The sequence below is a fragment of the Betta splendens genome, chromosome 15, assembly GCF_900634795.4.
Source record: "Betta splendens chromosome 15, fBetSpl5.4, whole genome shotgun sequence".
Classification (NCBI taxonomy): domain Eukaryota; kingdom Metazoa; phylum Chordata; class Actinopteri; order Anabantiformes; family Osphronemidae; genus Betta; species Betta splendens.
In genome coordinates this window covers 5,449,807-5,593,985 of record NC_040895.2, presented here as the reverse complement: position 1 = coordinate 5,593,985, position 144,179 = coordinate 5,449,807, and the positions used below count along the sequence as shown (strand labels likewise).

At 43.1% G+C, this 144,179-nt stretch overlaps 4 protein-coding genes and 1 long non-coding RNA gene across 7 annotated transcripts in view; 2 read left to right on the top strand and 3 right to left on the bottom strand.

Moving 5' to 3' along the window:
- The window catches only part of valopa (vertebrate ancient long opsin a), an 8,584-nt gene extending 6,740 nt beyond the window's left edge, over positions 1 to 1,844 (bottom strand). The window contains exon 1 of the mRNA XM_029127739.3: positions 787 to 1,844. Coding sequence (XP_028983572.1) covers positions 787 to 1,150 — 364 coding nt within the window. The 5' untranslated portion in view covers positions 1,151 to 1,844. The remainder of the gene's footprint in view (positions 1 to 786) is intronic.
- A 24,543-nt stretch (positions 1,845 to 26,387) lies between these two features.
- nkx6.2 (NK6 homeobox 2) lies at positions 26,388 to 29,424 on the top strand. The gene is made up of 3 exons (XM_029127681.3): positions 26,388 to 27,214; positions 27,556 to 27,728; positions 27,955 to 29,424. The coding sequence occupies exons 1-3, from the start codon at positions 26,782 to 26,784 to the stop codon at positions 28,201 to 28,203; spliced, it is 855 nt and encodes a 284-aa protein (XP_028983514.1). The 5' UTR covers positions 26,388 to 26,781; the 3' UTR covers positions 28,204 to 29,424.
- Positions 29,425 to 30,734: 1,310 nt separating this feature from the next.
- Positions 30,735 to 121,929, bottom strand: LOC114870356 (inositol polyphosphate-5-phosphatase A-like). 3 transcript variants are annotated; one of them, XR_008692518.1, is made up of 17 exons: positions 121,456 to 121,929; positions 100,435 to 100,476; positions 94,156 to 94,256; positions 93,849 to 93,936; positions 74,529 to 74,592; positions 72,802 to 72,902; positions 67,066 to 67,118; positions 66,218 to 66,337; positions 59,714 to 59,798; positions 48,060 to 48,152; positions 47,316 to 47,390; positions 42,401 to 42,474; positions 35,771 to 35,873; positions 33,510 to 33,578; positions 32,839 to 33,140; positions 32,683 to 32,746; positions 30,735 to 32,466 (listed from the first exon to the last, which is right to left on the bottom strand). XR_008692518.1 is itself a non-coding variant. In XM_055502235.1 (17 exons), the coding sequence occupies exons 2-16, from the start codon at positions 121,531 to 121,533 to the stop codon at positions 32,690 to 32,692; spliced, it is 1,203 nt and encodes a 400-aa protein (XP_055358210.1). In that variant the 5' UTR covers positions 121,534 to 121,573; positions 121,716 to 121,928; the 3' UTR covers positions 30,735 to 32,466; positions 32,683 to 32,689. The 3 variants fall into 3 exon arrangements, 2 of the variants coding, with proteins under 2 accessions (XP_055358210.1, XP_029030678.1); XM_055502235.1 differs by lacking the exon at positions 32,839 to 33,140 and having other exon boundaries at positions 121,456 to 121,573; positions 121,716 to 121,928; XM_029174845.3 differs by lacking the exon at positions 32,839 to 33,140 and having other exon boundaries at positions 121,456 to 121,928.
- Positions 121,930 to 122,064: 135 nt separating this feature from the next.
- LOC129602998 (uncharacterized) lies at positions 122,065 to 126,172 on the top strand. Its single transcript, XR_008692519.1, has 3 exons — positions 122,065 to 122,231; positions 123,176 to 123,332; positions 125,864 to 126,172. It is a non-coding gene; the product is annotated as an uncharacterized LOC129602998 (long non-coding RNA).
- Positions 126,173 to 139,251: 13,079 nt separating this feature from the next.
- Positions 139,252 to 144,179, bottom strand: part of pwwp2b (PWWP domain containing 2B) — a 7,355-nt gene continuing 2,427 nt past the window's right edge. Inside the window, exons 2-3 of the mRNA XM_029127410.3 lie at positions 142,293 to 144,021; positions 139,252 to 141,004 (exon numbers count right to left, since the gene is read on the bottom strand). Of these exons, the coding sequence (XP_028983243.1) occupies positions 142,293 to 144,021 (1,729 nt within the window). The 3' untranslated portion in view covers positions 139,252 to 141,004. The remainder of the gene's footprint in view (positions 141,005 to 142,292; positions 144,022 to 144,179) is intronic.

The following is a 144,179-nucleotide window of genomic DNA, read 5'->3' as shown; positions in this document are numbered from 1 at the left end:
TAATGCTGAGCGTCACAGCACCTACGATGAGGCTCTAGGACCCATCACCGGAGGAGCAGCGAATGTGCTCTGGCAAAAATCCATAGAACATTATGTAGCTCATAATAAGTCTATCTCATTATGTTGCCCCCCAAGAGTAATCTGATATTATGATCCCAGAATAATATGAAAGCCATTATATTCTCCTGCGCATTCATTATAAGCTAATGTGTTTTTATTTGACAGTGGCAGCTTAACTGTGTAATAAAGGCATCCCGGGTGTTTTGTTTTTCTACTGCTCCTTGTTCCCTGTTTCCTCAGAGGCCGAGATGAGATCTCACCGTCCATGTGACCCAATCCAAGAATCGTGCTGAATTATTCAAGTCTCCTCTTCTGTGAGCTGATTTTTATGGCCTTTCTCTTGATTTCATGTCCTCAGGCTGCTCACACAGGACACAGGATGCAATGTGTGTATGCGTAACACAATACAACTGACGAAATACACTGAAAACGCAGTTTTTCTCCTGGTTTGAAGGTATCACCACTGGGCATCGCTCTAAGAACTACTAGGTTCTCCCGTAAATCAGAGCAGTGAACTTCAACCTGAGCCTTAATCAACAACATCATTTTGGCTCATGAACTGATTAGTCAATTTTTCAATTAATGGATGAAGCCATTCAGTACAAAAAAACGCCAACACTGACACCTACAGTTATAGGAGCTGTGACTGAGGAGAAATCCAGTTCCAGGGACAAAAACAACAAGACAACAATGAAAACCAGAAGAAGGAGAACAATAAAAACCTACCAAAAAAAGTGACAGCAAACCCCTCCAACACGCAAGCCCACTTCCCGAGGAAGAAATAGCCTCGTGCGTTTGTGAGAAAACTTATTACTCCACCAGTGAGGGACACAAGAAAGTCGGCGATGGCTAAGTTTACTATAATGTAGTTCAGCGGCTGTCTGAGCTGTTTGTACTTGAATGTGACATACATAACACAGAAATTCTCGCTCAGAGACAGCGAAGTGACGGCGAACATGAGCACGGCCAGGATGGTAAAGTTCCACGGCGCGATGTGCTCGATGGGTCCGCTGAACGGATCACGAGTCGCCAAAAGTTCCGCTGCCGCAGTGGAGGGCACGGCGATGCCCGACAGGTTGGAGGTATCCATTGTCCATGTCCAGCGGGACGGCTATCAGCGAGACTACCTCAAGAGCGGACAAACGCGGGGTCTTCTCCTTTTCTCATACTTCCAAGTTCACGTGGAGTCAGTTCCAGGCGCCGGCGGCCACCGACCCGCCGTAAGTGGAGCGACCCGCACCGCGGCGCGTCCCGCGCGCACCGGGACTCGCCTTTGACTCCGTTCCTTTACTACGGCGCGTCTTGGCTGAAGCGCACGGAGGGGAGCGCTCCGGCAGCGACGCGGACTCCAGCCGACTGAAGGCGTGAGTTCCAAAGCGCTCGGCGAGAGGCGATGCCTTCAGAAGCGCCCGCAGCGAGTGCATGACTGACCGACGCGTGGCAATTTGGAAGCGCTTTTATAGGCGGCTCCAGCGTCACCGCTGCCCTCCAGGAGGACGACGGAGCGCCGCGCGCCCTCTGCAGATGCGCGCCCCTTTGCGCGGCGCTCACTCCGGCTGGAGCCAGTGCGAGAAGTCGAGTTCTGTGGACCTGGTGACTGGGAAACACGTCCGGTGACTCTCTGACACTAACGGGACCAATCGCACACATTTCTTGACCCAGTAATCAAAAGTCACACCTGGTGGTGAACAATTCAGCGTTTTGACGAGTTGTGCAAATCCTGGTCTAACCTGTGGTCGTGTTCATCAAAACTGAGATCGATCACACAACATCCACCAGCAGGTGGATTTAGATTGGTTATTGGCGTATTGCCCCGTGCTTTGTGCAGGTCGTCACGTCTGACGGCTCCCTGATAATTATAACAAATAGGCCTGATGCCCCATTGCTGCAGCCAGATGTGTTATAAAAAAAGTTTAAATCACACATAACAGGGTGGGCTTTGATTAGATTCATATCATCCATCATATCCTTAGCCACCTCACCACCCATCTAATGAGTTTAGACAGTCACAGCTTCAGCCTGTAAACCCACAAACTACAGTAACAAGAAGGCAGAATATTAACTAGATGATCAACTGGCTCTGCAGAAGTACAGTATGGCATAAAAAAGCTTCACTTTGCAGCTACAGCCACAAACAACCTGGAAAGATAAGTGCAATGAGCATGAATTATAGAACAAAGATAAATATTAGAACTTGGATGAGTGTGGGTTTAATGTGCAAACTTCACACACGCACTTGCAATTTGTCAGGAGAAGAATACAGTTAAGTGCTTTAAGTGTGGCTCCAGTCTTGTTTAATCACACGTCTCTGGGTTGTAATTGAATGTTTCTGTTGTTTTATTGAAACCAGGACACTTTTCTGTCGATTACATGCAGCCACACTGGAACTTGTGTTCACAGCTGAATTCATTTGCAGGATTGTTGCCATAGCTTCAGCTAAAGGTTAGAGAGTGTGCTGTTAGTGCTGCAGCGTTCAGGTCACTGGAATGCTGCAGGGTCCAGTTGCTGACGTTAAGCTGGTTTCAGACATGTGTTTCACTAATCACAAAATCAAAAAGATCAGCGTTTCAAAGGGAGCAGGCGTTAGAGATGTTCATTTCAATTCAGCGTCAGTTCAGTTTTATTTAGCAGTTATCCCAGGGCGCTTTGCAAGGTTTAAGCCCAACTAATCCTGCATAAAGCTGGGTGTTAATTGTAACCAATCAATTAATTGTAATTTAAATATACATATACTTACATAATACATAATTATTCAGTTTTTTGACTTTTCAGACTGAATGGACAGAATAAATTAGAAAAAATAATGAGAATAGAGGAGCTCAGTGTAGGAAAGAGGTGCCCCATATAGCGCTTAATTAAGGCCTCTGGTATGTATCAGAGTCTTGGTTGACTTAATTGTAGGTTCAACAAGGTACAACTTCAACTCTCACAAACAAACCACTTAATATTCTAGCTTGTACTTTCATGTTAAACTGGAGGTAGAACCTGAAGGTCAAAGCCGAGTTTGCTCTAAACATTTCCTCAGAGGTGACTCAGCGTCCTACCACCCCGTCTCTGCCCAGCCTTTGATCTAGTTCTGTCCTCTGGACACCGGCTTGAAACACACCTCAGTGACCATCACATAGATGAGGATTTATGGCCTGGGCTGTCCGTCCAGTCCTCCGTACGACATTTGTTGTTTTGGCAGGTATCATAAAACGCTCCGCCAAGTGCGAGCGTGTGCATATTGCTCGGGAAAAGTCAAAAGTGCAGAACCAATTAGTCCAATTTGGAACTTTTGCCTGAAACACCTGCTGCACACGCTGACAAGCTGGTGCAGCGCATCAGTGTCACAGACCTGCAGCATATGCAGAGATCCCGATGAGGAAATATGTGGGCTGCAAAAGTACATTACAGTGAATGCAGCACAAGCAGTTAGTGTTCAGCCTTTTTCTCGTGACAGACAATACAATTCCACCTCAGCCCCTCCAGAAAATGTTTGCAGGCCTTCACCAGGGCAGTGACCTGTGAAAATGACTGGGCCCGCTGTCTCACCAAAGGCTTTGGCTGTGAAAGAAGCCCATGGGAGAAATTTAAAAATGCATAGGCAACTGAAGGACAGCCGTGAAATGGTCGTTATTGACCTCAGCATATAAAAACCTGCAAATACTGTTTTTATGCTAATGAAAAGAACTGCATCACCTGCATCATGCAGAATAACAACATCAAGTCACTGTGAGATTCAAGGCCTCACAAGCGAGCTACACAGAAATGTATATACAGTATACATAGGAAGAAAGAAATTAACATCTAGAGTAAACATCATCAGCAGAGTTTATCTCCACGCTTTCATCTGTCAGCGCTCTCTCTGTGAGGCGTTTAATGTCTGTCGGGCAGATGAGTTTCCCAAACAGAGTCAACAGGCTTTTTCTCAAAAAAAAATTGTATTTAAAATTAAGCTTTTATTATGATAGCATAACATACTGTGCCACATTTCTCCAGTTCACTTATGAACTAGAGGAATGCCGGCTTCTATCGCTATGAATGGAAGCTTTATCATTGCAGCAGATTTCCTCTCCCTGTATTCTACTGTGTTGAAGACTGTGGAGCACGGTGGAATAAAAACAAAGGCTGGACACAGCAGTTGAGAAGGCAGATTTGCCTCAGAAATATTTCTCACATAAAATAATATAATAAATAATAAGGTTAAGTTAAAGAGCAATATCCCCACAAAACCATTGTACAGTATGTGATTTTGTGTGCTGTGAGGCTTCTTTCATCCACTCAATACATACAGTAAAGGATCGATGCTCATGTTGGCTGATGCTCCTCTGTTTCCCCTGGAGAAACTAGAAAAACTCACCTCTCAGGCCCTGTTTATTCCACTTCCCATGCTCCAGATCACCTGCATCGTGTAGAAGCGCCCTTCAGCGCCGACGCGTTCCTGTGTACGTGAATGAACCTGCGATAACATCCTGTGACTTATTCAGGTGAACCCAGACACATGGGCTACATTCTGATCTCGCCTGGTTATCAGACGGCAAATAATTTTTTTTTTGTGTACTTTGATTTCAAAGTGTTGATGGTGGAGGTTTTTTTTACTTCAGTCACAAGCATCAGTGTGATGGTTCACACCAACATTTAAAGCCATGAGCACAATTCCACACTGTCTTCAAATTAACTAAGCAGCCTGTAAACTTTCTAATAGGCTGATTTACATAATATACACATTCTTATATTAGCGAAAGCTCATGCACCAGAATAGTACTGTAATGATTGTACTAGCCAATTTAATGAGGGTTCCTTTGGTTAGAAAACACTGGGACCTATGAGCCTGATATTATTTTTATAGAGACCCCTGTACCAACGATATATCCTGTGGGTCACTTCTCTGGACATTTGGCCCTCTGTCTTTATACACATTACATGTCCCTAAAGGGAACATTTCGTAACATGGTTTATAAAGGTACATGTTTCTTTAGCTTCCACAGACACATTGAAACCACGTGACACACACTTTGTGATGTTCCTTTATCTGCGGCACCCAGCTGTTATGCAGAGGTAACGCTAAATTACAGGACAATCAATAGTTACCACCGGGCAACATGGACTCATCATGATGACCTTTGCCATTTTCCTCACAGCTCTGCACTTTTATTCACCTGATGCAGCTCTGAACTGAGGTTTGAGTAATGAAAGGTCCGATGTTGATAATCCGGAGGTTCTGCTGAATTGTTTGCTCTGTGAACTTAACTCGCCAGAGAATTGCATTAACCCCAAGAAAGGCTGAACACAAAGTGATTACACACACTGTAAATAACTGCAGGTCTCTCTCCTGGGTTACCAGAAGGTGCAGTGAGCCACACTACAGACGGAGGAACGACTCACCTTGATGTGTAAACTCAAAGAGAGAAAATGAGGAAAGATATAGTCATTGATTTTTAGATTTGGTCTCGCTGACGTGGGTCAGAAGCAGTGTGATGGTCAACAAAGGTCATCTGACACGCCGTTATGTCATTATGGGAACGCAACCTGTCCCTATCTTTAACGTGTGCTGGAAAAGATGTTGAGGGAAAATGTTCTCCAGAAGGGTTTAGTTTGGAAAGACAAGGGTGAGTCAAAGTATTTACATTTCATATACAGGGATAAACAAGAAATATCCAGGAATCAAAAGTAATCTTGTTTGGATCCTTCAAACCAAATCCTAACTTCTTCTTTTCTATTAAATCTGAAACAACTCCTAGAACTTCAATAGCAGTGTGTTTCAAAATATAAACTATTTGGCTAGAACGAGTCAGAGCCTGACGGAGGATTTGTATCTCCTCGTGCTGCAATAGATACAAATACAGTTACAGTTAAATACAGTGAAATTCGTGATGTACAAAAATAACAACAGCGATCCTGACCCAGTAAATAAATGAATAAGAAAATGCTCACATTTTATGTGTTGCCTAGCAACGATTACATAAATTGGCATATAGGTTTTTTGTTATGTTTTATTGTTCATGTTAGGTCAGAATCTGTTTGGGTCACTTGACTTATATCCTTCCCAGCTGTAGCTCTGCTTGTCATTTCATCTTCTCTAATTTCATAAACCCTGTGCTGAAACTTCCAGCAGACTACCAGAGAACTTTGTCTTGTGTCTTTCCATTCGAATGTGTTTTGTAGTCCTCTCTCTGAGTTCTCTCCCTTTGAATGTACAGCTATTAACTCTACAGACGGGGCATGTGAAGCAGCGATGACCTATGTCAGGAGTCAGTATCACTCCCGCACCTCCAGCCTCGCCTAATTTCCTCCCGCTCTGTGAAGCCCGTAAGGATCAAACAGCTGCGTCTCAGCGGAAACGTGGTGACGGAAGACTATTTTGACAGTATTTTGATGACATCTCATCCTGGAACCTTTCTTCATATGCCAGTTCGCTGAATGGCATTACACGTTCATTTGCCACCTCTCTTATCTGCCACATGAGAGACACAGACACAGCTGAGGCGAATGATGATGATTGTCAGCACCTTTACAGGAAGACGCAGGTAATAGACTGGCATTTATCCCCACATTAGTGTTTTCCAGTCCAGCTGGAGAAGATGGAAGCTAGAAGAACTGATTGTGCCACTGTCTTAGACTGAGCGATAAACAAAAAGCCAACATGGCATCCAGTGAACACTCAGGCCTCAGCCTTTACCCTTCTGCAGCATGGGCTCTTTATCATCCTGCTGACACACCTTCACACTATAGAAATGCAAATAGCTCTTTTGTGCTAGCGGACTACATTTCCAGACGTTTCCAGCACAGTGGCGTGAAGCTGCAGCAACCTTTGTGACGATAGTCCAGATAAATGACTTTGTTGCTAAGCTGCTCGTTTGTTGTAACCTTTGAGGATTATGCTGAATCAGAGAGCATGACATTATGCTGTTCATACGCCGTGTGTATGATGTGACACTCGCACGGGTCGGCCTCCATTGGTGCTGCAGTGGCCTGACCTTTTCCAAAGTACTCTCTCTTGGCATGTCTGTAAATGTCGGATCACTCCCTATTATGAGGGAGAAGTTCCTCACGCCTTAGTTCTCGTTATCTGACTTATGCGTGGAGCAAGTACTGTATGTGTTACAGGCGCCATTATGCCCATTAAACACATAAATCCTCATGTTGTCATACAGTAATGTAACATAACCAACAGAGAGGCCACATCTTCAAACTGCTGCTAGTTTAGCTACGTTGTCAAAGTAACATTTTCTTGTTAGACAGGAAAATCTTATCTGTCGTTTGGGACACAGCTTATCATTTTGGATAATCATATTTTTACCATGTTTAACACTACTTCATAATTAAGCTATGAATGAATGCTCATATATTGTAGGTGTGTGAGGATTTGTGTCACAGGGCAGAGACTTTGGCTGCTAACAGACTGTAACAAGTTAGTCTGGATAGACAAACTTGTTGATTTTTTTTCATGTAGATTTACATTTTAACGTATAGTTTGCTGAAAATTAAAGGTTCATTGATTTATGTGAACTCATGAAGCAGCAACGGTCTGATGCTGAACTATTATCGTTGATCATCACAATGTATGAACACTCACAGTGTATGAAACATAACATATTATAGTTTTATAATTTAGGTCATAGTGTTTTCAAATATATATCTAAGCTCCAGACAGACAGTGAAGGTTAAAAAATCAAACCCCGATTAGAGAGATGTTATCTCCCCATGTGGCTGCTTGAAAACTCTCCATGTTGCTAAATGAGTGTGGCCTAAGGTGGAGTGTGTGATGGAGCAGCTGGCTGTCTGTGGAAAAGTTCAGTGCCGCTGGACACGCAGACTGGATGTCAGGCCACTACACTCATCTAAATGAGCTGCCAGTCAGCTCTGTGCTGCACATGCATGTGCGCTTGTATGGAAGTCAGTCTGAAACTTTGAATCAAAAACCTTTGACCCCATTTGATGATCGGCTGGTCACACCTGCGTTTGCGTTGTGAATCCAAAGGCAAAAGCTTCTCCGCTGGCCAAACGACCTGACACATCTGAGATCAGACCCAAATCAAGGACGAGTTGGGCAAAGCTCAGCTGTTCGCCCGCAGACTCGAGAGGTCCAGGGTGATGTTGATCTGTCTGTGCTGAGAGAAGCCTGAGAAATATAACCCTGCTGTCTCCACATCCCGCTGCGACCACATGGGGACCAGGTGTACACGACGTTCACTGACATGACCCAGGACGAGCCAATTCAAAATATTGTTGAACATGATCTCGTTCTTTTTTCCTGCAGGAATATAATACATCATTTGCCACTGAACAACAGAGAAACTTGAGGTTTTAGTGTATTTATTTAAACATCTTTAAGTACAGACCCATCAGTAGCCAGCAGTCTGACAAATTGGTGAGACAGTCAAGAGTCCAAGTTAGGAGCTGAAGAGAACAGCTTGAAGGCTAATGAGCCAGTTAAGTGGAGATCCTCTAGAAAAATATGTCCGAAGCTGCTCGCATCTGTACAGTGCACTCAGCTAAACTGTGGCGCGTGTGCCACACACACACACACACACACACACACACACACACACACACACACACACACACACACACACACACACACACACACACACACACACACTTGTCTATACTACAATGTGGGGTCACTGGACAAAGCACCTATGGAGTCAAATTAGGGTCACATCATATTTGTGCGTGTGTAAAACGATCTGTGCGTGTGTAAATCAATCTGTGTGTCCGTAACCAGATTTGTACTTGTAGACTTAGTGGGGCTATACCATGCTTACACTTATAAATTGGGGAGTTAAAATTATGCACAAATCACAGCTAAATTTACAAGTAAAATAATGTCACCTTAATTTGCCTCCACACTCTGATTGGCTGATGAACAAGGAAGTTGTCGCAGTCCTTTGGTGTGATGTAACTCAGGTGATGCAGTTGCGCGAACGTTAAACTGGTGTTTCTATCATAAGTTAATGTAGCATGATAGCCGACAGGCTATTAGCAATGCCATGCTATATTATGATGCAGCTGGAGTTAAGGTGGGTATGTTCTAATAACGCTACCGGTGTGAATCTGTTCTGTTCTATTGCAGTGTACTTGCCTTTTCTGAGCACCCTGATCTGCTATTCTGGAATAACTATTTTTGAACATGGAGCTAATCAATTAATCACTTAGCGCATTGGATAACGTTTTCAGGCAGTATACGTATGTGTATATATGTGTGTGATATAAAATAACATTTTGATCATCACCAAAAAAATTAAAATCCTTACCTTGTGGCTCTGACTCACATGCTACCTCACTGTCACTGTCCTTGTGCATTTTCTGTGGATGGAGAAAAAGGGTAATTGAGAAGGGGAGTTATTACCATTACTCAAAGCAGAATGTAATTTGTTTCTGATCTAATAAAGGTAAAGAAAAGCTAAGATGGAAATCTAAAGACAGTACCCTCTGGATTAATGATGATGTCATGTGTCCCTGTTTCAGAGCCAAAACAACCTTGCCAATTTTGGCAAGTTGGAGGGTGCCCTCAGGAAGTCTGTAGAACTGCCTGTGTATTCATTTTCTTTCCAAGAAAACCAGCTAACTGATCTAGTTCTGTATTGTTGAGGTTTAGAACTTGAGATAGCGTTGTTTACGCAGTTTTGTAGAAGTGAGAGTTTCTGCACCACAGACCTTGGTAAAATGTCGAAGGCATTCTGACCCACAGTAACAGGTCATTGCACATGGTCTTGGAAACAAGTAAGTTTTTCTGTGGAACCCCACAATCTTCCCTCACAATCAGTGTTTGCTGACAAGCAGATCTATTGTTGTCTGCATTGTTAGTGTGAGAAGCACAGGAACTTTTCTTGACTTGGTTGGTTGACTTAACTTATTTATAGTTATATCTGTAGTTATGTCTTATTTATAGTTATATCTGTAGGCTTGACTTACCTGTACAGTAATATGCTTGTTGCACATCTGTTTAAGGCTTCTGTCTTCACCATGTGCTTCTTACTAATCAGTTCTCTTCCTATGTCTATGTCCTATCCTAACACTCGGTAGGGACACTTGTTTGACTAGTGAGCACATCTTGCATGGGTGGTGACAATGTTTTATCATTTACCTTCCAGTTCCACCCACCAGGCATGTCAGCATACACAAATGAGTGTGATTATTTTCCCTCCAATAAGAATTAGCTAACAATTCTTAGACAGAATATTACTGATATTTGGTTTTAATTTAATAGTTTTGATTACAAGATGGCTGGGTTTACAGAAAAATGCACACAGTGCCTGAATACGGCTTTTACCAAGTTCTTGTTCAACACCAGTGTTGGTCGCAACAAGACTTTCTTGGTGAATAAGCCATAACAATATACACAATGCAAGAAATCCTTTCCTGAACAATTCTTTTTTGGTTGTTTTCGGGAAAAAAGCTTCCAGTCCCAGTATTCAATACTTCAACATTGTGTGCAAAGTTTCCTCTGTTTCTTATAAGATCTAGATGTAGCCATCTTTCTTTGGAGCCTTTAGGGGAGGACAAAGCCAGTGCAACATCTGGTTTATTGTGATGAGCATGTTCCAAATGCCTTGCCATTTTTATATATCCAGACTTGCAGTACAAACAGTATTGCTTTTTGTTTTACATACTTGACCCATCCTCCTTCTTGCACACACCAGGTATGAAGACAGAATCATCAATCACTTGTGGATGAACTCTGAGAATCATCAAAATCAGTGTAGTTCACAAGCGCTTTTGGTTTTATAGTTTTCATTGAATGAAAGACTCCTGCTTCAAAAATAGAAATCAAAAATTAAGTTTCATAGAAAAAAATTATAATTAAATTAAACATGTTTTATTCATTATCAGTCATCAGTATGAGATTGTCAAATGCAATTTTGACTTCTAACATTTATTCAGGTTAATCTGTTCTACACAAGATATTTCTTACTCAAATAAAAGGAAAAGGAAATCATTGTACACCTTTGTTTAAAATGTGATTAAAAGAGAAACTCCTTCTACCACCATATTCTTTCTTGCCAGCAGAGGTCAAATATGAAAACAATGCATTTACTACGGTAAATGCCCCTTCTCACTTCAGATTCTTGTGAACTGATTAGTTCTCCTCTATATTCAACTATAAACTCTCCCTTTTGGTAAGGGACCTTTGCAAACAAGCCTCGCCATAGAAAATACAAAAACACTATTACAATGTTGAATATAAATGTAGTTATTATTACTGTCACCATTCAGTCACATTTCCTGTTTTATTCTGAAGGACTTCCTGTTCCACTCACACCACAGCTGTTCTCCCGTCATCACCGGTTCCCATCATGCATACCTGTCAGTAATTAGTAATCAGCTCCAGTACTTAAGCACCAGATCTCACACCAGTCAGTTGCCAGATTGTCGCGTGTACTCACCACTTTCCAGCATTGCTGTCTTAGCTTACCTTGACCCTGATCTTGTTTTTGAACCTCGTGACACCTGATTTCTGCCTGCTCCTTGCCTGTACCTTTATTGAGAAAACCCAGTAACGTACCTGACTGTCTGACCTGAGAACGCCTGATCCCTATCTGTGCCTCTGCTGTGCTTACATGTTACTGAACCTTGCCTGTTTTTAGACCTGAACCTGCCTGCTCCCTTTGTACTGTCGCTGAAGCTCACTTGTGTATGACCCTGCCTGCCTTGACCACGATTATACCAATAAAGCCTGTCTCCAGTGAAACTAACAGCTTGTCTGACGCTGTGCATGTGGGTCCGATATCTCCGAAGTTCTGACAATTACACACCTAGAAGCTTCTAAAAGCATATGCAGAAAATGTATTTCATACCAAAACAATCATACAATGTTATTAATAGTTACATCTTCAGTAATATTAATATGCTCTAGGTAGCAAGACACAGGTTAACAGTTATTACATGATTATTTGCAGAAACAATTTTTGAAAATAATAAAATATAAAAATAATATGCTCACTTTACGTATCTACATCAACTTAGCTACTGTGCCAATCGACCCCATCTGTCACGGAACGGCAGAGAAAGGACCCACATGCACAGCACAGAGACCTCAGACAGGTAGTAGTGTTCAAAGGTTTAATTCAGCTCTCGGTATAACAGACGGTCCGGGTCATGCACAGGAGATCATAGATTACGTTACAGGTGGAGCAGGCTGATACAGGTCCAGGGACAGGCAGAGTCTCGGTAACAGGAAGACAAGGTTTACAGTACCGTTTAGGAGCAGGCTATCTCGGAGTCGGGCGGTCAGGTTCGGTATTACTAGAGCTTTCCAGGCGACAGTACAGTTCAGGAGCAGGCGAGCGTCAGGAGTCAGGAAACAAAAAAGGATCAAGAAACATGCAGGCGGGATAACTAAGCGCTGGAATGTGAGGTAATAGAATCAACGATCTGGCGAAGAACTAAGGAATCAGGTGGTGGTTAAATACAAGAAGTTGATTACTGATTTAAAACAGGTGTGTGTAATGAGGACCGGGAGTGAAGCGGGAACTGCTGTGGTGTGACCAGAAACGAAAGTGCTTACAAAATAAAACCGGAAACTGGAACCAAAACCTGATAAGGTAAAACAGAAAAGTCCTTTCAAAATAAAACTGAGAACGAAAACCTGACACCATCATTACCATGCAATACGTCTATATAATAATAAATACAAAGTATTAATAGTAATTAGGAAAACAATATGCAGCCTCATACCTTCAAAAGAGTTAATATATTTCACCTCCAACTCTGTTGTCTTGCCAATGGCCCTGGTAGCATGTGCAATAGCATCTTTTGAAGACGTGTTCCTTCGTCTTATTGTGGCCATTGTTATTCATGCATTCAAAATACATTATATATTTATACATAAATTACGTTTAGATTATTCCTTAAGTGTAACCAATAGAATGTGACTTAATGCTGTTGTAAGCCTTAGTTACCATATACAAGCTAGTATAGCTTTTACAGTAAGTTAGTTAGCTAGTTTCAAACCTAAGAACAGTCATACAGGTACCTAAAAATGAACCACATTATCTAAAGTATCTTAAATTCAATCTAGATGACAGTATACTGAGCTTGAAACCAAATTATGTCATTACGCATGTCAGCATACACAAATGAGTGTGATTATTTTCCCTCCAATAAGAATTAGCTAACAATTCTTAGACAGACTATTACTGATATTTGGTTTTAATTTAATAATTTTGATTACAAGATGGCTGGGTTTACAGAAAAATGCACACAGTGCCTAAATACAGCTTTTACCAAGTTCTTGTTCAACACCAGTGTTGGTCGCAACAAGACTTTCTTGGTGAATAAGCCATAACAATACACACAATGCAAGAAATCCTTTCCTGAACAATTCTTTTTTGGTTGTTTTCGGGAAAAAAGCTTCCAGTCCCAGTATTCAATACTTCAACATTGTGTGCAAAGTTTCCTCTGTTTCTTATAAGATCTAGATGTAGCCATCTTTTTTTGGAGCCTTTAGGGGAGGACAAAGCCAGTGCAACATCTGGTTTATTGTGATGAGCATGTTCCAAATGCCTTGCCATTTTTATATATCCAGACTTGCAGTACAAACAGTATTGCTTTTTGTTTTACATACTTGACCCATCCTCCTTCTTGCACACACCAGGTATGAAGACAGAATCATCAATCACTTGTGGATGAACTCTGAGAATCATCAAAATCAGTGTAGTTCACAAGCGCTTTTGGTTTTATAGTTTTCATTGAATGAAAGACTCCTGCTTCTTATAAACCCTAGATCACAGACAAAAAAAGCGTTAAACAATGATACACAGGTCTACATTTACAGAGGTTTGTAAATCGCAAACATTGACCAAAAGATGTAATGTTTTTCCAACAACTGCCAAGGGCAAAGTGGCATTGAATAGGCAGCAATAAATGTGCAGGCAATTATTTGGCAAGTATAAACAAAAAATGTGAATTCATAATTATTTCAAACACAAGATAGTTCCTTAAGAGTATGTTAGTTAATATCTATGAAAATTGGTTGGACTGTCCAACTGAAAACCTGGTTTTACATAAACCTGACTTTTATTTGAAAAAAAGTAATATCAATATCAAAATATCAAAAACAAAACTGGTTAGTTAGCTTAAGTAAATCTTCCCTGTACTAAATAAAAGGCCTTGCGTGTTTTTCTTGTATTTGTCTCTTCAAGTTTATTAGCATTAGCAATCACTGTCTTTTGATTTAAAAAAAGACTTTCAGAGGGTAGAGAACCGATATCCACATGAAAGCAAATATGTACACATTCACTAATCTTACATCACACAATTCAAGAGTGACAAACCTGTTTCCTTCAAGGCCCATCAGATCCCCCATAGTCATACATTATTTCTTCTCCAGCCTTAATGTCTCTCAAAGCAAAAAGACAAAGATGTGTCTTGCCCTCTGCTATGACCCTCTTCATTTGCAGTTTGGATAGATGTGGTCATCATTGACTTGTCGTCCAAGACTGCTGTCTTCTTGCGCTGCATCAATACAAAAATAGAAATCAAAATTTTATTTTCTTAAAAAAATTTATAATTAAATTAAACCATTTTTATTAATTATCAGTCATCAGTATGAGATTGTCAAATACAATATTGACTTCTAACATTTATTCGGGTTAATCTGTTCTACACAAGATATTCCTTACTCAAATAGTTTACAGTCTATAGAAAAGAATCACCTACTTGGAAGTTTTTAGCTTATATATAATTAAAACAATAAATAATTCATTTTTTCCTTCCGCTGCTCCTTATTTCTTGTATGGACGTGGGCCTGTTGACGTTTATCGCATGACACTTGCATACACTCATATATAAAAAGTGATTTTTGTGTGAAAACAAATTTACTGAATAAACACAGTAAATATTGTCAATATTAGAAAGTTCAATGTTAATAAGACACAAGTAAGGTGATTCTTTTTTACAGTATGCCCACATGTTCACTTACAGTAAACACTATGAAATCATTGTTACACCTTTGTTTACAATGTGATTAAAAGAGAAACTTTTCTTACCACCATATTCTTTCTTGCCAGCAGAAGTCAAACATGAAAACAGTGCATTTACTATGGTAATTGCCCCTTCTCCTTTCAGATTCTTGTGAACTGATTAGTTCTCCTCTCTATATTCAACTATAAACTATCCCTTTTGGTAAGGGACCTTTGCAAACAAGCCTCAAACCTAGAAAATACAAAAACACTATTACAATGTTGAATATAAATGTAGTTTTTATTACACACCTAGAAGCTTCTATAAGCATATGCAAAAACATTTATTTTCATACCTATAGTATAGTTACATCTTCAGTAATATTAATATGCTCTAGGTAGCAAGACACAGGTTAACAGTTATTACATTATTATTCGCAAAAACAATTTTTGAAAATAACAATATAAAAATATGCTTATTTAACGTATCTACATCAACTCAGCTACTGTGCCAATCGACCCCATCATTACCATGCGATACTTCCATCCATCCATCCATTTTCTAAACCGCTTATTCCCTAATGTGGGGTCACGGGGCTGCTGGAGCCTAACCCAGCTGACTATGGGCGAGAGGCAGGGTACACCCTGGATGGGTCGCCAGTCCATCGCAGGGCGCGATACTTCTATATAATAATATATAAAAAGTATGAATAATAATTAGGAAAACAAAATGCACAGTCATACAGGTACCTAAAAAATGGACCTCATTATCTAAAGTAGCTTAAATTTAATCTAGATGACAGTATACTGAGCTCGAAACCAAGTTACGAAAAAAAAACCAACCAATAGGGCTAACTATGTCAACTGTGTGATATTCATTTACAGTTATTTTTTTTATTAATAAATGAAGCCTAACTTACGTTTTAAATCAAGTACATTATGCTTGGATAAAGTAAATAACTAAAGCTAGCCAGTTAACTTAGTTGGGCACATTGCTTGGCTAGCTAACATGACATTCCTAGCTTGCTAGCTAGCCAATAGGACTAAAATAATAAAAAAAAAACAACAATAGAAACATTATATTGGTTTTAATGTTGTGTTACATTTACAGAATAATGTGACTTTTTTTCTGTGGAGTTCTTATAAATAAGATCTACTTGTCATTTTTCACCAGTTATCTTATTAGCTAATTGCAAATCATATTGTGTACATGGCTAATTTCTCAACCTTTACTTTTGTGTAAACCGATAAAAATAAGGTATATTAGTGTCTGAGATTGTAGTCAAAAGTGTACTCTAAAATTCTATATAATAATATAGTTGGACATCACCAACTTGTTCCAATTATAGTGAATTAGTTTTATAATTAGCTAGCTAGCTAGTTAGCAGATAATCTAGATATTAGCCATCATGGCCGCCAGCTGTTTGAGCATGCTCAGCTGGGAGCAGTGTGTGCTCTAAAGCTAAAAGTGTGTGTTCCTGTAATACCACCACATGCCACTAGTATACAGTACTGAGTTACTTCTCTTCTGACTTTTTGTCCGATGCTGGTTAAATGGGGTCCATGCTGAAAATTTCATTTTCCTTCATTTTCCTTCTTTTTTCTTCTCTTTTTTATTTTTTTCATTTCTTTGAGCTTCTTTTTCCTGAAATTGAAGTTATTTTTGTGGGGACCAAGTTTTTGTCCCCACACTTTAAGTGTGCTAACACAATGTGGTCCATACAAAGATATAAAAACAAACACACACACGCATGTGAGCACACACACTCACACAAGCACACACACACGCGCACACACAAAACACACACACAATACACAGACACAAACACACTCCATTCTTGGAACAATAGGAGAATAAATGTATTAACCTGTTGGACATCATGTAATATTTAAATAGGAAACACACAGGAAAGATCCCAGCAGCCTTGAATTCCCTGCCCGTCATCTGTGCATTCAGCAGAGACAACAGGAAGTGCACCAATTGAACTGCCAGGCAACATTTCAGTCTTTTACCCAGTTGAATCTATGACCACAGTGAGCTGGGCTCACATGCTGTAAGTCTAACGATTATAAAGCAGGTGTCATCCACCATATTTGCCTTCTTTTGTTTTTGTTTTCTCACAATGGCTTTTTGTCTGTAGTGTGGCCAAGACTGTGTCTCACTTTGGGAACTTTCCATTTGCAGATGCTGTGCTTTGTCCGCTCCATCAGAACATCACTTTTAGCGTGCAGCTGTGTGCAGCTGGAGTGAGAGTCGCGACTTCTAATTGCAACGACCATGGCTTCCCTTGCCTTGGGTTGTTGTTGAGTGTGTTGCTGTTCCCAGACGTCATATCTCATTCATTTACTGTACGAGTGTAAAACAATATTTACAGAAGATTTTCATCAAGCTAATAGAAAATCTAATTCAGTTGCAGTTTCCTCTTTTTCTTTGAAAGCCACATGATTCTCACTGTACAGTATATGCTACACTAAATTCTACAGATTTTCATGTGTATTTACTACCCTTACATAAAATAAGGGATGTGCAGAGTCAGTGAGGTTTTCCTGGAGTTGGAGCTCTGTGGAGGAGAATAACGTCAGTGTTCCTCAGCAGAGCGAGGCACTCCATCCTTATTTGAATTCATGAGTGCAGAAGAGTGAATGCGGCGCTCCCCTCATGGTGACAGCTTCTTTAGAGAGCTCCACTAAATGGGCTGTGAGCAGCAGGCCCAGGGGGCCCAGCGAAACACCTCCATGGCTCCCAAGAGAGGCGACCCCGGTTGTTTCACAGCAAAGTAGGTGTAGCCTAGCTTCTCTGTATCTGCCCACATCAGATGCAAAGTGCAAAAACTGTTTATGAAAAAACAAATGGTTTGAAATGAACCCTGCTCCAACTGAGGCTGACAGCCAAATAAGAGCACAGGTTAGCAAAGATGAGCTACAACTTACTGGCTTTAATTCAAAGCCACGTTCAGGGCAGTGAACCATCCTTCACTTTCTCTTCCTCTTGTGACTCTTGTGTGAACTTTGTGCGTCTGCCGTTTAGTGCTGGGCAGCTACAGTGGGATTATCACAGATCGTTTTATTCTTCTAACTCTGAAGGGAAATAAAGTTAATGACAGTGGACTTACTGGCTGTGAAGCGTCAACAACAAGCTAAGTGTTAGTCGTGGCTCACTGGTGTCTTAAATCCTTAAAACACACATTTTAACAGTTATATACACTGTATACATGAGGTCTGTTAAGAGTCAAAGAGTTCAAATTTAGATTAATTAAAAAACATGAAAAACGTACCAAACTTAAATATATACTTAAATATATCCCACACTGTACTGTCTCCTACAGTAAAAGAAACATATGAGCTTGGGATTGATTTTCTTTTCTCTGAATCATTAAGGGGCAAACTCCTTTATTATCTAAAGCTAATTAAGAAATTGGCTTTGCTGGATCTTTGCTCCCTGCACTGTAAGCGATGTAACAGATCAGCGATCACTGTGAACATTATAGTGGTCAGTACAATGACTCCTTAACGAAGCCACTGGAATACGGATAAAACCGTCATTTTAATATACTGTATGAGACATACATACAGCTGGGCTGCTTCTGAGACGCGATGGTGCCGGTGGAAATGTACAAGGGAGTAAAAAACACTGCAGCTGGATCCAGTAGAAACCTAGGAAGAAGAAAGGAGTGGGTCCCACCCAGACCCACTCACGATTCCTACACCTTTAATTGTAGAGGTATCGATTTGTGCTTTATTAAACCAGTGTTTTATTAAAACTCTAGTGTAATGATACTGCATACCTGCTGAGAAAGGAACCTCTTCTTTGCTGTCACCTGGAAACAGTGATTTATTATTACATTAGCTTCTGCGGGTTCTCAGAGCCACGTATGAGGCACACAACTTTTCCTGGCAGCGTCAGGAAGCAGGAGCCCATTAGAATAATGCCGCTGAAGGGATTATGTCAGTCAGGGTAATGTTCAGATGGGGTCTACGTGTGTTTTTATGCAATCGCACGCTGAGGACGCAGGTCACTCACTTCAAAGCTTAATTAAAACAACAGTTTAACTGCTGAAAGGAAGCTGGGTCACAGCGTAGTTACAGTCGCCCTCCAGCATCGGGGCGGAGGCTATTAGGGGGTCTGAATGGTGCTGTGCTCTCTGTCTTCGAACAATACCTTGATTTGCTGCTGCCTCTATGTGGCCGATCCGACGCGACAGGCGCATCTAATTACGCGACCCATTTGCGCACAATCCAGCCAATCAACCACAATTCGGGGCAGACGACACAACGAGGCGAGGCTACGCTCGCTGACAGGTCGCCATCATCCGTCTGCCTTTATCCTGGACCACACAGGCCTCATTCACATCATAATCACCCATGACATTAGCGCGTGGAAGCTCATCACATTTCCAAGAAAAACAATCAGCTCTAATGGTGCTCTTACGTAATATCGATGTGTGTGTTTTATAACACGTGTTCACGCAGCACGGTGACCTTTCACCACGCAGATATTGGACATGAATGCCGATGAAAGACTTGTGTCTTGTGTTTGGCTCCATGGGCACTGTTCAGTGGCAGAGTAGGGGGCTACGACGTCGCTGCTGGACGCGGTGAAGCCAATTAACTGCGGTGGCGGTTGGCAACCTGCCGCCATGTTCCGCCTCTCCACCCCCCGCGCCGCCCTCTCCCTCAGACGGTCCCCAACAGTTCATCTCCATTACGGAGCAAATGAGCTGTCGCGCTGCTCACACCAACAAAGAGCAGCCCTCGGGCCTCTGGAGAGGCTCCTCGCACCGAGCACTCACCTTCTACTTCACAGGCCGAGGCCGCTGATCCATCGGTATCTTACACACTAATTGGCTCTTTAAGAGGAAAGATAAGCCTTTCTAAGCCACTTAAAACATTGATTAAAAGTTTAGTTCTGCAAACTTGCTCATTAGGGCGGACTTTGGTTCATTGTTCATAGAATAGCTCTGTTGTCCATGTAATTGTAAGCTCTGACCTAGAAATAAGAGCTTAGGGGGCTCAGCTGCTCATTTGCCTCAGCTGCTTGTTTGTCACGTGCCCTTGATTCTTTCACTTCCCATTGTCTCTGTCATTGACACCAGCTGCTAAGGACAGTGGATATCAACATTAACACCCCTGACGAACGTCTGACAGGCAAATAAAGGCTTGTTGTTGTTCAAGGAGGAACAGCAGTAGCTGCTGAGGCCACGTTGACCTTTAGGTGTCAGAGCGACCCATCAGCCGCTCCTCGTCTCCTAAACGGCCTCTGTCCCCTTGATATCAGAAGCTTTAATCTGAACTAAACAGAGCAGCTCATCATCGTCTTGATTAGCAAAGAACATCCAGCATCCATTTCATTTCTTCTTCTTTGGATGCACATGCTCACAGAATATTCTCTGGATCCTTCTTCTCTGTGACTCACTGAAAGGACACGGGCATCATCTATTGGAAATCAGTGACATGTGAGCTTTCAGAAAACTCAAGACATTAACATTTTAGGGAAAGGTTACTATTTCATGATTGACATATTTCATGTCGCTCTGCAACCACCAACGAGCTTACATCAGAGTTCTGGGTTCAGACGCCTCATTTGACAGCTCTGTTTGAACCGGGTCATCACAACAGGATGCGGCTGACAGTCATCTGTGTTTCCACATCTAATGTTCTTCATTGTCTCATATTCTCCATGCTGATAAACATTAATGCTGAAAATAGCACAAGGCAAGACAACTTAATTACTGTATGTCAAGTGAATTAATTAATCGTTCACTTTAGAACTTGTTCCTTATGTTAAAACGTGTTCCTGTGATTATGCTTCTCCTGTTACTAAAGCGCTCAGCGTTCTAGTAAAGCTTTCAGGACATTATCCACGGCTTCTCTGAGACATCTTCCAGCTTGTTTTTACACCTGTAGAGTTGGATCAAGTTCCCAGCAGAGAGCCGTCGTCCTGTCTCACCCTAATGCTTGTCTGTTCACACCTTTGGTTTGAAATAGCTCGGCTCGTTAGATCCAAAAACGTCACTTACAATCACTAGCAGGTTTGATGTTTTCAAAACCCACATATTTGTGGAATTTAAATGAGGAGTTGTAGCTTCAGATACTTATTCAATCAAATTTCCCCGCTTTGACTGATGAAATATGATTTGATGATTTCAGTAAACGCCCACTTGCTGCTAAACTTTGCTTTTTACAGCATTTTCTTCCAGTAAAAGCTCTTTAACATTTACCTTAGAATATGATCTCCCTCATTTCCTTTGCTTGTCCAGTTCCACGGAGACTTTCCCTCCATTGATCCTATGTGTGTATTTCTCATAAAGCAGGGTTTAGGAAGGACTTGAGGACACTGACGGTCAGAGTACGACTCGCTCCTCTGCAGACAAAGGACAGATGATGGCGAGCAGCTCCGTCCTCCTCTGGGCGCAGCGGCTCATTAGTTTTCATCCAGCGCGGCGCTGATGAGCTGTGACTGGTCGCACAGCGTGTGCTGTTCCTCGGCTCCGTGTTGTCTGCTGTTATAAAAAGCTTTAAACATACTGTATGAACATGCTCCTTCTGCTGGACTTTCAAGATCATTATCTCACTAAGACCTGAAACAATACGGTGCCCAGGCAACACTGACGTGATCTGATGGAGGCATTTCAAAATTGGAAGGAGAGATATTTAGGCTATGTAAAACTATGATTCACACAGGTGAGAGTAAATCAAATGATGATGACGTCATAACATCAGGCGTCTGGTTTCCAGTAAAGGAGAGGAGCACTGTGGGATCTGAAACTGTATTCAGATCACCTGTTTTTTGGTTGAAAGATGAATGATGAAAGGGTTAACATCTAATCTGTGATCAGGTCTCTGTACCGATGACTCAGTGCAGCTGTGTCACCTGTAAGACAGAACATCAGTTCTGTCTTACAGGTGACATACAGCATGACATTTACCCCACCATTACTGCTGTGGAGGTATTTGAGCTCAAAGTCTATTTGTCATCACATGCAGTTTTCATGCCTTGTCCCTGTTGTTCAGAAAATAATAAAGTAAATGGACTTTGTTGAACTGGCCCTCCGTGGGGTATCCGTGTTGAATTTAAGAGGAGGATTTTCTATAAGCCTCCCATCTTACATGAAGGTACGGTTCTCCACCGCCCAGTCCAGCAAACAGGTCTAGCCTCAGGGTTTGTCTAAGCTGCAGTCGATGAAAGTCAAGCTGCACCACCCAGCGTTTCTATTTTCCCCATGGCTGCAGCCGTTATTGCCTCCTGATCTCCCGCCCTCCGTTTTCAACTGTTCCCATGAGATGAAAACAAACAGAAGGAGCCTCAGTGTTGAGGGAGTGTCCTGGGGTTCCTGTTGGTCGCCATTACCCTGGGTTAACATTTAACCCTGATTAAATGAAAAAGACACATGAAGACAGAGGAGCAGGAAGCAGGCGAACAGACCGAAATCTGAACCAAAACTTTGATCCAATGTATGAATGTATATAAAGTATCTTATGCAAAAGTATAAAGTATAAACTTTACCTTCCATGACCAACCGCTTTAGAGTAACAGCAACAGACCAGAGGTCAGGGCCCAGACTCTTGCAGTTTCCCAGGCTTCTTCTTGATGCAGGTGGCCATCTAGTGGTTTTCCATGAACTGTGCCCCCCATAAATTACAGAGATTTGCATTAGTCAATTTTATAACTTTACCATTTATAGCAATTGCATGAAACATTATTTTACAATGTGATCCATTATGACTACATGTGTGAATTTTGGAGAGTAAATCTATATTACCTGTGTAGTACTTTGTATAAAACATGTTTTATATTATTCATGTGTAACAACAAAACCTGACATCAAACATCCATCATAATATTTCCTGGGTTACTTTAGGTTCGGTGGGGCTCAGCTTTGCGTCCAGAGCTACATTACCAAAGTTTGTTCACTAGAGGGCGACATGACAGAAGAAGTTTGGCCATCGCTGATTCAGGCTTTGGGGCCTGTCCTGTTATTTCTGGTTAAAGTGAGCACTACTAGTACTTGTTATATTTCCAGTATTTGACACTATGACAACTGCATGTGAAACTACTTCCACTCGGATGGAATAGTAAACAATACATGATGTTTCATTCAAACCAAAGCCTTTTTTAATTTAATGTAAAAATTGTGAAAAGCCTCAGAGTTTCATCATACATCAACTGCTAAATATTCAAAGTAATATCAAATTGTTGAATATTGAAGCAGGGTGAATAATGGGAAATAACTCAACTGATTAACACAAAGCATTTTATAAACCATTGTGTAGTTTAATAGGCTAAAACAGATAATTACTTGTCTGTGAAGAGTCACTGAGTCTAATCAACTCAGTGCTCCTTTGTGAAATTTGCTTTAATGTGAAGTAAATTCTGGTTGATTTCTGATGATGATTTGATGAAACTATTTTTATAAGAGGCAAAAAGTGATTATGTTCATTTTGAGGTTGCTTTTCTTTATTTCTTTCCTTGGTTCGTACCTGTGTTCTCGCGTCTCTGGCGAACCCTCAGATTTTGGTACATTCGAGATGTTCATTTGTAGTTCCTATATTTTCAGTCTGAGTGGCCGCTAGAGGGCGCCACTGACCAAATCTTGGAGGTTTTGTCCGTTCGAGGCGCACTGACTGCTCTATATAATCACACGGCTCTCAGTCTCCGCGGTCACATGTTTTTCCTGTTGCATTAATCGGACCCCAACCAGTTATATAGGCTGTTCCCAACCATCACCCAAAGACACGGCTGTAACTGGAGGCAAACGGCCGATGATACCAATACGCCTCCATCAAACACTTTGACTTTTGACTTTAATTGGACACAACGACTTTATAGAAACATTAATGCAACCACTGAACCTGCTGATCTGCTTGTAACACACAGCTTTTACATTGTGAGCGCAGGTTGAGTTTTATTATATTTGGTATATATTTAGATTGTATTTGTGCTCGTATATATTTAAAGCGCTAATTAGCGTGTTAATGATTTAATGAACAGTGAGAGCGGGCAGGCAGTTGAACGCCTCGGTGGCTCTGAGCACATCTACTCACTCCAACAAGCCGATTTTCGTCCAAACATCTGCTTATCTGTCCTGTCGCTCCTCTGTAGGCTCCCATTTGTGTGGAGGTTGCTCAGATAAGATTATCTTTATTAACTCATTTCCCTTTAGTGGCGGAACAAAGGCCTGCGGTGTCTCGCTGCACGAGAACAGGCCACTATTAAAAACCACTACAGAAATTAGCTAATAAATAAACCCCTATAATCAGTCACTGCTGCCTGCAACAGGTTTGCGTACAATAATAAACAATAATTATTTAGCAACAAATTATTATTATTATTATTATTATTATTATTATTATTATTATTATTATTATTATTATTATTATTATTATTATTATTATTATTATTATTATTATTATTATTATTATTATTATTATTTTATCATTGTTATATTTTGGCAAATGTCCACGAAATTTTAAATTTAAAGGCTTTAAAGGCTACATTTACGAGATAAGAAATGAAGTCACTCATTATATTTGATTGCAGTCAGGCTTTGACGGTGACGGGCTGTTTGGCATCGCCCGTCTTCCAGTGTAGATGAACCGGAGAAGTGCCAATTGTTCTGTCATTGATCTCACACCGGGTCAGACAGTAGCAGCTTTATTTAACACGCTGACATTTTATTTTAAAGGAAAGAACAAAATTAGACATGCTTCAAAAACAGAAGGTCATATAATTAGATTATACCTATAATACATACACACTAATACATATTAGTGTATATATATATATATATATATACACACACACACACACACACACACACACACACACACACACACACACACACACACACACACACACACATATATATATATATATATATATATATATATATATACATACACTAATATATATACATACTAATATATATACATACACTAATATATATATTAGTGTTTCGCTACAATTATCATATTTAGAAAACAATAAAAAATAAAATAATAAAATCGATGTTCACAATCAGGGGTAAATAAATGAATATAAATTAGAAATCAAGGGGCATTTGCAGGATTAGAAAACGTGAACGTGCGCGTTGCTTTTCTTCAGCTTGGAGAAATACGGGCAAAATTGTGAATCACCTCGCGTTGAAAGCCTTTTAAAAATCCACAGTCTTTCCCCGGTGAGCAAATGGGCAGCAAGGTGCACTTGCCGAAGCCTTTCAAATGCTAACGTGGCCATATTTCACTCTTACAACCTTCTCACATCTCCATAAAATATTACAGCACTCAGAGTGATGACTGGAGCCTGCTGCCTTTTCCCCTCTCACACTTTCACTGTAATAACCCAGTTTGTCTCAAAAAACACTGATTATCTCACTCGTATAAAACCGAGCTCCGTCCTTTTAACGACGTTCTACTCTCTAATGATCCCGTTGAATTTTATCTGAAAACTCCGTCGCTGTCCTCGTTTTCATTCTGTGCTTTAGGTTCAACAGGAAAAGGATGAAGTGAGTGAAAGCCTAATCTTTTAAGAAAGCTCGTCACAACAAGCGCTGGAATATCTTAGTCGATCCGACCTCATTCGCCAAAGTACCGGGATCATTGACACGACTCTGTCTAAAGGACGCAGAAGTTAAAAAGTTTTAACTGTCTTATATTATGTAAAAATATCAACTATTGGGTAAAACGTGTAATGGAAAGAAAGATATATTAGGGTAGTTTTCAGTGAAATGCGCAAGAATTTTTAATCTAATCTTTATAATTCTCCAAATTCACGCACTAAAAATGATAAACCTTTGCCAGCACAGTTCCGTTACTGTTCAAATATCCTCATGTTCTGTGCTCAGACACCTTCTAATGTCTGTGTAAATTCCTTGTCATGGGTGGAAACAATTATTTCCACGGTGTGAGACGCATCATTAACAGCCGCGTCAAAGATCTTAATAGAGTGTGGCTGATGATGCGTTCATCGTCTCCTCCGATATGCTGGATTCCACAGCTTTAGGAGCTTTTAAACGTACGACTGGGAACAAAAAGCAAGTGTCTTTATAATACAAATGCTTCAAAAAAATATGTTAACCGCAGAGATGGTTTTGTATTGGAAAGCAGGAAAAACAAAGCAAAAAAGTGCACAACGGACAGTTCTTTAACACATTTTAAATGCAGTTGTGCTATAAAAATATATTTTAGAAAGTGAGCAGTTTATTCTGACTTGTTTTATGATGTTACTCAAGCGGATTGTCATCTATCATATATATATTCCGAGGAGGCTTATAAGCACTGACTTGGGGCGTTCATACACATTTTCGTAGAATCTCCGACAGCACGTCAATGCAGCATCCGTTCAGCGGCGAGTCTCTGTCTCCTCCAATCACGACGCTGTCTCACTCAGCCCCGTCCAATGGGAATAGCGCGCGTGAAGGTGGCCGTTCTGTTATCAGCGGGTCCTGCTTCTCTCCCAACATAGAGCGAGTCCATTTATGGAAAGACGGCCCGAGCTTTAATGGTTCCCATCAAACCCACTAAAAACATCATCAGACCGTCCGACTTCCGCGCGGATTCCTGTGGCGGACGCGTGCGGCCGCCTCCCAGCTGACAGACGCAAACAGACCCGCGGAGACACGTTTTGGGAGTTTGACCAACCTCCTCACTTCCCACGAGACAAGAAGTTCGGGCGTCAAGTTTTCCGCTCTTCCTCATCCAGGATACTTTGGGAGACGCCGCCGGACGCGTCGTGGCTCCCGCTCGCCTCCACGCCGCCCCGAGCTTCATTCCCTCCAACTAACTCGCTTTTACTTCCCGTTTCTACCTCCGAGGTTTTGACGGTTCATGTTCACAAATGTTAGCGGTCGGGCAGATGGAGGCTAACCGGCAGAGTGCGTTCATCCTGGGCAGCACCCCGCTGGCGGCGCTGCACAACATGACCGAGATGAAGACGTCCCTGTTCCCGTACGCGCTGCAGCAGAGCCCGGCGGGCTTCAAGGCGCCTCCGCTCTCCAACCTCAACTCGCAGCTCCCCGGGGCCACGCCGCACGGAATAAGCGACATCTTAGGGCGACCGGTCACCACTGCCGGGCAGCTGCTGTCCGGCTTCCCCAGGATAAACGGCCTGGCCACCACGGCCGCCGCCGCCGCAGCGGCGGGCATGTACTTCAGCCCGGCGGTGTCGCGGTATCCGAAGCCCCTGGCGGAGCTGCCGGGGCGGGCGCCCATCTTCTGGCCCGGGGTGATGCAGGGCTCTCCCTGGAGGGACCCGCGGGTTCCCTGCCCAAGTGAGTCCTCACTGCGCCTTGGAGCTCAGAAGTTCAGGATCAGGGTGTAAACCTGTTGTTTTGTCAGTTATTGTATCTGTGGGTTAATGAATGTGCACAAACATTAAAAAACTATGTGGTGATGTTTTATTTTAATGTGGCACATTGTGACAGGCATCACACACACACACAGTGTAAATACAGTGTGAGACTGGGAACAATTAGAGCTTATTTAACTGGAAGCATGAACTACCAGGAGCGTCGCACTAATAACATCACGTGGGGTTTATTAGTAATTAAGCAACAAGCGTCTTATCTTCACTTTGTAATTAATCTTATGGCATTTTGTGTTTTTTTTCCAGCGCAGGGAAACTTAATGGTTGACAAGGACGGCAAGAAGAAACACTCCAGACCAACTTTTTCAGGGCAGCAGATTTTTGCTCTGGAGAAGACGTTCGAGCAGACGAAGTACCTGGCCGGTCCGGAGAGAGCTCGGCTGGCCTATTCTTTGGGAATGACCGAGAGTCAAGTGAAGGTACGGCTCAAACGCCCGCTTGGTCTCATTTGGCAAAACGGAAATTAATAAATGCATTTCTAAATATAACGACCTACTAGTGGATATTATTTTTATTATTATTATTGGTCTGTTTTTTAATTAACTGAGCACACCTTTTGTAAATAGTTTGAAGTGGGTCCTTTGTGTTCCCTGGACCTGTTGCGCTTCTGTGCTCATCTTAACACGCTCTCTTTTTATTCCTCAGGTCTGGTTTCAAAACAGAAGAACCAAATGGCGGAAGAGACACGCGGCGGAGATGGCCTCGGCCAAGAAGAAGCACGACTCTGAGACGGAGAAGATGAAGGAGAGCTCGGACAACGAGGACGACGACGAGTACAACAAGCCGCTGGACCCCAATTCAGACGACGAGAAGATCACGAGACTGTTGAAAAAGCACAAGGCCACGAACCTGGCGCTGATCAGCCCCTGCAGTAACAGCTCGGACACCTTGTGATGCCCACAGCTGGGGGCAGAAGTGTGTGATGGGCGTGAGGGGTCCAGCAGAGACTTGTCGCACTCTTTCTGACCCGCTTTACACCTACCGTTATGAACACGCGTCTGAGGGGATTTGCTCGAACAAGAGCGACAGAACGTGGGAAAAAAATGTGCGCATAAACGCACGGAAGGCGCGCGCACCAAAACGTGGCCAGAGACTCCTTTGGCTGCAACCAAACCCACTTAGAGACAACATGTAAGTGGAAATATGAGCCCTGTCAGAGCTGGACTGATTGCAAACTGATGTTCCAAATCAGTTGAAAGGACAATAATATTGGACAGGAAATGGCCGCGGCTGGAGACGTTACGACAGGTGTAAATGTAAACGAAATAGAAAATACAATCCGGATCAGTGTTGGACCCTTTACTATGACTCCTTCATGTTAGTCCACATGTGCTTGATTTTTATGTTTCACCACACTTGTTACATTCGTTCCTTTACGCCTTTAACCTGAATTCATGTCTGTGTCAGCTTGAAGTCAGTAAGGCCTCTGGGTCTGAACGAGACTGTTGATTATCACCATTAACTGATAATATGAACGTTAGCAATATATTTTTATCTGATTTATTAGAAGGCAGTACTGATCCGGATGCCAGACGCGTGTTTTAATGGCAGGTGTAAACGGGACCTGTGATGCTTCTAAAGCTCAGTTTAACCAGGGTATCCACTGTCCTAAAAGGCAAGACTATTAAATGTTCGAGTACGGGGCGCAGGTTGTAGATGAATGATTTGTGCTGTAACCTAAAGATAAAACGTGAGATTGTATATATTTTTTACTGAATAAGTTATAATGTTTCAGCCGGTGGAAACGTAGCCGCTTTTATTCCCCCGTAGCTCTGACGCGCTTATTTCCCCCCTCGAATAAATCTGCTGCTTCATTTTCATTTCTGCAAAGTTACATCGGCCACAGACACGCACGCACGCACGCACGCACATACATTTACACATGTAGACGACACAAGCGAAATGCTGTAAATATTCCGTGTAAAGACAAGCGGCTCCAGTTCACACCGTTCATCTGATTTTAACCTGACAGACCTTTGTGTTGTTTCACCTCATTGCACAGCGGGATAGAAAACTTGACCATGGTTTATGTTGAATTAAAGAGTTTATTATTGCTTCCAGAAAAGTTATAGGAAGAAAAAAACTTTGTATTATAAATAAATTATTTAACAAGCACTTTTGTATTATTTTGGGTTTGTTTTCATGTATGGGCTTAATATAAATTAAATATGACATGATGAGTATGAATAGTTGATTTATCGTAATTGGTAGATATGTCTTCATTTAATGATGTGGCCTTAAACACTATTTATATTTTATTTCACAACAGTAACATTGATACAATACAATTATAAGTTAAAATTCGTTTTTTATAAATACTTGAGATTTGTTTTTGAATTAAAAAAAATCACATTTCTTTATTTGGTAAAATGAAAGAAAACTTTCCCTTTTTCTCCTCACGGGTCATGAATTTTAGACCATTTACTAATTCCCTACTACGACTGTTTATTAAAATATTCAATTTTACTTAAGAAAACAACGTTCATGTTCCATGTTTATAAACATTTGATGAGCCACACTCATACCTAAGTGGAGTTGTGTGGGAGAAGTGCTCCCCCTCTGTGTGTGAGGCGGTACTACGTGTCCTGTGTCATTTTCGCAGGTTGCCTGAATTCAACCAATCACAAGCGAGCAGTGAGAGAAGCTGCGCTTCGTAGGGGTGTTTAATAACTAGTCGATGACGAAACAACTCATGTCATATAATATGACTATGATAAAGAAATATTACTTTAAATATAGAGTTACTTTTATTTTCCACATGAAATATCCTGTCAAACCGCCTGAGTATAATAGCTAGTATTATACTAGGAATACGTTTTAAATACGTCTTTGAAAATATAGGGACAAAACGACACTTTAGTTTCCTTTTTCGTTGCAAAGGGAAATGCGAGTTGTTGTTAGTGAGTTGTTTTATGTAACCAGGCAGATTCAGACTCATTATGAACGTAATAATTGTGAAAACAAAAATGTCAATCCCACATTTATTTTGACACACGTTACGAATTTTTCCCGAGTAACGATGAGTTGTTTGCAGCCTCTTGCTTCAGTCCGACGCAGACATGTCACCAGACGGGGCCTCGCAACACGCGTTTGACGTAGAGCCACGGTATTTTCTTCAGTCAGCAAATTTATGTGCGTTATCGTCCTGTGTGGGAATTTCAGGCGACGTGTCAGTGCAAAAGTAGATAGAAATTATGAATATCCAACATCAAGTCAATATAAAGTACGCGTTGTTAAATTATACTTTCGATCGGGGCTGATGGAGGCCAATCTTCAGCCAATTAAAAGCGCTGTCCCCAAGGAAAAACGACCAGCTCCGATGTGTAAATCGGCAGCCTGTTAATACTGATAATACAGCTGCAGGTGTCCAACTGATGACATGTTCATTAAGAGCAGCGGAGAGGCGTAAAGAGGACAAACAGCCGTTGAGCTCTAACGGTTTTTATTGCTTGAGAAGTGCATCACCTACAGAAGAGGCCGTCCGGAAGGGAGAATGTAATCTCTATCTGCTTTTATACGATGGAGTGAATTAAAAACTGCGGCTTATTTCCTACAGTAAACTCACAACGAGCAGCAGAAACAAAAACAAGCAAGTTATTTTTCACCCAACTTCTTTTTTTTCGTTTGCCTAAGAACCAAATCACACAAGACAACAAGAACCCAGAGGCGGGCAAAAAAAAAAAAAAAAAACAAAAAAAAAAAACAACACAGCTCCACTTGCAGTGATTTAAATCATAAAAACACACACAGAGGATCGATCTGACGGCTTTACACGGTCTAAAAATCTGTAGTGTTATAAAGAATATTGACTAAACAAAAAGACAAAGAACGAGAGGCGATGGCGTCTCTGGGTTCCGCCTGTAATGCTCCAATCATTGGCAAAGGAGGCTGCTGAGGGCTACGTCCAGAACAGGCACAAAGCAAGTCCAGCGTTTTAGAGTTTCTCTCGTGTTCACGCTTAGTGAACACCTTCACCATCTGCCTTGAAGTATTTTAAAACTCTTCTCTTTCGTGTAAGATACTTGGCACCATAATGCAGTAACAAAAATAGAAACACGACAGTTTACATCTGAAGGATACCCAAGCCTACCTAAAACAAGACATTCAGAACCATAATATTATAGAAATAAGTTAGAGTGAGAATAATAACGTGAGAGTGCTATATAGGAAACATTATCTTATATACTTGCATGGTCTATGGCACTGCTTAAACATTCTCAGACAGGCTATAAATCACTGAAGAGCTTCTGGTTCTCTGCTCTGGACGACTCGCAGGTCGCTGAGGCTGCAGGGACATCCCCACTTCAGCACAAACATTTTGGTAACAATTATAAATTAACTTCTTAAAAAGTACAGTATATAAAATGAACTGATGTGTCAGGCATGGCAGTGTGTTGTGCACACAACATCAAAACAAAAACAAAATGGAAGAAAAAAAAATATATATTTATATAAACTGTTATAAACTGAGAAGTTCTACTATTCCAACAAAGGGACCACGGAGTTTGGTCAAAAAAGAAAACAGCACTAAAACCATCAACAACTCTATGTTATACTGTCCAATGTACAAATAAACCTAACATTATAGACATAACTCTTTTGCATTGCACATTTCTTTTTTAAACACCTTACATACTGTATGGAAAGTAGCTTCTATACATAGAGGCATACCTAAGAATGGCAAGTATGGTGTTTACAAGTATGTAGTAGCTTTTCATTAGAGTTTTGGCAATGAGGCTGCTGTGTGGAAAGGAGTCGTTCGTCCTCTCTATTCTGTGGAGAATGCGGTTGCATGGCAACAGTGAGGTCAGCGATGTGTGTCTTGTCTTGGAGACGGGGCCCTCGGGTGCTCGTCCACACTCAACAAGTGTTTTATGGAGAGGGAGGGAGGGAGGGAGCTGGGTTGTTTCTATGGATCAGCTATCAGCAACTGGTCAGCACTGCTGAAAACAGGTCTGTCTGCGTTTCTTCAGTGTACGCTCGTGCAAAGTGTGTGTGTGTGTGTGTGTGTGTGTGTGTGTGTGTGTGTGTGTGTGTGTGTGTGTGTGTGTGTGTGTGTGTGTGTGTGTGTGTGTGTGTGTGTGTGTGTGTACGTTGATGTCTGATGTGTTTCTCCGGTCACGTAGAATATGTTCTCCCCCATTCGGCCACACGTCCCTGGGGAGAACAGAAAACTTTATTCCTAAAGAACAAAATCCTTTCAGCCTAAAAAAAACCCCTGATTTTGACGCTGTGTTAAAACGCAGTCTTAAAGTCTTAAGAGAAACAAAATAAAAGTCTTCAACAGTCAACGGTCAAAGTAACAAAAAGACAAGTCAAGCCAACAGTAGAAACAATAGAACGAAATATAATAAAGTAAAAATTAATATTTACCACGACATCACTGCAACAAACAAATATGTTGCTTTCGTGGTAACTGGAAGGACAGGAAGACGGGCTGCAGGGGCAGAGACACAAAGCACAGTGAGGAACCAGTGGAAGATTTTATTAAAGCCCCCCCTCAGTGACAGGCAGGTTAAACCAACATACCGGCGCTGGGCATATTTGGGTCTGTGTGCTAACTACACTGGACATTTTTTAAACATAGCCAGCTGTGACTTTAGCAGCAGTGTGTGGTCTGGAGGTGAGGCCTGGGGTAGGAGCCATCCGTGTGCTCAGGTCACCGTGGGCACACACACAACTGTCTGTGTCACACTAACTACTGATGAAAGACTTGACTTAGGGCGCCTCTCTTTCACTTGAAGACCCTCTGTCTGACACGGCGCAGACTGGAGCCCCTTTCTCTGCACAGACACTATTACGTCTTCATCTTCTTACTGGGGTGTGACCAGCTTTAAGGAAGAGTTGATAATTAGAGTTGATTCTCTTGTTTGTAACAAAATACACTTGTAATAAAATATTTTTTAATAATACATCTAATATTACATTGTTTTTATAAGTTTTAAAAACAAAATCCCATGATAATTTAGATCAAATGCTGCAATAAGCATCAGTGCAGGTTGAACCTCTGGGTGACAGAAATGGACTCAAGTTAAACATAAGCATCATGTTTACGCAATTAATTATACCTTTATCCAAGTAAACAATGTTTAAAGATTGTATATATGTAATGTGTAATGTATAAAGATTTAGAATCAGAATCTATTCCACACAGGTCACAGCAGTATGTAGTATATAGTGAAGATGAGGCCTGTTCTCACCTTGTGGTCCCCCATGCAGACATTGGATCCAATGTTATTATAGACTATAGCACTATCGTCACAATCAAGCTGCAAAGACACAAAATCAAAGTGTTGTTATGATCAAATGGTGCGCCATGTTTTATGACACATTTACAGATGAATGTACCGTATATTCTAAATACAAGTCATTTCAAGCTGAGGTTTAAAGGTGTACATTTTCATTTTGTAGGTTTAGATTGTTAAATCACACTTTCCCTCATCTGGGTTTCAATTGTAGCTATTGAAAGGAAATTTTTCTATTTCAGACACATGCATAAATGCAGGTTTGCAACCTTTAATGACTTTTGAGAATGAATCATAAAAAACCCATAAGTCTCCAGTGAGACCTTCAGAAACTAAGCTGTGTTTCTACTTTCAAATGTGTGCTCAGTGAAGAGAAATAAAGAAGCAGGAGTGATGCACACAGTGGACATTTGCCTCAGGACTGAATACACTCCCTCTGTAATTTAAATGCCCATCTGAGAAATTCATGTTTCCATTTCACTTTCTGCACAGAAAGACGTTGTTACCCACTCACACATGAATCTGCAGACTGGAGTATAAATCACACTTGTCTGGTTGAACTAAAGACTTTTTAAACAGGCACCGCAGCCCCCCAAACACACACACACACACACACACACACACACACACACACACACACACACACACACACACACACACACACACACACACACACACACGGGCTACCGGTTGTGGCTCTGTGAGCTGCACTGTCACTTTAGTAGAAAGAGACAGAGAGCTTAAGAATGAACCATAAAGCAAAATACAAATTAACTTCAGAGCGATCCTGCAGTGGAGCGGGGTCAGCACACAGCCTGCCTCCACCTCACTACCTTTTCTAGCGGGCCACGCGCTGCCACCTCTCTATTTGTCTGGAAGCCGCCCTGCGAGCCGCTGCCTCCCGAGGCCCGAGATACATTCATCAAACACACACTTGATAATTTACAAAGGCAGCATAAAATTGCGGATTTTCGGGCTGCATAATCTTTAGACAGATAAACAAATTACCCGGGGCCCTCCGGCAGAGAGGGAGCGCTCGCTCGGCTAAACATTCATTACCGGCGCTGCCGGAGCCGGCGGCGCTCCGCACAGCCAGCGGGCAACCTTTGCCGTGTTAGGGCTCGGCAAGCAGAAAATAACATGATGGCGAGTTAACCGACCGTGCCATGATCGATGACGCCACACGCCGGGCTGTTTACGGGCCCATGTCTCAACAATCTGTATTGCTCGCAGCCAGAGAGTGTGTGCTCAGTGAATCATCAGCCAATCTGCGAACACACTAACTGTTCCACTCTGTCCCGGCATTACAAGCAATTAGCCGGTGCTTGAGGGGCAGAAAGCAAACATCTACACAGCTGTGTGTGTGTGTGTGTGTGTGTGTGTGTGTGTGTGTGTGTGTGTGTGTGTGTGTGTGCGTGGACATGAATCACTTTTTACATGACTCTGACACATTAAATGGCTGAAACAAACGGGTTGTTGTCGTTTTCAGATGCTTTACAGTGTTAGGGTTTCACTCCTCACTGTGATGGGTTATTGTGACGCTTAAGTCAGCAGAGAAGAAAGATCAGGAAGGAGTTTCAAACAAAGCCAAACTTCCTGAGGATCTTCCGGCTGAGGACACTTACACCAGTGCATCTCTGTCACACACGTCAGCAGACAAATGCTCCAAATACTCAGGCCTCTAAAGCTGAGCACTAACACTATCTCTCTTTCATCCAAATAATGGGCAAACAGAGATACCACAAAATCTGGTTAAATTTTGCATGGCTGCATGACGGATCTTTAAGTAATCCACAACAAAATCGAGAGTCAAGAATGAACAGACTGGAGCACAGGCGGTGGGAGGAAGGGAGTGGATGAGGGGCAGAGAGGTGGCAGATTGGTTGCCGTTTACAATGCTGGGATGGATTTGAAGGCGCGCGAGGGTCTGCAGGGTTGGGCTCTCAGAGGAGGGGTACAGATCTGTGGGTTTATGAAGAACATGGGGTCCGCTGGTACTCTATAAGTGTTGGGATATACTGCCTGGTGGACCCATGGCTTAGTGCTTTAAATTAATATTCACAGACACCTCATGCTTCCATCTGTGAAGATGGGGAGGATGAGGTGGATCAATGACGATGGAGTCTTAGAAATGAAGAGGAAGACATTAGCATGGAGTCAGTGTATTTTAGTTGAAGGACCAGTAGTGAGAGTATCTGTGAAAAGTCCAGACTCACCAGGTCTCTGGCTGAGGGAGACATGAGAATTCGGTCACACCAGGCGGGGCATCTGGTGTTCATGTACTGATTCCCCTCACTGCTGTCTTCACTGTACGGGTAGCTGAAAAGACAAACACAATCAATATATAAGAAAGCATCACTAGTGTATTCAAGAAGGATTCAGCATGCTTCATGATGAACAGCTGCACGTAGAGAAAGACGACAGATAGAGGAGCAGCAATAAGGAAAAGCAACAAATATGAAAAGCATGAATCAACGGAGCTGGAGGAGCAATAAATACGAGACGTCACGCCATCCGTCTTATCTGTGAGATCAAAATGTTTTCTCAAGAAAACAGGAGGTCCATTAGTATGACCAATCATCTGAGTAATCTCTTGAGTCAACACACGGATGGCTCAATCAAAGCAATCCTTCTCTGCCAACTGTACAGGTTGTAATTGTGTGTTTGTGAGCGAGGGAGAGAGAGAGAGAGAGAGAGAAAGAGAGAGAGAGAGGGAGGAAAGAATGCGAGTGGTTGAGGAGTGGGCCAGAGGGAGATTCACTTGCCCATATGTATAGCTACATCCCTACATGGTCATCAAAAACAGATTAGGCACCACGGCAAATGGCCAAGAGAGATTGTATTGTGGAGCAGCAGGGAACAATCGCATGATTTAAGCAGCAGCAGCAGCAGCAGGGCTGAGCTGGGTGGGGAGCCATCGAGCTGATACAGATTTACATTGTTGAGAATTCAATTTGCCCGTTCGGCTCATCAAACTGCTTCGGATTTACACGCCACCAATCCAATTTGTTTGTCGGCGCTCATCAGGACGTGGGAAACGGTGTGGGGGGAGGGGGGTGCGTACTGTAAAACCAATCCAATTTGCCCCTTCAGTGCCACGCGTGCTAAGCTGAGTGGAACACAGATCGCTTCTTCTCGGAGGACGGTGATATTCTAATGATAAAATAAACACACATAAACGGGGGGCTTCCGACTCACCACACACACACACACACACACACACACACACACACACACACACACACACACACACACACACACACACACACACACACACACACACACACACACACACACACACACAGCTGTGCTAGGGCAGAATTCAGTACAGTAGGCATCTGGTAGTGCTGTCTGTGTATTCAAAGGAGTGTACGGCTGCTACAGGTGCTTCTATGCCTAAGATGCCCTAAGATGAAATGCAAAGTGATGGATATGGACTGAAATCCATTAAAGCACACAAGAGTACAGTATGTGTGTGTGTGTGCCAGTTTGTGCATGGGGTTAAGGCTGGGGCATGGAGCAGCCTCCCCTGGCTCACACACACACAAAGAGCCCCCCACCAAGTGTACAAACGGACCTGCAGAGCTACTTAGAGAAGTTCCCTGCCTCCAATTAGCATTAATGGCACTTAAACCACGGGGGAAATGCATAGCGGGTTTGGTATGCTAATCTGAAGGTTAAAGAAGTGATGGCGGGATAAAAGAGAGAGTGAAGAATAGGATGAGTGAAATGGAGAAGAGAGGGGATGAAGACAGATCAGACAGAATCTGAGGATGGAAAAGAGCAAAGCCTTCAAAGAGCTGGTGGAGGTGCTCTACTTCAGGGTGGCCCGGACACTCCTGCTTCCTGAGGGACGGGCCTCGCTTGTGAACAATCCTCCTATCAGGGAGTCTGCCATAGCTTTATTGACTAACAAGCCTGTGGGGTCATTTTGGTGTTAAAGAGATTGAGAGAAAATCAAGCTCCAGCCCCGCTCAGACAATGAAGTCCCGCCTGATAGCAGACTTCCCCGAGCACTTCACCGACCAAACGTCTGCTATCGTTCAGTCACTTTTGATGACAGCCAGCTGATTAAAAATGCTCAACAATGGCCATTAAACAGCCGTGTGTGGAGGTATAGGTCGTTCCCCTTTCTGTTTTACCGCACCCTCCGCTGGCTCCAACGGGAGATAACAAATCTTAATGCAACAGCAAACAGTCGAATGGTGCACCGGGGCCAAAGTGATTAATGTGTCTGATTAGCGAGCTCACAAACTTATCGTGGTAGGTAAACGGTCTGGGAGGGCGTGTGGACTGGAGGCCGTCAGCTCATATCAGGCCCATATTGCCCACAGTGTGACTAATTACACTAATTGATGGGCTGAGCTGATAACTACTACAATTGTGTACCTGTGTTGGAGGGGCTGCCCCACTTAAATGGTGTCCATACACAAAAATGCATACACTGTATAAATACATCATGCTAAATGTTACACACAGCTGTAGCCTAAAATGATCATAGCGTATACAGAAGGTCATCTAGATCATCACAGATGACAGATGTCATTGTGAAAGTATGAACTTAGATGTGATATAACAGCTTGTAGTCACTAGTAAAACACATCAGATTAGATATTTAATTCAAAGTTTACTTATGTAATGTATCAATGGTGTTGACACTGAAACACAGTGCTTCTCATCCGGCGTTGCCGGCCACACACTAGGCGATACATGTGCGCTCAGGCGCATATCAAGAGCTCATTCGCTCACGCTCGGTTTGGGGTTTAATGTTTGACTCGGCTGCTGACACGTTGCTCACATGTGTCCCAGGTGGCGTCGCTGTGTTTGTCTATGCAACAGGAAGAAAAAAAAAACCTGGCACGGTGAGCCGAGGCCTACCGACAACACAGGGCCTCACCCGCAGGAAAGAGAGGCTGATGGGATACATATCAAGAAGGTACATGTCTTACTGTTTCATCAAGCATCAAAACAAGTTAAAATACATATTGTAAATATAAGTTTAGGACATAGGATCAGACAGAAAATAAAGTTGTTTGTTGTTATTAAAATGTGCTCAGACTTGGTCCAGTGTCAGCTATAGATTGCTCCTTGGCCCATACTCTGCTATTGTCCCATTAAAAGCTATTACCTTGCTCAACATACTGCAGCAGACCAGACAGTGGGCTGTTAACTTAGTCAGTATTTAATGATGGCAATATAAACACGTGAATATAGGCAGGGCAGGAAGTCAGATAGTATCAGTGATATGAGGCTAAGGGTGCTAAAGAGCATGCCGGGGTGATGGGGTGGCCAGTAAAGTCAGAAACAGTAGGCTTCAAATGACTCGCTGACTCTGCAGCTCTGTTTGTTTGCCGTTGTCAGGGGAAGCTTGACAAAACACAACACACACGCACACACAGATTCAAAAATATCAGCCAAACGCTATCAATAAAGCTGAATGTTTGCCCCGGTTTGCAGGGCTGGGAGCCGCGCAGGCACAACATTGGCATAGTGCAGTACAAACAGAGCGAAATGCCATCAGTAGCTCACGGCTCGCAGCCGGCCGGGGCTCGGCCACGGCACGCACCGCCCTCGGCTGCTCTAAATGAAGACAAGGCCACGCAGATGGCGCCCGCTGTTAGACGGCCTCAACAAAGCCTTCCTCTCAGCGGCACCATCTCAGACGAGAGGCAGTGACACAGGACAGCCTTCAGCGGCCCGTCATCATGTCCACGGGCTCTCCAGCAGCAGTGGCAGAGTGATGCGGTTGTAGAACAGCGCGTCAGTGTCCAACGCCGAATCCACCCGCTCTCAGCAGCTTCCAAGCAGCGCTGGTGTTGCACGGCATCGGCGGCGCTCCTTAAGCGGAGTCACGCGCCCGTGCTCCGGTACAGCACAGCGAAGAACAGAAGCCTCCTTCATGCGGCGGGGCCACAGCAGTAATGCATTCAGAGCGAAATATGCAGGCGGAGAGGGTGACATCACTTGTACAGGCACTTCAGACGGCTGTTGTGTAAAGAGCGTTGTTCAGAACACATAAGTAAACAGCAGAGATCTGTGTGTGAGCACTTCCTGTTCAAATCTAAAACGGAGCTCAGTGACCAGAAATGTGAACACACACTCATGCAAACAGCATTTTTTTTTGCTGCTGTTTACAAACAAACACACTAATTAATCTTACGTTAATGCTTGGCTGTACAGTGTTAGTATTTATAAAGTCAAGGATATACTTCAGCCTCATATTCACTACTTCTCCCTCCTATACAGAGACACAGGGCAGCAGCCATCTCTCTCCAACCACCATGTTTTCCTCTCACCAGCATCTTTGCTCCTGATTTGCCCACTGATGGAGTCCTACCGCAGGTCTGATGTCACTCAAAATCTCCCTCAAACCCCCATTCCCAGTAACCACGTTACGGACAGAATACATTGTTCCACTGCACCCTCATTGTCCACTACATTTCCTCCTGGAGCTGCAGCCCCGATTCAATTTTTGCATCGATCTCGTGCAAAAAAATGGCAAAGAAATCGGATCAGGGGAGTACTAAAAGCTTTTTCCTAAATCAATCAAAATACATGAATAAGTTACTGTTGCCTAGCTATGTTTTAGGGGGGTATTACCTTAGTTATGCCATTTCAAATATGAAATCAAATGGAGCATGATGAATAGTAAAACTTAACATTATTTGAAAATCAAATGGTCATAACGCAGCCCATGCAAAGACAGCGCCCTAATGGCTGCTACTGTAGTAGCCTCAAACATTAAAAATGATTGAGAAACTGTGTCCAAATAAATGACTGAGCTCTGATTAATAAACTCATCCGCTGTCTCCAAGTACTATGCGCTGCCTAAAGCCTATGGCCATACATGGGTGTGCATGTGCATACGCGCTGTCCCGCGGTCTATCGGTGCACCGCAGCCGTCTGGCTCCAGGTCCAACTGTGACAAGGCCCGAGCAAATTCCTCACCTCCGTGCTCAAGCACTTAGACTTGTCACGGCTGTCTTTGACAAATGACTCCTTGAAAGTAAAGAGCTACATGTGTAGCAGTTTAGCTTGGGAATCCCTGCAGCGATCCACCAATGAGTTTGTGATACGTTAAGTGACTGAGCCTGGCTGCAATTTAATTATTTTAGACAAAGGCCAAGAACAATGGCTGGTAAGCAGAGTAAGCGAGTATGGACATATGGGCTTTCTTTGGACGTTTTATCTGCTACCAGACAAGATGTTTGTGACAAGGATTGATTTATAGATTTCAACAAAAGTGACCCATGTGAGCGCACATGTGTGTGTGCATGTGTGTCAGGGAGGGTGTGTTCTGATGGGCCGCATTAAAAAGAGTAATAACCTCGCAGATGGCAAGGGGCTGGTCTGGAGCGGGCTATGTGATGGAGAACAATCGTTGAGGCTTGATTGCTCAAGGAGCACAAGGAAGAGCTGACAGGGGGAGGGGTACCACTATATGTATGTGTGTGTGTGAGAAGTGGGAGGAGAAGGCTGTTTAAGTTTAACTAGGCCACCGCTACCCATTACAAGCCCGACAATGATGTGGTTTGTCGCACACGCAGAGTAGATCAAAGTAAATTTCATTCGCTGCTCCTGGGTTTCATCTATTTGATTCATCATCACCTCAAGTATGTAGAAATCATTTGTATTCTTCCACCGCAGCACATTCATTCCTCCCTGCGGAGAGATGATTCAGTATTATATGGATAGGTGCAAAAGTCAGCCAGTGTAAAAGGAAAATAAATCCACCTGTCACTTATGCAAAGTGATGTAAATGGGGTCCTTGATTAAGACACAGAGTCATTTAAAAAACAGGGACTAGCAGAACCTTGACACACACACAGAATCTCAATCTCGCTTAAATACGCACACACTTTGGTGGCTCTGTGTATTCCAAGTCCTCTCTCTTTCTCTCTCTCTCACACACACACAGCGAAGCACACTCAAATCCCCGGCCGCCCTGCGCCTGCCACTAGAGCAGTTTATCAAGTAATTATTGTTTGATTACAGCGTTTCATTATCTGCACTGATTGAGTCACAACCGGCGGCAAAGGTCAAGCGCCATTAACGCGCTGCTCCCGAAACATATTTCCGCGCAGTCCGCGTGTTTGCCCTCCCTCTCCTCTGAAAGGGCTAATTGCAAATGCATTTGTTTGAGGAAGAAGAGACCGCCACCCGCTCTGATGTCCCCCCCATGTCCCACTGAGACGGAATGAAAGTGCAGCCCAACGCGAAGCTCGCAGCACGCGCAACACATATACACACGGGAGCATGTTTAATCAGACTTAACTAAACCGATAGCCATAAAACAGAGCTCCAGCAGCTTTCATACAGCCATTCATACACGATGATGACCGCTGACTCCTGTTTTCTACATGCATTCCAATCTATTTTTTTAATTATTGCTACTCTCTGTAAACTGTGACCATTTGGAAGAACTCAAGTCAAGAATGAATTGTTCTTTTATGACGGTGACTCATCTTAGGAATAAAAACCACCAGCTAATGACTCACATGCTGCACTTATCACTAAACTTTAATTAAACTTTAACATAATTTAGGTCATTTAATTTGTCTGACATTTATAAACATATTTAAATTACACAGTAATCCAGTCAGTACTAAAATAAACCTTAAACATCAGTGGGGCAAGAGGAAAAGTTGGGAGACGACTAACACCAGTGCCATTTATCTCCTGGGAACCCTGATAGTCCCACCACTCAAACACTGGTGGAAGGAAAGACTCTGTCAATGCAGCTTGTGTGGTTAAAGAGACACATGATGTGTCTGAAGAAAATATGCAAAATAAAAAACTGTTGACTGCAATAGGGTCAAACAAACACACAAACAATTGCTCTTTACCTGGGTGGGAAACAGATGTCCATCTCAATCAGTTTATCCTTGAACGCTGACAGCTCTTTATCACATTCTCGAAGCTGTGGAAAGACAAAAGAAGAGAACAGTACAGACAAACTTTTAATGTTTGGAGTTTGAATGGTTTCACTAAAAGCCTGCATGCACAAGGTTGATGGCTAACTTCAGATCAGTCAGATCAATGCAAAATGACTGCAAAGACGACCAAAAGACATTTTAAAGCCTCTCTTTTCACATTTGATGTCTTAGAATTAGGACACCATCTTTGATATCTTTTCTCCTCCGTCCTCTGAAATATTGACTTTAGTTGACCCGTGTGTGTGTGTGTGTGTGTGTGTGTGTGTGTGTGTGTGTGTGTGTGTGTGTGTGTCTCTACTGTGGGTCTATCTCTTCACACTGACAGTGCATCCACACTCGCTTCATCAATCATGTCTCCTCACCCAGCTGTAGTCACTCACTAGAGTGTACACACACGCTTCCTCCAATGTTCCCCCTTTCACAAAACCCATAAATCATTAGTGAAAAGCGCAATTAGTGGCTCCTTGTACACATTAATTATCTGGGAGATGAACAGGTAGCCCGGGCACCTGCATGGCTGCCTTCCTGAGAGACTGACAACGACGTTTCCCGGCAACCTCAGAGGACCCCGGACTTGCTCCGCCCTTTCCTTTCACACAGGAAGACATCACCACGGTGCTGACACGTGTTTGTTTAGTGGTAAAGTGGGCTATTGTACATATTTCAAAAAAGCAGACTACAATTATGACCTGACGAATACCTCATCCTGGGTAGTAGCAATCTGACAGCAGTAGTATAGGCAGCTTGACGTTAATGACATTACACTGGTGTATTACATGCTGCAATGTGTTGACGGCTACATGATGAAGTATCAAGGTGGTGCTCATGGGTAATATTTTGGAGGACATCCTCACAAAGTGGAAGAAGGTGGATGTCATGCAAGTCCTATATCAGCAAAAGGTAACTACAGTCTTCAATCTACGTTGACATTTTTATGTTGTGACTCTATGACTATGTATTGTTTGTCTTCACACCTCTGTTGAGTACACATGTATAAATAGGACAAAGTCCAGTAAGAGCCGCTCTGTGTGTGTGTGTGTGTGTGTGTGTGTGTGTGTGTGTGTGTGTGTGTGTGTGTGTGTGTGTGTGTGTGTGTGTGTGTGTGTGTGTGTGTGTGTGTGTGTGTGTGTGTGCACGCGCGCGCGTGTGATTATGTGCTGGTGGTGTAGAACGGTGGCCATTACTTGTAGGCTGAGGGGCCTCACAGACGGAGTCTCAGCGGTTCAGAAGGGCAGATGTGCCGCATTCATCAAACTCACACTGCTGGGGTCACAGGAGAGACTCACACACTGTGGATGAGGGATGGCAGAGCAGGGGATGCAACCCCACGCTCCACTGTGCACCCCATCCCACCATCCCAGCACTGATTTCCTCCATTAATGTATGTGTACACGTGTGTGTTTAACCTTTTTTAAGAACAACAAAATGCCTAACTGAAAGTAAAAAAAAAATAGGTAATTGGCTGTTAAATTCAAATATGTAAATGTAATAACATAACAAATGGTATTATGTACTGTATGTCTGCATCTGGTGATAAAGAATCTCATTTAACTGTCTATAAATAAAGTGTAAATTTAAGTAAATTAAAGGTTATTGTACTTTAACACATTCAAAAAATACTGTAATGTTTTCTTTATAATATTTACTTCATAGCTTTGATTATATGATTAGGTGAGTTTACACATAATTGAGTGAGTGTCACATTAAAACAGGACAAAGACGACCAACAAGCTCATTCACGAGAAAGAGTCTTGCAAACAACCCAGACTAGACTGAGACTAAAGGCTGAAAGGTCCTGAGACAAAGAGTTGAGATATTATCGCAGGGTAGGATACAGTGCATCTGCTTATGGCTGCGAGTCACAACCTTAGTACATAGCAGTGGGTTTAGGTTTGGGCTTATGTAGCAGTAGTGTAGTGTTTACACCTCAGATCAGTGGGTGCCGGTTGGACCAGCAGGGGAACATATGGCCATGTGTATCTATGAAGTGTGCCTTAAGTGAATGTTGAGCAATTCATTCAGGTGAACCCATTTCACACTACATTTCATCTCAGGTCAAATTAGGCATAATGCTGTACTACTTCGTTGGGTCAGTGCTTTGAAAGAAACTGCTTATGCTGGTTCAAGGCCTCGTGACATTATAAAGCCAAGAAAAGTCTGTCAACCACAAATGACCTTGGGAACCGTGGTGGCGGCGGTGTGAAATGATGCCACCCTTCCTGGCGATATTGCCAAAGGAAAAAAGGAGAAGTTTCCTGGTAAAAACTACCCTGTCGGATGCTCAAATGTCTCTGCGCTCGGGTGATCAGCAGCCTCATGAATCAGAGAGGAGGTTATAGTTAAGAGGCATGAAGTTAAAGGGTAGGAAAAAGGAGGAATATAAGGTCTCTGGCCTCCAAGTGTCCCTCTCACTGCGCTGCTGGCTCCACCACCACCTGTAATTGTGCTTTGATTTACGTGTTGTCAAATATCCCCTGTGACAACACCTGCTGCCATTAAAAGCCATCAATAAACGCTGGGGTGAAAGGTCATTTAATTTGATTTTTACACCTCACACTTGGCTTTGATTGCAGGAACCATATCTTTCCTTCTTTTATGGGATCTTTATTATTTTGTGTGGAAAAGCAATAAACTGCCATTGACGGTGGGGCTGAATGGTATAGACAACGAACAAAAAAAAAAAAAACAGTGACACACCCACTCATTTCCCATTCAATCATCAGAAAATTCCACTGAGTGGAGAATCACACAGAGTGAAACAATGGCAGTAAAACTAAAGAAGGTAGCCTGTGCTAAAGTAAGTTCCTGTAAGGTCAGATTTTATGCCACATGGCTTCTCTGACAGTTAATATATGAAGGGGGTGCCCTTTTTCTTTTTTCCGTGTTCGTCTCATGTTTAAAATGTCTCCGGGCTTTTTTGAGTAATGTTTTTGTGGCAGGCGAGACAGAACGGGTTTATCACTTACTACAGCCAGTACACAAACACACCCTCATCCCCTGGTCCCCCATCTGCCGACACCATGCTGATAAAGTTACAATAAAGAGATAGTGAAACAAAATCAATGGGGACAGAGGAGGGGGACAGGCCTGTGGGTGTGTGCTTCAGGAGTGAGGATGGGGGGGCAAGGTCTACGGACGCATGCGTGCACATGTACACACATACAGTAACACACACGGTCACGCTCCTCCCATCTTTCCACTGGAGCAAGGCCTCTGGGTGCCCCCTGATGCCACAAGCGCCCAGAAAATTTAATCTTCCCAAATACTCATCAGGGCTCTCCATCGTCCTGCCTTGACAGCACCGGGGATAATTAATTATACAATTTCGATGGGAATATCGACTAAACAAACCTATTAATCATAGCAAAAGTCAATAGGCATGGACACATTCAATCATGTCCCAGCCAATGATTACTCCTCTCAAAATACAATAATTATTTTCAAGAGCTGCCTCGAATTAAATTTCTGTCAAGCTGGTACAAGTCTTGCAGTTGATGAAGGATGCAATGGATTTTTTTTCCCCCCCGTTCCCGGTGGAGGAGTGTGAGGAGGGACATTTATCCTTTTGGAAAGGTAGTTTGTTTTATAAGGATCATAACATGGTGTGTTTAACTAGACCATGACCATCAGATTATCTCTGATGCGCCCATTATGTCATCCATCTTGTCTGCCTTGGCAAGGAGGAGAGAGAGGAAGGAAGGAGGAAATGAATAGTTACTTCAGGCTCCTGCGGCTACTGTTACACACTCAGCGTTCCCGCTCGTCTCCGCTCATCAAATTCAACATTCTGCCGCATCCAGCAGCACAGCACTACATGTCAATATTGACGTCCTATTCTATTGTTTGGATTGCTACTTGTTTTAGTGCTTTGACATAGAAAACATATGTAAACCAATATTTTTAAAAACATCCCTCAAAAGTTAAAAAATTTATATATAACTGAAATTGACCCCTTAAAACGGAACTTAATTTACCTTTTATCAAAGACAATACACTGAGTGTTTTAGTTGAATTTAACTAAGTTGAGTAGGTTAGGTCAAATTTTAAAAAATTAAAAAAAGAAGAGAAAAGGTAAATCTTCCTGTGTATTCTGTGATTCCTTCCATCTTAAAGCTGCGCCCATGGCTGTCCATAGATAATGCAAAAGCCAGTTTGTAGTGATTCACAATCACAATTAAACATTTGTAAGTTTGTAATTTCCCAATGAAAGTTCATGAACGATGAAATTGATTTAACCCCCACAACTCAGTCTGTTTTTATATTACATGGCTAAGAGCATAAATAAGGTCCGTAGTTCCAGTCTGCCAACACAGTCCAGTCTATAAATGTGTGTGTGTGTTTCATTTGGCTTTTAATAAGGTCCAACTTTGAACTACTTAATATAATATATAGCCTTATAAAAGCTGAGGTGTGTACTGAGTGTTTTTTTTCTTCACAGACACTTACTCTACCCACCTACTGTGCCTATGTAGCTCATGTATCTACACCAAGACTCATTTAAAAGCTTTTCTGAAGATATTTGGATCATCAGTGGAAACAAAGAAACAAGGCCAATGTAAAGACATCAACTAAGACGTGTGCATCAGAGGTCAGCAGCTGCACATGACCAGGTTCAGCTTATACAATCAAGCGACGTTTCTCCAAAGTCTAATGTACCATCTGCAAAAAATGTGACTTTCAAGCTCTATTTTTGTTTCCCTTGATAGATAACGAAATAAATAGGTATTAAGTATGATATTTTGTCATGACAGAGTAAAAGCATAGAGTCTATAAATCTGTAATAAACCACTGACTATATTGATAGAAAGCACAAAAGGTGACTTACTGAGATCCCATTGTTTTGCCGAAAAACGTCCTGGTTGATATATTCAAAAAGCTTCTTTTCAAGTTCAAGAATAACCTAAAGCAGTAAAGAGAGAGAGTGTTCTGATCAATGCCAAAGGTAATGTGAACGGCACTTTGTAATTAGAACCAGTGCTTTACTGCAGTGGCAGACAGCACAGTTAAGTCTACATGTGTCTGGGTGATGCATCGGGACCAATCTAATCACATGTTAATACAAGCTGTAACACTTCACCATTGACATATATGTTAAAGATTAGTTAACATATAGTATTATTCTATTGGCTTTTTCACATTTATGGAATAATAAACTGTTCCAAGCAATTAAATAAGAAGTAAAACAAAAAATCCAAAAGGAGTTGATGGCAAATATAGATTCACAATCCACTTTATTAGGTTCACCTGTGTGATCCAATTTAATCCAATAGCGCAACTCTGTTCTGAGTTCTGCTTCATTCATTTTCTCAGTCTTTATTGAATTTGTTTGAAAGGTGATAATTCTACCATTTCTTTATCATTGTGATAAAAGTGAGAGATGCATTATACTAAAAGGGTTTTCTGATGTCTAGGTTGCCCTATTGAAAAGGCTGAGTTCCTGCAGGTGGATGTTGCATGTCTGTAGCACAGAGGTTCGGGTTAATAGTGACTCATTTCTGGTTTGACAAGGCATTAAGATATTTTTGCAGTTATGTAAACAAGCGATGTAATTAAGTGTACCTTACAGTACCTTTTTGTCGTTATCACTTTCTCGGAATATTATCTTCTCAACTTCATTGTCTGTGTTTCGGAATTTCTGCTCGATGGCAGAGGTGCAGAGACTCTAGAAGGGAGAGAGAGGTTGAGGACAAGCAAGGGGAAGTAAAATCAAGCTGATAAAATGGAAACTTACAAAGATGTTCTTACAGTAAATAACTCACCACCTACGTTACCACACATGTACAAACACACACACTCAGTGGGCAAACTGTTACTGGAGTCTGGATACACTACACTGTCTATCATTTGAATGCGTTTTAAAGAACCGTACCACACACTATCTATGTACTGACCCAATGGACTGTGTGCATGGTTAAATTCCCCTTTGTGGACTCTTAACAATTAGTTAAACATTCAACCATCTGTGTTTGAAGACATTTGAATGAGGTAATCCCTCAGCCAGTGATTCCCATAACACAGCTGAGAGCGAGCGGCCTGATTGAAATTCAAAGCACAGATTAGATAATCGGGTCAAGCCAATATAGCGAGCAGAAAAAGGCCCTTTACACTGAAATGTCACCAATCAGTCCTGCTTCGGCCACATAGAAATGGCACAGCTAACCAGAACAAACACCTTGCCCTGAGAGAACGTGGAACAAACTCTCTGCACCCCCCACAGCCACCCAGCTGCCTCAACTCCATTCCTTCATGCTCAACCTCCCCCTACCCCAAAAGCAACTTTCTAAAGCCCTAACAAATCGCTCCATCTTTCACTCATTTAGGCCATCCAAATGCAGGGTCAATATGGTCCCCTGGCAGCCAAATGCTAATGCGCTTAAGTGTGCTTAAGAAGCTTTGTGCAATGAATGGGGCAAAGAAGGAGCTAGTGAGAAGGCAAGAGATACTATCCCTGTCAAAAAGTCATTGTAGCCACAGCTACAGAAGACAAGCGCAGATCCGCCGTCTCTCATTAGCACCAAACTGATGTGTGTGGCAAACGTTCTGCTCAGTACAATTTGAATCTTACAGAAGAGATGACATTAACTGATAACTGAAGCACAGATATTGTATTATTGTCTCTTTTAGGCAAAGAAAGACAATTAGCTAATGCACCTTCCCTTGTGGGAAAAATGTCTTTTCCCATCATGATTAGATATAACATTTCTGGGTGAATTTGACCATTACACTCAAGGGACACAGTGGTTATAAATGCAGAATTTCATAGGTTGATTCCAAAGACTGATACAGTTAACACACTGGATTCACTCAACCTGCCTGTTATGTACAGTACGGTCAAGGTTTGATGTTTAGAGCCACTGCTGAGGCCAGTACTGGTTTCTCTGCATCCTGGGCTGAACCTTCACATGCTACTGGATGTTGACATGTCATTGATTGACTCATATGTCCATTGACTGACCCGTCGGTGTGTCTGTGCCGTTGGTGGTGGTGGCTGATTACACCCTATTGATCACAGCTCCCCACCTGTCTTGTGTGAAAAGCACACGCGCATCGTCCTCCACACAGCAGTCTGTGCTCACAGCGTGTCACTATGACGAGTCCACTGAATACAGAGATGTGTAAAATGAGGATCCACTGCTGAGACTTAGGACTGCATCACCTAACACCTTATTCCTATTGTCAACAGGGATCTCTGTCCACAATTTTCTGTCCTTTCAAACACATTACATAAGTTACATTACACTATAATTAATATGACTGTAACTGGTTCCTGATTTGGTACATAAAAATTACCCTAAATGAGGGAGGGAGGAAGGCAGATGTCAAGACAAGATGTAGTCCAGTGGACATTAAGGATGTCTTTACTCCTCTGGGCTCCCTAACTGATTCCGCAATGTGACTTGGCATTATGTGTCTGCATTATGGGTCAAAGGTCAACGCTGAGTGTTTGTAGAAGGCCAGGGGCTGGGGATGAGAGGTGGCCAAGAAAAGCGCTGCCTTTGTGAATTCGTATGGAGGATAATCTCATGACTGTTGAAGGAGGAAGCGGCTGCTTAAAGGGGCTCTCTATTCCAGCTGCTCTCCTTAGAAGAGAGGTTAAAACAATCTGTCCCACTTCAAAGAGCAAAGACACACACACGTTTAAGCCTCCTGTCTCTGGCCCTGCCAACAGATGGAGAGGTTCCACCGTCCCTGAAACGAAGAAAGCCACACACAGCAGCATGATGTTGCTGATGATGCAAGACACGACAGGAAATTATAAGATTAAAATATTATTATAGAAGTATATTAGTATACTAGAATTAATGTGTTAATGCAGACACTGGCTCCAACTGTCCCTGTAGCCAGAGCCAAGCTTTAAATTTAACCTACAACTCAATGATCTGTTTTTGTTTTATTAAACGTCTTAGTTCTACACATTTGTCTACACTTTCCTTAATCCAGTGCCAGAAATCATTCACGTTAGTCACAGCACTGACATTTCAGGAATATAATAATCCACTGGGTGCTTTTGGAACTTATTAAATTCCAATTGGTTAAAAGAAAATATGAGCGCATGTGCAGAGAGAGTTACAGGATAAGTGGACAATGAGCTGAGGAGTCATTCTTCATTAGCAGAGGCGGGTGACAGGGGCGGCCCTTTGTGTCGACAGGGGCAACGACTCCGTCAGAATGCGCCATTATTTTCTGGCTGCCAGGCAAAGGGGGAAGCTGCCAGCTGAGTCAAGGTGTGCCAGTGGGGCTGGCAGGTTCAACGTGACTTGATTAGTGCCTTGATCACTTTTCTCCCGCTCGCCGCCGTACATCACGCCCATCCAGCACGCGTGATTGCGGCACCTGCCTGAGCCGGGTAACGACAAAGGCAACGACAAATTTCTGCCTCTAGCCCAGCTGCCACCTATTACACAGGAAGGCCAGTAAATCATCTGTGACCCTCCCCACCCAGTCTGACTGGACACAAGCCAGAGTTATTCACTCCTGTCTCCCCGTAGCTGGCTAATTTAATGCTTCCAAACGCAACACAGCAGCCTAGGAAATCGACACGGTGAGGAGGAGACGCTAAGACTGGCAAGGCTAGCCTGTGCGTGACCCACTGGTCAACGGCTGACCCTAGTAAACCCGGCCTGTGTCACCCCTAACAGCAACTAACACACAGTGAAGCTCTTCCCATGAACTCTCTGAGCTGTGTGAGAGCTGCCACGGAGGCTTGATGGCACTGTGTGCGTTGTAGGAGGTCTCCCAACCTGCCACGCCCTTGCCCCAAAAAAGAAACGAGGTAAGAGGGCGTGTGAGGTGGTGATAATGTGCCCTATTTATCTTGTGCATTATAACATCTGGGAAACTTCTCTAAAAACAAAGGCACACATTGAGGGCTGCCATTCTGGCTTTACCTTCAGAAACCGACCAAAAGCATTTGTCCCCTCGCAATGGATAATGGACAGGCCACAAATCATTCAGGACAACAGGATTGAGGGGTGTGTGTGTGAGAGAAACTGAATGTATGTGTATGTTTTGTGTGTGTGTGTGTGTGTGTGTGTGTGTGTGTGTGTGTGTGTGTGTGTGTGTGTGTGTGTGTGTGTGTGTGTGTGTGTGTGTGTTCCCCCCCTGGTATTTAACTTCTCTGCTGGCCCATTCTGCAGGGCCCCGCAGGACAAATTGCCCTGCATGGTTGTCTTTGAGAGGCAGTACGGCGCGCAGAGAAAGGGACAGGGCTGAAACACAGGGAACAGGCCTATAAAAATTCATCACTTTGACCCCGGTGACCTCCCACTACTGGGGGGTTACACACACACACACACACACACACACACACACACACACACACACACACACACACACACACACACACACACACACACACACACACACACACACACACACACACACACACACACAAAGATGCACGATCACGCACTTGCCCGCCCACCAAAACTAACTGAGCAAGGAGCAACTGTTGGAAATGATCTTCTAAAATTTCAGTTAGAATTTATTCCCTATGTAACGTTAGCGTTGATTAGAGCCACAGAAATGCACAAAGCCTCCTGATCTTTCGGTCGCTTTCTCTCATGCATGCCCACTAACAAACACAATGGCTGTGGAAAAGCCTTCGACACAGGAAAAGGCCACCAGATGCTACATTGTGAGCAGCTCTGTGTGTAAAGTAAAGGCAGTAAAAAGAGGGTGGGTTCTCCTGCTGTGTATTAGTCCCAGTGAGAGGAGGACATTGTCCCCGACCGGGCTCTCGACACATTACTGCCACCTGTACAAAGAAAACCTAATGGGAGATTTAATCTGAGAAACGTCCCCTGCCATTTTTAGTCGGCACTTTGAAACCAACCGCAGCAGATGTCTGCAAGACTGTTTAACGACTACTCTTAACTCCCCAACAAGGCCACGCAGTGCTACTGGTGGTATAAAGACTAAGCACCTGAAAACGCTTTGCTTTCATTCGATTTACTTATTCCACCACAGCTGCAGTGAGGAATCAATTCAAAGAAAACAGACTGTGAAGTAATTTGTTGTGCTGAGTCAATTAGACAATACTGAAAACTTAATTAGTGGTTAGAGATGGTCCAATAGGAATGAGTTCCGTTAAGTTCATTACTGGTTTGTGATAAAGATCAGCACCAAGCAATTAGTGGGTGTCTAATTTTGTTCCCTTGAAATGGTGCTGGTTAGCCTCTATAAGTGGTTTAGCCCTGTACATAACCTGTACCAGACTCTGAATGCGCCTTCAAAAGTTATATCTTATTTTATAGATGACCACATTTGTTTTATTTTAATTCATAAATTAGCTTTATATCAAAAGTTAATTTTATTCTGCAAAAGTCTGAGTTTAGATCCAGACAGCAGGCAGGTGACTTGTCTTTCTTCCAGGGTGGAAAGCAGGCACAAAACCCTCCTCAAGCACAAAGGACACTGATTCATTTAGAGCACCACCCTTTAATTTGTTTGCACCATTTCATCGAAATGATGTGCTTGTCGTCCAGGGTGAGGGAGGTGTAATTCAGCTAAGCAAAAGGGGAAGAGGAAGCTACCGGAGGGGAGGAGGGGGTCTTGACACCCCACCACAGGGTGCTAGGCAACCATCTAGTGGGTGGGCTTTGTGATACATTTTACCAATTTTTCATGCCCTCCCTCTTGATGTGACCCCACTCAGGGCCCTTTATGCCCCTGACAGCTCTGCGCAGGAAAACATGCTGCCGCTCTGATAGCATGAAATCGGGAACAAAGACCCCCAGGGAGAGGAGAAGGGGGCCACTGAGGCACGCTGTGCTCTGGTCCCGCCTGGCTCTGGACACAAACAGATGTTAGGCCAGCCCCGGCTCTCTTTGCCTCCTGAAAGAGGAGGCCCTGTCGGAGAAATGGGCCTGAAACGCATTGTCTTGGCCCTCCTCTAAGACAAAACCTGGAGCCACTACTTCTGAAAGGGCCTGGCAATATGGCCATCGCAGATAAATCACATGCGAGGAAAGAGAAAGCCCATGAATTTTCAATGTGGCCCTTAATGGGCCCTCTTAAATATAATGGTATGTTTTCATGCAGATGTCAATGGTGCCCAGTGACTTTAATGTCAGTGGGCAAAGTTGTTTAAAAGGCCAGTGGGTCAACGTTACTGTATGTTTACAGCTGTGTGGCAATGAGCCCTGCTGACAGTAAAGATTCAGAATGAGATACCTGAAGGCTGAAGGTTTTAAATAATCCTGGCGCCTTCAGAGCATTCCTTATAGCAACAACCTTTTATCATCTTTTACTTCTTCTCCAGGCAGTGTGTGTGTGTGTGTGTGTGTGTGTGTGTGTGTGTGTGTGTGTGTGTGTGTGTGTGTGTGTGTGTGTGTGTGTGTGTGTGTGTGTGTGTGCTCATGCCCAGAGACCCTCCAGAGACAACATGTATTATCATGGCAACCCCTCTTATTCTTCAGGGAGTGAAAGAAAAAAAACAATTATTGTGCTGTGAGAACTGCATTAGTCAAAAATAGACTGACATCATACAAATTGGACACTATGTACCAGGCACAAAGAATGCCCTATCCCTCACAGTTTATGCCAGCTTTCATCTGGACTAAATAATGGCATCAGTGTTAGGCGCTGCTGTTCCTGCTTGTGATTTCAAAGGCAAAGAGGAGACGAGACAAAACCATCAATAACGTAAGAGATAAAGAAGGACTGAGCCTGAAGGCAAAGTTGATTATTCATGATTTATGGAAAGATTAGTCAGTTTGGAAAAAGTGGTGAATTAAATAAAAAGACACAGATTGAATATTTGATCTACTTCAATTCACCGACTGATTAAATTAATATTCAGTTAGATCTTGGATACGTCTTGTTTGCATATCTCTGCTTCCTAATAAATCTGAGACACAGAGAGACTTATCTTCATTGTACTAGTTTAACATCGCATTTTGGCAAAACTTTTGTTCTTATTAGGAGTGACAGGAATCACAGGCAGCAGCCTCACCACTAGCTAACAATTATTCACGCATACTGTATAACCTACTTTACAGAACAACTCCGACCATCAGGCATAAAGTGAAACAATTCGCTCATTGATAACAAGATCTTCATAAAGAATGTTGTTTAAGGGTGAAGACGAAATCTTAGATCTTACAATTTGTATATTTATTGACTCTATCCTCTACTCTTCACACATGAGCTCAAGTTGAAGAGGACAACATTGGACAGACGGATGAGAACCTCAGGTTGTATTCCTGATCAGAGGGGCCCACAAAGCAACATGCCCTCCAAGGCCCTGTTAGTGCCAGGCTCTGCGCTCATCCTTAGCTTGGTTTGTCACACCATCCCACCGTTGACACAGTGTTCCCAGCTGCCAGTCACAGTGAGCCCAGTGAACCCCAGTCCTCCTCCTCCACCAAGTACACAATGGCAATAGCATGGCTGGCGCCGGGCTCAAACGGCCTGTTGTTAATAAGCAGGACTAACAGAAGCCACTGCTTGTTCTTCATTTGCCAGCGTTTTTAATGATATGGACAGCGCTCCCATCAAAGCGGCATCGCTCAAGTTACGCCCTCATAGCTCAACTCTTTTCCTCTGTGTGTTACGACGCTGCATTCATTAGCGTCGAAAGAGAGAGGAGAGGGAACAGGCGCTGTTGTCTAGAGGGAATAGTCTCCCCTCTATATGCAGATGGGCTAGCTGTGATATAATAGGCCCTCATTGTGATACATGGAACTCTTCTAGCCAGACTATATGTCTTTATTGTATTGTCAAATCTTCATCACAAGCTTTGCCTGAGAGGCCATAAACAGGAACAGAATAAATAACAGGTGCCAAAGACTAGTAATGTAGTAGACGGACGAGGTTTACAGCAAAAAGACAAATGAGATGAGGTAAAGTATATTGTCTCAAACAAAGGAGCATATTGACTTAGTAGGCTACAAAACACTATTTGAAGGATTAGTAAACACAATAAAATATTCAAATAGAAGTCTCTTAAAAGTCTCTAATAGTAAACAGAGTCCTGCAAATAGTCTATATTTAAGATTAGACTAACTGAAATTATCCTAGATTATATAATTAAAAAAAAATCCAGTAATAGACATTTTATAGCTGTTATCTGTTAAACTACACAAGGATTACTGTGTGTGTGTACAGCTGTGAATCTGGGCATATACGCATGTGTGTGTGCATGAGTGTATCTGTGGGACCGAGGGCAGCCAAGGAGGGTCGCTGTCCCAAGTGTCAGGGGTTCCACAGAACAGCGGCCCAATCAGTGCTGGCCCGCTGGTTAATGGATGGATGGCCCCCAAAATTAATTAGCCTGACTAATGTAGTGTACACTTAATTACACTAGCTGCCTTTTGATTTATAGGCGGCCAGACACACACACGCTAGTTAAAGTCAGACTAAAAGAGGGGAATTATCTAGCTTTTACTGGTGCAAATGATTTACCCAGAATGGGTTCAGCAGCCACGACTACGACATCATGATTTGATGAACATTCAAACTTTAATTGTTAATAATGATGTTTTATGATTACATTAAAAAGTAATATTAGTTTATGATGCAAAGTTACTCACATCCTCCTTTGATTTTTGAGAAAATCAGGGACAAGTGCATTTAATTCTAATTAAGCATCTATAAACAGAACATTAGACATATATAAAAAAGAAGAAGCATTAACATAGTCTTGACATGCAGAATTTGACAAACAGACTTTTTTTTACATTTTGTCAGGAGCATGTTTCTCTGCTCAAATACTGTTTAGGTCGTTTGACTCCATCATAAAGGAATGAATGTCACTATTAAGCATTTTAATGCATTCAGTAGATGTGAAGCTAGTCTTGGGCTCCACCTTTAATTTCATGCTGCTCAGGCAAGAAAAGGACACAGGACAAAAAGAAGGAATGACGCCTGGTCCAGCGCTCTGCACTTCCTGAAGACTCAGAAAGGGGGCGCTGCTCCAAACAACTATCTGATCCAATGGGTAAGTGACCAGCTAGCCTAATGAAAATCCCTGCATGTAGTAGCACATCAGCCCCAATTAAAACGGCCCACACCATGTCATAGGGACAGTAGATCAAGTCAGCAATTAACCTTCCTGGTGGCCTCTATCAATCCTTAAATTGGAGCAGGCCGGGCAGCGGCACACAATTTCTGCAGATATTAAATTTACATTCTATTAACTTTAATTAGGAGGGATTTTAAATATACTAGCAGTCCAGGCACAGTGCCCTGAGCCTGTCATCAACACCGGTGATTCACGGCCACCAGCCACCTCAAGGGACACATACACACACTCACACCACCATACAGCGTAGACCACCTTGTGACTGAAGCATTTACACCAAGGAAAAGGTGTGTTTACAGATGGTTCATAGGGATTATCTGCACTGGTTTGGTGGTGAAGATCCCAACGATCCCAACACAGAGAATGACACCGATCAGCTATTGTCCGACAGGTCGAACACGGAACAGATTTGTCATCCTATACTCTACCTACCCGCAAATATGCTGATCGAATTGTTCCTTAAACTGTATCTCCTCCAAATCATCTTAGTCTGATGTCAAAGCTACAGTATTATTTAAATAGTTTAAATAATATATGTTCCGGAATTGTTCAAATATATAGATCTGTATATATGTCTGTATATCACCATCAGGTGACCATCAAACCCTTCTTGAGAATTCGGCTTCTCATATTAGTTTTTAGGCCCTGGTTTCATTGCAACATGTCTCCTGTGGGTTGACACGCACTGCATCTTTAGACAGTTAATCACTACTGGCTCGAACGGGGCTTGATAATGAGTGCTCAATGAGGGATTAAAAGAAATCACAGGCAGCAAATGAACAAGTGGACTGTGAAGTATCTGATTTCCCAGACAAAATCTTCAAAAACCGCTCCATTGTACGTTGCCGTTTTATCTGCACCCATGCAAATCATGATCAAGCCAAAGCATGATCAGCCCATGGGAGAGGAAGAGGGAAGGCTGTTGGGGACTGGACCACCTCCAGGCTGCTCAGTTCAAGCATTAGTCTCCACGTGGCTGTGTCCTTTGTCTGGCAGTCAAAGGACCGCTGAATGGGGGTCAATTGAAACCAATTCCCTCTGTCGGACACAATTAATGGGGTTGCCCGGACTGGGCAGAAGGGGGGCGGCTGTAGGGCTTTGGTTACTGATCCTGCAGCACAAGCATGACAGGAATTTGCCACCTGGAATTTGTCCTGTGAGAACAACAAACCCACCCACTTCCTTTTCTGTACACACACACGGATACAGCCTAAAATATCCCCTGTGCCATCCTTCCACGCAGGCAGTGGTTGTCCACAGTCTATTCACCCAACCTCGACAAGTGACAGAGAAGAGGAGATGTGATGCATCGGGTAGAAATGGAATAAATGTACTGGAGCATTCTAATCCAGTGACTTGTATGATTCCCAGGGATCCTCATCAGTGCTCGTCTGAGAGGCTAGCAGTGTAAGTTGGTTATTATTATTATAGAAAAAGCATCTCTTGCATCTGCAAAAATTTGTGGCGGTACTTTCTAGCAGCGAAACTAGTGAGAAAAGCAGAAAAACGAGACTCTGGCAGTGAAAATGGGAGTTGGCCTCAGGGTCTGAATCAATCTTCGGATAAGTATGGGCGATCGATCCACCAGCAGCCCATCTACAGTTAAGCACTTCAGTGGATGTGCACTAATTGTCCTGTTGACATTAATTGTCATTAAAGGGCTTAAAACGGCCTCATGGCCGTGAGTTACATCCAACACTAGGGTTGCAACCCATTTATTTATCTGTGACATCACAGCTCTCTCTGTCACTAACACGCGAGTCCCAGCTCAATCAGACTGGAAGACTACCGCACAGGACGAGGTTATATGTGCCTTTAACAGGGTTGTGTCTCACAGATGACATCATCAGCCTTTCCTGTTGTAAATCATTGATGTTTGCAGGAATGACATGTGTGCGTCTGTGTAAATGAAAAGAATCACTGATTAATTTGGACCAGTGTGTGTGTGTGTGTGTGTGTGTGTGTGTGTGTGTGTGTGTGTGTGTGTGTGTGTGTGTGTGTTTGTGTGTGTGTGATTGTGTGTGTATGGAGGGGTTGGGGGCACATCCACAGGTGGAAATGAGTGGGGCACAGACAGACACACACCGATGCAAGGCTAACATATCTCTGGAAACGGGGTCGTGACCTTTACTGCACATAAGCAGCATTTTGGCAGTACGGACATGGGGAAGATGATGCCACAGAGTTTTCCCACATCAAGCGTATGTAAGAAAAATAAACATGCTCCACATCATCATCCAACTTTGCTTGATTATATATTTTCATCTTAATGAAGAAATGTTGAAATGTGTCCCAGGTGACCTGGTGACACCTGACTTCTAACTGGCCTCTGAACATCTTGGATCCCTATGATCAGCAGGTTAGTGGCAAATCCAATATTATTCAGCACAAAATCTGAGGCAATCAATCAATGTCCCCGATAGATTGCTGATGAAAAACGTGATGTTCAACCCACTTGGCTGTCTGCTGTAGATGGGGATGATAAGCATTTACTGCTCCCCTAGTGGCCAGATGACTCGTTTTCTCTGAGCCCCACACATAGTGAAGTCCTTCCTCAGTCATTTAAGCAGAGTCCCACCATTCAGAAAGCTATCACATTTTCCTTGAATGGGGCTCTGGTTGAGCTGAACAATGCCCACACCTTGAACAGGCCCAATGACTTGAGGGCCATTGTGCTGGAGAGGATCGGCCAACAAGTGGCTCTCCCACTTTGTTATCATAATACAACACTGTCCACAGTGGGCCTATGACTTCTTCTGCTACTAACCCCCCGCTTCCAAACGTCCTCACAGAGAATACTGAATGACTGCGCTACCTTGGCTCTCACATGCCTCATTTGCACCAAGAGAAGGAGGGTAGGAGGAGGAGGAAGAAAGAGAGGAGGGAGGGAGAAGGAGAGGAAGAGAGAAAGAAAGAGCAGTGAATGGCACCATAACATAACAATGCACTTGGAGGCTCAGTTGGCAAACACAGCTGGGCCAGAAACAGAGAAGCGTTTAATGAGTCATAACTCTGAAGAGAAAGAGGGCTACTGAAACCACTTTTATTACATTGCTGTCCATCTTGGATCAGTGCAAGCAAACACACACATATACCACACACACACACACACACACTTCATGATACTTACAAACTATATTAGTACATCATCTTTCAGGTTTAATTTGATTGATAGATTATAACACAAATTCACTCACCTTAATAACCTGCATTGAGTCCAACCTGAAGTTAAAGTCTCCAAACACAAAATATGGCAACTTCTGATACCGCCAGTCAGAGATCCTGCAAACAGTTGCAAATAAATTAGTACTTCAACAACTGTTTTGGGTGCTGGCAATGTGAATGAAAAGCCAGAAAAGCCATCACATAACATACACATTCAAATTATTATCAGAGCTAAGAAAAAGATTCTTCAGAACTTTCTTGGCTCCTTGACCTCAGGGTATTTAGTTCAGGAAGCCCACAGCACCACCTGGTGGTGTGAGCACTTTGACCCACAGAGCAGACAAAGTTTAGATTTTAATGTTAATATATTTTAAAGCATCATAATTTACAAGATGGTGTTTACAGTATGGCTTTATAATGGAGAGAAAAAAATTTAAGTGAGGAAGATTTTAGGCTTTATAAAATATAAAACAGACGTATTTTCTGGACAAAGTGGCTAATTTAACATAAATCAATATTATATCACTGTGTTAAAATTACGAATGCATTAATAAGCTCATCAGTTTATTGTAGCAGCAGGTCACAGTAAACAATTTGCAATTTGCATCAGAATTAGAGGTACCGAGTTGTGGCAGAATTTACTTCCACTGAGGTGCATAAAGAAAAAAAAATATTCAGGGAAAGAAAAGTGCAAATACTTCAAAGCCCTATCCATAAGTACGGAATGCCTACAGTTCCGTTATCTTTCAGCTGACACCACAATTAAATTAATCAATCTGGTTAACCTTCTTTCATGAGCTGCTTTGAGGAAAGGAAAATTCACTTTCCTCAACTGATCAAAGGCAGTGACCAACCCAAACCCTCTGATTGTCCACCTAGAGTCAGAGAACATCTGAACAGTTTAAAAGACTCCATCCACCCATGCTGTCACAGGCTCCGCTTCGCTAGCGACTGTGATACCCCTCAGGGATAATTAATTCAAGCACATCCTGAATGCTTTTAAATATCAAAGTATAGTGTCAGAAGATTCATAGACTATTTATCCTCCCTGTCAAATCTCCAGAACTTTGCCAAGGCATCTCAGGCATCCCAGGGGGGAAAAAAAGCACCTAAGCGACATATAATGAACTCCTTTGCTTGATCACCTACTCAAACACGGCTCTTTAACAGAGTAAAGATAGGAAATTAAGGTGGGTGTAGTGCAAGCTCTTGTGTAATTAATGATTCAGGATGCTTGACTCACTATCGCCACTAATTGTGTGGATAAATCTCACCACGGACTTCCCAGGCTCAGATAACAATATATTTATGGGGCCGTAAAGAGAGAAGAAGCCTCTTCTTAGTGGTGGGTCCCAGCTCTGGTCGGCTGTCGTAAAGCATGGCCACTTGGGGAAACGGGGACAGCAGAAGGGGGCTTTACTGAATGGACAGTATGGAAGTCTCTCTTCATCTTACATGTATATTAAACTGATCATTTTAATTACTCCTCCAACTGATCATTAACGAACTTAGAACCTGGAGAGAGAGAGAGGTGACAGAAAAATGAGGCAGGTTACTCAGTAGAACCTGCAAAGCATGTGTGTTTCTTCACAGCCTGGTGGTCTTTCTCCTCTATGTCCTATAGCTCTATTCTGCTAACAGCCACATCTAATACCCACAGCTTGACTGTTTTGTCTGTCGCTCCAAGGTATCAGCCACAGGTCAGAAGGTAACACTCTGTTTACACGATCATTTCCTAAATCACTCATGGTGACCCACTGGTGTGAAAGTTGACTTTTTTCTTGGCCTTTGTGAGGGGAACGAAGAATTGCAACATTAGCTACAGCTACTGGGCGTGAAAGGAGCCTGAGGGTGGGGGGTCCCGAGCTTCGCGCCCCCCCCCTGCTGACCCTTAGCCTTTACGGGGGGCCCCCGTTAGCCTCGTCATCACAGTTCATTCAGGCAAACTGTAACAGTGTCAGTGACATTCTCCCACAAAGACACACTCCTTTACACAGTCTATAAACATGCTTTCTCCTAAACAATTCATCGTTCGGTGACACGCAAGAAAGAGGCTCTCCAGGCGGGTTGTTCTCACTGAGGTTTGGGCCGAGGGCCTTCGTCAGGCGTTCCTAGGTGCCACACAAAGAGCGGGGTCAGACGCTAATTTATATCGTGGCCCCCGACTCTGCTCCCAGGCTCCTTAAAACCACCAGCACAAAGCAACCACAGCACATTCTCCTTTCTTTCACAGCCGACCATCATTTGGCAAATATGGACAAAAACAAACAAAACAAAAGCTTGTGGTCAAAGCACTCAACATGCGATGGCTCTGTCCCATCCCATCAGCAACTCTTCCAGGTAGGACACATGTAGACCATGTTAAGAAACAAAGCCCATCTGATTTCAAACCTTCCCTCTGTCTCTCACTGACTCCTTTCTAGATTATATGCTGTGACTGGCAGCTAAACTGGGCCATAATAGACAGTCTATATGGGATTATGAGGGTGCAACTGGGGGCCATGTCATGATTATATTGACAAGATGACTTAGCATAATTTGGCAGGTCACATTTAACTATGCACACAATGACTGGTCTGAGCGCAGTCATCCATTGTAAGTAAATGTTGAGAATTTGGGAGAATGTTAACATTGTGAAGAATGTGCTGGATGACGTCTCTCTGAAAAGACCAGGGTGGCCCCTGACAGGACCTTTGACTTCGCAGGACAAGCTTCCCTTCGTCCTCCTGTTGCCTCCCCTGTTCCTCAGTAACACCCACCAAGTAGAACAACATAGAGGAAGACTCAGAGTTAGGACAGTGTGGCGGTCACAGAGAGGTTAGTCAACACTTGAAGCCAACCACAGTGTCAATGTACAGTACACCAGAGTCTGAGAGGAAGTGTCTTCTAGGATTATGTAACAAAGAAAAAAGAACATTGGGGTTTCAGTTTAAAAGCTATATGTTTTACAGAATCCATTAACATTTTTATTAGTTTAGTGTTGACCCACATTCTGTTTAAAATCAAGTAAAATAGAGCAGGAATAGTCATTTTTTCACCTTTATTACAATTATGCATGAAGCTAATACTAAAAACGAAGTCTAACCAGGCCCGCAAATTGTGGTCATTGTGGTGCGATATCACTTTCAGACAGAGGGTGCGAGAGAGAAATGAACAAGTTCACTATGAGAGGAAGACACTGGCTAAGATTAACCTATGCCCCGGGTGGCCCCCCAGGGTGAGAAAGCAATTCACAGGCAGATAGGCAGGCAGGCAGGTATGCAAAAACACAGGTGTGTGGTTGATTTGGATACCAGGTACGAACTAGAAAAGAAAGACGAGGAAGCTCAGAATGTCAGGCAGGCACCAAAGCACATGTACACACTCACACTAGTCTCTTTAATAAATTCATTCTGGCTTTATGGAGGATTGCCCTGTGATTATCCAGCCCCCCCCTGCAGCTCGACATGTCTATTGGCTGGAAACTGGCCGGCCTTTTTCTGCTCTTTCAGCCTGTTGTTCTGGGAAAAGCCCAAAGGAAAACATTTAGATTGGAGGGCTCTTTGAGACACGCTGACAGTTGACTGATGACCGTCCATAAAATGACAAAGCATCGCTGTGTGGTGGCCAGTGCGGCCCACTGCCTCCCCATGGGAAACTAATTGCTTTGAATTGTTAACGGCAACATTATTTTTCTGCCAATCATTGCTTTTCAATGCCCTGAAAATGAGCATGAAACAAGTCTTTTCACCGAACAAAACAGTTAAATGTCCCCAATGTTGATCAAATTAACTTCAGCACTGTGACAATGGACTATATTTGTGTGAAAATAATGGCGCGTCACAATGGCAGCCTTTATGCCAGGATTTCACAGTTGTAATGTAAAACTGATCTACCCTGAACCGGACCAGCCGCTTTGAATGAGGCTGGAAAAAAGAAACAAACTCCAAAACACAAAAGGGACTTTTTTAAGCAAGAGGGTGGAAAGAAACACTGTTGACTTTATCTCATGCTATCATTTCACAGGGTTTTCCATCCTTCAGAGAAGCCAGGACCTCTACCACTGTTTAGCACAGAAACAAAATAATAATGCTGGCAGATGCAACCAACTGCATAAAACACATAGAAACCATGTACAGTCTACAGCAAATATCAGAAACCATTAACTCTTAATAATAATCACCTACAATGTAAATATTAGATGATCTTTTCATTTTCAAAGTCCAAAAAAACGAGGGATCCATCTCAAGTAGAGCTTTTCTTTGCTTTTGTGCGAGTGGCCCACACATCAGTAGAGGCAGTGTTTTTCTGATGTGACTCCACAGTCAGATGTGGCTAAACGCTGTTCCTGCTCAGCATTGTTCCCCCGAGGCCCCGCAGTACTTTGGAGATAAACACCGTTTAGTGGTTAAAAGGGCCACAGAGGAAAAGGCTTATCAGATGTGTCCTCAATGGGCCGTAAGCTGCATTATTAGACCTAGGCCGCAGATAAAGTGGAGACTGAAGTTTCATTCCCAGTGGCAGAGTCCCAGCCACTGCTCTGTGATCAGCTCATGCACTAGCTGCCTCATGCATCTCAGCTACTGGGGTGTTCACCAGCATGCCTCCCCTCCTTCTCCTCTCCCCTCCCATTCGGCAATGAGAGATTAGAGCTGAGAGAGGGAGAGCGGAGAGAAGAAGAAAGATTGGAGGGAGGGGGTGGCTTTAGGTATCCCCCTGTCCCTTTTCCTGCTCTGCTTTCTGGGGGTAGGAGTCAGAATTGGGACAATGGCCAAAAAGATGGTTCCCAACCAGCCGTTGAATGGGAACACTGTTGGTGGTAGTGCTTCATTCAAAGCCCAGCTCGGGCACATTGTCCTCCCAGATCGACGGAGTAGAATGGAGTTTGCTGGTGGCTGCCAAAAGGTTAGCAGCCACTGTGAAAAGACCAGCCCATTATTCACTGCCCTTTGCAGAGCCCAAGCACCCTTTGTGCTCCTCCACTCTTCCCTCTGCATGGCCAGCTTTTTCTCACTCTGGTGCTCCGGATCTGTGCCCGACGGCTTCCCCCAAAGTGAATGACTGAGGCGCGATGCCCCCACTATCCCACCCCCGAAGGTCTAGCAAGGACTACCAGTGTAGCCAGGACGCACACCCCCTACCACCACCTTAACCAGTACCCGCCATCCCCACCCAGAATCCTTAAATGATACGGTCCAGAAACAACAACAAGGTTACCATCACTACACGAGGGGATTTAAAAAGAGGCTATTTGAGGCTATTTCCATGAAGGTCATTAAATATTAATCACTTCAAAAAAATTAATCACTTGCAACAACCTGATGAAAGAATAGGACATACGGGGAAAACACAGCAGCACAAGCAACAACAGAGGTGCTATGTCAGTGAGTCCGTGTAAGTTACAGCATAATAAAAACTGCAAAAGCTGCCATTTTCCTTAAAACTCCCACTTTCATGTCAATTAAAGTTGGAGCGTTCTTTCATCAAATCAAGTAAGAAGTGCAGGTAAAATATGACGTTGTAGAGAACACGTTAGGAAGGGGCCTCGTAACTCATGCTGGTGGTAATGTATGCCACCCACACTGTATATGCATGTGGTTATTCAAAGTGGAGCTGAAAGGGAGGCGCGTCCTGCATTCTGATGCCGTTTGAACAGGAGGTCACCTGCTGCAGAGCTGGCGGCAGGCTTTTATTCTGTGTAAGCATGACCAGGTAGACATCAGGGGTTGTAACGCAGACTGTATCACTCAGCTGCACCGCAAATGGATATACCATAAATCACATTAGCATGGCCCATGAATAGACAAGCTGTTCTGTTTGAATAGAGGCTGGCTGTACTGTACTAGCGAATACACACACTTTAGCAGAGTGAGTTGTCAAAAGCATTAGGGTTTAACCTCTGCAGGTTATGAAGATCAAAAACAAATTCTTAAAAAAGAGGCAAATATGCGAATATGTAGAATTTTTTAGGCAGTTTTATCCTTTGACAGTTTGACATACCTGAGTCAACGTCGTTGCCAAGAGGAAATTTAGGCCTGGTGCTGGCACGAAGATGATTCGAATGATCAAGGAAGGACGAGGACGATAGGTGAGAAACTGAATGTGCCAAACGTGGCGATGAACAGACTAATCTACGTATAGCAATATTTGTATGCTGTTGCATTCCGGTAGTGAGACAGAAATGAGGATGGAATATAGGATTACGGGACAAAAATAGATTCTGGTATAAAGTACGGAGGAGTTAGAAAGAAGGAAAAGAAGCAGAGCAGATAAGGAGTCTTGGGAGTTCACAGACCGTATAGTGAGTAAGACGCCCCTGCTTCTACAGATGGACGTAATCCCATCCGTCTGAGACTCAATTCCACCAAAACCTTCTCTCTCTTTTCCCAGTTTACCTCTAAAATATTAGAGGTACATTTTAACTAAATGCGTGACCTTTATACATACTATACAGTAAACAGATGGAGGGAGTTCACCTGGCAACAAACTGGCTTGAATTTATAGAAATACAGAAGAAACATGAATTAATGAAAGTAAAAGTGAGCTTTATCATTCACCTGTCTAAAACAAAGTCCAGGGCCTTTTTTCTGGTTTCGGAGTAGACTGAGGGGCTTTTCTCCCAGGCCACTAGGTTGGAAGCATCATGGAAAAGGTGGATGTTGACCAGATCAAAGGTACTGGGATGAAAGAAAACATTGTGAGTGAGATAACCTTTCAAGTCAACAGGATCAAATAACACGTAAAAGACTCTCTTAACTACTTCTTATCCCAATCCGGATATTGCAACACACACTAATCTGCTTTCGCTGAATGTCTCGGCATGGGAAAGTAATACAGCGATGAACGTGCCTCCGTTGATCCTATCAATGGATCTGTGTTTTCTGGGCACGACGCTTAGCTGGCCGACCCAGAGGCATCGCTCTTAACTCAAGGGCTTCATTCCGGAGTGACATCCTGAACAATTGGATATACACATGGTGTTCGCTCTCTCTGTCGATCCTATTTCTAATGCGATCTCGCTATTCTTCACCACTCTCTCTATCTCCCTTGTCAAACGTCATGCCCCTATTAAATGCTTACCGTTTCAGCTCTTTAGTTCTCATGTCATCCCTCTATTAGATTACAATCCATATCTACCAGCACTCCCCCCTCCCAGCCTCCATCCCACGCGCTGCACACTAGAGGCCGGCGTTTGTATTCGTAATGTTTTGTGTCATCTGTCAGATGCAACTTCATGACTAACACGATTATGTCTAATCAAATCGCTGCTTGCTTCTGTGGCACACTGTCTAGAGAGGGTGCAGCTATGGGACCTACAGCTGTCTTGACCGTCTACGATGAGCACACGGTGCAAAGATCTGCAGGTACAAGTTAGTTAATTACTGTGAAGGGACTTGAAACTCACCGTCCTCCCAAAAACCATCGAGTCCTGGTGAATCCTTTCCTGGACCACTTAGACTGTAGAACAGAAAGACTGCTTTAGCATCACATACTGTAAAACTCATACTGCTAAAGTCGAATGTCTCTCAATTGATGCACAGTAAAGATTCACACTGAAAATCATTAACAATGACCATGATCAGGGACCACAACTTCTACCACCTAAATAAAAACAAGTCTAAAATTGTCATGAAATGATATTGAAGTACTAAACTAATAATTGATAGACTAGTAGTGATGGGATAAAGGTGCATGTGGACTAAACTAACCAAAACTACAGAACAGTTAAAAAAGGGCTTATGGGGCATATAAAACACAGTGCAGTTCACAATTAGTATGCAGCTGTCTGACCTGATCATACCAGCCCTGACTTAATTATTCAGTCAGAGTCCAAAGAGCTTTCTCACACAGCACATGATTCACCATGAAGCTGGATATTAAATGAGAGACAAATTGACGAAGCAAGTGTTCTCATTCTGAATAAACAAGTCTCTCTCCCTCTGCCTCTCTTCTTCTCAGTCTATTCCACTTCCATATCCCTAATGGGGAGTTAACTGCAGTGATGAATAAACTAATTATGGGCCAGGTCACATAATTACAAATTGACTAATTTTATTTAAAAACTCAAATGCAAATTAAAAAGCGAAGAGGTATTTGATTGCGCTTCACATCCTTCAATCTGCATTAGTACAAGATTAACTGTATCAAATTGAATTACATTAGCATACTTGAATTAATCCATACTGTCTCGGCAGGATGTATGGGCCCAATTATAACCCGCTCTCCCCGTATTGCGACTTTAAAAGTAGCAAGTAGAATTAAACACTACACTACACTAAACACTGCCTTTACACTGGAAACTGAATATACTTCTATAAAGTCTTCAGCAGCAGTAATCACATTAATGTGTTCACGCACACAAAACATACATGCACACTGATTTACAGGCCGAGTAACGTATGTGACTGCGTTTGACGATGTAAAGTTGAGGCAACAAAGTCTTTGAGTGGGGAGGATGAGGAGTGACAAAATGAAGAGTGAGTGTTTAGGGGAGTGGACTTGCTCAGTGCCCATATAAGCACCGACTGCAGCCAGAGACGTTTAATCTCGATTTAATTTAAAGAGCCATTAACTACAATTGCAGCATTAAAATCCATCACTTCTTTGACACCCGGCCCCAGATTGCCCCATTTCCTCCACGTATGACTGATTGACCCCCTGCTTCACCACTTGCTTATAAACACACACACACACACACACACACACACACACACACACACACACACACACACACACACGCACACACACACACGCACACACACACACGCACACACACACACACACGCACACACACACACGCACACACACACAAGCACACACACACACACAAAACCCAGGACACGATAGAAGTCAAGTGGAACCAGCATCCACATATCAGGAAGTTCTCAAAAAATACACCTCACTATCATTTTAAGCCAATTGAAGCGCTTTTATTTCGTGACACGAGCCCGGCGCACATGATTGTCTCACACAATCAATCAAAGGCACGAAGAAGAAATGTGTCTCACTCTGTTAGTTGACATGATGACATCATGATTTGGTTGCTGTCGCTGATATCAGCGCAGTGATGATGACACAGATGCTGTCTGGTCCCATTTAATCTCTTGCTGAGACATCATCATCACCCCCCTCTCTCCGCCCTCCATACATATACACATGCATGTTTCCTGCTTAAAAGATCCAATTTAACAAATATACTATGTTGATTTATTTTAAAATATATATTTGATAAAAAAAAAGCCATAAAATTATATCAGATCAGGTTTGCTGCTATAAAACGTCACTGGACGGGGACAACGGTGGGAGTCGAAAAGCAACGGTAAAAGGTCACGCGGCTTGGGGTGACATTGGCTGACCTTCTCCAGGTCAGTGAAGGCGTCTCCGCCCATGACAGTGATGAACGGCGGATAAACACCGGGTCATATCCAAGGGTGTCCGGGAATACGCATGCAGACCGCCCGCTGCACAAGCACACACGCACAGAATACAGAAGGTCAAGGAACAACAACAACACAAACACATGGGGTAAAAACAAAATAAAGACAATCAGCTTATAACAACTATATAAAGCCCGAGTGTAACCAATATGAAATTTGGCTCTTTTAAAATGTCACACACACAGACACACGGTCACCAGTGCTTCCAGGTCCGTCCTACTTGGTTCTTTGACCTTTCTTACATTTTAGCTCAAAGTCTGACCTCCATAAATAATATTGCGGCCAGGTGATGTTTGGAGGAAGGGCAGGATAGGGGTGTGAGGAGGGGGTTAGACAAAGGCCCGTGACAGAAATGCACTGTGAGTAATAGGAAATACACACAAACGCTGATTGATTTGAGCCCCAGTAGACGGCCACATTTATCTTTATTCCATCATCCGGGGGGGCTTATATGAGTGGACAGCACATGGGTGTGCGTGCATGGGGCTGCACTGGTGAAGATGCACCACAGCCTCTCCACTGTCACTGTCACCACTCAAATAGAGCAGTAAACCCAATGTAGGAGGGCAGAGCATTCAGGCTAACCTCCGCGGACTGAGAGGAGCAGAACAGGCTGCGATCGCCTCGGAGCAAGAGGAGATTTACACGGTCATGTTCAGATTCAGAATGGAATGGACACACCCCTGGTTTAGCCGCTGTTCCAGGATCATCCCCTCGTTTCCCAGCTCCTCGCCGTCTTATGGATCACGCCAGTCACCCAAACCAGCGTCTGTGTCACAGCTGTCTTGTCTGGTGATGAATGCGCAGAGCATTTTACAAGGCGACACCATTTTAAATGACTTCATCCCTTTAACATACACACACACACACACACACACACACACACACACACACACACACACACACACACACACACACACACACACACACACACACACACACACACACGTGGTGTTTAAATCAGAGGAGAGAAACATGAAGGAAGTTAACTTCGATCAGGGGGCAGAACTTGAAGTAATCATAGCTCCGTGTTAGAGCTCACTACAGAGGCCACTAAAAGGGGATGAAAAGTCAATGCTTTTATGGACACGCTCACGGTGCCAAACAACAAATACAAACTCGTATGGATGTTGATCTACAGCCTGTCTGCTATTTTCTCCCTTTCTCTTTTTCCCCCGCGGCTGTGTAAAACAATCAATAGCAAGGGCACATTAAGGTCTGGGTCGTATACTTTATTTATATAAGGCAATGACAAATCCTTATGATGCAATGGTTTTTGGAGGCGTGTATTACTGCGCCAAAGAAATAAATATATTAATGCCCACCGGGGGGGTGGAGAGATTGACGGAACAACGGGAAACGACAAGCCGCCGAATCCATCACGGCGACCTTTCAAAAGAAATGAGCCCACAATTTTGTCCACTTCCTTCTTATTCAGCATTTCAATTAATGTCCCCGTTTCTCTCCCCTATAACTCATTGCGGAATTAGAGAAAGAACGGTTCGTTTTGCATGTGGACGGGGCGTCGCGTAAATCAGAATCAAAACCGGGAGCAGAAAGTGGCCAACGGAACAAACCTATAAATTGTTACCCAATATTTGATTTTACGGCAGATTTTAACTGCTTTAAAAGAGTAAAATAAAAATCCAGCATGAGTTACTTTTAATGTTATTCAGAGAAATAATACTTTTCTATTGCTCTCTCTCTGATCTTTAAGTGTGCACAGGATGTAAAAACAATTATTGCACTTAATCTTACAGAATAATAATTAGTTTTTGATCATTTTATCATTATGAATAAAACAATCAATATGGAGACATCACTTTGGTGGTACAGACTGGTTCAATTTCCATCGATAGTAATCAATTAAGCGATTAATAATTATCTGCTGCAGCACAGACGCAGATTTCCTGTCTAAAGTGGACTGAAAGGAACTAAATGGCATTTTGTTTGGATTTCAAACACAAACACACCTCACGCTCCTAGAGTGATGTCAGCAACGGCTCCATCAGTGACACTTTATTAATGGGGAGCTGTAAAGGCGAGGCTCAAGCAGGGGGAACACACACATCTGTCTCCCACAGGCCACCTGAGCTGTCTGCCGTCGCTTTTTAACCTTCCTGTGACGAACTGGATCAGTATCGAAAACGGCATCCTTTATTTACCCTGAAAGTTGGGCGAGGCTGTAAACAAGACAGCTGACCTTTGTTAACTTTCAGTCGCTCACTTTCTAGATGTCTCATGCCAACTGACCGCCACATCTGCGAGGTGTGTGACCCGACAGGGACAACAGGTTCGGGGCTCCGTGTGTGCATCCTGTCCGGTCCAGGATCTGCGTGTAATAAGATTCTTCAAGCTGCAGATGGATAGCAAATCTAGGCAGTTTCATCTACTAAAAGAGGACATAAATCACCAGCGGAGGAAGCGGGGACGAGGCAGGGGTTATCACCAGTCTGCCTCCCTCATGAGAGCTTTGCATTAAAGCATTAGTGAAATTAATTCATCTTTCATAAGAGGTTTGAGCAGTATCTGTGATCTATGATAACAACCAATTTCTCACTACGGAGGGGCCAGAGGAGGAGGACGGGGGGGAGGCAAAGAAAAAAAAAATACTCGCCAACCCTGATAGACTACACAAATCTGCTCTTTTTAAATGGGCTAACATTATCTGGAGTGCTGCTCTCTGGAGCATCATCCCAGATTCATATCCCGGCCGGGAAAGAGGCATAAATCACCAGGCCAAACTTTTCTCATCTCCCACACACACTTCCTTTCTCTCTACATCATCCTCGCCATCCTTCTCACAATACGCTTCGCAGGTTTGTTTTGTGGCTTTCTCTGCTTGTCCTGTTAAACGCAGAACAATGCTTTGCCGTAATCACTTAAGATGTCTTCGCGCCTCAATCAGTGCAATTGGTTTTAGATCATCTATGGAATGGGAAAGTGGGGAAACCTGAGACGTGAAGCGTCTGTGTGTGTGTTTGCGTGTATGTCTAGGATGGCTCAGGGTGCGCAGAGGGAACGAGATGGGAAGGGGTGGAGGGGGTCCTGCAGTGTGTGAAAGAGACGGAAATTGGGGGAAGTGTGTGAAGGGGCCGTATCCATCTGTTTTGCATATATTTGCGGAGGCGGCCGTCGGAGCATGGTTGACAGATGAGTGGGGAGTGCGGGGATGACACACGGGCGGTCATGCTCTTTATTACTATATCAGCACAGCCATGCTCAGTGCTCAGCTTCCCCTCTGATGGCACACCACATCCACAAGCAGAAAACTGAGTACAGCGGAGCGAGCACAGAGCTGCACCACAGGACACGGCCAACACAAGCAGGACTTCCTCACTTGCTACAATTGAATCTTTTGATAGATGTGTTTTTAAATTTGCTGTTTTGTCGGCAGCAACTCTCACTAAAAAAAGGCGTTTTTCTAAGAAATGAAAGCACAATAGGACAGTGGGCTGGTGTAGTGTCTCACAGCAAGAAGGTCCAGGGTTGGGTTACTTCATTTTAATATGAAATCATGTGTGCTAAGGCTGAAACTATCTGAACAACAACAAAAAATTCATACTGTGAATGTGAACGAGCTGTGTTCGTTTGGCTTGGCAATTTGAAACACTTCTGTTTTTCCTGTGTGAAGCCTGTCAGTCTATAGGAAGCAGTGAGACGCCACAGTCACTCCATGGTCAGTGAAGCGTCACACAACCCACCTCAGGAAAGTAGTGCTGTGGAAACTTCTCCTTCTGTAGCGTGGTTGTCCTTTCTAGCTCCGAGAAGGATTCCCTCCCCAGCACCCTCCTGAATCTCAAGGCTAAAATGATATAGGGAGGAGAGAGGGACAAATAGCAGACAGACAGACAGATAGACACACACACACACAGAGGGGACGGGACACAGACAGTATTGTTACAGACAGGGGATGTTAATTTTTGATGAACCCCCCACCACCCGAGTGTGATTAAGAACATCCTAGAGCTCATCAAGAGAACCTTTCTCAGACAACTGCCCCACCTGCTGGTCACCATGATGTCAAACATCCATACAACACTGAAGGAAAGCATAGATATGCTTGTTTATGATCTCATCAGACGATTGCACTAGTTTTTTCTCATCATCCTCATCAATGTGAATAATCTAAGCAGAAATATGTTTCTAATAATAAGATTAAAAGACTTTAGTCAGGTTTTAGTGTAATCTCCCTCTGTACCAATAAAATGTATTTATATGAATATGATTTAGTTATAAAACTATACCTGACCCACTATGACAACAAAACAACAACTCAAACAAACGAGCAAGTAGATTAAACGTCTGCGTGATGGAGAGATGCTGACACTTAGGAGATGTAACACAACGTCAGCACATAAATTATCACTGTATTAAGACTAAAACAAATATAATTCTCTATTTTGCATATTTATAGAAGCTACACAATATGTTGTTTGTTGACACTAAATCATAGGAGAGTAATTAGGTAAACATTTTATGCCTTTTTTGAGAGTTTCAAACCACATTACAATCATGGACGTACGTTGTTGTTACAAATATTTTTAAACCAAATTTAATATTCTTCTTTAATATGCAGGAATACAGCATAGCAGAGTCTTTAGAAGAGCTGTAAACCGTTAATAATAAGTGTCATGAGGTGTTTGAGTTCTTACAGTCGTCATATCGAGTATGTTAGAAGGTTACTATTGAAATGGAATCAGATTACGAGCCTATGGTGTGTAACTTTTAAAAGCCCATCAATGTGATTACTTTTTCCACAGATGCTTTGAACCAGGACTTCAACATCTCAACATTACCTACTGTAATAGCTGTGAAACCTGTAGATGCTTCATCACCTGTGAAGAACTTCAATCTCATGGTCGTAAAAGCATTGTGAAAGTACTGAAAGATGTTCTTAACTGACAATGTTTGTGACATACTTATATTAATTTTGTTTTATATTTATTTTCTTGCATGAATTTCTGTCTTAAAAGAATGTCTGTGTAGGTGGGGAGTGGTCTCCTCGCCTGTCAAGCGGCACCCTGCCTTCGCCCTGTCCTTCACTGGGGTAACTGGTGCTAATGCTGACTTGGGTTTAATGGGAAGCAAGGCGTCTCTACATCTATATCCCTTCTTTAATTAGCACGGCCGCCAGACCTCGGGGCCCTCTGACACCGCAGGCTGATGAGACTGCTGTAACTGTCCAATAACCTGCCACAGCCTATTACCGTAGGCCCGAAATCTTATGAATTAAATCCTAATATTAATAAGCATTACCATTCTCTCCCGCTCCCTTTACATTATCCTCAAAGCCAATCTCAGCTCGCTGGTTTTGATGGAAGCAGGAATAGCCTGCAAATGGTTGTGTGATGTGGGGGAGGAGGAGGGGGAAGGTTTCATTTCAAGGCAGTGATGATGATATATGCGTGAGCTGCATGGAGGAACTCACCTTTGAAATCAAACTGGCGGATGTCTAGCAAAGAGTCGTGGACGAAGTAGAAACTTCCAAGAGCCTGCAAAAGATTGGGGAAAAAAAGAATGATTTGAGATTTTTAAAAGAATGCACCTGAGGAATTGGTTTATAACTCTCCAGCTCTCCAAATCCTGTTGTTTTCATTGTGTGTAAAAGGAAATGTGAGAATGCGCCCCTTATAAACTGGGCCCCAAGTCCCGAATCTCATTCATTTACTACACAGCACACTCCCCATAGCAGCGCTCAGTGCAAAGCCACAAACAGTGCACATCATTAGCCTCGCAACAACAGGTGCAACACGCACACAGTACAGTACGCACCGCCAAAGCCGAGCCCATTTCCAGGCTCACGGTCTTCTAATGTGGAGAGTCAACAATTTGAGCTTTCAAAAGACACATTCAGATGGACTTTTGAAGGAGCAAAGATCAACTTCAATAGGCTTAAAATCTTAATTTTCCCTGCGAACAATCAGGAAACTTTCCCAGTCGGCGGACGAGCCAATCAAAGTCTGTGGGAAGAAGGGAGAGTTGTGGAGAGAGGGATTTGATGCGGTTCACAGTCCACTACACTGCTTTCTGTTGCTCTTTTTACATTTAGGTCAAATGGAGGAAAAGCTCAAGCTCAATCCCCTGTGTCTTTGAGACAGCAGACCTTTGGCTCTAAGTCCTTTTCCCCTTAAAGAGCGAGGCGCAGGGCGTTGAGTAACTTTCATGACAAAAATCCAGAGTGATCACAATAAAAAGCTAGGAAGCAGATAGAGAGAAAACTAATCAAAAAAGACAATGAGGAGATATCAGTAATGAGAGAGATGAACCTCCCATGCTCAGGTACAGTAAGGAGTATTGATAAAAGGGAGCTGGAGGAGGAAAAAGGCTCTAGCCCATGGATTTGGTTTCTCTGCATTTCCCTATTGACAGCGGGTGCAGGTGCCCAGGAGAGACGTTGGGCCCGGCCCGGCCCGGCCCAGCCCAGCCCGGCGTTTGCATTATTTATGAGCCCCAGCACATCTTGAGATTAAACATTTGCTGATTTGTCAAAAGCACAAACATGAGGTCCTGCCCATCTCCTTGACTTATAAGTTCAGGCGACAAAAAAAACGTTGTCCCACATTTAATTGATGAGAACAGAGGACAGTGACCCGAAGCGTCACCAACCCCCTCACCCCCCCACCGTCATTTCAGGAGGAGGGGCTGCGTAAGGGACGGGACAGCGACGGGCAAAGGCAGGACTCAAGGTCACAGCTTTTCCCTTGCAGGAAGTCGCTTTCCTGGAAGGGCCCCCATGCGTTTATTTCTGCTCGCTTCCATTTATGTTTTCGTTCACCTTAGAGCGCTTCCAACAGACCCAGGGACAGAGACGGATCGGGAAAACAGGCCGAGGGGTGAAAAGCGTGGCCATTCATCAAAATGGCAAACTGCTGCTGTTTGCGTGTGTGAATATTTCAGGGTAGTGAAGAAAAAATTACAGTGTTGAAATATCGCATATGGTAAATCATAAAATATAAATAAAAAAACCTATTTTACAATTTAAATTGCAGTGCTGGACTTTTCTGCAGAGTAAAAAATGTAACTACTGCTTGACTGCTTATAAAATAAAATAAAGGCAATGATTAATTGTGTGTGTCATGTATCACACGACTGGTCGCACATCATTGGTTACAGCTGGTTAAGTTTAGTCATTGGTTTATTCCAATGAGTAAAGTCTATTGCTTGATCATATTTGAATCACAGCCTGTTAGAAAACTACTGAAAACAAACATTCAGTTTGAGGTCTGCATAGTTTAATTATTTTTACTACTTGAGTTATCTTTAAATCAAACTTTGAAATAAAGATAATAAAATAATAATCAATTAACTTAACTACGTCTACAAATGAATCAATTATGACAATCATCTAGTTGCAGCTTTGCAAAATTACACTTAAAAAGTCACCACTTGACCCCAAACCTAATTAATGACTGTAGGGACTCTTGAGTAATTACTGGCTGTAAAAAAATAAAATAAAATCAATGATGAAGCCCCTCGCTTTGATTCTAAACAGCCGCGGCCTCTCAGCAGTGGGAGCTGATCTCTCCCATCCGCCGGCCGCGCTCGAGATGACTCAAAAATAAAATTAATATGGCATCAAACAAACCAGAATGAATCAATTTTCAAATAAATGATAAACAACTGTGCCTAAGTGGCTACGCGTGTAATCGCAAAAATCTACTTAACCCTCAGCCCCAATAAATATTTATTTGACATGGGGGTTAAGAACCTAGCAGCTGCTCTCTCTCTCCTCTGCCACCCTCCCGCACTCTTCATGAAGAAGCTATTATATTAGCGGGGCGCAATTAATCCATTTGTCTCTTTACATGACAGGCTCAAAATATTCATTAGGGCTGGGACTGCGCTGACAGGCGATGCTTATCTTTTACCAGTCGCTTTACAATGGCCTGTGTCAAATGTATGTTTGTCACGTCTCTCCTTATTGATTAGCTGCCAGATTCACTTGAAATAATTAAAAGTATATTTTACATATTTATAAACCCCACTGCCACGGCGGCTACTTAATTTTCCATTAGTAAAATGCAGTCTATTAAGTGCACAGGGAGGGCTGGGGGGGGGGGGGGGGGGGGGGGGGGGTAAAGGGGGATATGAGTAATCGCCATAATTGTAGACAGAAAGACAATAACCGCACCATAAAAGCGGAGGTTTTATGACGGGCTCTGGGCAATGCTATCTCTTATCACGTGTTGCTCCCAGATAAGAGCGCGCCGTGTGTGGTCATGCCCTGTGTGCGGCTGACATTTCCCAAACCCCAGCAGATACGAGCTGAACAAGTCCCAATAGACTGGGCCGGCGGAAAATAGAGACTTGTGAGCAGCAGTACATAGGCTGCATACTTTGCTCCCGCTCGATGCTTTATCGATGCTAAGGGCTGCAAAAATTAGTTCTGGCCTACGAAGGGAAGCGGAAATCCGGTGACCTCCGAATAGATTTCCTGTGTTTAATGTGAAAAATGAGCCATAAAGCAAACATAAAAGTGATCATTTTTCCTCAAGGTCTCACCTCCAATCTGCGCTGAGGCAGAGTGACCAGTCCCAGGAGAGCTGTCACATACACACTCCAGCGTCATTACAGTGTCACTGTGCAACTTCAGAGGGTAATGTTCTGCCGTCCCCCCAGGTGCTACTGCAGCAAAGTGCAGCATTATGGGTTTGTGGAGGACAGCGATGAGGAGACGTGGCCAGTGAGATTCTAGAAGATTGTATCCTCTGTTGTGTACTACCTCAGGGATCTGTTTCTACAGGAGGTTGTGTAAAGAGCAGTCAGGCGATCGGACCTGAAAACATGGTTTGGATAAGTCGACTGACAAAGCCAAGAAGAAGAGGCAGAACTATGACAACATGACCCAAGCTATAATAAAGACTTCCTTTAAAGTGATGCTTCTTCTGGAATCAAATTCATCTGGGTTTAAGTCGCAAGGCTCATTACAAGAAACTCAGGGATGTCTCCTCTGGGCTTTCCGTGGCATCCTGCCTGCTTTTGCCAACGGAGACAAAATGGGCTCCTTCCACTTTATATCTCATTGTTCAGAAATCCCCTGGAGTCCCCTCATCGGTTAAATCTTGAATGATGGCACACCTCCACATAAAGCCGCACGTAGAAACATAACCGCCAATAGAACGCTGAAAATGCACAGGCACACACGCGCACGCTTTTATCGGAAAGGTCAATCAGACATGCTGTCACGAAGCAGTGGTGTCGCGATACATCAGAAAAAAAAAAAAACACACGCGCTGTCAAAACAGCTTATATCAGACAGCACAGACACAGCTCTGATTAATATGTGCATAATATCCTCATTAGCTGCTAAAGACCAGTATTCATCCACAGTTCGATTCTACACATACTCCATATCAGAGGCTGCGCACATAGAAATCCACCTGTCTGTTTACAAGGGCAACAGGACCTTAAAAAACAAGCTCTTTGTTGCTTTTTTTTTTTTTTGCAGAAGACACAGACCAAATGTGAGTAGTGATATGAGGTGTAATCAAGGGAGTTTCTGAGCCGCCATGTGTTTCATACTCTTTTTCCATGGTCTGTGATTGAGAAATGAGAGTATTGAGACAAACGGTCTATTATTCATCATGTGACTGGAAACGCTCTCATTTAAGACTTCCTCTTGTTCCAGCCCTCTGACATATTATCAAACAGGTCCTGTCTCTGGTGTGATTGAGTGTTGGAGGAAGGCACAAACAGACAGAAGTCGTGTTAATGCTGCATTCAGAGTACACCTGTTAACGTTAAGTTTCGAGTTGCGTTCCCCTTCCTTAAAAAAGAAAGATCTGAACATTTTAGCGACATCTAGTGTTGATGCTACAGAATGCAAGTCTAGAATCTACCTACAGTACGACAAGTCTCTGTTGCCAGTGTCTGATTGTCCCTTAACCTTTCACATCCCCATCCCCTTCAAGAGCTCACACACAACCACTGATCTTCCCTTTACATAGACGTTTTTGATTTAATAGTCAGAATTGCATTGTATTGAATTCCTGGTGAGGGTTTAAAAAAATCCAAAGTTGCAGACCCTGCTGATGTCAGAAGAAAAGTCGGAGACTGAATAAAGTTTTTAAGGCCCATGAGAAATATTAACACCTCAAAAGTGTTCTTTGTCTTTGCTGTTAAAGCTTCACTGGCTAAGTTTCCAAAACATCTACCAATTTATTGAGTGTCTATTACAGACAAACCCCACTGACATACAGATCACTTATGATACCTGTGTTTTTGCTCCATGGACCCTGAAGCTTTCTGGCATAGTGTTTTCCAGACTCCCACTTCATTATTCTAAAATCCCCCAGAATGCCGAGCAACATGCGCTCATGATTGATCTCAAAAACCGCAGATTTTATTTTCTTTTGAGGAAAATATTATGGATGGGTCTAAACAAGGCATAATTGGCCAAAGCTACAGCCAGCGCCTGACCTGCCAACAATCCAGACCCGCTCCCAAGGTTGGCTGCCTCCCTGGGAAATATTGTGCATTAATTTCATTTAGTCTCCCCTCCAACATTCAATGGTAGAAGTTAATTAAATTGCTTGTCCATTGTGTTCATCCACTTACAAACTTAATGATATTGTGCCGGGGAATTAAAGAGCGTTTTATAAAGCGCACGGGATGGGAGCTGGCAGGCACTACATTGCCCAGTTGAACCCTGTCATTCGGTGGGCTTCTGGACCCCCTAATTAGCGGTGAAATGGATGCTTCCATCTGCCAATTTCCTGCCATGCTCATCTGTCGTGCAGTCGCTTCTCTAACCTGCGCGGCCAAGGAGTCTAAAGCAATAAAACCATCACAGCCATGACATTTAACAAAGAAGAAAAGTGAATATGCGCACACATGATATGACTCAGACTTTAAAAGAGCTTCTTTATGTTGCCGGGGATTTCGTTTTTCTTCCAGACCACATTATTGGCTTGGTCAGCATAATCCAGATGGAAGACATTGATAACTTTGTTAAAAATGGGCCCTACGCACAGTAATAGCACCTCATTTTTATTTTCAGAGAGGCTTCTTTGAATAAATGTCTTCTGATAAAATGAGACAGAAATATGGTGATGCACATTTATTATAATGCATCATACATTTCTTTAGATATAATGCATCATTCCAGTTCTGATTAATAATTCAATGAATGATTTCTGCTGTGCAAAAATTACAGTAAGTTTGGTAAATGTTTGGAGACAATTCAACTTTTAACAAGGGCATACTATAAATACATAGAATTAAAGAAAAGGCCTTTGGGGTCTCATGCTATATAACAGTTTGCAAGAATCAGGTGACATGGATTTCAGACATATTTGAACCAGAAAGTGTTCACTCAAATTTATCAAAGGGATAAAATAGCTTAATTTAAAGCTTACTTTATTTATGAACTAATGTTCATCAGGACCTTCTGCAGTATGAATATTATCTATGGGCTGTTGTTTCACCTCATTAAAAAGAGCAATGTCATGGAATGAACTGGTGTTCACTAGAGAAGTTTGCAGAGAAGACAGCAGAGCACAGATAAACACATAAGGTCACACCCGTCCCTGTGATTTACACGGCTGCACAAAGGTTGTTCTGCAACTTCATGATAAAGCTCAGGTCCAAAACGACGCTGTGTTCAATTTAATCAAGATGCAAGAACAACTAACACGAAACGTAACATTCACTCAATGACAAAGAGAGAAGAGCTATACGTGGGGCAATTATAGTTCGGGAAGGAAATTTTACAACGTATGTCCCCACTAACAAGGTCAACATCTTAACCTTAAGTGTACCAGACATCTGGAATTGGGCATGAAAAGACCTTTCTTCTTGCTTCACAGTAAAAATAATCTTTTGAAAGCAATCCTCAAATAAACCGCCGGAGGCCGGACATGATAAATGACCACTTTCCTTAAATAACTAAACCTTCTGTGCTTGACAAAATCATCATTTTAAAAGGGGATATGAAGATGATGAATATTTGCCTTATTAGATTATTCCATCAAAGATGAAAAATCAAAGTCTGAACAATTGAGGTATCCATTAGTAATTAAAGTGACATTACCTCCTCTCTATTTTCTCAGGCTGCCGCACGGTTGCCAGAGCCATTATTCAATTGTTTCGGATGCTGGGAGATAAAATGCCTTTAATATACTTATGCTCATTAATGTAAATCATATTTGGCTATGGATGTCCAATAATCAACGTGAATATTTCAACTTGTAATACCCCATCTGTAAAAGTATTCCCATTAGGGGAAGAGGCCCATGCAAATGACAGGTCTCCTAGCTCATTGATTTCTTTTTTTTTTTTTGGTCCATCTCTTCATTTTGGAGGCCCCTAATGTTGACGTACTGTAGACTGTTCATCAATCTATATTATTATCTGATTTAATATTGTGCCTATTCATGTGGTCTCATTTGTGAAACAGCTGATTGAATTAAGACCATGCATGCGCTCGAGAGAATGGAAGCAACCGATCGCTGAATGAATGAAAACTGTAAAGTTTTTCTAATTGACTGAAAGCTGCACATGTTTAGCTGCTCTAACTTTGGCCACAGATATGTATTATATTAAACATTCTGCTACATCTGTGAGGGGAGCAACTTCCAGTTGCCAGCGATCAGCACAGGAACAAACTCAACTCTCCCTAAGGATTGCTGTCAGAGCTTCAGTGTCAGCTGGGAAAGTAATCAGTCAGCTCCCGTCCAGAGAAGGCTTTGATTCTGTCCCTCTCCCATGCTGCTACCTCATGTGGCCTTGTAGTGACAAACTGGTATCCTTGGCTGCCCAATGAGAAACAGCTCTATTGCGGAGTCCCATAATGAAATATACTACTTTGCTGCATCTTTATGGCATTACTTTGTGACTTGTGAGAAAAATTTATCAGGAAGACCCCAATTTGTCTGCATCAAGAGCCTTTCCTCGTCCCTTAGTACAAACACAACTCTTCCTAAATGAAGGCAACATGGTCCCGATCATGAGCCTTCTCGTGAGGCATCTATAAAATATGACTGCGTCCACGGGACAGGGTCCAATCGATGGCGGTCCACAGTACCTCCTTGGGGCTGAAGACTAGAGAGCACTCCTCTCCAGATCAAACCAAGAACTCATCCCAGGAGTGGATTCAATTCAGTTTTGAGGTCGCCTTCGGAAAAATAATTTCACCCCCCCCCCTCGATGTATAAAAAAATAAGCAGCTTTCTGTCTGTGTGCTGTCTGGGTATGAGCAGAGGCGTTCTCGAAGCACAACAGTGACCACAGGACCGTGAAGCTTTAGAGGAGTCTGCGAAAACACACGCAGCGGCTCGTCTCAGGCTAAGACGCCCGTCCGGTGGCTCTTTGTGGCCTTTCTTTGTCTTTATGTAAAAACCAATGCTCGCCAATGATGTGTTATGTAAAATTCCCAGAGGCTTGATTTAAATGGTTGGATATCCTCCATGCTAGCTTAGTTATACTCCAGTGCATCGCCCCAAGAGCACTTGGACGCTGCATAAAAAGCAAATGTAAATGCAGCCCCAGCTTCTTAGATAACAAGAAATTATGTCATGGCTTTTTTCCCCCTTATTGTATTATTATAATAATAAATGGAAAAAAGCGAACAACAGGGGACTTTTCTTACGCAGATGTTTCTTTTTATTCGTACAATCGCAGCATGCAGCCTTCGCCGTGGCCCCTCCTAAAGGAGTCTAAAGACACAGGTCCTGTGCCAGGGTCAGGGGTGGCAGCAGACCCAAGTCTTCCCTCCTGTAAATATCACACCCACAGGAAACTTGGGAGAAAAGAGGATTTGAAGGGGCCTAGGCAGGTCAGCAACAAGTTAAGTCTCTTGGGGAGCCTCTTTGAGGGTTCAACAGATGACCAGGTGGTACTGTATTGTGTATGACTAGGTCACGTGGAAGTAGAGCAGAACACGCAACGTGGGCACGTCTGTTACATGTGACAAATATTTCAGTAGTAGACAGGTGCTAGCTTCTTTTGAAGTGATATGAATCAACTTTGCCTCTTCAGTGAATGGACAATCTTGACCACAGAAATACAAAAGGGGTCTCAAAACAGAAACCGTTTATAAACAGGTACACACTACTCAAGATCTATTTTGTGCTAGTAGTAAGTGAATTATTCTGAACAACTGTGTCCAAAGTGTTCAACACCAAGTCCAGGAAAAGGGTTTAATTTCTTATATCAAATGAAAAGTTAAGAGCTTGATAAATTGTAAACATTTCTACCACTGAAAAACACAGACATGTGCTGCATCTCAGCATTCTATGACAAACAGCGTTTCCAGAAACCCACCATGTGCTTTGAAAAGGGGGTTTGTGTGGGTACAGAAGCAGATCGTTTAATTCAAGAGCTTCCATTTAACTGAAAGATCATAACACCCAATCTAATTAGAGGGCTCTTTAATGAGTTAGTAATCAGCCACAGCTTGGTGCACACAGGACGCCTTTGTGGCTCCAACCTGTACATGGACCCTGCTGACTGGGGCATCGTTGTGTACAATTGGTTGCCACTTGGGATGCATTAGACACTTAAAATTGGTTATATAATTATGCTTTGCCTTATACCTTCATAGCAAAACATTTAACTTTTGGGAGTCAGGCAGAGGTTTTTCCACTGCTTACCAGGTTTACATCAAACATCATAGCATCCAAACTAAAAAAAGTTGTAGCTGAAGCTGCTTTCAACATAACAGAGACAAGAACATAAAATGGAGCAGTAAACAACACCGAGGTGAATGAATGCAGTCGATAAATGGGCCTATATATTTGCTAAGTCAATCACAGCAGATGGCATGAACCAACAGAGACAATACATCATAAGCTGCTGCAAGGTCCGCCCTCAACCATACTGTGTCTTTGAGGGCAAGTTTCATCAGGCACGGTCTGTCTCGTTGCATGTTGCCTTTCCATTTGTCCAGCCCCGCCCCTCATCTTCTGAATACCGTCTACCTCTGACCTCCAGAACCTCAAAGACTGCATTAATTTTCCTAACTAAAATCAATTGGGTGAGGGATGAGAGAAGGAGGAAGGTCCCTCAATATTACAGTGGGTAGGACACACCCTCTGGATGGGAGCGTAAGACTCGTGTGTTTTTATAGGTAATAGTTTAACAGGGTAGGGGACTAAGGGATTGCTTAGTCACTTCCACTGACCCCAGTCCAAATAAACCGCCACATGCTCCGTTTAATATCATTAGAAAATGGGAACTTTAACCAAGTTTACGGTTATTTGATGTGAATTTGCTCACAACAGAGGAAGCATATGATATAAATTAGGAATAAAAAATGACACTAGAGTCAAAAATATGTTGGTCGAGGGCAAGAGTTTGCAAATTCCAACATATGTAATAGTATTATTTCTGTATGTCTATTTATAAGCCGGCCAACTGAACAAACTTACAAACATTCCCCAGAAATCAGATTAGGAAAGTACGAGCTCTATCACTAACTGGCAGCTCCAGTCCAGGGCTCTGCTGGGCTTCCTTAATGAAGAGCGAGAAAAAGTGATTTAATAATGCAACAAATGTTGTTTATGAGCTATTAATATGTAGTACATAACATCAACATGACAACAATATTGGCTGCACATTTAAAGATCTGAATAAAGTGTCCACGGTGGGCAGAGTAGAGACTTATGACAGTTGAAGAGGGAAGGCAGGCGCTGCATAGGAGCTTGTGATGCCATTATCCTGACAGCGAGCGAGGGATCATCAGCCCAGGGAGGGAGGGAGAAGTGCGTTTAAAATGGCCTATGTGTTTAAAATGTGCTGCACAATACCTACTAATTCTATTAAGTGCCTCTGTGGTGCGGCTGTGTGGTTACGGCTTGATGTAAATGGACGGCTGGTTGACTAAACAATGCAATAGCATTAGAATAAGGTGATTGGATGACAGAGTGGAGCAGAAGGCCCGAGCCCAGCCACCCTGGGCCTTGCCAAGTCCATTACGAGTATTGGAGACAGCGCGATACCCGTCACTGGGTGTTGCCAGCCATAAGGGAGAATGGCTTGTTGTTGTGTTCAGCCTTCATTGTCAAGATGGCTTCCACCTCACAACATCCAGGTGTAGGTAATGCAATCAAATAAGGAGCTCAAGAACAATCCCCCACCCTTTCAATCTGCGGCAGAACATTTAGGCTATTTCAGTGACGCCAGTAGTCAGCGAGCTCAAGGGCATGCACAGTCTTGAGTTCTACTTAGACTGCCACACATCTATCAGGGGACCCACTTTTTTTTAAATTAAAGCAGTTGGGTGCCCACAATAGAAGTTGTCTTCTTTAATCCAGAACCAGTCATCTACAGTAAAGCAGAGTGAAGTGAGGTTGTTCTAGTATGTTGATTAGAGATTGTGAAGAGACGTGATTTCTTTAAAGTGGGAGTGGGGGGTTGTTTAGATTTAATGTAATGATTAGCCCCCTGATATTAACCAGCTGTGCGTGACACGGGCTACACAGAGCAGATCAATTTCCCCAGGAATGCGTCTCGGACTGGCACCTCCACCACTAAGGGGGTTTTTGTTTATATTGGAGAGCCGAGGCTCCGAGCAAGTGTCTCCCACCTGGTTCCTTTCTCACCCTAACTCCTCCCTACTCCTGTACATGATACCTGGCAAGGATGTTCCCAAGGGAGCAGGCAATATAGATATAGATAGATAGATGTGTGTACACACTTAGGCGGGAGAAAGGTCAGGCGGGCTGAATGTGGCAGGCAAACAGGCAGTGGTGGTCTGGGGGCCTGGGGATGAATCACAGGAGAATTGGTGCATGGCAGTGAATGAATAACCCGCCATCGCTCCCCAAACCCCATTATTTCCCTCCTTCTCCAGCGGGGCCACAAATTCATGTCTGTGCATGCTGCCAGTTCATTAGGGGGAGGATGTCATTCCTCTTCTGGCTATGGCAGGACAGGCCAGACGGGCCCCAGGAGGACTTGGCCCTGTTTAATTCCACATCAACCGCTCCACTGAGGGCCTTAATCTCTGCTTGTGTGGTCAATACTATATCAGTGTAAATTAAAATGACAATTTTAAAGTAATTAAGCCTGTTAATGCTCGATCCAAATGTCATTATTTGCCCAAGAAGAAGCAAAGGGTGGCTAAATGTGTATATAGTGTGGTTTTTGGGGGGGATTTTTTTTAATGTGGAGGTAAATAATAAGCCACAGTGGCAGGTAAAACACTTTAACTGGCACAGCCTGATGTTGCCGTTACAGCCACCAAAAAGGGGGCTTAACAAAAACAGATTAACTCTCATTCCATGCCGGTCCAGAGACCTCTCCAATTTCAGAGGAGGATAAACCAATTGCTGAAATCTGATTTGTACAACCAAACCCAATTAGAGCCATATTAGATGAGAAGTGGCAGGGAGAGAACGCTTGCTGAGGGAGGCAGGAAAAATAGAGCAGAGGAGGCACGCGGGTGGGGTGGGGTGGGTGGGGGGTTACACAATAAAAATGCACTTAACTATAGAATGAAGCCCAGCAGTAATTGTGTGATTGGATTATTTTGCCTCCCTCCTCACTTGACTTTTGAAAGGCTATTTAGAGTCATTGTTCAAGTGAGATAAATCGGGCCTGATGTTAACCTCGTCCCGGTGTGTGCGTGCATGTGTGTCCTGTCTCATGCAACGCGATGTGATGTGTAAGTGGAGGGGAAATGGAATGATCACATTGTAGCGCCTTATTACGGCCGGCTCGCGGCCTGCGGCTGACGACCCCTCGGCTTTCTCAAAGGCTCGTCAATTACACCGGATCGCGCTGGTTAGGGGCCACACAGGAGCCGAGGCCGCTTCCTGCTGAGCCTGGCGAGGTTTGCAGCTTAACACTAGATCAGACGTGGCCTCCTCGCTGCTCATGCGCTGTGACGTACAGCTACAAACCTACAACACAACGAGCCACTGGATGCAAGAAGCAGCTTGACGAGAAAATTATCCTGTGGTTTTTAAAGCACATTACTGACAATCTGACAAACAATCTGTCTGGAGATGCCACATCTTAGAGGTGTGAATTAATGGAAAGCTGATTATTACCAATACACACCATCGTTACTGTAACTAATATTATGCATAACAAAAGTAATTTACTTACTGTACTGTACTGTATACAACTAATTCAAAACCAATATCTATGCTCATTGTGAGCTACTAAACCTCTCAAATCCAACTGGCTTGATCACAAACCTAAGCAGAGTCCTGAGTGATGCAGCGCCATGAATTATTAAATACATGCCAATAGCGAACAGATAGAAAGCCTTCCTCCTCCAAAACAGGGCCAACCTGTGGGTATTTAATTAGCAGGATGTGCGCTCCCATGCATGCCTGATCACGCTGGCTAAAGGAGACCCAGGGGCCTTCCGGGGGGCCGGAGGAACACGCGGCGATCGTATTGGTTTGCATCCAAGCTCTCCGATCCATCATGCTGTCTGTTGACTGGTGGTTGCACAGCAAGCCCTTTTTAATTATCCGCTCATTTGGAGAGCAGAGGGTGTCGAGGGTGGAATGTGGGTGGTGGGTGTTGGGCCGTCGTTGATCAATGGAAGCAATCACTCTGAGAGAAACCGTCCGGGAGTGATTACGGTCAATTTGGACTATCGGATTAGATGTTTCTCGCAGGAGAGTACGAGCACCTGAGACGGAGACGTGCACAGATGCTGCAGCTGGTTGGAGTGAGCTAGCTAGGGCTTAGACACAACTACTGTATATGCTACAAAGTAAAACAAACAGCTGTTTCCTGTGTAAATGTTAGCAACACTTACATTTCTATTAACATCTGTCTACAGTAGCTTATAGTGTGCATCTAGCAGTGCATGTCTTTCCCTGATTGCGCATTTCACTACTTTGGCACAACACTCATTCTGTGGTCACATTCTTCAATTGATTGCCTGCTGCAAATCTTTCACTCTTCTCTTAAATTTTACAAACTTACTAAGAGGTCCACTGAGGATAAATGTCTACATAATTTAAAGGTGCCTGATATGGACATTACTGTGGTCTCCAAATGCAAGTGGAAATTTGGGAAAAGTAAAGTGAGGAAGGTGGGGGTCTGCTTTGTCCTTAGAGAGAGGGGCTGCGAGAGCTGTGAGGGCTCTCAATGGACAGGGGATTATGGAAATCAAAGCTGAGAGATTAGCTAATGGGAATATAATGGCCACTGGCTGCCCGGGTCAGCTAAGCCATGCAAATGAAGCCGCTACAGCCAGTGGCGGAGGCAGAATCAATAGGTACAGACAAAGAGCTATAGCCCATCAGTAACGCTGCACAGACACACATGTATGTGCAAACGCAGGTACTGTACAAGGACGAACACACACAGGCAGAGGGCCCGAGGCCAGTACGGGACATGCAGCCAGCTCCGGTCCCGCGCTCTCAACAATGTCAACAGGCAGCCTGCGGTCTTCCTCAACGCCTGGCTCCCGTCCCCACCGAAACACAGCACCGCGATGCAGATGCCGGCCCAGCTCTGCTCCCCGTGCTCCATTAAATATCTATTCATCCTGCCTTGGCCACAAAACAGAACAAGCGTCCTTGCGGACAATCGATAGGGCCGCGACCAGGACGGCCAAATATTACGACAACCTTTATACACCCAAAGTATTTGATTTTCCTACAGACTCGAGACAATATGACATCCGCCATTTAAGATGTGCGGATATTAACCTTCCTCAGACGCACGGGGTAAATTGGGTGTCGTAAAATTCAAATGACTGGGACACATGACAGCTCTCATCATCAAACTAAATGGAACACTGGCTCTCTTCTTCATACTTCAGAATGCCATATTTAAACGTGTCAGAAAAATTTCAATTTCATGTGGGAGTGTCGGGGACTCTCGGCTCTCGGCGCCCGGCCTCTCCCCTCTCATTTTCATTCCTGCCTGCTCGGCTCGGCCATTCATCAGGACCCGGGCAGAGGACACCTCCCGTCTGCTCACAAATGCATGGAGCAGGCATTAAAATTAACCTTGTGGCAATTGTTTTCCCACCCGTTTGATGGCCCTGTGTCAGCTCATCTGTTACAGGTATTAAAAAAAAGTGCAATGTGCAAGAAATTATGACTCGGGATAGGTGGGGGTGGGGGTGGAGCCACATTAATGCCGGAATATGGAGTCAAATCTCAATAAATCTATGTTAAAGACACGCTGAAAAGATGCTTGCATGTTAATTTGTGTTTGCAAATAATGAAAAGCATCAACAGCCTGGTTTGTGGCTGTTAGAAAGAGCACTCTGCAACAAAAGCTGGAATGTTTTCCTCTTCTTCTAGCCGCCATCTGTGACCCAGCCCTTCCACGGGGCGGGGAGGGACAGGACTAAGGAGGTGGAGGGGATAAAAATCCTTCACAGGGTGTTTATTTGCTCTCAACACCACCTAAGCGATCAATATTTTTAATTTGGGTCCGAGTTATTATTTTTCACATCACTGCGCCGGGGAGCAGAGTAAAGTGGCTCATATTTTAGCACTAAAAAGATCGATATGACAGGCTCACCTTCACTCTGCCCCCTCGGTGGCCGCAGCCTGCACATCATAATGGACGGTGGTGAGGTACACCCCCGGCCTTCCTCATGCTGGAATCACATCATTATTACCATCTGAGGCTGCGACACACAAACACACACACACCCGCCCCGACAACATTCCAGCCTCCAGCACAGGACAACAACACCTCCACCTCTAACAGAGCTGATTTACTCCCCTCGGCTGCATCCCAGCCAAACAACGCACTCACACTGGTTAACACTTTATCAGAGCGCTGTTTGTGAGGAGGAGCCCGCCGTGTGTTTGTGGACGTGCGCGAGCACAGCGCCGTGACGATCCAGGAGGGCAAAAGGCTCCGTTCCCTCCGATTTGACTCCTTGTAATAAGTGCATCAATTTCGCCACCTCTTTACACAATCCATTAATTATATCTACATTTTCAGTCAAAATATTTTCACGTAGGGAATGCCCACTCTCTCTGTCTCATAACTCACGGCTGATGGCAGATTCATTGATTGTCGCTCAACACGTGTCAAGATTGTGTGTGTTCTCCTGTGTGTGTACTTTGCATAGGTGTGTGTTTGGCTTTGCCACTTTGCGTGTGTGTGTGTATCTGCACTTATGTCTGGCCTGAAAGTATGAATGATGGCCGCCCAGAGTTATGGCCTGGCGATATTACCGGGCTGACATCTACTCCATTCAAGTGGTCTCACTCGGTGCCGTACTCCTCACCATATTGAAATAAAAGCTCTCTTGGATTTACTTTGCAATATTTTAACTTGCCTTTATGCTGCTGCTGTGGGTGAGAGGGAAGGAGGAGGGCAGCGGATGCTTGTTAACCTCTGTATGTAAAACCAACTATACGAATACAAGAGCCATCTCTGGTGCAAATATCTACATGCAGCCGGGTTTGATTCATCGTAAACTTGTGGAAGATGCAAGATTTTTTTTAAAAGACAATAAATGTAAGTGACACACATTTCTAGGTAATACCATAAACACACTCGCGCTGAGGCCTTGTCAGCACAGAGGGACACTAAGTGTTCATAAATTCCTGGCCGAGCAGAGCGTTACTGATGATTGCATTACAGCACGATGCCTGGAGAAGAGTTAAGGACCTCACCTCTGGAGCAGAGTGAGGTCGAGCCAATGGCAGCTACTGACAGGGCTACTCTACTGAGCAGGGATCATGGAGGCAGCTAAGACGGGCAACATTAGGAATTTACAGGATTGTTTTATCTTTCTTTAAATCTACAGAGAGAGAGGTTGAGGTCTCTGTGTTCATCAACATGTGGCTGTTTGTCGTGGAATGTCACAATTAACCTGACATTTATGAAATGTGCATATCTCTTTTTTGAGTTTTCATTTTACAAGAATGACTATTCTGCAGTGTTTTGTCGACTGTGTGTGTGTGTGTGTGTGTGTGTGTGTGTGTGTGTGTGTGTGTGTGTGTGTGTGTGTGTGTGTGTGAGAGAGAGAGATGCAACCTTGCAAGCATTTCCGTTAAGCTGCATGGACACCAGTCAGAGTCAATAGGCAGTAACATTAGCGCACATTATTTCGAATGACATGAGCTGCAGCTCCAGTGCCAGGCCTATGATAAATATTAATGGCCAAGAACAAGTGGATTGGGAGTTGAGTTATCAGGGCCGGCCTTCCTAATTGACATTTTACCTGCTGTATACCTTAACAGGGCTGTAAAACACCAGACTCATGGCCTTGCCATAGGGGGAATGTGTCAGTCAAGCGTCTTCCTCCATCACTGCTGTCGTCCTCTGGGAGGAGAGCTGGAGCTCCTGCTCGCTACTCATTGTTCAGATTCAGTGATTAGGTGCTAGATGTAGCATTTCAACAGCAAGAAATTAGCACCGTGCATAATTTAAAGAAAGTAAGACAGGAGCTTAGGTTACAGCAGGTTGGATCCGAGGGGAAAAAGTATGGCACTTTCAATACAGTTAATAATAATAATTTTTAGTTTTAGCCCAATGTTATAAAAAAAATATTTTAAAAAAAATGTTAATTTTGAAAATTTGGGGTCTTTTTAAAAATATTAACAGTTTGAGGTTAAACTAATGATTGTTTATTTTTCCATTAAATAATTGGTTATCGCTCAATTAATCTTTTGGTAAATGAAATCTGACAAATTATAATAAACAACATTCATCAAAGATTTATTAAGAACTAACCGACAGATCTCAATAAAACAGATCTTAAAACTATTTTATTCAAAGTACAGAGGATAAAGAGAACTGAGGTGTTTTTTTGGCACTTGCTTAATAAAATTAATGAGCAAGCTTCAATTGCTCGATGATTCCCTTTGTCTCACTTATTGTTTCACCTTATCTCCTAACCTTATCTTGATCCAAACAAACATATTCTGCGCACACACCTAACTGCAAAAAAAACAATAAAGCACACACTCATCCAAACTCAAAGCTCAGATGCCAGAAAACTGTTCCCACTTACATTATCTGAAAATTGACAGGTGTGGCAGACAACAAACAATTATCCCTAGAGCACAAGGGGAGCAAAAGATCGAAGATTGAGAAAACAAATACGGGTGATGTCATCAAAACTAAATGGCAAGCCCTATGTGAGAAAGACTGGAGAGTCTATTCATATTTACAGTTGCCAGGATTTCAATATCAACATCATAGAAAGCACATCAGATGTTTCCCTTTCCACTGACTGACTCACAAAGAGATGACACACCACCATCTCTGTTTGATGAAAATGAAAATACAACAAAAGGTTAATCTATAGACAAACACCATTAAATAAACAGCTCATAAAGCAGCGATATTAGCTTTGCTTATATGAAATGGCAGATAATTATATTCTGTAAAGGCCAGCGTTTGTAATATTTTTTTAAAAAGACCAAATGCGACCGCGTGTGTGCTGTGATTTATGAGCGTCCATGGCTGGGCAGTGAAGCGTGGTGATGAAGCCGAAAACATGGAGGAGAACCAAGACTGAGACAAACTTTGACCACAGTCCATATCTGTAAGCACGTGTATGATATTCTACAGTGATGACCCTCTGGGGCGATTACCTGACGCGCCTGTGCCCTCATATCATTTAAGTGTCAAACATACTCTATTTAAATCCTTATGAATGTATTGACTATAAAGACGATACAAGTCTGCCTCTCTTGCAGTGATATAAGGTTTAGGTATTTGGCTCCACCAAGAGGCCAGATTCTGTACAACAGCTGAGCCGTTACCACTGTTACTATGTCTCTAATTCTGTCTCTCTGTTACTAATAGTGTTTTGCTGCTTGAATAAAATTGTGTGTTTTGCTTAATTATAACCATAATAAGCAGAGATGTATTTTATTTTTCAGTTTTCATTCACTGTGCGCCAAACCTTAAGGGACTTTAAAAGTAAGGTTTAATACCTTAGAGAATCCAATTAAGAGAGGCTGTATGTCCATGGAAGTCACCCATGTTTCAGTTGCTTATCAACGCTGTGTTGGTTGTAAGTTCTACGACAGACCACTGTCTACAACCATATTTAAGGACTAATGCTTGAACATTTTCCTGTCTCCAACAGATTAGCAAACAACTGAGCATGTTTTCTATTGTTAGTATTTTGATTAATATGTATTTTTAGCATCTAGACGACAGTACAAATATCACTTCAACTGTATTAAATTGCTATATTTGTAAATTAGAAAAATATTTAAGGTGAGTAATGATAAGATCACTTTCAAAAGTCGACCGCCACCTTGTGGTCTTCTGAGGGAACGGTAACAGCAGTGTTCTGCCTTGAGTGACCTCATATTTACTGAAACACTGCTCTAAGCTCACTGCAGTTATTAGATGCTGCAGAGTGTGTGTGCCTTGTAGGTTGATTAGTTTGTAATCAGATCTGCCGTGACAAGTCATTTCAAACTAAACCCAGGTTATTTGACTAGTTACACTCAGACTTTCACAACCTTCACACGTCTGTCTGAAGTCAATCCGCTGCAGATAAACCACAAGCTAAAATTTCTCCACTGTGACCAATGTGAATTCAAAAGCTGAAATCACAAAAAAAAGACTCGAGTGATGTGAAACGCGTGCTGTCACATCTGCTGAGACAGTTCAATTGACTAATTATTATTATACTAATTATTATTATTATACAATTGACTAAACTAAAATATGGTGACTTTAAAAAAGGACAAGAAAGCTAATTTCTAGTTTGAGAAAACCAAGAACAAAGACTCTCCAACTCGTAAAACCTAATTCAACTTAACATGTTACATTCCAGCTAGTGCATACGATCTCATGCAAATGTAAACGCATCATTACTGTTAAAAACAACACTTACTGTGAAATGCTCCTGGGAGTCGTAGTTCTCATCGATGTAGATGCGGGCTCTGTTGAACTCCTTCATGGCATCGATGGACATCAATTCACTGGTGGACATAACATGAAGAGTTTGTCATTCAAATACCACGAGTGTGTAAAATGATGCAGGATTACACCAGAAAAAAGATTTGTTATGCAGAGGTACAGATTCAATGCCACCAGTGGGGGGAGTAGTCTGCTCATTTTTAAACAGTCCCTAAGCCATCAAATACGTTCCCTGTTAACAGTAAAAGACTAGAACCCAACATTACGAGCCTGATACTTACCCGACGAAACTCCTCACGTGTGCCATGGATGCCTTGCAATTCTTCCCACCCACCTCTTGGCAGTGCACTGCCAGGAATTGAGGTTTCTGTGTTTGTACTGTCTGTGAAGGAATAGAGAGGAAAAACTGGTCAAAATGAAGGAAAGCTACAAATTTTTAATTTGCACAACAGCTTTAACAACACCACAACAAGCCCATTTATTCATAATAAAGCAAACTTAAATTGAATTATTTAGACCAGGGCCAAATCCATACAGTGCGGCGCTGAGGCCTCTACAACTCTCCCTAACTGGGCTCTGTGACACGCTACTATATTTACACAAGACAAAGTGCCTTACTAATGTAGGCACCAGGCACTTAGTGAGCTTGTTCCACAAGCATAATATCAGACCCTCTTCAACCGCCCTCGGGGGTGTGCCTGCATCTCTATATTCTGTACCGTTCTGTATGCACAGCGGGGTGTGACAGATGCTCCCATCTTACCGGCCGCGCTGACACATCGCTCACGCGACCGCCGCCAGAGGCAGGAAGGCTCATTAGAAAGCGCGCTAGGCGGCGAAAACTACAAATTGATGACTACATTAAAGAAGATGGTGAATTGGTAAGAATTTTTTTTTTCCTGCAATCTGGCTCGCGTGGAACATGTGGTGTTTCTGAGCATCCTGTCAGAGGTGTTCAGAGTAGCTGACCTCAAATGGCAAATCAATAGTGCAGAGTGATTTACAGGGCTCACAAGCACTCAGGGTTGAGCCTATAGATGCTAGGAGGATGCTGTACATCAACGTCCCTGCCTGTGGAGAGGCCGGAGTTGAGACCTGCTACGCTACCAGCCCCCACCTCAGCGCTGCATTATGCTCACTACAAGCCCAATCAAATAAAAGTAATGTGTGGCAATAACACTATGGATTTTCCATCAACCTATGGCTCGTCACTTAGCTCCATGACCCAGGAGACAAGGAGCTGCGCCGGCTCAAACTCTGAAAGATTAGTGGACCTATCAGTTCGCGTGAGAAAAGGTCACACTCTTAAGGAGCTGTCAGCTAATGTCAGGTTCCAAAGTGACGCGTTGGACGTTTATGTGCACATGCTCGCGCTAATCTGCTGCAATCCGTTTGTCTTTTCCAATCTGAAAACTCAGGTTTACGCTGGCAAACTGATCGTAGGTGCTAATTTCATTATAAGAATGAGTATTAATATCAACTAATAACTGACCACTGACTGCAATGGCTTTACTTTAACTAAAAAAAATGCTGTTGCCTAACAATAGCAAAATAAAACATGATCTGATCATGATGGGCATCAATAGCAGGAGCCTCTGAACAGACAGTGACAGTTGCTGGGATGAGGAAGGCCCATTGGGCTGTGCTGACATGACCAACAGAGCACTTGACGGACACTTTTGACGTGTTTGATATGGTGCAGTGTCCTATTATTCGCTCTCTTTTTCATCTTCCTACTCTAATTTTTAGCAGTTTATAAATATATATTTGCTTTATTTGTCATGGTTCATTTGTTTGAAAAAACATCTGTTAAACTGTGTGTAGACATAAGATGGAAGACCTGTTAGCTTCAGTCTATTCAGAGATGCTAGTTCAACATCCATGACGACCAACAAACATCCAAATTTCTTCTCTCATCACCATGGGACCAATGAGCAAATGCAACAGTTCAAATGCTACGCATGATGAAATGTCGTCATTTGATGTCCCTAATGTTGTCTGAAATGTAAAAGGTATAAGCTGGAGTCCTAAAGACGGTGACGCCTGCAGAAAGATAGAAGGTTACAGGGTTCAAGCTTCACTGTACAATTGTGGTGAGTTAGAAAATTCAATAAAAGACTATTATGGTTTGACTAGGTGACAAAACATTTTTTAACCTACGGGGGTCTATAATGGAACTTATTGTACTGTATTACTACTTGCTTAAATGACCTTCAACACATTTTTTTTCTGCAAAGTTCAGACCACAGCACCGGACGTAGGAATCTGAGCCAGTCACAGGCCGGTGACAGTCCAGAGAAGTTTACAATGCAAATTCACTGTGGGTTTATTCAATTCAGCGGGGTGCCATGCAAAGCACTGTTTATACAGTAACACACCTGCAGTTAAACCTGGTTCCTATTTAACCCAAGGTACTGGGAAAAATGTGGAACAATGAGCATGCTTTGATTACATGGAAATGCCAGGTGTGTCCTGCGATGGGGTGAGAGATCTGACTGGCCTCGATGGCAAGAGAAACAAAGAAACGACAAGTAAATTCTTCGAATAACATTTGGTTTTGTTTATTCTCCAGTCTTAATTAAAAAGCTGGTATGAGGCTCATACCAGTTAAGAACCTGAATCACTAATAGCACAAATGTTCATTATAATTTGTTATGTCATGTGCACAATTATGAGTGAGCTCTGGCTGCCAGATTTCAGTTTGAGTTCCTTGAAACCCTTGAACAGTCAGTGACGAACTCTTCTAAATCCTTCACATCACATTCTGAGCTCTTCAGGGCTGAATTATATAATACCTTTAACTTGGTGCAGTTTAGTTTCTTTTGATCTAAACTAAATGAAACAAGTTAGAGTTTGTCTACCATGCTCCAAAAATGCTTTGTATGAAAAGGTCCTGAAAACCACAGGCTGAGGAGAGTAGAGTAAAAAGTAGTGAAGGAGCAGACAGCTGCCTGATAAAAGTCCTTGCAGTAAGAGCCAATTCATTCATTTATAATCCAGGTTTGCTGCAATTAAACATCTTTAAAAACACACAAAAAATCAGACATCTGAAGTGTGTTAATCATTGAAATGTAAGTGTCAAGCGACACCAACATGTTCCTGTGTAAGTAAAGAGTTCTGCAATTTATTGAGTGCGAGACTAAGGTTTTCCTCAAATCACAAGTCACTTCCAACGTTCGAGCTTAGAGCTCCCGGGCAAAGCGCAGGTTAACTGACGGACCGTGAGCTGCCGTGGGTGCTACACTGCGTCCAGCGTGTCCCAGCGTTATGAACTCCAGCCCGTCTGTGCTGCCTGCTCCCGCCGGGCCGAGTTCAGAGTCTGATGCTTCTTTCCATGACGTCAGCCGGCAGCCGCTCAGAGCTGGCATGAGGCTGCAGGCCTGCCTGGTCCGCCGGCCATGGCACCCCCCCCCTCCAGTCATGACACTCTGTACAGTGTGCTGTACAATGCAAACAGAATTCCACAACAGCCGTAAGCGCAGCGTGCTTCTCCACATACAGGCACTCCTTATGCTCATAGTGTCCTACCCAGACATCTAGACGGGAAGGACCTGACAGTCAGCATGTTTGAACTTGCCACTGATAGTAATGGTTACATGCAGAGGCTTATCTTCATGTTAAGCTGTAGGAAATATGTACGTACCGTATACGGGGGGACTCTTGGTGACTTTGGATTACAGTCTTAAATAGCATATGACAAATAATTGCTGCATATTTAAATGGAAAAAAAATTCTGATTGTGTGTTTTTCTCCACAATGTTTTACCGGGAATAAGCTAACGTCTTTTTTAGTTCTATCCCAACCACAACAGAACAGGCTAAACTGAAGCAGCAGTATACATTAAGCAGCAACAGACGGACATGACCTTTGGGTGATTTCTTAATTTAAGTGACTGCACAAGTTATAAATTAGGTGAGTTACTTTTAGGCATGTGCTTTTACTGAGAAGATGAAGCCTTTTTCAGAACCTAAATGAAACATTCACTTGAGCTAGAACCCAGTAAACCACATTATCCCATGATTTGACAATGCTCCAGAGAGCATCTTGTGAATTCTTTGCTTTCAAAAATGTTCAGGGGCTTAAACTGTAGAAAAAAGACCCTGACAACAGGACTGTCAAGAGAAGCAAGAAAACGACAAGTAAGTTCTTGATAACATTTGGTTTTGTTTTTTTCTCCGGTCTTAATTAAAGAGCTTTGTGAGGCTCATACCAGTTAACAACCCGAATGAGTAATATCACAAATGTCAATTATAATTTGCTTTGTAATGTGCACATTTATGAGTGAGCACTGGCTGCCAGATTCCAGTTTGAGTTCTTTGAAACCCTTGAACAGCTTCTTTGGTTTTTAAAAAAAAAGTGCTCAGTCCCAGAGCATGTCTCAGAACCATATTCCACCTATATGATGTACTGTAGTGCTATGGTGTCACAGTTCTACTCATTTTATTGCTTACTGCCTTCCGTCACTGCCATAAAAGGACTGTTTTATATTTTTACACATAGAGCCTATACAGCCTATTCAAATGTCTGTTTCTCTTTCTGCTCATTGAAAGCCCCCAGTAGGAACCTGGAACAAAGGAAAGGTCTTCTGCCCGCAAAACAAAACTACTGTTCAATTTTTGACAGGTAAACTACATTTCCTCAAAACTACAACTTTATGAATACAACGTCTGTAATATGTGCATCTCATAAATGTGGCTGTCTTGAAATTAAAAAGTATGAGAAGTAAACTGGCTGGTTTACATATGTACTCATAACACAGTGGAGTTTATTAATTCATGTGTTAGTAGACTGTCATGTAATGACTAAACTGCCTGAGCCACTACACGAACAGGTGGTTATTGCATACTTTGACATAATAAAGGTGTGTCTGTACTAAATGTGAAAACATCCTGAAAAAAAAAAAAAAGAAAACCCACGTTTCCTTTCCTTGCAGAGTTCCTTTTGAGTTGTTTGGTTGTATAATTTGGACATCAAACACTCAAATTCTGAAGGGTTAAAAGGAATATTAACAGTAATATCTGCACTACTACATGTACAGTAAACAAAATGCTTAGTTCACTACATTTAACATGACAGAACTAAACACCAAGTTTCTATGATCTAAAGCAGAAACTAGTCTACATGCTCTGCTTCTTTGTGTACCAACAACAGCAGTGTCCCACTATATGTTGCTTTACTTCATGCAATATTATTATTTATATTGCAGTACTGACGTCTGCTGAGTCACTGGCAGCTCCCACACACTGTGCTGTTTTCATCCCATATTACAGTACGGAGGGTGGCTCGTCTTAGCTCCTCTTTCATAGTATAGTACATAGTTTCAGTTGTGGATAAAGTACAGTTAATCACTAGACATTTTAAAATGCAACAGGCAGTTCAATAACGTCAGCAGAGCATAAAGTGGTGGGAGCCAAAACCATAAATGACAAAACGCAGACAGAAGAACAAGCTGAAAAAAGTCTGCAGCTGTATTTGCTGTGAGACTTTATTCACAACTAGAAAGAAAAACTCAGTCTCTCTCTCGTCTGTCTGTCTCTTTTAGACAGCAGTTAGACTTTGAGCTGTCTCACTTCCCTTACCCCAGTGGAAAGAGTTGTGGTTAGTCAGGGGTTCCTATGTAGATGGAAAGGTAAGATATGAAACATGACTGTGCTTCTCAGCATTTGCTTTCTAAATCAAACTAATATTCAGAATTGTGAAAATGAAGTGACTGTAGAAACGCCAAGACAGATGGGGATTACAAACATAATAACTTATAGAGTACATGCTTTCTATTTTCTCACAACAGATGCCTTAACGTAGTGTAATCTAAAGGCCTAACACACTGTACCAAAGAAAACCATGTAATATTAACCAAACCTTTTTTCAAGTTTGTGAAACAAACAACAACTTGTGGACACACTTAAGACTAAAAATACTGTAGCAAATTAGGAAAGTATAATGTGTAAAATAAACACATTGCTGCAACATACTAAACTGCAGTGGTCTGTTAGCAATAATACATCTAAACATAATTTTGTAAAGACAAATTCTTCCATTACCACAGAGCGAACTGTAGAGGACAGAAATGCAGAGCGTTTCGAGATCTGCGGGTGGGATGGTAGCGAATTCTGCAGCCAGAGGAAGAACTGCTGGGAATGACTGGGCATCGAATGTTCTTATAAATCAACCTATTTGTTAGATCAGACAAGACAAGACAAGAGCTACAATAAACTGCTAAACCGCTAGTTCATGTCTTACTAATGACTAACATCTGTTCTGCATCAGGCGATCATCCTAGTGATTTAAAGTGTCCAGGTTATGTAGTTGACAAGTGTCAGGCCAGACACACAGACACACACACGTTAGTGAAAAGGTTCATTTAGGTAAACGTGAACTGAGTTGACGCTTCACACAAGACAAGGAAACTGCGGTGAAGACAGATCACAAAACACTGGTGCAACTTTACACTTTGACTTCTAGTCTAGCCACATGGAAGAGCCTCATTCAGTACGCAAGTCCACAAGGTGTAATGTTAATCCTACAATGTGTATTAAAAGGTATGTATTGAATGGACTTACCTGGTTAAACTCTCTCAGCCATGTTTTCTGTAGATTTTCAGGCTAAAAGAGAATAAAAACACAAATATTAGCAACATTATATGGAATATTTTACCACTTTCTGAAATCAAACAGATTTAAAAATTCAAGGAAGTGTTCTGCATCAAACATTACAGTGTTTACTGTCTTGTTATTCAGCATGTTTATTTCCTGAGAAAAACAACTTGGTTCTATCTTTTATGTACAACCATAAACTGTTGTCTGTCCACCTGTTGACAGGGATGCTTCACTTCGGGCAGCTTTCATTGTCGCATATGCATATTCTCCAGGATATCGACAAGCCTTACACCATTTCTCTCTTTTTCTCTCACCTTCTGTTACCCTGCATTTATTTGTCATCCCCCTGTCCTGCTCTCCTCCACTTTAAAAGGCTATTCCCAGACCTGGACTTCATTTAGTTTGTTCAGTGGAAACAGAGACAGGGCCCTGGGCAGTCTACCATTTATGGAGAGATCTCCCTATGTCGATAACTGGGTCTGACAAACAGCTGTGTGTGTGTGTGTGTGTGTAGTCTATAATAAGAATACACAGGGGATCTGCAGGCATCTGTAACAAAGCCATAAGATATTACAGAAGTGGGTGCAGTGGCATCGGGGTCCAATCACTATAAAAACATTCCCAATACTGGTTTTACTGGGCTTTGCTCTTAAAAACCACAAAAAAGTGTATCACTAACACCATTTCAAGCTCAACAGGCGACCCTTTAAATGAAGCTTTTGTTTCATTTTAGCTATTTATTTATTAACACCACATTTCTTGCAAATAATTTTATTCTGTATTGTATTCTTAATTAAATTGGGCAATAATCATCATTTGTGTTCATTGTCCAGAGGCAACAGCTGTAGCAACTGTACTCATACTGCTCCTGGAAACCTGGCATTGATGTACAATTCCCCAAATGTTAACCCATTTTCTTAACATCGCAGAAGTTACTCATTAGTATAATTTTCCTTAGAAGAACATAGCTGTCATATCAACAAGTCCAGAGCTAAAAATATTCCAGATGAACTTTTTCACTATTATACTACTGACATACTTGGATATTAATGAAGGTGATCACAGGATTATATGTAATATATAGTGTGTTGATATTTCCAGGGGCAGTTAAATATCTCCAAAATTTAGCAAACGTGTGTGCGTGCTCACCATCGTCATCGACTTAGCCAGATCACACAGAGCACAGGTCTATATAAGGACATAAGTACTGGACCTTGTCATTAGTCACATGGATGGAAGGGGGAAAAAAGACTCAGAGACAAGTTCACAGAGGAACAGAGGGTCAAAGCAGAAAGCTGCCACCTGACCATCCAGGGCTGAACAAGGTCAAAGGTTAACAGTAACAGGTCAGGCTGATACAGTGGGTGCAGGTCCTTGATGTTTTACTGTTCTAGCCCGTCACATGGTCGGCATCTTATTGGTGATGTGGCTGTATGTTCATACAGCCGTATCAAAATTCTGTTCAAACAGGCCCTTGTTTCATGGCAATGAGGCCATGAAAACATGCAGATGGTCCAAAGTAACTCATGTCCTAGCTTCACTCGACAGCAGCTACAGCAGCTTGGTCATTCAAAAACACTCCCAGAGTGCTCACATTTAGGCTGACCCAGCTCTCAATGTGCAGAAGAGTTGTGATGATCCGGGGGCGACAGATGTTGGCCTCGCCAGCGCGGCTCTGAGGACCGAAAGGCCCTTTGAAGCCGGAGCCACAGAGAGAAAGTGGGCTAATAAGTGGAAGGGAAAGGAGGACAAACTAGGCCTGTGTGTGACACTGCAGCTCTTTGCCATGTGCCCTCAGCTTATCACAAGTTAATTTGCAGTTAAATAGAAAGTGGGACTATACAGGCAGAGGTAAAAATAAAAAGCCCTCCTCCCTCCCCAGTCTCTCGTCTCTTCTGTGTACACCTCCTCTTCCTCCACCAGTGCCTTCACCTACTTAGTTCTCCCCACCTCCACTTTCTTCTCTGCCTAGTAGTCATGGCCTACTTCACATATAGCGTGAGGAACTAAAACTTTGCTTGTTTGTTTTTCCCAGTTCAAATCTACCAACCTAACCTCACCTTTAAATTAGGACGTTAAAAGCATGTCACCAGTCCATGACTTTGACTTCAGAAGGAGACAGAATTTGTTTTGAATTTATTAAAAAAAAATTTTTTGAGCAGTCAGGCTGACAGAGCCTCAGAGTTCATGACCTGAAGTGGCCTTTCCCTTTTTTCCAGGAAGAATTCTTTAGATAATAATGTAGAATCATCCTCAGCCCAGCGGAGCATTACAGCAGGCAGTTTATAGAGATGGGAAGACGTATTACGTCACAACTTATTCCCTGGAAAGACCCCACGACTTCCCTCCTACTCCATCCGCTTTCATCTTTTGGCCTCAACTATAACGTCAGTATTGTTTCATTTTGTTCTTTCTAGTCTCAGCTGGTTGTTGTTTTGTTTCATCCTACTCAACATGAGCGTTATCCTTCCATTCATAGCAGGCGTCGCCACGCTTCACTTTGACCGACAACAACAGCACGAGGTAAGAGAAACGCTATTATGAAACAATCGTTGCTCTGCTGCATTTGACCTCTATAATTAAAAAAAGGAAGGAGGAGAGACGAGCAGCCTTAAAAAAAGCAACAGTTGCTTGGTTACACCTGGAACCAAACCCCCCCCCCCCCCCCCCCCCCCCCACACACACACACACACACACACGTGTGTGTGTTGCATTTGAGATCCAACTTCAAAACCAAGACACACAACACTGGCTAAAATAACTCGCACACAGAACTCAAAATACAATAGGTGCTCCTGTTTCTTACAAGAAAACACAAGCATGTATTGCATGTGATGGATATCTGTCTCTCACATTGACATCAGAGCACAAGCTGCAGAAAGCTGTAACTTTGAGCAAATACTGCTTTGTATTTGCTGCAAGAGCACCTTTCATCCTGCAGTTACACCCCTAAACCTGCTGCATTTAAAGATTATCATGATCGGGAGTTCAAAACTGTCTAAAATGTGACATTTACATTAATCTGAGCATTTAGAATGATCAAACTATCCTAGCTCACTTTTATTCAAAACATCTACAATGATTTTTTAGAATGACATTTCAGAAAACCGAAAAAAAATCTTTTATACACAAAATTAATTGCAGTAGGTCATGTCCAGTTTGAGTAGAGAACATTGAAGTAGACATGAGTAATAGACAGTCATTTGTTTTTACATATCAAAACCAACCTCATTTGCCATGCAAAACGGCAGAATGAATCAGTGTCTGTGTTTACTACCAAGAAGGCTTAACGTGCGTCCCCAAACAACCACAGTTCATAAAAATATCCCGTTGACTGAAGTTAATTTGCCATCAAAAAAGTAGGCAGCTGACTAAAAATACTGCGCACAGACGGAGGCCGTTGACTGCGGGAGGGAATCTGAGGAAGGAGAGCGAGAGGAGGATCAGCAGGGGAACTGATTGATTGGCTCGCCCGGCTTCCTTCACTTCCTGTCGCTTACTTCCTTAGTCGCTCCATGGGGGATGAGGCAGAGGCGTGTCTCCCCCGTGCTTCATGTAACCCTACATCAAACAGGCCCATTATGGAATTAATTAGAGCATGCTGAGAAATACACTTAATTAGACTTAGGCTGAGTCCAGAGAGATGTCCTGGTCCTTGTGAGGATAAGGAATGCAGGAGGATTACAGCAGCAGTATGATAGAAGATGAGCTTTTGTCACAATGTTTCGTAGTGTGAGGTCCCCCTTGGCCTAGTCCTCTACCAGCAGAATTACATCTTTAAAACTTTATAGAGAATGTTATAATCCCCACAGGCTCACCCACCTGTGAGGAGGTGGAAAAAATATGTAGGACTCTAAAAGAACAAACTTGAAAATAAAAAAAATAAAGTGTGTGTGTGTGTGTGTGTGTGTGTGTGTGTGTGTGTGTGTGTGTGTGTGTGTGTGTGTGCGTGCGTGCGTGCGTGCGTGCGTGCGTGCGTGCGTGCGTGCGTGCGTGCATCAAAGTTTTTCCTATCAAATGGAGGACATTTTGACAAAGTGGGGACGTATTGACCGATCCTTACTTATCTAAGGCCTGTTTGAGGGTTAAGATGTGGTTTTAGGGCTGAGGTTAGAATCAGAAGTGTGAGAATTACCAGTTTGGTCAAATAGTTGATCAATAGATCAATTTTCCAGTAGGTCAGTATAAACATTCCAAGTCCAACTCGTGATTTAAGTCAACGTAGCTTATAAACAAAGTGAGAATTGAGAGATTTCTTGCAAGGATTCATTTAGAAATCTGACCATATAGTTTACACGCTGCTTCAAATGTAACATGTTTTTATCTGATTTTACCCCAGCTACGAACATATATTTATTACAAGACAGTCTCTTATTTTTTGTTCAACTACAAACAGAAGTAGATGGACCTAAAATCCTTACGGGTTCACGAATAAAAGGACTTTTTTTTGCAACACTGACACTATTGACACGGTAGGTGTGGGTAGCCTATCTAACCAGGGAGGTCAGGGGCACACGCCTCCTTTAAACCTGTTCTTACACCTCAGCTGAAACCTTACATTTAATCAAGAACAATATAAATGAAAACCACTCATCTGTACACTGTACAAACACAACATATGACCAACTGACACCTTTTAGCATGAATCAAGACAGCGATCAGCTGGGATCTGTGGAGATTAGGTGATATCTCAAAACAGGAAATGACCGCACACAGCGCAACCACAGCAGTGTGTTTCAAAAGTCATGTATTAGCTGCAGCACACGCATGCGATGCCATTCAAGAGCTCACAAACCTTTTCGGTAAAGTGCAGACAAAAGTCAGTCAGCAGCCAAATGTGTAATTATCGCTTGCGTCTGACTGTAAAACTGCAGCACAGCATGTCTGACTTGTGCGGCCCACAGCAGAGCTGCAGAGAAACGTTACTATCCCAGTAGTGTGAGCTCTCCCACTCACACCTCTGCCATGTGTTACTCAACACAGACAGCCAGCACAACAATATGATGCACCCTGCTACAGTGCTGCACCCGATGCCTTTTTAGTGAGAACTCGCAAGCAGGAACCTCAATGTACCTTTTGGCCATTCGCAGTGAAAGCTGAAATGTTGTAACACACCAATCAACTTACATTATTAAAACCGCTGACAGGGGAAGTGAAGTAACAGGTCGGTCCGCTAGCACCTGTCAATGCTTTGTTTGTGATGGTGACATGAACGACCTATGTTACGTTTAGAATCTAAGGGCAAATCACTGGATTAGGGCTTTTTTATTCATTCATGCCCAGTAGAATACTAACTCTGCTCTGTATCACGATGGGATCTCATCTGACTGTCACAATATGTTGCATAACGTTTTTCCTCTTGCTGAGGTCTCTTTGTCTCTGCCTCACTCAGCAGGGTGCTGTGAGCAACTGGGCCCATGGTTGCCAACCGTCACAGTGCCAATGTTTCCTGGTTTGTTGTGTGACCTTAACATCACTCTTTGTGCTTTGATCTCTGGGAACAAAAAAAGAGCATCCAAAGGGGATCAGGGAGTTAGCTTCACATAGCCTGAATCATTACCGCTAAACAGATGTAGCTCCACAAACCTTCAAATACAACTGTGGGGTATTCATGGGAATCTCTATAAAAATCTGGTTTTCTTTCCACAGTGGTCTTGATAAAACAAGGGAACCTTGTGTTACTAAAGACCAAGGGCCCCGAATCTGCGTGTGTGTATAAAAAAAAAAAAAACAGAAAACAGGGAGGGGAGGAAGGGAGTGTCTGGTGTTTTTAGACGTCACCCAGACCTACCACACTGTAATTACAAGTCACAAATGAAGCAAAGATAAAGATCATCCACGCTGTAGTGGGACTGCACTACACCACGACTAGTAAATAAGCAAGGCTTCATCCACAACCGTTTGCTGAACATGCTTGTTAAGCGGACTGATACTAATGTTGCGAAAAGGAAAAGAGCTCAATGCATTGTCTGGCCTTTTACTTCTGTACTCTGGGTTGTGTCCAATATGTTTTTTAATGGGGATAATAAATAAGATGGTATCTATGGAGATGGAAAAAAACTTTTATAGAAACAACTTTTTTCCCCCCAATTAGTGCAGAGGACTCACCCAAAACCAGCTGGTCCTGAGCATTCAGAGCAACAAGTTCAGCTAAGTGTAAATTTATTGTTACAGTTAAACTGCTTGAAGCCCATTAAGAAGTCTAGGATGACAGACATGAGCATCACGTCATGCCTTAGCTACTGTGTGCCCTGTCAAAACAACACAAACCAAATGACAATAGAATTAATGACGATGGCAGAACTTAGAAGCCAAAGAACTATAATTTGTTTCTAATTCATTTCCAGAACTCCACAAAACAAAAAGCATGAACAAATCAGACCAAATAAGCATTTTAACTGGTAGGGACAATCAAGCTGCCAAAATCAGCTTCACCAGTACCACTTCCAGACTAATGCTAACATTCTTAATGTTAAGGTTTTTCACATTTTTGAAGCCCCTGGTTAAAACTACAAAGTTGCACTAAAACAAAAGCTTCCATTTCTAAATAAGAGCGACCTCTCTGGAAAAGAAATCTCAGATTTTACGAGCGCCTGACACTGTCCCGCCGAGTTAAACAATCTTTCCACATGGCACCAGTAATTGAAAGATCCAATAAAATCCTGCGTAGGCCTGGCTACTGTCACTCTAAGTACAATACCTTATTCACTCAGACATGAACTTGTAAGCAGTCAAAGACAAAGAGCCTGGACAAATCATGTATTATTTGAGAACTGTTGGAACCTGGGATTTTCTGTACCAACTTAAAAAACACACATACACACACGGGCTTCTTATTATTCTGAACAGAAAATTAATTCCATCTGCGATTTAAAAGCCATGTCAGATGCAGCGCTAGAGTTTAATCCTCGTGTTTACTTTGCGGCCGGCAGGGTAATTCAACAGCGGCAGCAAAGACTGTATCCGAGTGGCGGCATAGTAAGTCACATTATGAAGGATCCCAACAAAGAGGCTATCTGTGTGATACTTATGATGCAGGGAATCATGCCAAAGGTTTCCCAAAAATAACTGTCACCATTATCAGTAATTTTCCTAGGACCCTGTGGGTTCCTTTAAAAGCTGCCTGACGAAGATATTAACCCCTCTGTCTACTTGTCACATATTTTTCCAAGACAATAAAATTATTCTTTTTCTAATGTGAAGAAGACAAACCTGTTTATTAAGGAGGATTTATTTCAGCAGTTAGTGTTCTGGCATAACGCTATTACATCTCAGTTTGCCAGCTGTTATTTCGGATTCTTCAGACATTAAAAGAAGCTCTATTTATTTACACACTCTTAAAAAAAATTTAATTCACTTTAGCGGAGAATCAGAGATTATCCTTTATGTTGGAAATATAGTCTTAAAAACAAACTTCATTCTAATGATGTGTCTGTGGACATAGTTGCAGCCTTTATTTAAATGTATTTAAATGGGATTTCAGATGTGTAACAATACTTTTCTATTTTCTAGGTTTCTGGAGCAGTTCACCTTAAAATAATATGTGTTGCAGTGGTATCCCTGTGACCTACAAACCTCTCACTATGCAGATATTAAGAAATACATGAAACAACTGACAACTGCCACATGTCTTAACATAAGGTGTGACAGTCTTGGATGGATTGAAGAGCATCATGGGGAACGGGACCAAACTGGTCTCGCTGTCAAGTGAAAAAGAAGCATTCTATCTGCGGAAAAGACACACTTAGAAACGCATGTATAATTCAGCCATGGAAGAGTGAGGAGGAAATGAGGTTGTCACAGATTCTACATAAAAAGCCTGCTCTACTTTCTGGAGCTTTGAAAAGTCACACATGGTTTCCACTTCTAGAGAGACCTGCAGAAGAAAGTTTGATATGTGGATCTCTGCTTGGACACGGCAACTGATTCTTATATTGAGTTTTATTGCTTGTATTGATTTGACAATACAAGCCCCTGTGTTTCCTGTAGAGACTATTCTAGTCATCTTAGGGTTATCACGTCACCTTTCAGTCCTCTGTCTCACTACTGTCTGTGTTGTCCTCTGCCTTTTTTTTTCTGTCTTTCCCGGTTACAGTTGTCTGTTCTTATCTCGTGTTGCTCTCCTGAACACAGCATCCTGTTTGCACTGAGGCAGGACAAACATTGTCTCAGTGTGACGCCAAAGACATTTCACAGGCTATCACGTTTTCAGCATGGGCCTGATATCTCTGTAATTGGGTTCTTCCTGCTGTGGGAGTGCTTGAGAGGGTGAGAATGGAAAGCAAAAATGAAAGTGATTGTGTGTGGAGTGAAAAGACCAACACGAGAATCGATGGGGACCCAAAAATATGATGAATGCATCCGAGTGCAAGCCCAAAGCAGGAAAAATTAAACTCTCCTCCACTCTGAGTCTAAATCAAGAGCATATCTCTCTGTGGTGGTTCTCCTTCACACTGAGCTTTACAAAGTCCAACAAAAGTGGCTTCCAAAGTAAACAATGGACCGAGAGCCGGGTTTCCGCAAAACAGCGCCCAGACTCTTAACCTCAACCAGAACCAGAGTGGAAAAGTTACGCCTTGGAAACACCACAACCGCATTGGATGGTTAAAACCTGGGCCAAGCAACTTTGAACTGATGACAAGCTAAGTGAAGGCCACAACTCTATCTACAACATTTTACACAATATTAGCAATATTCACTATCCATCCTAGAGCTCTGTTTGTGTGTGTGTTTGTATGGTTTCTTTTCTCTTTTTCTTGTTGTCTGGCTGTTGTTTTTAACAATGTATGGTTGGTGGTATTTACATTATTTCATCATGACCTTGATTTATGCATTAAAACCTGTTGTGACTCCTTCCTGGCCAAAAACGACAAACCCTAATTATCTCTACCAGCAGAATAAGCTAATTTCCTTTTTAGCAATTCAAGTTTACACTTGATACAAGATGAACAATTTCACAACCCACTTTTGCAACTTTCTTGTGAACTAGCATCACAGAGTAGCTGTGGAGATAGTGATGAGGCAAGCCTGCATCTCACAGGACAAGTGTGTGAGACGTGAACTAATTTGAAAACTCGCCCGACGGGCATCTAGGTCACTGATAGACAGGAGGAGGAAAAGTGTGCGTTGCAAAAGATCTTTATGAAGAGAAAAAAAAAAACACTGGCGTTGAGGAAAATACTATTACTGAGTTCATATATTAATATTATAGTTGCTTTAGGAGAATGTTCTTTGGCATATACAGTGCTAAGTGTGGTAAATCCAGAAAATCACCCCAAAAAATATGATTCATCCAATATGTTTCATTTTCATTATGAAGATGGCTATGAAAAAAACAACCTGAATATCCTGGTGATACTGTAGGAAAAACTGACAGCTCACACAGGTTGTAATGTTTATCATCTAGGCAGCAAGAATATTTCATGATATCCTGCCAACAATGTATATATGATTTCAATATATTATGATGATGCCAGTCTGAGGAAACAGGTGTATGTTAACCATATGAAATTACTTAAATTATTTAACATTCACTTTAAAATTCCATAGAACATGTTGTATTTTTAACCTTCATTTGTTCTGTAGTTGAAAGAACCTCATACACAATCAAATTAGACAGATTAATGGGAGACCGAATGCTACAGCGTTGACCTTGAAATAGAAAGGACACTGCAGCATCCTGAGCTGCCTGAGGTCTATTCCCATCATCAAGATGATTCACTATTTTCAGGCATTAGTTCTGTGCAACATCGTCTCCGCTGTCTGTCCGCCTACATCTCGCTTGCAAACACCCCATCAGCTTCACAGATGCGACCCCCAGCATTTCCAATAAATTCATGCCGATCACATTCATCACCCGATATATTTAATCACATCTCCTGGGAAATCCTGTCGCTCTTTGGTAGCCCTCTAGCAGAACAAAGGCACACAATTAGACGAACGGGGCGATATTCCCAGAGCTAATGCACTCAAACACACATCCACAGGATGGGGAGTGTAGACTGGTCATCAATGTGAGATATGTAAACAGGAACTGAGAGACAAAGTCCTATGTAATCTCTGTGTTCCAGATGCAAAACTCATACAAACTCACAAACAGCCTTCAGCCACACACACACACACACACACACACACACACACACACACACACAGCCACACAAACAGCCACACACACACACACACACACACACACACACACACACACACACACACACACACACACACACACACACACACACACACACACACACACACACACACACACACAGTCATTGCCAATTTTCTTTAGATTCAAGAAGGTTGTGAGCTGTTCCCAGTCGCACAAACTGGACCATCCACGTAAAACAGCCCATAATTTATATTCCAAATTTTCTGTGGTGAGCATCACAATATATTTGTAAAACACTAAAATGCAAAACAAAATCCTTACTTTGCCTGTGAGTTTAAGTCAACAACAAGAACACAAAAGGGGCAAGTGTGCTCTCTGTGTAGGCCCTAACAGATCATCTGTTGAAGATCTTTTGCCATGGAATCCAGAGGAATGATGACGCATGCTATGAAGCTCTTACTTTCATACAAGTTAATTGGTGCCATGATCTTACCCATGGTCATTTCAGAAGTTTCCATGGCTTCCCAGAACAGATGTTTGATTCTCGATGTTGACCTACAGTAGCGGAGAAAAAAGGCACCAGTCCAGCACATGCTTAAGTGCCTCTTTAAACACATCTCCTCTGTGAGCACTGAGCAGCCAGCCAGATATGACACCTCTCACTGTGTGCAGAGTGCATGCTATCGTAAAGGGCACAGAAAGCACCTCAGCCACTGGCTGAACATTAGTGAAGATGCAAACAAACAGTAGTTTTTACCTGACTCAACCATTCGAGTACTTCCACTGAAAGAGCTGAGGGACACGCAGTAGCACATGTTCAAAGTCGTTCAAACTGACACCATTCTGTTCAAAGTTGTCAAACTTGTAAATGTAATCTGAATGAATCATGTAGCCCTGTTGGAGGAGGACTTGGTGATGCAGCTTACAACCTGCCCAGCTACATTTTACAGTAGGCTACATTTCAGACATCTCAACATTATAGCTTTCGTATAACTGTTATCACAAGTACTGATGAGTGCAAAAGAAGGCAGCCAGTGGGGTGAAAGGTGAACACCACCACCTGTAAAATAGATTCACGTCCTTAGCAGACACTTGTCATTGCCTTTCTACATAGAAACAATAAAGATGTGCGTCACGGAGCTGTACTCAGCCAACACGTTTTAATTCAAGCCAAGCCTTGTAAACCCCCCCCCCCCCGTGCTGTTGTGTCTGACACGTTTATGTACAGCAACCAAGCATTGAACAGCAGGAGTACAGGATTACACTAGTATTGTGCCATCAGTGCTGCAGTAAAGCTGGAATGTGTCTTCACTGGCACAGTTTAGCAAGGTCTGTTAGGCAGACAAAGCAAATACTGATAAAAAGAAAATGATGCTCATTAGCATTAGCATTTATCATTTATACTATTTCTGTGTACACAAAGATTTTGACAGCTGTCTACAATAGCATGAATGAGTTGCTATGCATGGTGCGCACATCGTCACACACCTACAATGAGCACTTGAATCAGTGCTTGACTGTCCACCTTTCTGTTTGAATCCAAGCCAGTGTACCAAGTGTTGCCAGTTAATTAACACAGATTAACTAGGGATGTGCCATCATAGAGCACTGCTGCATTATTTAAACAAGTCAAATCCCAACATGTCCTCAAAATACCAGGCGTTGTCATTGTTGTCACTGAAAGAGGAAATTTGGGTGAGACTCAATGGCTCAAACAGTTTCCCAGGACCTGTGTCTGTTGACACCCTACAGAAAAGACAGAATGTCCTAGATAAACATATATTTGTGGCAGTGGTCTAAATATAGCTGCCAGAGGAGACGAAGATGAGGCAGGATCTGTATTGTTCGGGCTGTCTGCAGTGGAAACTTCACTGTCAGTGTGGTGGAAGGCCAAGCGATAACCCTGCGGAAAGGCCAAAAGTGATAAGGCAGAGCGAGGGGACCACACACACAACAAACACACACAAGAGCTAGAAAAATGACAAGGGGAAATCAGCGGGGAGAGGTCACACCGCCGCCCATCTGTTCACCCCTGAGGAACATCAAGCGAGTAATAAAATGGCTGGACAAAAGGTCCCAGTGGTGGAGGCTGTGAATTTGTCTCAACACTAGCGCTTGAATAGAAACGCACGTTGCTATGCCCAAAAGTCTACTATAAAACAAACACTGTTAAATAAACCTTGACAATTATTTGCTGTTGTAAGTTAGTGGCTGGTACCACTGAGACGCTTTTTCTAGAACCAGAAGCGAGAAGCCTCTGACGATTGTAGGTTTAATGCTGCGCATGAGTCAATGTGGTTACAGCACCTAAATCCAAACACATTGTGTGCAGATGAAGGAAAATCCAATTTGAGCGCTCAGTATTTTGACAAAATAACATTTACAGTTAGAGTTATCATTCTCTCCAGGACTGGGGCTAAGGGTGGGAGGACTGATGATGCAGTAATTAGCAGGCGCCTAGCTAACACTCCAGCAGTTTGCCGAGGACAATAGCACTTAGCACCAACCTGCAGCTGGCCCACTCTTTGCATCTAAGAGGGGGAATATCATCAGCAACTAACCAGCTAGAGCCCTAAAACAAATATTTAGGCCTTCTCATATATAAACCTTATCCTAAATGTCAAAATAAGGCATCAGACACACATACAAAGATGTTTTCCATTATGGTTTTACAAATTGGTGAGATAAAACCAGACAAAATTCTGAGTGAGGAGGTTCTACCTTTGCTGGTAAGTAATACAAACATCTTCACGCTTTTAACCAAGAATGAATGAAACCTGATATTTATAGAAGAATAACATTCAGCAATGCCATCCAGGTGCATGACAACAATCACTCCACAACAGGAAACCTGAATAAGAGGGAGGCAAAGGGAAATGTATAATCATAAGCATGCAAGGCCTTAATGACTCGACCAGAGCAGCTAGTATGATCTCAGCCTGGGGCCAGTGTGGGAAAAAGAAACAATGGCCATAACTGGGAATTCTTCACCTACGTGGCCCACAGACAATAAGCATTTTCCATCAAAGGCTTAGGGTTAAATAAACAACTATTCAGCTGGGAATGTGTGGCTGAGTGTATAGGGGAAAAAGATGAAGGAAACTGCTGAGTGAGAGGTCCCTGGGGGTGGGGGTGGAGTGGACAGTAATGTTTTCCTAGGGTTCAAACACAACAAATGCAAAAATGTAAAGAGAGTATTAAAAAATGTCACCCAAATGAGTCACACCCCTAAGAAGAAACTTCATAATTGAAGCTAAAACCACATTTCAGGAAATACCTGACGTGAGAATGAAGCACTGTTGATACTTTAATAAAGAAAATCCACATTGTGAAGCTATGCTTTATATCTATCCAATCTGTGATCAACCTACAATTTTATGCATTCCTTTTATTTTTTGTTGAACAAACCGCACAGCTGTCTGTGAGAAGACACGTGCTGTAACACTGAGCAGATCAGGGAGGACCGACGGTCTTAAGCTCTTGCTCCTGTGACAGCACAGACAAGCTTTAAGTCGTGGCTCTTTTATTTAAGCGTGGCCTCAATGGAGATAAAGGAGGTACGGCCACCTCTGTAAACATTCAGCGGCCTCCTCCGCCCGATCAGATGCTCAGGTGAGAAAACACAGCGTTCACGCGAGTGTGTGACGAAGTTAGAGGTTTAAAAGTGAAATCATCACAACACATCATGGGCAAAAACAGAAGTGGATGGACTGCCGTTGCCAGGAGCGTTCTTTCAAACAGACAAGCTTGGTTTACAAGGTGAGCCAGAAGAGGCTAAATACTGCACATACACCGTTCTCTGAATTCCAGCTTTAAATACCAGCAGTTTCATGACCATTAAAAAAAATATGCAAAAGAAATACACGCCGTAGCTTTGACTTTGCTCAGACAGGACGTCTGACCTGTAACGAAACCTGCATGGTTTGCCTCAACAAGCAGGGGTGATATAAAATAAAGTGAGCTGTACAGCTGTAAACTTTCCAAGCACATCAAAACGGTGAACAGAGGAAAAAGGTTGTTATTCACATGCACAACTCCCTTCCTGGATGGAAAAACACACAAAGATGTTTTATGATCTGACTGAAGTTAACTTTTAACTCTAATTAATACATGGAAACAGATAATGCAAACACTAACCTGTGGTAATATCAAGGAATGCATGTCTTGAACAAGGTGTTAAGGTATTGCCTATATACATGCCTCACAGTCTCAAACACCATGAATAACTTAACAGCCAGACATGTCTTGACATGGACACGTTGGGAAATCCAGTGCATAGTGCATATTCCTAAAACCCTGTCTGCCGTCCTTTCCACTGTTGCATAGTTACTGTACAAGTCTGTGTTAATCGCATAATCTTTTATGTACTCAACATATGTAATGAGTTGTTTTTAAGTTTTACATTTGGACATTTATTTTGTTATAGAAGAAATTTGAATGATTGTAAATGTAATCTGTCTTAAAATAAATGTTCAATGACTGGACCAGATAACTGAGCTGGAATACAATGAATGTGCAATTAAACACCATAGTCACTCACAACAGAGTACTGATCAAAGAACATACTGATCAGAAGTTTAGTAAAGTAAAGGGGAATAATGAAATGCAAATTACAGTTATTATTGCAGGTTGTCAACAAAAACAGGAAGCATGGTGCAATGTTATCTGTTGTTTACTGTGCTACACAAATAATGTGTTGTGTATATGAAATTTAAAATGTAAAAAAAAAATGGTAGAATAACATAAATTTAGCCTATTTAAACATGTTTGTTGACTTTGTGTTTCCAAGAGTGAACTCACACCACATTAACATAGGTTAACAACTAAAATTTGAGGTAAACTTCAAAGATCAAATAGTAAATATGTAGTTTATACTGCTACAGTATATATCTGTTTAGAAAAGAAACTTCCAAGCCCCAACCAATTTAAAACTATGGAGAAACAGTGAACCAGTTCTGATTAGGCTCCAGTTTTGTCTTTTTTGGGAATCTTATGACTGAGCAAATCAGCGGGACGGGCGGAGGTTCATCCTTCTTTGGTTTTTCCCATACTGGATAATTTTGGTTCTTGGAGTGAGCCCAAGCACTCCCAGCCTTATCCCAGTACCTTATCTGTGTCCAGCGGGGCTGAGCTATTCATTGTGCTGCTGTGCACCCAAATATATCAAAAGCTAGGACTTCAACCTACTTTAAAGTCCATATGTCACATCTTTGAATGACTCCAGTATTAAGTCTTCCGCCTGCTTCAGCGAGAGGCAAACATATTTCTTCTGGAATTCTGTGCATCCATGTGTCCATGATCAACTCCGCACCTCTGGTGGTTTGGGCCTAAAATGACTCCTCTGCTCTGTTCTAGGTCATCATGACCAAATAACCCGATCCACTGAGAGGACACATATAGACAGACGGCATGCATTCTGCCTGTTTCACCATGTGTCAGATGCCAAGGACACAAACAGAAAAGTTCAGCACATTCAGACTGTTAATGCTAATAGCAGTCGATTGCTAAAAGCAGTCCTAATTTTGATACAGGTTAGAATTTTTTTTTCAAGACTGGTTCAATTTTAGTATCTTGACAACATAGTTAACTGAAAAAATACCTTATTTATTTTAATAATAAAAAAAAAATAATAATAATAATAATAAATTAGGTCCACCTGAAACAGATAGAACTTGTGTTTGTGTCTGTGTATTTGCCTGTCATTGGATCATATGACATGTCTCTGCAAACCTTTACAGTGCACTTCAATAACATCATTCTCTTTTGCAGAACGCAGATTTCCAAATCTGATCTGCGAGTTTCAATGCAAATTATTATATAAGCCAAGAAAACACCACAATATGAAAATGTACGATACATGATTTGATTGTGTGGTTTTGTTTGACAGACGGAGACAGACTGCAACTTTCACACCACGATTTATTCTTATATTAGGAATTGCTCATGTTTGTTGTTTTAAGGTAAAATCATTTCATTCATTCATCAATTCACTGTCATTGTTTACATAGCATCTTCAATGATAACAATTTCTTGTGGGTACAGAGAAAGCAGGTAAGTATGTTTACTATAAATATACTTAAATATAAATATATTCCCATCAGATATTGCTAAGTCATGCACGTTTGTCAGGCATTTAAACCTCTCCGTTTTCATAACTTTTTGAACTATTGGCACCTTCAAGCTCTTTCCAAGATCTCCTACTTTTGAAATTCTAATTCTGTGTTATAACAGGATAGCGCCAGGCAAAGCAGTGAGAACACAAAAATAGGATCATCTGATCTTTCTTTCATAAACTTTTCCACTCCTGCAGCAACACACTGGAGCCGACTTTGGCACAGGAAGAAACAGAGATCAAGCTGTCAGCTGAAGCATTTAGTCACAGCCCGTGCTGCTGCTGCTGAGCTCCTCCTTTTAAAACCTGGGCTGAGGCACAAAGAGCGGAAGATAAAATAAGTAAATAAAGACATGTCCACTTCATCAGCTGCCACCATTTTACACGTATCCATTAATGATCCTACATTTGATCCACTATTATAAATACACCCTGAGAATACTACTTCGCCCCTGAATCCAGAGTCTATGCAGAACGGATGCTCAGTAAGTCAGTTGACAAAGTCACAACCCCACAAACACATTGTGATAACAGTCCCTGACCAGACCAAAACCTAAGATTAGCACTGGCACACCTTCCAGGTTAGAGGACACATTCAGTCAGGTATTTTTCCCCTCGCACTGTTCTATCTTTAGTGGTGTAAATATGCCAGCTCAGTGGGGTCTGGGATGTGCTAATGAGCTGTCAGTGGAGAGGAAAGGGAGAAGCAGACATATTGCAGTGGGTGAGGTGGGGGTAATGGGACAATACAGTGCAATATAAAAAATATATTTGACTCACATATCCTCTTGGGTTCAACAAGAGGTGTTTGTAATTAAAAATGGAGAGGGCTGTAATCGGATGAAAACCACAGTCAGAGTGCAATCTTTACTCTGCTGCAAGCACTTAGGACCCATCATTAAGATAATAAAAGAGGAGTCTATCCACGTAGGCTTTAAAAGCTGAGAGCACACTAGTGCAACTGTTCAGCAATAACAGATACCTAAAAAAACTTGGCAATGTTTTAACCATTTGGTTTAATGCAACCTAACAATGCAAAGTCAATACTGTTAGCAGACAAGACAGGGGGCATGCACACATATATACTGTATATACAAAAACACATATCTTTCTCAACTTGCTTTGTTGTTGATAATGCAAGTCCACACCACACCACTGCTCTTGGGTTTAACAAAACTAATTAAAAACAATACTCGTAAATATGACAGATAACGGGTTGCTTTCACAGCTACAGGAGTTAGTTTGATTAAATCAAACTCAAGCTCGTTTTCCCTCTTGGTGCAGTTCGTTTTTTTCTGGTGTTAACAAGGTAATCGCAATTGAGTGCGCACCCAAACAACCCCACCTAGACCCTCAAAATGAGGTGGTTTCGACCCGCATTATCTAGCCAACTCTAGTGGGGTCCTCCTGGTGAGAATGCAATTTAAACCAACACCAAAGGCAATCTTGCACAATATCTTCAGCTGATTAATATATGACAGTTCAATAAGATCCCCTCCTGTATTGCCTTGATATGCGCCTCTGTGACTCCAGTGCATCAATATGCTGTTCTCCAGCCGCAACTGTGCTACATTCTCAAACTGTAGGATTTGCTTGAAGTGGTAAATGAAAGCAAGGTAACAAAAAAAAAAATCAGCAGCAAGAGGACCGACCACGTAGATTGCCCACCATCGTAAAACTATCTCTCTCGTCACAGAAATGTGCAGTAGTCCACAACACAGGACCTTCTTCACATATTTACTGTGGCAGACACATCTGACCAATGAGTGGAGAGAACGTTGTCAACCTAGTTTGAAGTCACGTGGTTTGGTACGCTTGGGTTTTCCTGTGTGTAAATGAAACCGAAGAAGAAATTACTAAAAAGTTTAAAAACTCATCAACTGATTCGGATCATAGCAAACAAATTAATGTATGAAAGCACCCAAGACTTTACCCCCTAGGTGAAGGTTTGGGGAGCTACAAGATTCCAGTTCCTAGGGCTTAAGTGAAGCGTGATGAACAGACTGTATCTGCATAAGCTTGTCTAAGATGTTCATGACGCGTGACTTTCCATGTCCAATCGTTCTGTGTCAAAGCTTCATGGAACTGGTTGACTGCTACATCAGCCTGCGGTTAGTCTCCAGGAACATGCCTTCAAAACAAACCAATTAAAAAACAAACCAAAAGTATTTGGCGACATCCAATACGGCCAGCGCGGTTTCTACCTATTTAAACAAACCAATACCAAAAAGAAAAAACACACCTGAGCGCTGCAATTATTTTGAACATTCCCACACACAGGTATCAGTTTTCAACCACAGGTCAACTTAAATGACTCCATCATCAGATTTGTTGGTATTCATGTTGATGCTGTCAGCAAGAAGTCGTTAATATTCACACGCTTCTCTCCACAGCAAAAGCCATTAGCAGCCATGATAGTGTCAGTCTACAGATAGACAGAATTGTTAATCAGCGTCATCTGCGCTGAAGTGGGTATTACAGAGTCATTTTACATAAGGGCCTCTGGGAATACTGCAGCATCTCCTAACTGTCTTCAGTATGGAGAGGGATTATGAAACCAGGCTTGCGAGTAAACATGCTGCACTATATCACTCAACAGCAGTATAATACAGCTCAAGTTACATTAAAATAATAGTTTACAAAAGCAAAGCTTAGCACAACATGTAACAAAAGCTAAGCATTAAAAATAAGTTCACAAAAGGTCATTGGATCAGAACTAAAAAGGAAAACAACATATTGACATTCACTTCACTTGTTCACTGTTCCCTCGTTGTATACACCGTTTACACAGGTTTGCCTTAAAAACAGATGTTCGCTGTGTTTGGACTGATCAATGGACTTAGTGCACAGTCCTGTCAAATACCGCGCCGCAGGGTGTGTGCTTTACCTTGGAAACACAAACGACCACGAGACTCGCTTGAATAAAGGTTAAAGGAAAGTAAAGCACAAGATGAGCCAGTGTTTGCTGTCATAATTAGTTTCACAGAGGTTTGCACAAAGGACAAAGAATGGAAAACGACTCGTGTACATGAACCATTGTTTGTTTTGGGCTTTATGTTCAAACAATAACTAATGCAGCAAAAATTACCTCCTCATCCACTGAATGTAACTCAAACAATCTACTTCATTATCTATAGCAGACATATAAACAAATTCTGCAAACAGCATTAATAGCTTAAATGAGGTTATTCCTTTGTGATGCACTGAGGTCAAATTATGATTAGCTCACCCATATGTTTAAATGTGCATGTGGTAAAGAAAAAAAACACAGGAGACACCCAAACGGTGCTTGTGAGAGGAAGCTATTTATAGACTCACTGTAGTGAGAGAGCTCTTCCCTCACGTTTTGGTTCAGTACTTCATGAGGATGACAGCAGGGAGACAGAAGGACACACTCTGTTGACACAACACGGAATGTGACACCCAGCGCCTGAACTTGGAAGAATTTAATAGTAACACTTAGAATTCGCACAATGAATACAGTCAGTACAAAAAAATAATAGCGCTGTTTGCGATGCTGTCTTGGTTTACTGCAAAAATGTGTCATCTGACTCTGGGCACTGTGATCATCCCCCGAAGTCCCAAATATAAACGAACCACATAACTGTTGTCTCTTCAAGACACAACCAATTGTGATTTTTCATGTCTTTATGAAAGAAAAAAACACTTGTGCTTTAACAGCTAGATGTGCCACACTTGGCAGCAATAAACCTAAGCATGTCGTTTACATATGTGTGGAATAGATATACATACAGTTTACATAGAATAGGTTTCTGCCTATAATGTAGCTGAAAATGCTATTTAACAGTATAAACACACACATTTTAGGAATATGGCTGAAGTGGAGCAATGCTAAGAGAACACAGTCTAAAATCCATCCCAGGCATAAACGCATGCATCCACAAACCTACAAAACACATCTGGTAACATCTGTTTAGGCCACAGAGAAAAGCTGACTTCCACGTACTAAAAAAACATGCAGCCATCATTCAACAACCTGCTCAGACACTCCTAAAGAGGCCTGACACACCTATTCAAACACCAGCACGATGCTTTTGGTTTCCGAGGCAAATAAGCTGGCTTGTGTGGAGTGAATCTCTGAATGCTGCTGGTTCTCGGTGAGTGATGCAACTACAGCGTTGATGAGGCACAACCTGAACAGGCGTCGTTCTTCTTCATAACACAAACTCCATGAATAAGGGGGGGAAATAGTAAACAAGTAGCATCTACAGGGATGCAGCAATCAACGACTACAGTACCTTTACTAGTCCCAAAGCAGCAACTCATCACCGGTGTTAGCTAACTTTTAAAGCAGTTTGTGCTTCCTGTACGCTTCACACTAGATCGCTGATGCAGATGCAGATTGACATCAGTTAGTTGCACTTAGTGCAATTAGTGCACCCCTGGGTACGTCAAGGTACGAGACCGGTCACTGCAGCACTACGGTCCACGAAACGTGGAGTATTTTGTGGGCACAGCCAGACAACAGGCAGAACCCTTGGAAGGAAAAGTGGGTCAGTGCGCGCGCGGAGCACGTCACCTTCACCACGCAGCGCTAGCTCGCCATGGTGACGACGGGCCCGCGTGTTTACAGCGGACACCTCAGGTGAGAGTCGACAACACGCACGCGTCGTGACCGGCAGAGACGTTATTCGTCGTACCGTCAAGATGGAGTGGACCGTGCCCCCACACACACACGTACACACAAGCACACGCGCGCGCGCTCAAGCGCTGACAGACAGCGTTTATCAATTAAGAAACTCACATCCTCGAAGAGGGATCCAACGTTGGCTGTGACCAGCAGAATCCCCGCGCCCTCCGCCTCTGTCTGCCTCCTTGCCATGATTGTCTCTCGCAGGTGTGTCGGCTACTTGTACAGTGGACTTCACGGGTTAAAAAAAAACAATAACAAACAAATAGTAGCTGACGAATGTCTCGCGAAACTGGTTAAAACACTGCGAATCTGCGACTGAAGCCGGGGTTGAGGCGGCTCGGCTGGAGCATATTTTTCAGCGGCGAATCTACCGTTACGAGGAGTTGCTGCGCGGTGCGGGGACCGTTGGCGGCGGCGGCGGCTCGCGTGCTGCTTTCTCGCGCTACTTTTTCATGTCCACAGCCATCGTTCAAAGTTTCCGTTTTAATCCACGGGGAGTGACCGAAGGCTCTGTTTCATTTCAGAGACGAGTGTCCCCCCCAGCAATGTAAAAGTCTCCCTCCCACAACAGGACCGTCTGCCAGGACCATTGCTATCACTGTTTGGAGAGGATAGGCTGGAGTCCTTTACTGCTCTGACGTCACTGTGCCAATGGAAACATGGGGCTGTCTTAAAGGGCCAGCGCACCGTAAACACGGCAGCTTTTAGACCCTTAGGTCTATTTTCGGACACAAACGGAACGAGATGTACAAGTAAAGGCTGTCTTTTTATCATTTGTGAATGTATATTCGTATATTCGTCTTATACACTTTATTCTTTTGAGATAGAGAAGAAATTAAGCTTACCATTTCTACCTTCTACCAGGTACAGTAGTGGAATGAGTTCAGGTATGTTGCAGTTACTTCTGCATAAAGTAACTTGTTAAAATATTCCTAATTTCATTTGCAAACATGTACAATATATGGTCATTTCACATTTTATTGCAATTTAAGTTTGAGTGAAAGAATTTAAGTTTGCTATATTATAAATAATATAGTAATAATAGTAGACATACAAACATCCAGCAAAAGCCATCTGCCTTGACCAGATGGGATGAGTAGAAAGTGGAATGAGAAAAAAAAATAGCAGGCATTTACATCACAAGCATGTCAATACATGATATTATGATGGATACAAATTTATGACTGAACATCTTAGTATTGTCCAAAACTGGCTGTGCATTTATCCACGTGACCAGGTGTATAAACAAAAACCATGATTGAACACATGCACCTCAATGACACTACTAATTATAACTACAAACTTTACAGCTGTCTTAGTCGACATTCCCATAATATCAAAACATGCATCTCACTCTTTACTTGCTAAAATTGTTATAATGTAATTGTTATAATTGTTATAAATGTATAAATGTAAGTAAAGGTTGTTTAGTGAAGTTTCCAATCTATTAATACCAGTAAGTCAACTTTTCCTTTCATTCCCATGTGAGCATGAATGGCAAAATTCTCCAGAGAAGATACTGTATGTAAGGCATTTTTCTAAAGCAATCATCCTTTGTTGACAACACATTGGACATTAAGCATTCTCATTTAGCATATCTCCCCTGTTGACACAATGCCTTTGGCTGAATTTGGTGAAAACAAGTAACTGAATCTTGAGGCTGATGTATGTCTGATAACAGCAGAAGTCAACAGGATCCCATAATAATGAATTAGTTGACTTTCTGTGGCGTCTCAGCTTCCACGATGTACATCTGGCAGGAACACAGCATGCTTCTTCTGCATCAGTCGCACATCATCAGGTTCTAATTACCAACTGGCCTTTCACGCAGCATGATGTGATTCCCTGATGCTTCTCGCTGTGTCTGGGACCATAAATAGCCTTCTCCAGCTGAAGGTACTCCGAGGTCACCTCCAGGCAAGTCATATGACATGACATGGGTTCTGCTGTCACACTAAGAGGAGGGATGGGGCCAACAGAATCAAAGTGTGAGCCCACATTATAATATGTTCCACTGTTTTTACTACAGTTAGAGAGCTGAGAGATCAAAAGAAAATTGGCCCACACAGCTATTACTTTCTATGTTCTATTATATTATATTTGTGTGTGTGTGTGTGTGTGTGTGTGTGTGTGTGTGTGTGTGTGTGTGTGTGTGTGTGTGTGTGTGTGTGTGTGTGTGTGTGTGTGTGTGTGTGTGTGTGTGTGTGTGTGTGTGTGTGTGTGTGTGATAGTCATAGTTTACTCAGCCTCTGAAAAGCTGGGAGGTTATCAGCGAAACAAGAGTAGTCACAGCTGTGTCTGGCATGGATAAGTGTGTTTGTATGAACAAGTGGTGTATGTTTATTTACATGGTGTCTGTATGTGTGAACATAATATGCTACAAAAAGATGTGAACAAAAGGTGATGATAATATTCCTAATGAAGGGAATCAGTGCCAGAGCTTGTGTATATTTACAGGATTTTAATCAAAAACAGCCCATGAAAACAATCCGAACTTCATAACATTGGTTTTGCTGAATTTTAGTCGTGAGTTTACTAAAATATAATAAATACATGGGAGTTGTGTAAAGGGTGTGAACTGTGTTGGAGTGTGAATGTTTACCATAAAGTTAACATGTACATCGTTCATAAAGTCCAGCTGGGTTTGGATAACTAAGAGCTAATAGTTTTACCCATGAAGGGTCTGGAAGACCAATAGAGCTTAAAAATACCATTAGCAGTGTCCTTAATAGGCAGTAAAAGGAGGCAGGAAAGGTAGACAAGAGGTTAGACAAGAGATCAAGGAGGGGAAGAATAAATAGCTGCTAGTATGACAAAGCAAATCTGTAGATGATCCATGGCCAAGTCTTGGGAAATACCAGAAGGCAGCAGCACACTAAAGGTCACGTCAGTCTTTTGGTTCTTGAAGATGGTGCAGAAGCAGCTGTGCATGACCTGCTGAGTTACCTGTGCACATAATGTCTGGTTGGGTGAGTGTCCACATTTAGTCTGACAAAGCTGTTGTTTACCTCTAGGGACTGAGCATTGCTTTATTTAATACATTCACGAAACAGCTGTGGTGAACTGTGGTGGTGTATTTAACAATCTGAAACTAAACGGGACAGACAACAGCTTCAGTATGAAGCAAAGCCACTGCCTCAGGCACTGGGAGATATTCAGCTCCCTTATTATTATTACATCAACAAATACATTCCCATTCACAGAATGAGTTTGATAAAGACAGAACAAAAATAAATAAATATGTATATAAGGCAGACATCTGTCAGACAGTTAATGAGTTCAGCTTTGTCTGACAAAAGGGAAGTTAAGAGTCCGCACTAACTAAATTATGCTTTTTATAAACCTGACTTTAAGAACCTCAAACCAAAGTGTCGCGTGTTGAGCTCAGTGATACTACGAACTCAAACTAACAGAAACTAACGGAAGAACAAACTAACAACACCATTATTTGATAATATTTGCTAATATCCAAAAGCATAATTTAGTGGCATACACTCACAGGACACGCTTTGAACAGGCTGAGCTGTTAGACAGTTTGCCTTCAAACTGAAAACAAAACTATAGGTTAGTATAGATAGTGCGTGTCAACACCTCAGTCATAGAACACACAAAGCAGCCGGCATGTCATAGTAGGAAACGCACAGGTTCAGTCCAAGGAGTCATCGCTCATGAAGCCCATTGTCATTGTCATTCCTCAGTAGAAAGACTGTGACAATGGATTCCACATGTATGAGTCATACAGACTTGCTTTCTCATGAACTGCAGCGCAGCCTAGAAGAAATCAGCTGGCCTGTAGCTAAAGCATCGTCATTCCTATGGCGAAGACAAAAAGCAATGACATCCACAGCAGGTCTACGTCAAAGTACGCAAGTCTAGTTGTTTCTTTTTATTTGGAAAAACTAGCTTAACTGGGACTCACTGTGAAAATAAACTTTACTTACTTTCTTACTTTATTATTACTTATGTAATAATGTAACGATTTCAGCTGGAAGCCAGCTCTTCTTTGGAGCCAGCTGTCATCATGCTCAGAGAGACCGTGTGCCTAAGACGCCTTTTTCCTACTACTCAAGCTGCTTAATAGGAAAAGCAGGGAACAAGTGGAAATGGCCCTAAAAATAACAGGACAAATATGTTTGGAGGTCTGTGCACACAGATAACCACTCAGGTAATGTGTTCCATGAGAGTCAGTAATACTACACCATTAGCTTTGGGCAGGATATCCCACAGGGGGACGGTGGGGGGGGGGGGTTCTGTGTGTGTGTGTGTGTGTGTGTGTGTGTGTGTGTGTGTGTGTGTGTGTGTGTGTGTGTGTGTGTGTGTGCTGATAAACATGTCACATGCACAGGCCTAAAACTCCTCCTTCTCCACTCTGTTCTGGGTAATGGAAAAAAATATTATGTTGGAATTCCTGACTGCGAGCAAGTATGTGCCCTTTGACCCTGATCTCTCCACTGCTTCATTTCACGTGTCTAAAAATAGACAAACCTGGAAATAATCAGACTTTCTCATGTCTCCGTAGGAGAGAGCGAGTTGAGCCATGTACTGGAGTATGACGACCCGCCCAACGCGGAGCTTTAGCCACTGCTGCACCCAGGAATCAGCCATGTGGACCTGATGTATGTATCCCAAGAGAGCTTCCTTTGTTAGCACCATGAGAAAACTGTTCTGTTATTGGAAGCGTGGCCTGTGTGGAAAGTTGTCCTGTAAAGACAGATAAATTATTATTTCTGAGTCGTCATTTCCGTCCCCCTGCCATTCGTCTTATTATCAAAATGAAATGTTTGCTTAAAGTCTGTTGGTCTTGTTTGAATAAAGTTCTTACACCTCCCTATTTGTTCAAGCTTACTGCAGCTTACTGAGAAATGCTTGTGTCCAGCATTATTCAGAATCAGATTCAGAATTATCATTAGCCCGTTTTTTTCTTACTTACAGTACGTTCACACATGTTTCTTTTTACACGATCAATGGAGCTTATTCACCCAGCTGATGCCATGTGACCTTAGTAGAGAAGTACTTTAGTCATGAGACGGCCTTAGTTTTCCAGTTTTGTCAAATCACTTCTTTTCCTTGAGTGATATTTTGTTGCCGCTATCATGTTTATGTGTATTTTGTTTGTTTCAGATCAATGTTGATTTAGTTTTGTGCTGCAAAAGTAATTCACGATAAGATTTTAAATTTTTTTTCATACGAGTGACCTAGTTTTATGGAACAGTTCTTAATCTGAATAACTGTAATCATCAGATTAGAATACATGTACAAGCTGTGAGATGTTCAAGGACATGACGCTGGAAGCGTCTGTCACATTATTCCTGTCAGGTCACTTCCACAGCAAGGCCTCTCTGCCTGGACCGTGGCCTTAAATCTCTGGCATATTTCTTTGCCCCCCTCTCTCTCAGCCAGAGTAGATCCCACAGCGAGAAAGCCTATTTTGGAGCTCCCTCTGGGTGCTTTATAATATCACCCACACTAATTTATCCTCCCCTACCAATTAATTCAGATCATGTTATTCTACTGGGATGAAGGGAAGTTATTTCCTAAAATACGCCGCCGATGGCCTAAATCATTTTTAGTTCAAGGGGGGCTGAATGGTAGAACTGGACCTGCTTCAACTAGTTTCCAGACACACAATTTCCACACAATTTCCAGTTTGCAATAAAAAAACATCTCTAAAATCTAATATATCAGAGATGGTGTCAAAGCTAATCCTGTTGTGAAGTTAAACTCCATGAACATGCTTCTTAGAGAGAAAAGGTCTAAACATAAAAATATACATAATTCTAATTGTTTAGGACATATAATAACTGTTTAACAATGTCTCTTGGGAATGTATAGCGTGGCACGTGGAAGCGCAACGTCTGAACTGTTTAGTTTTTACATTAGCCTATTAATGCAACTTCAAAGAATAATATAACTTAAACTCTGCCCCTTCTCATATGATATCTGGATTTGTTTCCTTTTCTTTTTAGTCAATAAAATGATTTAGACCAGAGTTTGTCCACCTCGGAGCCTGCGTGTGTCAGTCGTGATGGCTCTTCCATTGCTGCCATCTAGGGGAGTAAATACTCAACACACACACACACACACACACACACACACACACACACACACACACACACACACACACACACACACACACACACACACACTGTCTAAATCATGGTGTCCTTTGATACAAAGCTGGTGCTTGAAAGAAACTCAAAATCACAAAAATTATGTTGTATTGTTGGTGAAAATCAACAGTGATTTTAGGACCCAAAGAAGAAGAGACGTTGCCACGCTTGCTCAGAGCCGACTTCACCTCACACCAACTTATTCCTGCATTTATTCAAACCATAACTGGCAACGTATCAAGCCACCCACCCCATGGCTCAGAGGCCTTTAATAAGGAAACTGGACTAAATATAAACTGAGGGGGATTAGAGCCTTTTTCTGCTTGTCAAACACAAAGCTCCTGAAGGTGCTGAAAACAGGCCTGTGTGTATCTAGGAAACGGCCGCTGCCAAAACGGGAAACAAGCCGCGCTCTGTGCTGCTCTCCAAAGCCTTATGTAAATGTCCTGGCAGAGTGGGGCTTAATTGACATCAACTGGTGGCCCCGCCAGACTGGAAATGATGAAACCGTTCCACCTTGTGCCAGACAGATGTTTGCTTTCTCTGCAATAACTGAGCTTCTTCATCCAACCAAACTCTGCGGTAATACTTACCAGAAATGAACAGGCCGACTAAATTACAGCACGCACTGTGTCCACAGCGGAAGGAGAGGTGAGTGTGTCGCATGAAAAATTAGGTTAGAATGGAACAGAAATCAACATAATATGAGCGATGGGCGGTCCTTGGTTTAACCAGGAGGTGGCAGGCGTGCTCAACACTTAACATGTTCAAGGCTCAAGGCTGTATAATGAGAATATGTATATGTAAGAGCAATAGCAATAGCAATAATCGTTTGTATTTATGTGTACTCTACTAGTATAGTATAGTAAAGTAAATTCTCTCATTTTCCCTAGGTTATGTTTCATTAGAAGATCAATTGACAGCTGTGTCTTCAGGAAATAGCTTGTAGCGACGTACCACAGTCCAGCATTTAAGATCAGAAACATCTCTGTGCACAGACTGTCTAACTTTTTTAATAGCACACTTCATATTATTTACATACTATTTTTGCCCATTTTGGTCACATTTTCTTAGAATATCGCAGATACATGGACGATGTTACTGTAAAAATGTAAATCTCAAACATTGGCTTCTTAATGGACAAATAAATGATGCCCATCCTATGTGAGTTATTTATACTTTGAACACAATCAAACACAAAGCTAAATTGCCATTTGTGTATTTATAGCATTTAACAAGATGTAAAATATTGTCTGGGATCAAAACCTTGACAAATGTCATAGGATGTTTTGTGCAGTAGCACTCCAGAGCTGTTAAGGACATCATATGAAAGACTTGCAGTTATTATTCAGATATCTTGAGTCATCTCCAATTCACCACTAGGTGGCAGTGTTGGACTTTTAAATCGTTGCTTATTGCAAAATAAAAGACCTTGAGCTGTAATTGTGAAAATGCTCATTTAAATGGGTTGGATTATTTCTATCATCCGCCATGCTTTGACCTTGTGAGTCTTTAGTCAACATATTGTAGCTTGACTACAAATCAGGTGGAAGGAATTGGATGGAGCTCGTTTGACGGTGGTCCCTCCTGGTCGGATCCAGGAGTCACTGTGGCAATGCTCAACAAACCATAACCTCACTATGTGGTCCAGAGGAGAGGGCCTGATAACGTCCTGAGTGACAGGGTTGCGGCAGCTGCCCCCCCCCCCCATCTCTGAGTGTCCATTCACAGAGGGAGGCGTTTGTTATTGTGTGACAGCTGTCACGGCCCCCCGTCGCTCTCTCACATCGCTTTCCACACCATTACCTCTCACCGTAACCTGCCGCCTCCTCAGAGCTCAGGCTTGTCAATACAAGGACCAACGTCTGCATATCAGGGAGGGTGTTAGTGCTGTGATTAAATGATCTGTTTTCACTCATCAGGAAAGTCAGGTACGGAGATAAAAGCAGCTGTAAAGAAAAAATAAATAAAAAAAAGACGTCACACTAAAACACTGTGAGTGACAGGTGACATTTGGAATGTGCCGTGCAAAAATGTGCACTTAGCGGCAAACATGGGAGAAGTAAAAAGCACGGAGACGCCCTCCAGCCTAAATAAATACAGTGTGAAGACGATTACTCACTGCTACAGGCACAGGCACACGGCTTCTGGTGGAATTTGGAAAAAGCAGACTTTGCGAATACTGAAAATGAATGTCAGCAGCCGAATAATCTACAGATTTGGTTAGTTGCTCCCAGCCAAGGAGTTCTTGTGCAATACTGACCCATGAATATTTATTAGTCCATGTTTTGTTGGATCATCTGTATTTTACTCACAGATCACCTTATTGTGAAACTACAGGTCTTAGCATTTATATTAATCCTGCTTTCAGTGCTAGACCTGAGAAAAAGACAAAAAACCATAAAGAATCACTTTTCTTTTTTCTCTGCGGAACTCTGTGTTAGGCAACAATTGTGGTTAAGGGTCGCAAGCAGGCGCCGTTTGTAACTGTAACGTTTATCCTGAACCAACAGAGCACAAAGGACCGGGCAGCATCAACAGGGTGGAGGACGACCTCCTGGGGTCCGTGTGGAATGCAGGATCAATACTAGTCCAGCACTGAGGAAGCGCAGCGCCCATGAGCTGAACAGGCTTGTGATTATGGGATGGACACACACTAAAACTAATCACCACATTGAAATACTGTACTTTTGTGCTGTTGTGATTCATCCCAGAAGTGATCATGACACAGCTGAATGTTGTAACCCTGGAGAACAAACCGGGCCCTGAACGCAGCAGGCCTGCTCCAGAAGCATACGTCGTTTTCCCACACTGGTTTAATATTTAATTTCAAAGGCGTCAGCACTGACTGCTTTTATTAGAGAACGAGCGTCTCCACCCAAGGCTGTAAACGCTGGGCGCGATTCTGCCCCGTAAACGCACAAGGACTTTCTGGTTGCCAACGCAGACGACCCGGGTTCTGTCAACAAGTGGAAAAGGCTTCAGAGCCAAATGGAGGCATCGCGCAGTGCCTCCCAGCAGCTGGAGGCCTCCTGTCAGGTCCGCTTTAATGAGCAAAGCTCCACCCTCTGCCAGGCAGATGTTTGCTTTCTTGGTATGAACGGAGCGTCTTCATCCAACCAGTTTGGCACAGAAATCATAAATCAGGTCTAATAAAAAGTGAACCACACTGAGCGGCTTTCCCCGGTCGTTCCAGGTCATTTTACCCACCGGGATGAGTCGCCTGCTGAGCGGCTAATTCAGGGAGAGGATTAATCCAGTGCAGATAATGACGCAAGCCTTCCTGGACATTCTGTCCTGTTGATTCACGGCACACAGTCCTGAACACCGTCACCTTAACCCCCCCCCCCCTATTTTTATTATTTCAAAATAAAATGAAAATACAGAAACGCAGAACAAGGCGTAACAAGCATGAGCTGCACACGTATGAGGTCATGTGCTCGGGGCCGGAGGTGTTGTGTATTGTGCAACATATACTGGTTTCACCTCTGTTTACTGCGCCTTTATCCTGTTAACGCTCTGCGTGACTCATCGCGTTGGCATCAGAGGAGTCAGCCTCTCATTTAGGCCACAACGTTACACGCTGTGATTCAGATCCTGAGTCGTCATGTCTGGTACATTTACTGTCCAAATCCTTGGACTACGTGTTGTTGTGCAGCAGGTGGGTGCCAGGGGGTTTACGTTAGGAGCTTCTATTTCCAGCACAGATGTGGAGGGAAATATGGACCTTGGTTTCTTCACATCTGATATTTATTTAAATGAAGGGATTAAATCGGGCGTGATTAATCACTGCTCTGATTAAGGATGAATCACAGGACTGGTTCAAATACCAAACATAAAGCTGAGGAGCACTGGCAGTGGCCAGTGAAAACCACTGATCTGTGTCGGTGAGTCACTGGTCTCGGAGCTGGGAGCTGTCGATGAGATGAGAGGGAAAAGCTGTCAGCGAGTGAGGTGGCAATTAGACAGCACCAGGTCCCAGGGGAATCATGAGGACACGTGCTGTGTCCGCCTCGTTGGGGGACGGTGGAAAAGAAGGCGCTTCATACTGTCAGCCTGCACCGGTGCATTGTACAGAGTCCGAAATACAGCCGATAGCGTCCTGCTGTTCATATTCGATGTCAAGTGCAGTAAAACGGGTTTCTATTAACAAGGAAGGAGGAACAAGCCTGTTAGCAATGCAAACCTGAATAGGACAGTTTGTAAAGGAACAACCACCTGATAATGTCACAAATACCCAAACAAGCTGGACTCAAACACAGACCAAAACCAGGCCTGAGCAGGTTGAAGCACCTTCATTAAATCTCAGATGAGGAAACGTTAGGGACTGTCAGAAAAATACAGCTGGAAAGTGAAGTGATTGTTCTCACTGTGATAGTTTCAGCTCATTAAAGCTTTACCATGTGTCTGAAGGTAACGGTTGAATGAGGGAACAAGCTCATTACTCACTGAGGGCACATTTCCGTTGCAGAACCGGTTCACGGACGTTTCATTGCTATAACATCATCCCTGACCTTCATCTAAAGAGAAATAGTTCCTCGAACACATCAGAGGGAAGTGAAACTCAAAGCTGAGCTGAATTTGATGCCCTGAGGCTCAGAGGAGCAATTAGAGGAAAATTACACTTGTTATCTCCAAAGTACACTCTGCCTCTTTCTATTGTGTGAAATTGTGCTGATGCTCCGCACGCTCAGCGGCGGCGAGTCCCCCGCGAGGGTGTGCTGATACCCAACCAGAGCGCTTGACACGGGGGAGACGGAGATAATGACTGTGCCGTCACGGCGCTGAGCGCTCACGCCGGCATTTCCTCCCGGCGGGAACGCGGCCGACGATCAGAGCTCTGGAACGCTGACTCATCGCGTCGCAGCCCAAGGATTCCCACGTTAGGGTCCCCGTCGCGGGACGGCGCCTCGATCGGCGTGTGGAGACCGTTTCAAAGGGTGCGCCGTGCTGTGGGACGCCTCATGATGCGAGAGGCCCGCGGCGCACGGACGGCTTACGGAGACGCCTTTATTATTCTCTGCCGGAGCAGCGTCTGATGCTGGTCGGCCGTACAAGGCCAAAGAATGTCAGGCACGAAGGAGGGCAGGGAGTGTGCGCAGCCGACGCACACACACTCGCCTTACGCGCAGGGCGGAAGGGCACGCGATCCCCCCCCCAGAGCGTTAGCAGAGAGTTCCCCACAGAGCCCGGATCAGGCCGTGCGTACAGACCCAGAGCTCCAGAGGCAAAGTCCCCTGTGGCCTAATATTTGAATTAAATCTACAGGAGCACAGGTCCTCGGGCCCTCAGCCTCCAGTCTGGTAACATTAATACTGGTGAGAACCCATAGGACGCGAAGGAGGGCGTTTATCCTACGTAACCAGTGGGCTAGCAGTATTAAAGCAACAAACAGCAGTGAGGAACACACACCTGCCGTGTGCGTGTTCCTCCCTGGCCTCCTATCACGCTGTTCTCTTACAGACCCGCATCAACACCAGCGTATTTACGCTGGGGAAAACCGGTTTCCAGACTCACGGAGCCTAAAATGTCGGCCCGTCCTCCGACTTCTCTTTGTGCTGACGGTGTGGGCAGCAGCTGACACCGACGATGAACAACGATCCGCTGTTGCTCCTTCTCTCTTTCTGTTTCACCGTGGTTTTACTGTGAGTCTCCAGCATGGGCTCGGCTGATTTTGGCTCAGTTTGTGCGACGTGCCTAAAACTGGACGCAGCAGCCGGCTCCTGGAAGCTAACAGAGCCTACATACAGATACCTGTATGTGTCCGCCCCCACCCCCCATCCTCTGGTAATACTTTTTGCCCAGTTAAATAATCCGAAACCCCCCAAAAAACGCAATAAAGACAAAGATTCTGCTCCGAGTCAGTCAGCTGATGGGGACGCTTTCATTTCTGGGATGTGCATTTGTTTGATTCTGCACCACAATGTGTGAGGAGTGAATTAGAGCCCCTGTGGCATTTTCACGCGTCGGAGCAGACGAGGACAAGCACGCTCACGAGGTCACTGCTTTGCTTCCTGTGGGGAAGTAAAATCCATCAAGAACAAGAGCAAGCAACGAGTTCAGCGGCTCATTTTGTGTTACATGCGACAAAAAGCAGCTACGCTGAGGATCCTGACTGACGACCTCTTCATTCTGGCACCTGTAGCAACCTGGGCCTCACCCTATTATCGAAAGGTGTTAATCCACCGGATCCTGTTAACCTCACACACGCCGGGCCTCTCCCCCTCCCCCCTCCTTTCCATCTTAATTAGATTGCGATGTGTTCAGAGGGGAGCGTTTCGGGAGCCCAGCGATCGCCTGTTGTGGTGCTGCCACGTTAATAGTCATGGATTAGTGAGACAATGGCAGAACCGGGCTCAAGCTGTGAGGAGGCAGGATTCACAGATGGGACCGGCGGAGCTGCCGAGGCTCAGGTCGCTTTGATGCACGTCGCATTGCGGGTTCGCCCAGACGCACACATGCACACATCTGAGACACACTTCCCATTCAAGATCCTGATTTCCTGATCGGACTGAGTGATTCACAGAGGAGAACTGCTCATATCTGACTCAATGAACTTGGGCGTCTTTCTTTTTTTTTTTTAGATTAGTTTTAGATTAGACTTTGATGCTGCGCTTTGGAAAAAAGGACAGATTTGAAAATAAGACAAGCGCAGCCACAGGGGACGTAAACAAAAAAACAACAACACACAGGCAGATAAGCAAAGCTGTAAACACCAGGCTAACTCATAACGAATGCTTTTTGATGAAGCGATAGCAGATGGTATGAAAGGTATGACAGGTTACGTATTAATATATTAAGATGATCAGGGTGCGTGTGCCAGGAAACGTCCCCTCCCATCTGTACACAACACCTGGTTCCCTTGTGTCAGCATGTCACAATGCTGGTGAGGAGTTTCACCTGGCACACACTCTGTGAACCACCATTCAGTTGATATGTAAACACTTTTTCAAATGACCACAAATCTTAAAGTACACTTGCTAATTTATTTTATCGGCTCTGCTTTCGCTACAAAAGTACATTGAACGGCTCATGGTCGCTTTATCAAATTAGCACGTTAGCATGCTAACATGCTAACATGTTGCGACTGAGCGCGGGGCAGCTGTGGGGCAGCTGTGGATCTGCTGGCAGAGTGACCTTTGACCTTTGCACGGGGCAAACACATCAGCTCAGAGCAGGGCAGAAATACACGGTTTAAACCATCTCAACTCGTTAGCATGCTAGCAAAGTAAATCTTGCGCTTTGAGATCTCACCCACATGCACAGATGTTTTATGTAACATGTGCCTGTTTACGACCTGCGGCTCACATAGTTAGCGCGAGGAACAGACCACACCCACACTGGGGGAATTGTGTAATAATTGGTGACTTGAAAATATTTTTCAGAAGTATTTGTCATGTCTGTGTGCAACTGGGTGAAGTCGATACGTGTCCTTGAATTTCCTGTTTTGAGTGATTTGCACATCTGCAGTCAAGCAATATGGAGCCTACAGTACCATTAATAATATTAATGATAGCAAATGAATTTAAATTATTCATCTGAAGTATATATATTTCATGTCCTACATCATGAAATGACCAGGCTGTACTAACGTGCTGCTTCTGTGGAAGTGACTCATAAGAGCCATCGGAGCTCTTATCCATCTTCTCATTTCAGATTCCTTATCTAACAAAGCATCCATTATGTAAAGAGACCTCAAAGGAAGAAAACACACCCAGACGCTCTCAGAAGGTTTCACGCAACAGAAAGACTTTTCGCAAAAGCTGGATATTTCATATTTACAGCTTAAAAAGCCATCAAGAGCCGTGTTACTCAGAAACAAACATCACTGTGACATTTCTAACAATTTAAAATACCGGTAAATCCAGCGTGACCTTTACAACTGTTTTGCTTTTTATTTCGTACGTAAGCATTCTTTCTCCATGCAGCTCTCACAAAAGGCTGTTATGCAACGCAGTCGGCCTAGTCTACATAATCCTGTCATTTTGTTTTTCCTCACACGCTCACACACACTGCTGATGCTCCTTCCGTCGGTGCCACTGGCACACTGGTGGTTTGAAACCCTTGAGGATGTGGTTTTAGTCCAAAACTAGAGTGTAGTCAATAGGACAATGAAGGAGGTGGTAAACAGGAGGTTGAGGAGGAGAATAAAGAGAAGCACAGATGGCAATGAGACAAAGGCCAGTTACTGATAAATCCATTTGGTAAAAAACGAAGACAGAAGCACGACAAGCACATGGCTGCATGTGTAAAAAGTCATTTCACAGAGAGATGCTGAGGATTTCTCCCTGTTTTCTGCGTTCGTTTGAGCCCATCCCCCTTCAGTGCCTGCAGTAGGAGCCTGTGATGTTGGGGGAAGGGCGACTCTGCACGTCTTCTTCTGTTGCCAGAGGCCGGGGACAGCTGTTCAGGGAGGCCGGGCGCCGCTGCTGCTGCTGCTTCTGCTGCTGCCTGGGTCAGAGCCACCGCCACATCCTGGACGAGTCACGGCCTAGAACCACCACCAACCTGGAGCGAGCCGACACAAAGACAGCCTGACCACAGACGCCCTGCTGCTCACTCAAGCTGTCCACTTGTGTTAGTATTTGTCGAATCCCTGTGTGGCCGGACGAGTTGGGAGAGGGACACGCAACACGAACGCGGGCTATTTAAAGGTTTAAATTCCATCATAAGTGACAGCTATTTCCTGTGCCATTATCCGGGTCACACGACCCCAACGCTGTCGTGTAAAACAGTTAAGTAGAGCTGCACCCAGGTCTTTGTGAAATCGCTGGTTCTGAAAGAGAATTTCAAAAGTTGTGTAACACAGCTATTGTTAAGCAACATCCGAATTCTGTAACAGCCTTTGAAGATGAAGAGGACGATGACAAGATAAATTTATTGCTTTTACAGCCAGGAAATAGACGTTCTACTAAAGTTTTAATGCTTTAGTGCCTTTAAGATTGCTGCCTTTATATAACCATTTTATAGTCCTTTGTAGATCATAAGGCAGAGAGGAAGAGACACACCAGCTGGCACTGAATGCAAATGAGATAGCGATGGGATCCAACCCCAAATGCTTAACCTGCATCAATATAATGATCCAAACTAAAAAGCGCGGCCAGCAAACTTGGGCTGTCGATACAGATGACGGCGGTGAGAAATGACTCCGAGGCATCAAGGACAAAGGGAGCGACAGCTCCCCGAAGCACGGCTCAGGAGACGTGCCAAAGGCCCGCTTCTAAAGGCAGCGGGCCATTTGCCTAGCAACCCCGGGGGCTGCATCGCAGCGCGAGGCTTCACCTGTGTAAAACACGCAAAAGGGAGAAATGGGTCCAATGCATCGTTTCTCAATTGCAATTGTTAAATGCAGGTCTAACGTTATTTGCTGGCTTTGAACTTATTGCCAGAGGACATTCACTGGCATCCACAGGATGCTGGTCCTTGTGTGAGACCACCCACCAGGCCTAATCTGGGGCAGCAGACACGTTGTCTGAACAATGTGGAGGCAGGTTCGCTTTCGTAGCCCTGGCGAAGCACGGAGCTGCGCCTTCGCACAGGGTTCAGGCAGGCCAGGCTTCCTCCAAAGTAATTATGGCCACAGCTTGCATGGAAGCATATCATTAGCAGTAATTGCACACGCTGCCATGTGCCTCCCTTTCTCTGCCCCAGATTTACGCTGCAGCGATCCATGAAAGAGCCGTGCGCGGTTGGGAAACGCTGCAAGTGGGAAGTGGCCGTGGAACGTCATTCTTCTGGGCATGTGTTCGCATCAGTCGCGGTGGGGGGGGTGGAGGGTGGTGTTGGTATGGGGGGCTCCAAGGAGGGCCTGAGTCTGGGCCACGACACATGCGAATGGAAGCTACAGCTCCAGGAAATGCAGGGATTATGGAGGGGCACAGTGTTTGTTGTGTAAGCACACGCATGTGTATAGGTGTGTGTGTTTTCACATCAGCAGCGGGGAGGGGGGGGGTCCCTCCTTCTTGTATCGGCCGTGGAACCGGTTGCCGTGTTGAATCCAAACGCAATTAGCCGGTCCCATGTCTGCGTCTGGGCCGGCAGATGGCCGAGGTCCGCTTTGAAGGGAGCCACTTGTGAAGCAGACCCCCTGCACCGAGCCGTCCCACTCCACCTGCGTGGAGCTGGAGCTTCGGACCGGCAGCACGAAGGAAACAAACCATGCAAAGCAGGAACACAATGAGAATTCACAAAACTAAATATATACTAATATTCTGTTTTAAGGTGATGTGCACATTCACAAACCAAGTGCAGTTTCTTTGTTTTTGTGCATGTGGGTTGTGTTAATTGAAGCATGCCTGCTTGTAATTTGACCTAATTCAGAATCAGAACCATCTACTGTTTCCTTCTATATCTGTTTAACATCACATGCCCTCTTTGGACTGTTTTTGTGGGTTAGTTCATTTATTTAGGGAATCTTTGGTCCAAGTCAAACAGGGTGGAGTTGTTAGAAAAGTCTGGCAGTAAACACAGTCAGGTCAAAGTATGAAACATGATTGGAGGGCAGATCTGCAGCTGAGCTCCTGTAAGAGGAACTGAGAGCGAAACGAGGGTCATCTGGACCTGACCGACCCACTGAGCCGTCCCAGCGGCCCACGGAGCCCTTGTTACGCAACGCACGTACTTAACCAGGTCTATTTATGACACCGAGGTTACAAATCAACACACGTAGCGCGGCTACAGCTGAGCAGGCTCCTGAAGCGTTAGCGAGGAGCGCACACAGAGCGAGGCTACACAACAGAGCCTTTCACACGGGCAGGGGAGATTCACTTAAACGGGTTCTACGCCGGCTGAAGGCTGAACGGATCAAAAGCAGCAGCACTCGGCACTCGCAGCCTTGATCACAAGCAGTCACTAAACAGATGATGAGAAACAGTGGTCACATTACAAGCTGCCATGTCGACCCCAGCTTTAGATGTAGTTTGTTCTCCCCTTTGCCTACATGAGAATGTGTATACAACTCACAGCTGGTTAACTTAACAGGGCATCAAGGCTGGAAACATCAACCACCAGTATGAAGCACAGAAACTGAATGTGTTTCCAGTGATTTCATGAGGACAGCTTAGTTACATAACCTCTTCATGGGCCACTGAAGGACGTTTGTGAATGATCTATTCATTCTAGCCCTGGCTGGTCACTATGTAACGCTACCATCAGCTGCTAGAAGGTTTCGCGTCATTCTCCTGCTAATTAGAAGCCACATTTTCAGTCATCCAGGCAGAATGCAAGTAAAAAGGAGAAAGTTCTAATTATCAAAACAACAACCTACACTATCTAAACAAGATCCTGTTCCTTTAAACCGAAGCTCATTTAGGATCCACTTACAAGAAGCGACAAACTGTAAATGAACACGTCGACATTTGAAATTCTTTCCAAAAACAATAGATGCTCGGTTCAACATCCAAGCACATGGCCTTGCTAACTCACATTTGTGAAAGCAACATTAATGCTGATAACCACAGGTCTTTCCGTAACACATGCCACAGAGCAGACGTCGGCGTTTTTAGGAAAGCCAGAGCTTATTTCAGCAGGACGACACCAAACCACACTCTGCAAATGAAACAGTGGTTAAAGGGTCCAGGTGTTCAAGTGGCTGATTGCAGTCCAGACATTCCACCCACTGAAAAACATTAAAGGGTGGAGGTCCAAACTAGAGACTAGGTGAAACCCTAGATCAGGCAGGATGTGGATAAAAGAAAAAACACCTCCCAAGCGACCTCCTCGGCTCCCAAGGAACCTGAGCTACTGCAGCTTTCTCATCTGATCACCAGTGACAAAGTGAGCAGTCCACACTGGAGGATATTGCTTGTATATTTTATTTTATGTACAGTACATGTAAAAAAAGGAAAACAAAAAATAGCCAATAACATTGACCAACGTGGGCAACAGTAGATAGCCATGTTGCTCATACATGGGAAAATCCCTCTCTGGCATACACACACACATAGACTCTCACACTCCTAACTGTGTAGTTTGTCTGGAAAGTAGTCGGGCTTGACAGTAAACTGTGAAACCGAGGACGATCAGAAAGGGAGGAGTGCATCGCTTCCTGCTCCCCCTAACAACACACTGCTCTCATTGGCAATCAATGAGGCAGGTTTGAACGAAATGGTCCCAGACAGGCAGAAAGGAGACGGGCTGGTCGGCTGAGCGTGACTGTGTGCAATCTTCGGTTAGCCTGTTTTCTTTTAAATACAGCCCAGGCTGCGCTTGACAGTCGTGGTCTCCTGCCTTCGCCTCCCCAACCCCTCCCCCTATTCCAACAGTGCCGCTTTCAAAACAAAGGTCACTAAAGGTCAGCGTCGCAGTCTGCTTTGACTTCATACAACTGCGGGCTCTAACTAGTAGTGAGCTTTTCTTCAGCGCACACAGCAGTTGAATTCACAGTATTCTTACAGCATGTCGTTGTATTCTCCCAAAGCCACTCGTAAAGCTTTAACTCATAATGCATAGGGGACCTCGACACATTTGTTCACCTATGTTTCTCCAGTGAAAATTAAATGCGGGTTTTTTTTGTAGCGCGTCCGTGTGCTGTGTATACGCTGAGAGGAAAAACACACAACCCCAAGTCAAATGTGAGAATACAGTGTGCACAACTATCTGTGTCTGGTGTTTCTTCGCCTCACCCCTCCCAAAGAAAAAAAATTTAAATTAAAAAAAAAAAATCGTACAATAGAATAACATAGAAACGTTTTTTGTATCTCCAAGGCCATGGATAGTCAACCACAAAGACCTGCGGCCAATCAGAACTGTAGCTCGCAATAGTGTTTCAGACAGTGAGCTACAGCAGGCCACCAAGGTACAGATAAAGTGCTTCTTTTTCTTTAATTTGACACTTTAAATAATTAAAGTGATGTAATAATGGATCTAAGGAAAAAAAATGAGTTTTTGTGGGAAGTGCGCCGATGTGACACTTCTATGAGTTGAAAATGAAATGGAAAAGGGACGCAACATGTTTCTGGACAGAGCTCAGTGTAAATACATCCACAAATCCAACTAATGTTGCAGGATGGGACACTGGAACAGTCACTACTCGTCTCTGGAGGGAGCCGTTCACATTTAGAGAAGTTAAGAGGATTTTTGGGGTAAGACTTTTGATGCCGTGGTTAAATGTCCCGTGGCTTCCTCTAAGTGGCAGGTCGGACATCACAGCAAACACTTGCTCATGAACAGCAGCAGACTTGGGAGGTTGTAGTACAAAGATGAACTTAATTGATCATAATAATAAACCATTAAAGATAATAAATACATTCGGGTCCTTGTAGTGTCGTTATTCAGCTCTAATGAAATCTGATTAAATCTAGAAAATAAAATAGGAATAGTTCATATGAGACCATGGGATGCCTGGCCTTTTTTTCCTTTTTGCTCCCTTATCCAGTCTCAACACCACACCACCACCTTGGCAGCCATCTTCCACTATCCTTGTGGGGAAGAAAAAAAAAGAAAAAGAAAAAAAGCGGCATATAAATAGTAGCCGTGGCAACCGCACGTACTCCCTCCTGGGTCTTGATGACAGAGTCGTAGAATGGACACCTCTATTTCATCGTCAGGCTCTACGCGAGACAGACAGACGAAGACAAGAAGAGGGAGAAGAGAATAAAGACTATTAGGCAAAGAAAGCAGGTCAAATATCTGGCGCAGAGAATTTTTAGCTGAGTGTACATCTGAAGATTATGGGGGACTGGGGAGTGAGCGTCAGCTACTTTCCAGCTGGCTACAAGCTGACGGAGCAAGAAAAATACTTCCTTTATAAGCTCCAATACCAAATATAGGCCTGTCTTTCCCACATACTATGTTCATTCCCAAGTACAACCAACCTCTCCCCAGCTACTAAGCCCAGAACAGAGTCACTACAAAAGCCAGGAAGCCCATCTGTCCCTCATATAAGACGGTATTTAAGCTGAGTGAGTTGACAAGCCATGACCGATACCCGACTCGCAAAACTAATACTGGGCTGGTTTATTACTGGTTATACTACTTATTCAGCAGTGTGTCAGCTTTGATGCTTCAGACACAGATTGTATGTCAGATGTCTTAATAACCTTTGAGTCTCCTTTACAGTCTGCAGCATATTAGAGAACAGAGGTTCCTATTGTTTAATGTACCAGAAAAAAATGACCGCTGTGATTCACTGGACAGAGCTTTCTTTCCCAGAAGTCTGTCACAGTGGTGGGTTTGCTCCTTAAACAGCAGCTCAGGTTTTTGCTTGCAAACTAACGTTTCACAATTTAAATAAATGTCATCAACAGACTTTCCTCAGTTTGGTGGAGGCTGTGGATTAAAGCCTACGACTGCCTACAGAAGGAAATACATGGAATTTAAAACAATCACAGAGGACTGGGTATAATGTAATCTTTAACTAAGGTTAAATACATAATCAAATAAGATTTCTGCTGTGCCCATATTTTTAAATGCCAGTGGTCTGCTTCATGTACCAACCTACTATTAGAGTCTTTGTTTCTTGGTTTTCATCCTGTGTGACATCAGGGTCTTTTAAGGTTTAAAAATAAATGCTTACCTTCCATCGAACATTCTAACATGGTTTATTCTGAAGTATGTTTAATAGAACCCAAATGTACCCACACCGCCGCTGCATCCAATTTTCTGACAGCTCACTTTACAAATTGCACTACTAAAAAATTTAAATAGTAGAATGAAATATTCTTACAATAGTTGGAACAAGGTTTACAAAAGTTTCTCTGCTTTAATAAAGGGACAGCAGTTACTCGATGTGTAGGTAGAATGCATGTGTTTTTGTTCTTTTTAAGTGTAGTGGTGGGAATACAGTCATTGGGACTGTTTAACATTAACACAGGCAATGATGGTACCGATGGTACTAACCTACGTGTCGCAGTGGGAAAGCAGCGACGTGATCTCCGGGCCCATGTGACCAACCGCCTTGGCTGCCTCCAGGATGGCTCTCCGGTACATCCCTTTCTTCTTTCGGTTGAAGCGGGACCTGAAGAGCTCTCTGAAGGGGGACAATTTGGCAACAGAAAGCTGGGAGGTGGTGGGTGAACCAAACCACGCTACCTTGGCCTGGGGCCACTGCGCCTCGCAGCTGGGAGTTTCCTGTTTGCGTGTGCCGCTGATGCTGAGGACGCGGGCCGGCCACCAGGGGAAACCGTGTATCTTTCCCCACACGATGTCGCCCACTGCCACGGCGTGACCCTCCTCCGTCACACACTTTGTCATACTGCGCGTGTGCAGCCGCACGGTAAGCGGCGGCACCGTTTTGCAGTCCTCCCTTGAAGGTACGGACGATGAGGTGACGGACAGGTCTTCGCCGGGTGCCAAGTCACACAGTTCTGGTGAGGTGCCATCAGAGCTGAAGGACTTGGACTCGTCTAGACTGTCGCTGCTGCAGACTGATAGGCTGGATGAATCGGCTTTACGCTTACGAAAATTGATGAGAAGGGTGAGGTCACTGTGGCTGCGATCGGCCTCCTCTCCAGAACTCCCCGACCACAACTCCAGAGAGTTTTTGCCTTGTCCTGAGTCTTCAGAGTGGTTAAGGCAGGAACCAGGGACCCTGGGGCTCCGTCTCCTAGTGCCCCCTACAAGTTCCGCCTCGTACTCAACCACACTCTCCTCGCCCTCCTGCTGTGGGGGTCTCAAGCGGATCTTTGGAGAAGGCAAATCTTGTCCCACGGTTGTGAACGGCCTGGTTAGTTTGAGTTTGGGAATAGACACAGTGAGGCCAGACCTGGTGGCGTCTAGAATGTGCCGTTGCTCCTGGGTAGGATCGGAAGGCGCCTTGCCGTTTTCTCCCACACCATTCTGTACCAGCTGTTTGGGGCAGAATGGTTTTACTGAGCCGTGAACGCGTGCAGGGATTTTTATGACCTCACCCTTGCCCTGTGGAGTGCTGTAGGAGATCTTTATGACAGGGCTATGGGGAATAACATCACCTCCAGGGAACTTCTCCCCCTCAGCTTCCCCCCTTTTGTCCTTCCTGAGGCGTTTGCTGTCTAAATTGGTGCCATTTTCCCGTCTCCTACTGTCCTTGGTTGCAACTAGATCCTCTTTTCTCGACAGCTTACATGGGATATCCTTGTCATCACCCTCATCATCACTCTGTAGTGCGTTCTCTTTTCTAGAAGACTTTGTGTTACTCATGCCATCTTTGCTGTCTTCATCACTGTTTAATGTGTTCTTACACTTTTCACATAGCACCTGTCGCGGTCGCAGACGAATAGTGCTCATCGTCATGCGTCCAGGTTCTCGCGCCCGCCTTTTCTTCCTCTTGATTGGTCGCGGAGGAGGCTGAGGTACCCACTGGCTGTAGCTGTGGCGCACCCATAAAGGCTGGGGAAAGGGGGCTCCTTCAAAATAAGGAGGGTAAGGAGTCTGTCCAGCGGGCACTGGTGTGGGTACAGGACAGGGGGGCGGTGCAGTAGATATGCTGCTTTCAGGGAGAGTGTTTTCATCCGTTGGCCTGAGTGAAGGCTGACTGGGAGATTTGGAAACCTGCTCTTCGCTCAGAACCTCCTGGATTTCACAACCTGGCTTAGATTTAGGACAGTCCCCGTGGTTTGCTGTGAAATCTGGTAGACAGAAAAGTCCAGTCCTGTAACAAACAAGAAAAAAACAACTGAATAAAGGTATGACACTGATAACAGTCACAGTGAACATGCCAATGCAAACATTCCTGTTACACATGACTGGCATTTCTTAAATTTCTTTAGTTATGCAATTCCCGCCAGATGAACACTGTAATACTGTGCT

Excerpts from the sequence above, each read along its gene's own strand:
- nkx6.2 (XM_029127681.3), top strand. The coding sequence starts at position 26,782 with ATGTTAGCGGTCGGGCAGATGGAGGCTAACCGGCAGAGTGCGTTCATC. Across the intron at positions 27,215-27,555 it reads CCCGCGGGTTCCCTGCCCAA|CGCAGGGAAACTTAATGGTT; the intron begins GTGAGTCCTCAC and ends TTTTTTTTCCAG. Across the intron at positions 27,729-27,954 it reads TGACCGAGAGTCAAGTGAAG|GTCTGGTTTCAAAACAGAAG; the intron begins GTACGGCTCAAA and ends TTTATTCCTCAG.
- LOC114870356 (XM_029174845.3), bottom strand. The coding sequence starts at position 121,533 with ATGGCAAGGAGGCAGACAGAGGCGGAGGGCGCGGGGATTCTGCTGGTC. Across the intron at positions 66,338-67,065 it reads CGATGGTTTTTGGGAGGACG|TACCTTTGATCTGGTCAACA; the intron begins GTGAGTTTCAAG and ends CTTTCATCCCAG. Across the intron at positions 47,391-48,059 it reads AAAGTGATAACGACAAAAAG|GTTATTCTTGAACTTGAAAA; the intron begins GTACTGTAAGGT and ends TTACTGCTTTAG.